Below are 144,179 nucleotides of genomic sequence, written 5' to 3' on the forward strand. Positions count from 1 at the left end.
AGTGGAGGAAAAGTCCTTCTAGCTGCCCATTCTGGTGCATGAGTGGCCTCCACTTCTGAAGTACCAATTGGAGTGCTAGATAACTCTGCAGTACATACTTCCGGTGTCAAGTATGAAGTCCCTCAGACTTAAGACAGCACTTCTGAGACACAGTTCCAGAGAAATCCACAGGCCTGGGTCTTTGAGCATTAGAGACCAGCAGAAAACCCTGGGAAGTGGTGGTGGTAGAAAGTCATAGGTAGAGGTTAGAGTCATGTGCTGTCAGACTTTCATAAGAAACCACAATTTTTAACAAAACAAAAATAACCTCATTTATTGTTGTAAAGAATATTCATAAAAATGAATACATGTGTAAAGTGCCTCGCACAGAACCTAACCTATATTATGAACTCAGTTAACTAGATTTTTTCCCTATCTTTTATAATTTGTGATCTTTCTCTTCCCTATTTGGGAAAGCATGAATTTGGAAGTCAGGAATACCTGATTTTTAAAAATTCCTTCTCCTTTATTTGCTATTTGTGATCTTGAACCAGTCTCTTAACCCTTTGAGACTTTTTGTTATTAGTTAAATTTTTCAAAAAGAGGCTTTTCACTAGTTTAGTAAAACTGAAGTTTTACTAAAGTGAATAAAGTTGTATTTGAGTCCCTTTTCTAAATCTTTTTCTTATCTTCTCATTCCTGTGTAAATAAAAAACCTAGGCCCATTTTGTAATTCCAACTTCCAGGGGAATTTCAGATGCATTCCTCTATGATTTTCCTGATTGGCACTTTGCCTTAACAAGTACTTCTTTGGGACCACCTATATTTCCTAGACTGAAATTCCCCAAATCTTATTTAATAAACACCCAAGAAACCGTAATTATTTCTTTATCTAGGGACAACATTACCATCTTTTAATTTTGGGATGTATCCATTTGGCAGCCCATTTTGCATTTATGTTCATCATTCAACTTCTCACTGAGGCTGCATGCTTAAGCTTGAGTTTTTCCATCTTGATGGCAAAAGCAGATAATGTTTTCCAAGACTTACAACAATTAGTAGTATCCCACCGGGGACCTCCAAGTTGTCATCATATGCCACAGTCAGTTTTATCTAGGTGACAAGAGCTGAAAGCCAAAGGGTTCAGCCTTGTCTCACCAAGTCTGTGTCCCCAGTCCCTGTACTCAAGAATCACCTTGAATTGAGAATTCCATTCCAGATCAATGCACCATGATGCTAGGAAATACACTCTGACTTCTGAAATCTCCATCTGAAATCCTTGGGTAGGTTTAGGGCTTTCCATGGCTACCCTACTAATGGACCAGATTCATTACCTAGCAGGGGATATGGGTGGAATTCAACCTCCTTTGTTCCAGTCCCTGTTCAACCAAATGTAATTCCCCCGAGTTAGTGCAAATTACAGACTTATGCAAAAAGAAACTGTCTTTTATTTTGTTGTTAACAAGGAGAATTTTCTAAGTATCCAAAGAAAAAGTGGTGCATGCAAGGTGTTAGAATGACATTGGCATAAAAGGCACTGCCTCCCTGTCTTGTGAATAATTTCATTATCTGGGCTGTTATCTAGATTTCTCTCATTTTCACAGAGCTCAAGTATATCAGAAAGGAAAAATAACACACACACGCACACACACACACACACACACACACAGACACACACAGAAATCAGGAAAAAAGCCCATCTACTTTCCTTAGATTCTTCTTATTCTGACATGAGGAATTAAAACATGTTGTCCTTTTAATACAACAGCACATGACCTAAGACCAACTCCCTTTACGAATTGTTCTTGAATGCTCATGTGTTAGTAATAATCAACTAAAGTTCACTTAGGAGATCACAGAGAGAACCAAATGGATCTGTAATTTTCCACTTTTCAAAGGGGAATTGGAAAATGATACTCAAATATTGTTGCTTACCAGAGCCTTCTAGTGTACCAGGAGATTTCATTCATTGTCTGGCTCTCAGGAAAGCAAATAAGGAACCCTGGATGAAAGAATCATAAGTAAAAAGACACCAGGGGGCAGAAGGAATGAGCTATTCTCCCTAGATTAACGGAGATGGTGATTAATTGAAATATCTATAGTGGGGTTCAAGAATTCATCCTAAGGGGGTTGCATTGGGCACAAATGTCCTAGAAGTAGTGTGCATGAAAAACTCTTTTGGGTGCAAAGAATGATAGAGCGAGAGTCACACAGAAAGTGACTAAACAGAAGGGTCGGGCCCACTTACTGCGAATTGGTCAGATGACACTCCTAACTCAGGATATTCATCACCAGCCTGGGAAGCACAAGGATAACTATGCTGAAGTAAACTCACACGAGGGTGACTAGGAGGGTGACAGGGCTTTATAACATGTCATAAAAATAGGTGAGGAAGCTAAGCTTGCTTGGGTGGGAAGCAGAAGACTTTGGACATGTTAATTCCCCAGCAGAGAAACAGTTAACAAGACATTTATTTGGGCTTTTCCACTTGGTGACATGTGTGACAATGAACAAGAGGTGGAATGTTTACATACATGCTCCACTTCAAGGAGAAGTGTTTAATAAAGATGTAAGGGGTGGTCTAAGAGGCAGTAAATTTTCCTTCACTGGGACTGTTTATTCATAAGCTGAACAATTAGAGTAGGGATTTAGGCATAGGATACAGGGCTGAACTAACAATTTCTATGCTCCTGCTGAAACTAGAAATGCTAAATATATTATTCTAGCATTTATATGTCCAGCTGAACATGTTACTTTTAGTTGTGAAGCATTTGTATCATCATAATGAGAAAAGCTGTATTACAGTTAAATATTGATTTGGGTAATTTAGTTTGGTATGCATAGTGGAGTTTTATTTTACTCTGGTAGTTCTGAGTTCCAGTTCTTGTCCACCCACTAATGAAATGTAAGAAAATGTGCTCGAATTGGCTCACAGCTACGCAAGAAAGTTGACTGTGATCCTCTCTTCCAAACTTTTGTTTAGCTTTGTTTTTGAAAACAGGTCTCACTTGGTAGTTTAGGCTGGCCTTGAACTGACTATGTAGCCAATTCTGGCCTCAAACTCATGGAATTCCTCCTTCCCCTGCCTTCTGAGTGCTGAGACCTCAGGTATGTGCCCTGGCCTTTCTTCCCAACTTCGCATTCAGAGTTCATGCGGGAATCTTGAAATTGGCCAAAGTAGAATATTTACACCTTAGGACATAGCAAATATTACAAAATTGCAAGTAGTACAGAGGACTTTGTATGACAGCCACTTGTTAAATTTTTACCAGTATATCTATTTTAAAAAATGCATACTTTTATGGGGACTGCAATGCATACAATAGACAAAAGGGACACATGTCATGTGCCCGTAGATTTCCCCCCGCCACTGCATGTCTTACTGCCATACGAAACTCTAAAGGCAACTCTGCAGTGCCCTACAATACAATATTTTAAATAGCGATTTAAAAACCTCTGGAAAAATAATCCTTTCACCTCTACTATAATTGTATTCGTTTACTATTATTTTCTTTTTCCTAGATCTGGAAATACAGACATAAAACAGAGAGGTTTCCCTGTTTTATGAGATTGTTTTCGAATGGAATGTCAAAGGGGTCAGTTGAGAACACTGGAAATCTTATTCCTATAAATACAGGAAGGAATGCACATAGCACAGAGTGAGTGTCCTCACTTTATAAGTACTCGTAATGGAACTGTGTTTTTTCTTGTTGAGATACAGGGCCAGCTCTATGTTAGTCATAAGTTTATAGGTTAGGACTATGTTCTAAGCCTTTCCATTAACATATCACCTTTCTTTCTCTTTATTAGACTCACAACTTGGTGCTCTGAGGGAGTGAGATTGAGTGTAATGTTCTAATGAGAGGAGGGCAGTGGCTGGGGGAAGGACCCTTGGATAGGCTCCTAAACATGGAGAGAGCCTTAATATGCTTGTCCACAAGGGGACTCTTTGTCCACTTGCTTTTATGTGCTGAATGGTCCATTTGCTTATGTTCCTAAGAATGTCCCCAGGAAGCCTGCACAGGGATCATGTATGAAACGCTTCTATGGCCTTGAGGTTTCTAGGAATCCTGAGTGTCCATAAGTCAGAGAATAAGGAATACAAAGGATGTGACTGCTGTAAATTTGCCGAGTCAAATGGGCTGTTTTTTGTTTTTTGTTTTGTTTTTTTATCATGGACTGGCTGAAATTTCTTCTAACCTCAGAATTTAAAGTGATTTCTTGTGTATCTATTTGGAGTTGAATACTTCAATTGGAATTTCTGTGCTTTGGACTTTGCTTTCTTTTTAATCTTCCCCTTCCCATTTCTCCTAGAATTGTAATGAGTTCTTTTTCTTTTTTGAGTCTTCTAATTCTATCGCTTCTTTTCTTGACTTTCCTAGATTCCCCTTCGATGGGGTCCCCACCTGCAGCGGGAGGGCCAGCGCCTGGCTAACCGGACCACTGTCCTTATCTCTCCTCACACGCTTCCTGTTCCCTTCCCTTGCCAAGCTGCTCTCCTCACTCTGCCTTGCACCCTGGCTCTGCCTTTGGACTCAGCCTTTTCTGCCCTGTGCCTCTCGTGTCGAAGCTCTCCTAATCAGCACGGCCACAGACTCACTCTTTCCTCTGCCTAATTCCTCCCAGTCTCCCGCTCTTTAACCTGCTACATTGTCTTACTCTAGCAGGGGTTAAACATTTTTTACTTGCCTTCCATTTGTGTCTTCTCTCTTAAATTATTCAAAGTAAAGATCTTAAAAATATATTTGCATTGGAACTATGTCACCTTACAGATACTAAGTACACATCACAAGATGAAGCATAATTCCATGTTAGGTCTCTTTATAATAAGAAGCAGTGAATACTATATTTGGTTTCTTCTCAAATCTAAAGACAAACAATTTTTTTAAATCCCCAAATAATTGACAAAAACCAACTAAGACTCATGAAAAGTAAATATTATTCTCTTCTTAAAATAGCATTGAAAGAAATCATACATAGGGACTTGGTTGATTTTCTTGTCCCAATCCAAAAGGACAACAAAGCCAGCCATCTGACAGTAATTATGCAAGGCACAAGAACTTTGTCTATGGAGCTCTTCTCTGTCATCCAAATCCTCACTGTTTCAAGGGCACAAAGACAATTAAGACCACAAAGATTCTCTTCCAGGCATGGGCTTCTGGGCTGGTTCTTGCCAGGGTGCTTCTTGTGCTTACAAAGCTTGGTGTTCCTCTACTCTAATTTAGTTATCATTCCTCCATATGTTTGACTTTTGTACATTGTAACTCTAGGGGTCTTACTAGGTTCTGGGGTGCTGTGGGCTCTTTCCAGATACTTGTCCTGAACAAAAAAAAGTACAAGGCCCATGCAGAAGGAAGTGAGGCTTTACATTTATTAAATGCAAAGGAAAAAAAATAAGACCAAAACTTTCTTAGTAAAAATCATCTTTAAAGACAAAAATTGGGGCTGGGGATTTAGCTCAGCAGCATAAGTGCCTGCTTTGCGGGTGCACGGTCCTGAGTTCAATCCCTGGTACCGATAAAAAAAAAAAAAGAAATAAATAAAGGCATAAGTTCCCACGGATTCCCACTAAAACAGCTCTGTTTAAAAAGGGAGGTACTGCCAAACAGAAAACTAAACCAATGATCAAGGGCCATTGAAAAAGGGTTTTCTAAGGAGAGACAGATGCGCGCACACACACAGACGGAGAGATGAAGAGGTTGAGATTGGTGCTGTTTTTTAAACTAAAATGTTTAAGGCTTGTAAAATATATGTGTTTTGGAGATAGTTTCCCCTGATATTACCTAGAGATTGGTTCTCTCCACAGTATCTCAGGAAAAAGATTTTTTTTTTTATCCAGGTTGCATAAAAGATCTTTGCTCTAGACATTGGGTAGGCCACCCTGTTACATAATGTCTTCCTAGAAGAGCATGATTTCTGAGTGCCTTCTAACCCAGGGATGGAGGTATGTGGTCTAAAAGGAATACCTGTTTTTGATGCCTTTATAGATGAGCACTCATTTTATAAGGGTTCAGGAGCCTCTAATTGGAAAGGAAGATGGTTCCCAGGATTGCAAAGAGAAAAGCAAAGCATATTAATCTCTTTCTGATAGTGATAACAACCATCTCTACAGAGGTGAACTGTCTAAATCTGTCTCCAACTGAATCTTTAGACCCAAGAGTACAAGCTGAAAGCCAAAAACAAAACAAGACGAAGTATATATTCCAAAAGCCTGTCTATACTACGAAAGCAACCCATCTTATAACTGCCAACCAAGTCAAGGGAAGACTACAAGGCCCTGTTGGAAAAATAAAAGAGGTTCCATGAAAGAAACCTCAAATATAAAGGCAAACTTGTCTCCTTCCAATGATCTCCCTGAGGTCTTCATATGATATAGAGAAGTATAACTCCCAACCTGTTAGATGTCAGATGTGCTGAGTTTATTGTCTTAAAACATTGAGGAATAAAGTTGCAAACCAAAAGAAGTTGGGAATTTTATTGGGGGTAAAGAGAAGAAGACTAGATCTTGGATTTTCAGGAGTGGTCCCATGTGGGATGGCCACCAAGGCTTTTTGTCAGTTACAACATGGACACAAGTTGGGTCAAACTCTAGTCAACCTATAGGATTACAGTAGTTGCTTTGCTAATATTGATCCAATAGGGGAATGAGTCACATAGCAAGTGTAGAGAGAAAGAACAAAGGAATTCTTGGAAAGGGGTGGGGAGAGTATGGGTTCAGATGTTTTGGTCACTCGTGTATGTGTCTGATACTTATCTGGACCACTGGACCAGGAGGTACTAATTGTAGGATAATCTCAAGTTGCTGTTTACCTCAAAGGTTTGGCAATTGTGACTCCATCCTGAGGTCTGGCTCTCTACAAATGTACCTCCAGCCACAATTTTGGTGTCTTTATTTTTTTGTGCTGACTTCCTTAATCTCTGTGATTGCATATTAATTTCAATCTGAGTTAGCTGTCTATAATTTCACCACTGGGTCATTTTTTAGTGTATTTGGAAAATCCATTACTTTCGCTCAAACAAAAATGCAGATTTCTTCAGGCTAACTTTTTAAATCTGATGATCTGACATCTAGTGTTAATTTTCAGTACTGCTAGAGAGTTCACGTGTGAAGCCTATATATTAAGCTTACACTTTTTTATTCCATTGAGTTACTCTGTATATTTTATGATGTATTCAGTCAATTTGATCTCAGTATAGATTTAGCTTACCTATTGATGTTTAAAGTGCAGAGGGGACTTGAAGTCAGGAAGCTGGGTTCTTGTTGTAGTCCAATTTAAGCTTCTGCGACCTTCTATAAATTATTTTCTTCTGCAAGTCTGACTGCTTTCGTTGGAAAAATGAGAGCAATGGAATACTTGATTTATCTTTAGGATTTTTCAACTTAGTCCCACAGGAAATTTTTTTAAGAAAAAAATAAAAGAGATACAGAATTTCAAAACAGAATAACAGGAAATTAATACTGGTTAATATATTACGTATTGTTATCTTCAAAGTAGTTGTTCAGATTACAAGACATAGGCACGAAAGCCACAGTGTTGCTACAGCCCAGGCTGGCCTCTAACTCACAGCAAAGCTCCTTCCTTAGCCTCCCAGTGCTGGGACTACAGGTGTGTGTCACCATGCCTGGCCAACAGTGAGCTTTTCAAGAGAGAGTTTTGTATGCTAATTCTACTTCAAAGCTTAGAATATATTTATTCAATAAACTAGAAAATGAAACACGTGTTCATTGGGAGTGTATTGGCTCTTCTTTCACTAAGATAAGCTTACATCACCAGCTATGACAAAGAACACAAGTAGGATTTCGATGATTTACAGTGATACAGTCTGATGCAGCAGTGAGGGCAAAACTGTTAGAGATCAAGTACCTCAAATACGCTTCTGTATTGTAAAGTGCCAATGCTGTGATTAAACCTGAATGCTGAAGTTTTAGTTCTCGGAACTAAAAACAATGCACACACTTAGCTCATGTGCTGAGAGAGGGGGCTCGGTGTGCCCACAGCAGAGTGCATGCCAAAGGTTGGCCCCCACTGTGATAGAGTCTTTGCTATGATGAAAATCTTGTGTCTTTGTGCTGTCCAATACTGTAATCACATGGAGCTACATAGTAGCACTTGAAATATGGCTATTGAGACTGAGAAGCTAGATCCTAATTTTACTTAAAGTTAAGTTCATTTAAACGTGTATGGTAACATATGGCTAATGGTTTCAATCTTAGCGTATGGAAGCATTGTAATTTCTTGATGAGTTTGGAGTCATATTCACTAATATACTTTATATAGTTATTTGCTTTATATTAGTATTTTTGTTTACATTCACCAGTTGCATCCCCTCCTCCTCAATTTACTTCACAATTCTTCACAGCTTAATCTATAGCTGTATTTTCTCTCATGGTTTCAACTATGTAGTCTGGTTTCATTGGATTTAGATAAAGTAAAGATGAATTTTCTGGTTGACAAAAAAGGATTTAAATATGAAAAGACTTTGAGAACATGATGTCATGCTTATTCAAGGTAAATTTCAAGACCTAACCTACCCGGTTACTTTCCTAAGTTAATGCTCTGCACTTGAGAGTTTAGCTTTATTTAAAACTGACTCTCTTGAGATACAGAGATACATTATTTTCTATTTATTATTGTTTCTAAAAGGATAGTGTATTTAGATAACTGCATTCAATGTTTTTTAATAATTTAAAATTTAGCTTTCTTAAAATCTTCCTTCCAAACAGTCAAGAATTCTGAGTATGAGAAACCTCATTCCAAAGAATTTGTCAGCAAGTAGACACTTTGGTGCTTTTGCCATTGAAATTATCCATTCTCATCAAGGTCTTTCCTTAGCAACTAACCTGTGGTGATTTCTACTGGCTTTATCAGAGACTTTAACTGTAACTACCAGGTAAACAATTGGCTCTGACAATAAAATACATAGACATACATCCAATACACACACACACAAGCCTACAGTCCTCTAAGACACAGGGTGACTGGGGTTGATTTATTACGTTGAAAGCATCTCTCTCAGTAAGGTACAGAAGCATGCAGGACTGGCCCCATATAAGTAAATGTGATTTATGAAGTTTGGTTATAATGCCTATAATGAATGTTATCTTTTCCTTTCTACAACTAACCTACTGTGCTCTGATCTTCTGTTTTATTACAAAATAATGGTGTCTCCCCAAAAAGGAGTGTAACTCTTCTGTGACATTATATACGTATCTATTATATACATGCTATTTTAATGTATATTTTAATCCAGAGAAACAACAAATAGAAAGCTTAACTAGTATTTTTTTGCAATATTATTCACAAAAATACTTATAATAATGACCTAAAGGCACCATAAAATAACACTGTCTTTTGAAATGAAAATTGGCTTTCTAATGAGGAAATTGTGAATTGATTTGGTTTAGCTTCTTAAAAATTAGTTTCTGTTACTGTATGCAATTGTACTCTAATTTATAATGTATATACTCAGAATATGTTATAGGCACAATGTCACATGTTCCTATCACTTGGGAAGACCATGTACCTTCTTCGATTCCACAGCATGAAGTTACTGGCTTTCTCCACTTCTTGGCCACATCAAAGAGCCACACTTTGAAAATCATTTTGTTTGCCGCAAAGTGATTTTGCATTCAGCAGTGACAAAACCTTACTCTGCAATGGGAAATGCATAATTTTTAGAATTATTCTCAGACCATAATATTTTTGCACTTACTTATTCTAATTATTCCTTGATCCATTTGATACTTATCCTTCTTTTAAAAATTGACATTTATGATTTGCTTTCGTGTCACAGATCCTGCTTCAGTTACTTATACTATAAATGTCCAGTAGATGGCAGTCTCTGCACTGAAATTCGTGGAATAGTCTCTTCAACCCTGTCTTTGCATGAGGTTGAAAGTCAACATAATTATTTTCAATCTTAGACAAAATGGAACATGCATCTGCTTTGTGCTTCATGTTTTTAACAAGATTTTGGCAGTTAAAATAAAGCAAATAATTCACTTAAAACACCCACAAACATGGGAATGCTAAAGGTGGTAAACCAATTTTCTGTAAATTTTCTTGGTTGGTTAGAGGGGATCAGGCTAACGATGTGATTTGCAGCCAGGCCATTACCCTTTAAGTTCAGCTGGAAAGGTACTAGATAATGTTTGGTCCTTTCAGAAAGCTTCTTTTTTACATTGAAAACATAGTTTATAAGCAACATAGAAAGTATTATTGCTACAGGTCAGATCTAGGATGTCCCCCAAAGCCCTGTGTGTTAAAGGCTTGGTCCCCAGCTTGACCTTTCTGAGAGGTGGAGAAACTTTAGGAGGTGAGGCTTGGTTGGAGGTCTTCAGTTCATTGAGGCTGTGTCCTTAGGGGCTCTTGAGACCCTGGCCCATTCCTCTTCCTCTCTGTGCTTTCCTGGTATGAGGTTAGTGGCTTTATTCTGTCATATAGTCAAATGAACCCAACCCATAATGGACTGGGAACTTCAAACTTCTGAGTCAAAATAGTTATTGTTGTTTAATATTGAAAAATGGTTGTTATTCAGTGCTTCAGTATGATTTGTCAAAGTGAAAAATTTGGCAAGAAAAAGGGTTGAGAGAGATAGAGATAGGATGAGAATGAAAGCAGAACGTTTTCTCCAGGGGGATCAGAAGTTGGGGAGCACTTTTGCCTTTGTAGGTGTTTATGTGTACATTGAAAGACTTGAGCCAGGTTTAAAAAAAAAAAAAAAAAACTTATCCCACCCTACTTAGGAGCAGAGAAGAAAACATCATTGTTTCTAAAAGTCAGCGCATTCAGAGCATCCATAGAAGTTTGTCAGACCTGACATAAGCAAGTGTGAGGAGACCAGAGATGGTCAGACCACAGTTAGAGGAAGGCCAAGAAGAGTCTTTTCCTGGTCAAAGTTGAAACAAAGAAACAAAAAATGTAGCATGATGCATACCAACCAGTTGCAGGAAATGTAAGTGAAGATCAACCAAGTAAGAATTTTCTTGTATTCAAGAACTAACTCCAGCTGCTCTTCTTTCCTCTACTGTTTACTAGGTCATCATCTGCTCGATCTTTGGGTCTCAATCTCATAGTAAATATTTCTTTAGTAAATGCGTAAATGACTGAGATTGCAGAAAAAGTTAATGCTCTAAGCACAGGAATTTGAAGATACACAGTGAGAGTTAACTCTAGCCACCGTAGTGACAGAATGGCCGAGTTCTTCCTTGGGAAGTTAGCAAACTCATGTCACTGATGAATACCACAAAGTCATTGTGGTTCATGGCAAAGAGGCAGAGAAGTCAAGGTGAGAATTTAAGACGGAGTCTGCACAATCTCATTTTTGAGTGCTACCCACCAACTTTGAAACCAGGGACTCCAAGACACGCATATTTGTATACCTATGTTGATAGCAGAGTTATTCACAACAGCCAAAAATAACCCAACTGTCTGTGGGTGGGTGGGTGGATAAACAACATGCAGTAAATACAGCCGGTGGGATATTTAGCTTTAAAAAGGAATAACATTCTGATACATGCTACCACATGGATGAAACTTTAAGACATCATGCTAAGTGAAAAAAAACACAAAACAGACAAATATTGAATGAATCCGCTTATTTGAGATACCCAAATTAAACCAACATAGAAACAGGAAATAGAATGTCATTGCCACCGAAGGGGCAGAGAGAAATGTTTAGTGAGTATAGAGTTTAAGAGCAGATAAGAAGAGTTCACAAGGTAAAAAGTTTTAGAGATCAAATATTCAACAATGTGAACGTACTTCAGGCTACTCAATGATGTACATTATTTTAAATGTATATTTAAAATATACATTTGATATTTTTGATATATTTTATGATATATTTTTATGAAATTTTATGATAGTGCATTTTACCACAATTAGAAGAAATATTAAAAGAAAAAAGAGGTCAAGAATGGATCAAGCAGGGGAGAGGACTTCAGTTTGCATCTGAATCTTTTCTTGGAGGTTGAGAGCTCCACCTGTAGTTCAGTTCTGTTTTAATCTTAGACATTGAAGCATTTTTAATTTGATCCTCACGCTACTAGCTTTGCTAGTTTGGCCTGGATCGTAAACGTGGCCGTCCTGCATTTGCGTTTTGTAAACAGGATGCTGCTTCTCTGAAAAAGAATCTGCCCCATACCTCGGGGCGGGTCCTCCCTCTCTTTCGCAGTTGTTTCTCTTACTTCATCCTTGCTCCGGAGAGGTACTGAAACTGGAGACTCCAGCTTCCTGCCAAAAGAAATTCCTAAAGGTAACTCCTGCCTGCATTGATTTTCTAGACTGTCTGATCCAATTAGGGTGACCAAAATGTCTCAGGTTACCTAGGATTGTCCCAGTTTAGGACTGGGCAAATTGGACAGTGGGCCACCCTGTCACTACTCTCTCAGCCCTGGGCCTGCGGTGACAGTCTACAGCCCTGGGCAGAAGAAGAGGACAGCCAGGCCAGGTCTGGAGTTTGGAGCAGTTCCTGGAATCATATCTCAGCAACTCGGTGCTGGAGGATGCAGAGGATGAGGAAAAGCTACCTGTCTGTAAGGTGCTGAGGGTCAAAGCTGGGCAGCGGGGAAGGGGAAACGTGGGGGTACCAGCAAACAGGTAAAAACTGTGCTGAGATCTTTACACGAATGAACTCATTTCATTCTTTTACTCATCTAAATATCATGATAATCATATTCATCAGTCACCTTTCCTGTTGGTAGATATAATATCTGACACTATTTAAAAGAGGAAAAATGTAATTTAGCTCACAGTTTGGGACAAGCCAGTCCAATTCAGTTGGGCCCTAGGCGGGATCATCATGGTGGAAAGGTGTGGCAGAGCAGAGCTGCTTAGTTTGGGTGAGCCAGGGAGCAGAACAGGGGAGGAGTGCCGGAGGGGAGTGGGAGAGGGACCACACGAGGACACACAGCCTTGTCTTCATGGGTCACTCAGGTAGACCCAACAGCAGTGAGTGCTGGGCAGTTAGGTAGTTCCTCCTTTTCTTTCTTTCTTTCTTTCTTTCTTTCTTTCTTTCTTTCTTTCTTTCTTTCTTTCTTTCTTTCTGTCTGTCTGTCTGTCTTCCTTCCTTCTCTCTTTATTTTTCTGACAGCAAAACTCATGACAAGAAGGAACAAAAACTTAGAAGCAGTCACCCCAATCAGGAGAGACACCAGTAACCCCAAGAATGACAAATGTTTACTTTTGCAATCTCTAGCTAATTTGTGAAATTTAAACCCTAATACAGTAATCGTGGCCTAGAATATGTGTCTCTAATACGCAATCACATTTTTCTGCTCTAAAAATTCTTCATGAACCTTGATTAATAATCCCTGCAGGGAAGTTTAGTAATAAATACCAAATGTTTAGTAAAATTACTAGTAGTTACCAAAAAACAGTGACATTTAAAATATTTACCCAACTTACCTGTTCTTATTCTTTGAGCCAGCAAAGGCAATCATTGGTAGGATTTCACCACAAAAGCACACACAGACATGAAATTTATTTACATGTGTGCCAGTGATAACATAAAAGATTATTCTTTGTGGAAACATTTGTAAGAGCAAAATATTGTGCACTAGCTGATCACCATAACTCCATTAAAATAATTCAGTAAATGGAAATCTTTACAGCCGTTAAAAGCAGCATGATGTCATGGAATAATCTCTAAGACATGTTATTTTTGTTTCTTTCCAGTTTTTATTTTTTACCTCCACCTGTTTACAGTATACAGTGAATATTTTCCTTGTGGGAAGTAAGTTCATGTACGTAACGTATCTCACGTCTTTTTTCACCCTTCTCCTTTTCCTTCTTTCCCCACTCCGTCTCCAGATCCCTTTCTCATTTGGGAAAGATCCACTTCTGTATTTCCTAGTATCTATCTTTTATTTTGCTCTTTATTTATATTTTGGGTTTCTCATATAAAAGAAACCACACAACACCTAAATATGTGTGTCTGATTTATTTCTCTTAACATTATGGCTCAAGGTGCTTCCACTGACTTAACTTCTTTATGGCACAGGATTACTCCAGTGTGTCTAGATACTGTTTTCTTTTTCTCTTTATCTGTTGATAGTAACATAGGCCACTTTCAGGATTTAGCTTTTTGAATTGTGCTTCTATAAACACGAGCATGCATGTATCGTTGTAATATGTTGTCTTTAACTCTTTTTGGAAGATATCTAGAAGCAGAATAGCTGAGCCCAATTCTATTTCTAGTTTTAGTTTTCTGAGGAATCTCCATAATGATTTCCAAAGTGGTTGTACTAGTTTCCATGTCCACCAATAATGTAAACTGTTCCGTTTACCCTGCAGCCTCATCAGCATTTGTTGTTATTTGATTTCTTGACTGTCATCATTTTTTCTGGAATAGGAAAGAATCTCACTGTTGTTTTAATTCCATTTCTGTAGTGGGCAGTGTCATTGAACATTTATTCATGTATTTACTGGCCATTTGTATTTCTTCTGAAAAGTGTATATTCATTTCAGTTGTCAATTTTCTGATTGGATTTTTTATCTTGAGATGATCTTTTTAGGCAAAAGAAACTGTAAAACCTGCATAAATACATGGAAATTAAATAACAATCTTCTGAGCAACCAGGGGGCTACAGATGAAATTAAAGAAGAAATAAAGCAATGCCTTCAATTCAATGAAAATGCATAAACAACATACTGTAATCTGCGGGATACAACGAAAGAGGTCTTAAGAGGGAAATATAGAGCAATAAATTGTCATATCAAGAAAACAGAATGAGCACAAATAAACAACCTAATGCTTCATCTCAAGCTTCTAGAAAAATAAGAGCAAGTTAACCCAAAACTCATAGAAGAGAGGAAATTATAAAGATTAGAGAAGAAATTAATGCAATTGAAACTAAAAACAACTACAAAGAATTAATGAATCAAAAAGCTGTTTTTTGAGAGAATAAACAAAATGGACAAATCTTTAGCTAACCTTATCAAGAAAAAAGAAAGAAAAAACACAAACTCATGCAATAAGGACTGAAAAGAGGGAAATTACTACAGATTCCATGGAAATTTAAAAGATTATGAATACCTACTTTGAAAATCTCTACTCACATAGAGTGGAAAACAGAGGAAATGGACAGATTTCTAGAAATATATGAACTACCAAAACTCAACCAAGAATATACAGCAATTTTGAATAGCCAATATCAGCTATTGAAATTGAAAATGTAATTAAAACTTACCAACAAAGAAAAGCTCAGGTTCTGATGGATTCACAGCTGAATTCTACAAGAAGTTTAGAGAAGATTTGATGTGAATACTTCTTAAACTCTACAGTGAAATTGAAAAGTCAGCAATCCTCCCTAAATCATTCCTGGAGGGAAGTATTACTCTGATACCAAAACCAGAGAAAGTCTCAACCAAAAAGGAGAACTATAGGCAAATCTCACTAATGAACATGAATGCAAAGATTCTCAATAAAATACTGACAAGTAGAATGGGACAAATCATCAAGAAGATTATGCATCATGACCAAGTGGGATTCATTCCAGGAATGCAGGGATGGTTTAACATATGCAAATCAATGAATGTAATACACCACATCAACAGCCAAAAACAAAAACTACATGGTCATCTCAGTAGATGCAGAAAAAGCTTGCGATAAAGCCCAACACTTGTTCATGATAAAAACTCTTCAGAAACTCAGAATACGTAGTGCTACTTCAATCTCATAAAGGCCATCTATGGCAAACCAACAGCCAACATTAATCTAAACAGACAAAAACTGAAAGCTTTCACTTTAAAATCATGAACAAGACAAGGATGTCCATTGTCACCACTCCTATTCAATGTAGTTGTGGAAACAGTAGCCAGGGCAATAAGACAAGGGAGAGAGATAAAAGGAATAAAGATAGGAAAGAAGTTAAATTATACTATTTGTAGATGGCATCATACTTTATATAGAAGACCAAAAAAACTCCATTAAAAGACTACTAGAGATAATAAACAAATTCAGCAGTGTAGCCGGATACAAAGTCAACACTCAGAAATCAATAGCATTCTTGTACACAAACAAAAAACTCATTGAGGGAGAAATTATAGAAATATTACCTTTCACAATAGCATCTAAAAAAATGAAATACTTAGGAATCAACCTAATCAATAATGTAAAGAACCTGTATGCTGAAAATTATACAATGCTTAAAAAAAGGAGATTGGAGAGGATATTAGAAAATGGAAGGATATTCCTTGCTCTTGGCTAGGAAGAACCAACATTGTGAAAATGGCCATACTCCCAAAAATGTTAATACAGATTTAATGCAATCCCAATCAAAATACTATTAACATACCTCACAGATCTAGAGAAAACACTCCTAAAATTCATTTGGAAATAGAAGAAACCAGAATAGCAAAGGCAATTCTGGGCAACAAAGGCAAGGCAGGAGGTATCTCAATTCCTGACTTGAAACTATACTACAAAACAACAGTGATAAAGTCAGCATGGTACTGGCAAAGAAATAGACCTGAAGATCAATGGAATAGATTAGAAGATGCAAACACAACTACAAAGACACTCAGCCATCTGATATGTGACAAAGGGGCTGAATATGTTCATTGGAAGGATAGCGTCTTTAAAAAATGGTGTTAGACAAATTGGCTTTCCACGTGCCAAAGACTGAAACTAGACCCATGCCTATCACCATGCACTCAACTAAAGTCAAAATGGATCAAAGATCTAAATATTAAAACAGAAACACTAAATCTACTGGAAGACAAGGTAGGTAGAAGTCTTGGAGATATAGGGATAGATAATTCATGAACAAAACGCAAACTGCATGGGAAACACTTCAAAAGAATCAACAACTGGGATCTCATATTATTGAAATGTTTTTGCACTTCAAAAAAAATCACCAAGAGAGTGAAAAGAAAGCCCACATAATGGGAAAGAATTTTAGCCAGCAACCCCTCAGACAAAAGACTTACATCCAGAATATATAAATAATTGAAAAACATCAAGTCCCCCAAGTTCAAAGACTCCCCTCCAAAAGTGGGCATCTGAGATGAACACAGTTCTCAGATGAAGATACACAAATGGCAAATAAAAACGTGAAGAAATGTTCACCACCACTGGTCATTCGAGAAATGCAAATTAAAACAGAATTGAGATTTCATCTCACTATGGAAAGAATAGCTGACATCAAGAAACCAACTGATAACAAATGTTGGTGAGGCTGCAGGGAAAAAGGAGCACTGCTCCACTGTTGGTGGAGTGTAGACTGGTGCAACCAGTATGGAAATCAGTATGGAGAATTCTCAGTAGGATTGGAAATTCCCTTCACTCCAGCTATTCCCCAGAAAAACTGAAAAGATCATGTCACGTGACATATGTGCACCCTTCACTCCAGCTATTCCCCAGAAAAACTGAAAAGATCATGTCACGTGACATATGTGCACCCACGTTCATAGCAGCACAACTTGTAATAGCTAAATCTTGGAAACAACCAAAATGCCCATCAACTGCAGAGTGGATGAAAACGATGTGGCATTTTTATACAATGAAATATCACTCAGCTATAAAAAGGATGATCTTGAGGCCTTTATAGGTAAATGGAGGCAACTTGAGACTATCTTCATAAGTGAAATAAATAAGAATCATATTTATAAATATCAAATTGTGTCTCTAGTGCAAAAAGTAATAACTGTAGGAGTAATAAAACCCAAAATGTGTAATTGCTACTATAAAAAAGGGAGGGAAAGAAAGTGCTCTAAAGATACAACTGCCTGTATGCTTACATGTGTAAGATAGATAACCACATTGCTAAGTTTTTGTTAGATCATTGAACAGAACTACTTGCACTCTCACTGTTTGAATGTCCACTTTTTATGCTTTATTTTGTAACTTGAACAACTATTTCTAAGATGACAATATGTAATTTATCAACTAGTAATTTTTTAGTGTCATTTTAAAATTTTGTATTATTTCTACCCTTTTTCTGTTTTGCTTTCTTTCTCTTTAAATAAAAAATTTTAAAAAATGTATTTCTTGTGTGCAGCATACTGTTGATTTTGTTTCCTGATCCATCTTTCCAATCTGTGTCTTGATTGGAGAATTGAGACCACTGACATGAAGAGTTATTACTCAGAGCTATTAACTTACTCCTGTCATTACATCATTCTCCTGGTTCAGTTTTCTTACTTTCCCTTCAACTTAACTGCTCTCCTATTAGCTATATTCATTCTATTAGACCTTTTTGCATTGTTCACTTCATTGTCTCTCTCCTAGAGAATTTTTTGGAGTGCTGGTTTGGTAATGTTGAATTTCTTTAAGTGACCTTTATCTTGGACATGTCTTAATTCTCCATCAATTTTGAAAGATAATTTTGCAAGATATTATCTGTCGTGGTTAGAAGTTGTTTCCTTTTAGGACTTAAAACACTTCACTCTGAACTCTCCTAGCCTTAATGGTTTGCATTGAGAAGTATGCTATAATTCTAATGAATTTTCCTTTGCAAGTGATTCATTGTTTTCTCTAACAGTTTTTCATTTTCTGTTCTTGAGTCAGACTTCTGGGATTTTGACTATGATGTGTCACGGTTCTTTTCTGATCATGGCTCTTATTCTATTTGCATCACTTATCTCTATGTTAAATTCTTTTCCCATATTTGAAAACACTTTTACTATTATTTTTGTAAACAGAGTTTTATGACATTTATGCAGTCTTCTGATTTTTTACTAATGCCAGTTAATCTGAAATTAGTCTTATTTGCATCATCGAGCAGCTGTTGGGTCCATTTTAAGGTATCTCTCAGTAATTGATCATTCACAGCCTCATCTTCTAGTCCTGGCACTCTGTCCTCAAACTGCTTGCTTCTGCTGCCCGTACTTTCAACAGAATTTTGAATCTCCTGAATTTCTGTTTGGCATCTTTTCATGGACTCTAGTCTTTTCTATATGGGACATTTATATTTTGTATCTTTTTTATAGCTCAGCTAGCTTTTTATTGGTGTCTTCTGTAGACTTACTAATAGTTTGATTTGTTAGGTCTATTATCTGATTATCAAATTCTGTTTACAACATTCTAGAGCTTTTTTTAGCCTGCTTCTCCACACAAGTTCTAATAGCTTCCAAAATCATATGGTCAGGTATAATCAGAGAAAAGGCTCCACTTCTCTGGTACCACTTTTCTGTATTACCTTTCCCATTGTTGGACATAAAACCTGACACAATTTAAAGGAGGAAAGGTTTAATTTAGTTCACACTTTGGCAGAATTCAGTACATAGTCAGCTGACTACTAGGCAGGAATATTATGGCAGAAGAGTGTACCACAGCAAAACTGCTTAGTTCATGGCAGCCCAGGGAGCATCTGTATGCAAGAATTGTGGGGTTAAGACTTCCACTCTGATTTTAGAAAAAGGCCTGGGAGGTTAGGTAGTGGGCCCTGACAGGGCAGTATGCAAAGGTGCAGTGCAGACTCCAGAAGGCTGGAGAGGCCGGGAACATGATCATCTGAGGAAAGCTGCAGGAAGTGACCAGTTTACCCAAGAGAGAAGGCGTGGGTGCCACAACCACCAGCAGTCCCACATGGTGGAGCCACCCAAATCTTTTGGCGTTCATGTTTTTGCCACATATCATACCAGATCCTGGACATGGAACCATGAGATTTATTGTTTGCCCTTCACATTTAGATCTTGCTTTGGTTTCATTTTTTTCCTGTCCTCCCATTTGTAACTTTTGGAATGGGAATGTTTACTTCATGCCATTGTGTGTTGAAAGTGTTTAACTTCTTATTTGTATAGCAACTTGTAGCTTTGCCTTCAACCTCAGAGACCATAGATTTGGATTTTTTCAGCAATGCTAAAACTGGTATGACTTTGGCAACTCTTGCAGATGGACTACATGCCTTTTTGCATAAGGGATGTGCATGAAACTTTGAGGGGGAGTCAGTGGCAGAATGTTATGGCTTGAGTCTAAATGTCTCCCCAAAGCCTCATGAAGTCATAAGTGGGGTTTTTCAGAGGCGGCTGATCTGCACTGTGTGATGCTGGGATTAAGGGTATGTGATTACATAATTAGTCTACTGGTTGGCTTGGCATAGTTCCGGGTATGATTACGGGAAGGCCACACTGGGTGTGTGTGCTACCTGGTCTAAAGGGATGCACTCTGTTAGAGGATACGGGACAGAAAAAGGGCCGCTGCAGTCACTGCTCGATACTGGCTACTTTGCTGCTGTGGTGCCTTGTGTCTGCCATGAACTGTATGTTTTCTGCAATGCTTCTTGTAACCAGCCAGCTATACAATGAAACCTCTGTGAATGGTGAACTACAGTAAACTTTCCCTCCTTTAGTTCTGAGAGTTAGGCATTTTGTCTCAGCAAGTAGAAAAGTAACTAAGACAGATGGTAAAGGTATACAATCCTTGGGGAAATATATGCTAGTCATATATATCTATATGGGCTATTTATAAACCTGTGTATTATACTTGGGTAGGATAACATGTGCATGTGACCACTCCCCAAGATGATTGTAAACTGCATGAATTACAAACATGTGCTAATAAAATATAAGAAAAAATAATAATTGGTCAGGGAATTCTTATTGTTACAAAGAACTGCAAAAAGTTATATGACAGTAGAGACATCCATACTTGAAGGGGACCATTCATCATTAACAATGGTGTGTAAGCAAGAACCTATTGAGAGTACCTCCCACCTCCATGAGTACTACCGAGGGATCTGCGTTTGAGTGCTTCCTGGGAGGAAAATCTTCTGTAAGGACCTGGAAATGAAAAACTAGAACCCTGAAACCAAATCTTTGAACATTTCACTTTAGCTAAGTTGACTAAGATTCCAATTGATGTCAGTTGATGTAGGAATTTCAAGAAACCTTCATATTCTCCCTTCATATTCAAATTTTTAAAAAGCATCTAATTGAGGCATGAGTTTAGGGGTGGCAGCCTGGTTGGGAAAAAAAAATGTAACCTGTCAATCATGAACATCCAGAATGGAGGCTAAAATTGGGATGTAACCTGATCCAGAACAGAGGCTGGGCAACCAACAGAATGTGACCTGTCACATCCAGTATGTAGGACATGACTTCACTATTCTTGTCTCCTTTGATAGTCTTTATTCTTTATGTTTTCCCTTTTCTTTCTTTACTTTAAATAATACATGTTTATCTGCTCATCAGTTGCTCTGGGCAATTCTTTGGGTGAGACAAAAGAAAAAAAGCCTAGACTTTGACACCATGCCATCTAGCAACATAATCAGTTTTAGATTTCTAGTAACTATTTCCTGCGGTTACACTTTAAGGTGATAATCCTGTTTGCTATGAATACAGATATGGATTCACCTTCTCTTTCTAGTGTCTGTTGCCTGGGAAGGCTTTTTGAGACTACCCTAAGGTGAGGTTGGGCAGGAGTGGCTCTGGCCAGTAGGATAGGATAAATCCCAGGTGATATTTGTGAGGGTGGCACTGTCAACATTAGTTCTGACCAGGATAAGCAAAGTATGGCCACAGGCTAAATCTGGTCTAACTTCTTTTATTGCAGTGAAATAGAGATTTACTGAAACACATCTCTGCCTACTGTCTGTGGTTGCTTTAATGTTATAATGGCGAAGTTCACAACATCATATGTCTCACAAAACCTAAAAATGGTTACTATTTGACTCACAAAGAGAAAAGTTTACTAAGCCCTTCAGAGAGTTATTTACAGAATTAAAAGTGTTGGTTGAAAAATATCCACTATGTCTCTAACACTTTTTGGGAGTTAGACCTCATTTCTAACTGGTCATCACTTGGCTTGAGTAAGGTACCTCTGCAGTTTAAGGTCAGCTCCTCTGAAGCTACCAAGGTTTGTCTAGTTGACACTTGAGAGATCTTCATTTGTCAAACACTTGAGTTAAAAATAGGCTTACGTTTTTCAGGTTCAATAAAAATTACAAACTAGTATTGGAATCAATTTGGATTTACCTTCTAATAAAAAGGAGCTTATTGGAGACCTCCTAAAAAAAAACTTTTCCAGGACTGTTGTCCTTTTATTCAGCCCACAGGAATGCTCAATTATTTTTTATCCCCTTGGGTCTTATTGTTCTCCTATTTTTTTTTTTTAAACTAGTGAGTCAGAGCTCTGCTGCAGTGAGAAAAATATTCAGTCTCACAGACCCTGGCTATCATGAGAGATGGTGGTGAGCTACAAAGATCTCACTGCAAGAACTAAATATAGGCCCAGCAGTGCAGGCATTCCAAGGCCCCACCATTTCTCTGTGGATGAGGCCTGCCATTCCTTATAAGCTTCCTCCCTTTCTTTGCCCTGTGCTTTTCATGCAGCTCTGAGGAATCTTTCCCCTTAGGGTAGGGCTGATGAAGCATTCCTAAATTCCCTGAGGGCACACAAAGCCTGAGCTGAACACTTTCCTGGAGGAAATAAGCTTGCTAGTGACCAAGCACAGAGCTGAGAGACTCGATACTTTGTTAGAGCATGTTTCTTTTCCCAGGTCTTAAACGACTTTGCTATATATCTGGGTGGCAGCACTTAGCTGTTAACTATGGTGACACTACAGGGTGGAATTTTTTAGCTTGCCTCCTCCTTAGGAGAAATGAGGCCAGCATTATGGTTTACAGATTAAATAACGGAAATGTGCATTTTTAATGACCTGATCATACTGGTGGGATAAAATCATAATACTATATTTAAACCAAAAAGGGAGTATCCAGTTTATTTTAAGTCTCCTCACTCATCAGGGGCTGATGTGCTTCGTTTTCCCAATGGTCTCCATCAAAAGGTAGGATCTTGAGCTCATGACCCTTCATATCATGGGGCCCCACAACCCTGGGAATGGAGCTTATACCCTGTTCTGTAGGGGAAAGAGCCTCAGGAGAAAGAGGGCACAAATTCTGCCTTTGCTCTGACTCACTATGTGACCATGGAAAATTGTGATTACAAAACATGGAAAAGTCAATATTTTTCCCTTGAGATACATCTGACTGAGCCTCCTCTCCTCCCAGTCACTCTGCATGCCTCCAGCTGCCTCTGTAGGCATTAGGAACTCTGAATTGCCACCTTCCTGCAGTGAAGTGGGGAGCAAAGCAATGGAGAGCATGGGTAACTCACTTGGCTGGGAGTCTTGCCTTTGTCATGGGTGACTGTGTTCGATTAAAACAAGCCCAGATGGTGTAACAGATGGTAGATCAACTCCCTGGAAATTTCTTACTCATGGAAAAGCCCATTTGTGCTGGAGAGTGGAGTGGAGTGGAAGACAGTGCTGTTCTCTTAACATTCCTTTGAGGACCCAAGTTGACAGATACTTTGGCACTTCAACATGTAGTTTTCATGAATGTCCTTGATCTAGATATCCAGCCCATAGACAGAGGAAGAGTGGAGGATCATATGTGAAATTTTTATGGTTCAGGTATTGTTATGAATTAAAAACTGGTAGTCAGCTTACCACCAGCAGAACTGAATCAGCATAGTGCTGAGCGTAGATGTTCCACCTGAGAAAAGTCGCCAGCATAAATAGAGCCGTGGAGAAAATGAGGGAGGCATTGTGTGGGTTTCTCTAAGTATTGCGTTTGAGCTGTTGGTTCTCCTGGAGGAATTCAACATGACTGGCTTCCCCAGTGTGAGTTCAACCGTTGTCATGAGAGGAGCTCAGAACCTTGTGGGGAGAGTGGCTGTAGTCACTTTGGGGGAGCTCTGGTCCTTACATCAAGCATCACTTCCTGGTTCTGGAGGGGAAGACATATGTTGTTTAATCTCCAGGAAAAACTCATCATGCTGGCTTCCTGGCATGTACTCCACTGTTCTTATTGTTGGAAGAGCTCAGGACTTCCTGAAGGTGGCTATGGTACTTTTCAAGGCAGTCCTAGTTCTTATTTTGAGTGACTTTTTGGCTCCAGTGTAGAACCCTCAACCTATCAGCACAGCTCCTTCACCTCACTGACACAGACTTTCTAGCTTCCACCACTGACCTTTAGGCCTTCCCAGTGCAGATCCATAAAACAGATTGGCATGAGTCCTTCTCATGGGCTCTAGACCTCCAGCTGGGCTTGTGGGAGGCATTGTCATGGGCTCTAGGTCTTCATTTGGACTCATGCAAGACATTGATGTAAGGGGCTGGGGATTTAGCTCAGCGGCATAAGTGCCTGCCTTGCAACAAGTAGGCAGTCGTGAGTTTGATCCCTGGTACTGATAAAAAGGAAAAAGACAAAAAAAAAAAAAAAAAAAGAAAAATCCCATTGCTGTGGGATCTAGGCCTGGGCTGAATATTCTGGGTCATTAGTATTGTGGACAGATTTCCTGTACTTTCTTATGTTAAACTCTGGGTGACCATCATAAAACAATATTATAAATTCTATGTCCTGATTCTAACTGTTCTCTTCACAACCCCTGACTACAACAGGTATGGAAATATAGCATATAATTTCTGTTTCAGTTACACTGGCATATCTGAGGCACAATTCCAGTACAAGAAAGGTTAAGCTAGGTCATCTCATGTGTGCCCAGAAGGAAAAGTAAAACAGCTTCATACAAGCTAGCCAGTTTCTGCCAAAGAGGCCAAAGTCCACTTCCAGTCCAGTCTTTAAGCAACCGAGAGTTTCGAAATTAGGTGATGAGTTGCGCCTGCTTCTTAAAGAGTCCAGTCTGTTTAGTTTGAGGAGGCCACTGGCAGAGGCATGGAGAATGAAATGTCAACCACATTAATAACTTAGAAGATCTAGGAAGGGACATGACACAGTGTGGTCATAGCTAAATGATCTTGGTTTAAACAGGCTGTCATCCCAGGAGAAGCCAGCATGATCTCAAGAACTCCAACGTGAAAATGCAATTGAATTTGTATTACTTGGTCAATACAACAAAATAGGCCTGGAACAGATATTTTAGATAAGATACATAAAGTCCAATTCTAGGGCAAACCACTTGATGGAGAAAGCTCTCTTTCTTTTGTCATCTACCAGACTTTGTGGAATAACCTTTAGAACTCAGAAATGTAAAGGTTTTTTCCAGTTTCTCCAACTGATTGAGAAGTTACATAAGCCCCTTTTCTCTTGCCTTGAATCCAGTTGGCATGGTGGCCAAGTCCCTATGGTCTACTCCAGCATGAATCTAAACCTATCTTGGTAATTCTATCCCATTTTCTTGATTAGGCAACATGGCGATTTGTGATCCCCGATTCCCTACGTGAGTCTGCAATAATGTGATGAATGGGGAAGTGTGGAGTTACCAGTGCCCACTGATAACCCTGGGGAATCACTCCATGCCTGATAAGTAATATCTATTTCCTTTATGTGGGCTATTTCCCAGCACGGAACATGCAGACGCATTGGATTTAATCACTTCAGCTCAGGAATCCAAATAATCGTAGGTCTTTGCCAAGTTATCCCCCGTCTGATTGTGGCAGGGGCCGAGAGAGGCTATGGTTGTATGTTAGCAGTGGAAACTGAGGCTAGAAGAATGGGTCAAGTCACAAAGGAACTTATGGCCCAGAAATTTATGCTCCTTGCTAAATCTGAGAGAAATCAGAAGTAAGCAAATTTGGAGTATGTGGTTGATGGTTCAGACAGTGTCATTAGCATGAAGGGCCTAATATCTGGCCTCTTTTTAGGTTTGTGCAGACTCATCTCACCACAAAGTGATGGGAATTGTGTGCTTTATTTTGTTTTTTGAGACAGGGTCTCACTATGTAGTTTAGGCTGGGCTTGAACTTACTATGTAGCACAGGCTTGCCTCAAACTCACAGCAATCCTTTTACCCCAGCCTCCTCGGTGCTGGGATTACAGGCATATGCCACCATGCCTGGAAAAGTGAATTCACTGATTTTTTAATTTGCTCCAAATAGCAGCACATACATAATACTTCATATCAGTATGCTACTTTCTATTCTCAGTCTCATCTGCGAAGAACTCACTCCAAAGGAAGGGTGCATGGGCAGGATGTAGACAAGGCCTGCAGGGTGAATCTCTGAGGGCTGTGGCTGACTGGATGCAGGCAGTGAACACTGTGTCCATAACACTTGGACCTTTCAGTATGTGCATCTTGGGGCCACGTCCCCAAATCTTAGAGCAGTGGAAACTTCTTTTCCTCACTCTACCCAAGAGCAGGCAGCTTAGAAGTGCCAAGGAATTAGAAAGCAGTACCTCCCTAGCCCCAGGGCCAATTTGGGAGTTGGCTATAAAAGTTTTCCCTCTGAAAGATAATTTGGTAGCACATGTTGTCCCCCTGAGTTTTCCCATGCCAGTAAACAGAGTTAGTAGCTTCCTTTCCACCCTGTATTACTGTTTCTAGCTGCCAACTAATGCTCCTTTCTCTTTTCAGATTAACCACTCATCTGTGAACCATCGCTCAGAGAATGTAAACTAAGACTCCACTTCTCTAGAAAATGGCTTGGACTGTGTAAGGGAGTCAGTCTGACACTTTAAAAATAATTTCTTCAGGGGCTGGGGATTTAGCTCAGTGGCATAAGCGCCTGCCTTGCAAGCAGGCAGGCAGTTGTGAGTTTGATCCCTGGTGCCGATAAAGCAAAAACAAAAATAAAAATAAAAGTAATGTTTCCCCAGACAAATGTTTTGAAATCATGATAAAGCTTATCCCAATTTTCCTCCAGCATGTATCTGTTGCTAATCTCAATAGATATATGGCATTTCCCATTATAATTTTCTTTAACTTTATTTGAGAACCAAGGAAAATTTATTTCCAAATAAATTATGGTAGTGCTTTAAATATTTTTGATCTTATCTTTAGTAAGAAATATATTTTGTATTACAGTTCACTAAACACACACATAAAAGTGCAACCAGCCTTATCAAAATCAACTTGTTATCCTTGTTATCTGTGATCAACTCTGATATCTGGTTCTCCTCACTTCCCTTCTCCTCCCCTGCTCTCTTCTCATTTTCATTAACAGAGGAAAATCTTTATCCAAATCAAATCCACAATTCTACTATCCCCTTCAAATTTTTATGTTACAATTTTACCCCTCAACATGATAGTAATGGGAGATGAGGATTTTGGAGGCTTATTAGGTCACATAAGCAGAGCCCTCAGGAGTGGGATTAGAAAGTCCTCTATAGAAATGACCCACTAAAGCTCCTCAGGCCCTCTTCTGCCACAAGAGGACTCAGAGCATTGAGTTGCTCTGTGAAGGGAAGTCTGTCACTAGACGCCCAGTCTGGTGGTGACTTCTCTGGGCCTTCCCAGCCTCTAGACCATGAGAAATAAGTGCCGGTTGTTTAGTAGCCACCAAGTCTCTGATATTTTTGTTATTACAACCTAAATAGACTGATGCATTAGGTCACTGCTGCACAATGATTTCTATGCCATGATCTTTGTTAGTAGAAACATGATTTCTTATCATGCTCTGCTCGCAGAGGAAAGAAAAAAATTAATATACCAGGGTGTTCAGGACTTACATGTGGATTTGAACATGTACGCCCATTCCAGGAAGAAGAACTGGTAGGGATGTGTGGAACAAATAGGTAACTGAATTATGAGAAAATCTTGAAGGTTTAAAAAACTCCTGGGTCTGTACTTGCTCTTAGAGATGGCTCATAAGTGTTCTGGCTGTGTGTGTGTGTGTGTGTGTGTGTTAAACATTGCAAACCACTTCATGATGGACAGTTAACTTCTGTGATAGTTGACTAAGGAATATACATTCCAGGGATCCTCACTCAGCATTTAAAAAATCTCAAATAGCCACCCTACTATAACCTTATCTCTAATGCACACATAAAAGCTTACCAAACAACATAAAGGGTAATAGAAATAAATGTTGATTGGTGAAATGAAGGCAATCAAGTTATAAGAGTTAGCAGGAAATATTCTATGGGCATTTGAACAAACAAGAGGGAGTAAGAATTTAGAGTGCTCCAGGCTGTCTCGTTCATGGGCATTTTTGGCCCAACATTTTAGTCGATAAACAGAAGAGCTTACACTTTGGCCTCTCAGCAGAAGTCTAGTTACCTTCGTCAGAAAAATGATGCTTTGAGTGATGCATTCATGCATGGTGTTATGTGGGACTCCATTACACTTTCTGTGCCAGGTCTCATTGTTTTGGAGACCACTTTTTATAAGTATTTGAACATTTGGTTTCAAATATGCTCTCACTATCACTAGGTAGTGCGATTGTGGGGAAGGAGAATTATAATTTTCACCTGTTCCTAGGTGCTGGAGATGATCAATATCTGCTAGAGGAACCTAAAACTTGTGTACAATACAATGTGCTTACCCTTCTTTGATGTAAGAGAACTAGAAACAAACACTGGTCTTTAAAGATAGCTTAGTCTGAGTACAATTGGCTCAGCTTTCCCAGTGCTATAGAGATAGGTGTAAAAAATCCATTTCATTATGATCTGTAAAAACTGTGGAGTGGAAAGCAGCTCTGCTTTGAATCATAGCCATAAAGTTTTTAGCAATATACTTTTTCTTTGGAACATAGGACGTGAGTAATATTACATTTCTTTCCTTTTTCTAAATAAATTGAATGTGTTTAAGTGCTCTTTGGGCCTAACCAGTGGAACGGTCAAGGTTTACCATGACAGAGTCCTTTATGTGAATACACACACATATTTAGTCCTCAAAGATCGCAGTTTAAATGCTGTCTTAGACCTGTGCTATTCTTTGAGGACAGAGGCTCTGCTGGGGCTGTCATCTTGGAGTTCAAGGTCATTGCCAAGGCTCCTCAGCAACTCTGTGACAGTTTCCTGAGAGACCCTGTCATATCCTGGAATCACACAAGGGATCAGAGTGCAGACTTCCAGGGGTTGTAGAGTCCACACACTTTTTCTGGTTCTGCCTTTTCCATTTCTTCCATTTCTGCAAGGCTACCTTATAATGACTGCCCAGGGGGCCTTTAGAAACATTGTGAACTCTTCCTCTTAGAGGAGTGCCTGGGAAAAACAAAAGGTCAGCATCAGCTACAAACACAGTCTCTATAAGGTAATCCATTTGCTGACAGGACCAAGTAAATGAGTACATGTTTCAAATGCCCCTGGGTCTCTACAGCTGAGAGCTGTTTGCAGAATGGAAGTTTATGAAGGGACAGGGCAAGTGTATTCATTCACTCATTCATTCAGAAATATTCCAGCAGCAACCAATGGCATCATCCTAGACTCTTGCAGCTCTGATAGTATGGTAGTCATGAATCCCAAGGGCTAGCGGCTTTTATTGGATAGCACATTTATAGATTCTTAAAGGAAGAAACTTTTCAGTGAAAACTTTCTGTTTCTTGTAATGGAGCATTTACATTATCACAAGGAATTCTTTTGGACAGCCCTGCTTTAGAGTTTTAAAGATACAGAGGGACTACATTTGATCTTTCCATTTTAAAAAAATGGCAATTATTATATGCCTGTAGCAAAACTTAGTTTGATAACAGGGTACATTCTATATACTGGTGAATTCCATAATTCTATAGGATGTCAGTTTACTTTAGCAAGTATTTATTATGCCGGTCATTATGATAAATTATATGCATACAACCAGGTGTAAACATGGATAGTTTTCAGTTTAATAGGATAAGGATAAAGTTGGAGAGCAGAGCAAGTTTCTCTGCCTGGGAAAGTTCTGAGAAGAAACTATAATTACACTCAAGGCTCTATCAATGTACATGCCTGTTTCCTGAACGACAAAGAAAATGCTTTAATAAATGTATTATATAATAAGCAATTATCATTTCACATTGACAATCTCAAAGCACTGAGTTCTTTGCTCTATTTTCCAAATGAACTTGGACCACAGGGCGGGAACCGTGACAACTCCCAAATTTGCTTAGCAGCATTAATCATAGGGCAGGCAATTAAACCTCCTTCCAATGAAGCTTCTCACTTCAGTCTGTTGCTTAAAGTGAAGAGAACCGCCTTTCCGGCTCCCAGCCCCGCCACCCTGGTCCGGTGGAGGAAACATTCATGCTTCACTACGGCCCCACAGTCCTAGGGTACCCAGAGCAATCTTTTGTTGAAACTTTTGGCAGCAGTTCTGCATCTCTTCTCCCTTCGCATGTTTGCTCAAATTACACAGATAATGAAATAGTTATGTCCACTACAGTAAGACAGCTCATTTAGTTTGTGGGTAATGACTGAACATTAACAGTGTTTTCTGAGCCTTGTATGGAAGGGACGTCTATTTATGAACTGCCGGTTAGTTCGCCATTGCCTGGGGCAGGGCCGAGGTTTTAACTCTCAGGTCCCTTCTCTACTGGCGTCAGTGTTGGGGTATGGGAGGAAGTTGCCTGGAAGTGAAAGCACAACTCTGTGGAAGCCGAAGACTATTTTAAGATGTCTTATTCCCTCCCTTTAGTGACCTTGCATGGCTCCCTCTTCCTTCTGAGTCTGTGACTTTGACTCTACAATCCATACAATATACAGCATTTATCACACTGTCTGTATGTTTTAAGATTTTGCAGCCTTAACTGTGAAAGAGAGATCAGACAGCGTGTGATCTCCACCTGGGGTTTCCTCTTGTTCCACTAGTGACTCAGCCAGTGAGCCTGGATGGATTCTTAATCCTCCATGCTTCCTTCCTCCCATCTTTAAAATGGGGTTAGGCGTAGGCTCTCTTCCTTTCTCCTGGGGACATAGGAGGACACGTGTGTAGACTTAGGATGACTAGAGTGTTACGGATATTTAGACAATAGACATGTTTGCCACTTTGTCTGTCACATCCCCTCTTCTAATTTTCTTTTTCCTCACGCCCCCTTGAATGAGTGGCCCCTCAAGCCAGCTGAGTTGGTTCCCATATTTGGATTGGAAACCAGGGTAGATAACACTTGGAGAAGGAGTTAATTTATAGTGTAGCCTGAACGAATCAGATGTCTCTTTGGTTTCCTGGAGGTAAACAGAAATGGAAGCACCAGTCAATGACATCTTTAAGGCAAATATTTGGATAATTGTGAGAATTTTATTTATTTATTTTTCTGTTCTTGCTTTTGGTGGTACTGGAAAATGAACCCAAGGGCACGCCACTGCTGAGCTACATTTCAACTAGGGACTAGATCTCACTAAGTTGCTGAGATGAGACTTGAACTTGTCATCCTGCTGCCTCAGTCTCTATAAGTGCTGGCTTTCTGGGAATGCACTGTGGCACTCAGCTGGATTTGGGGAATTTTTAATTTGATTTATATTGAGGTGCACAACCACAACAACAACAACAAATCTGGTCTACAAAGAGAGGCAAGAGAAAGGCTTGGATGTATTAAGGAAAGCAAGTGAATGACTCAGGCACTAGAAAGAGAAAAGCTCATGAATTAGGGGCTACCTGAAACTTTCTTATTCCTGTAAGGTCTGGTTCTCTTTCAGGCATTTTCACATTTTCAATCCCACCACAATCTCACGAGGTGGGAGGTATTAGGTCTGCTGATTTGGAGCGTAGAGTCACTTACGTGATTTGTCCAAGGTCACACAACAGTTCTTAAATTGGCTGAGGATTTGATCATAGAATCCTGCTTCTAAGTTCAAAGTTTTAAATCTCAAAATGAATTAAGAAACTTTAAGGAAACTGTTCTAGTTCAGTGTCGAAACTAAAGGCTGATACTTCACTTGTAATGTGCCTGAGAAATACTTGACAGCATCCCAGATATTTGTCTCAATGCCAATAACTTCACTGCTAAATTTATTTCTGCCTCGGGAATGTAAATGACACTACCACATTTTTCCTGTTCCTCTCACTCACCCATTACTCATCTCTGTTAGAACAAGAGTGTGAGAGTTTGCAAGAGTGTCTTATGTGTTAGTTGGTGTTTATTCATGGCTTTGGTAGATATTTCCTGTGGTTGGTCATTTAGTCTATTAAGTCTGAATCTTTAGAAAGTATTATCAGGACAAGATTGACTGGTAATCACAAAAGCAAGCACCACCACTATATTTAAGATCTAAATTATTGTAAAATATTTTTATTTACTTGTTGGAAAATGGTTTTTAGATTTTCTTGATGGAATTGTTTCTTGATGATGGAACTGTCAAAGAGAATGTGATCCTAAAAGTTAATGTTAAAAGAAATTAAACCAAAATTTGCCTGTTTGACAGAAAGTGCTATACACCATTCTTGGATCTCTACCTCTATACCGTATCTGCTTTCTTAGGGTATTGTACAGGGCACAATGTTAAAACCAATGCGTTAAACTTTAAAATGGATTGCCAATGATTCCTGTTTTGTAAGTTGTTTCCTTAGTAGAAAACATCAAACTGTAAATCTCATCTGGAAGTTGCCTTTCAGGTTGCTTTACTGACCGTGAAGACAATAGCCTGCTTATTGGTCTTCATCTTACTTATTTTTCTAGTCTGTGTAATACCAAATAGTAGCTCCATAAAAGCCTGGTAAGTGAAAATAGTGAACAAGTTGTCTAAAAGAATGCTAGACTATATGATACATTATTTACATGGCATTAAGCCATTTCTTCTTCTTTTTTTCCCACTGATAACTCATGATGTTATCATAATACTGCCAGGTGGGATCACATTTTGCACCTTGTTCTAAGTGCATCGTGTGTTTCTCCACAAGGAAGAGTATCAAAGCTAAAATTCATGAGTGGTAACTTCATCAGGACCTACAGCAAGTAATTTAACTTCTCTGAGCTTCTCTTTCCCGATCTCTGAAACAGAACAATGATATTTACTTGACCTAAATAATGAAATATAGGACACAGGATTGTTTTTAGAAACATCTGTAAAATTCTGAACACATTGCCTGGTTCATGATATGTACTCAATAAATGGAAGATATTAGTATCTTTAAGTTATATATGGAAGACAATGAGATAAAGAGAAAAATTCACTGTAAAAATACAAAGTCTCTGTCAAGGAGCTACACCCATCAATAGATGTGATATCTATATACGTCACAAAGTGCTTGCTTATATTACACAGTCAGCACACCTTTCTGTTTTAGAGTTTGCAGGTAATTAAATACTACCTTTTCCAAGGGGTTGTCCCATAAGTTAGGAGATTTAAGAACTATCCTCTCAAAAGGAATAGTGACTAATATCTGCCGTAGTTGTCTCCTTACCAGTTGGCCTCATGGTAATTCAGCTGAGGAAAAGGAATGGGCTTTTTTATTGACCATTCATAGTGGCTCAAACTGGCAGCTGTTGTATTTTTCTTTTTTTAAAAAGTGAATGACTGCCTTCTTCTTATGAATATTCTGTCCTTTCTGCCAGGTTCCACAAAATTTTCAGTTGTTCAGTTAAAGCACCAGATACACTATCCAGAGTTTCCCTTGAACATATATATTACTCAGCTTTCTGTAGTATCAGATCCCTCCTTCAGGCTAATTTTAACTTTCTGCATGTCTAACGCTTCCTATTCCTCTCTCATCACAACAAAATATTCCCTACTTTCTTAATTATAATTTTCTAGCTCTGTGGAAGTTAGAATGACTCATTGCATAGTGGAGTTGATGAAGTCAACAGCTGCTGTGAAAACATTTTTTCCTTAATAGATAGCTACATCGACATGTGTTTGCTATTATTCAAGTAAGAAAAATATGTATATGAAACATCCACGGTAGCCCTTTTTAAAATTTTCATTACAGAAACTCATGCTTTGATGCAGCAAAATGTTTAAATGGGTTCAATAGGGGAAATGTTGATGGAAAAGAGAATCGGGGAGAAATAAATTGGAAGAAAAACACCAATGACACTGTGTTGTTGACAATGCTGTAATTTATTTCAAAATTGATTAGGTGACTTTCTTCATGACAGTATTTGGGATAAATCAGAAAGTCAAAATCAAAATTTTGAAAGTCCACACTTCTATATTCCCCACGACAGTCTGATCATCCATCTATGCATCCATCCAACAAATATTACTGAGCTACATGGCACAATCTCTGCCTTACGGGGTTTAAATCCCTATAGGAGGAAAAAAACTAAGAAATTGCACACAGTCAAATATAATAACTGATGTGTGTTATAAAAGAAAAAAGAGGCTAAGATAGAGATTAAGAAGGAAGGATTTGTTTCCTTTTCGATGTCACGAAAGACAGAAGACCTCTGAGGGATGCTATCAAGGCTGAGACGTGTGGGGATGAGAAGGAAGCAGAGAGGAAGTGAACACTATCTTGGTCACGGGGAGCAGCCCGGCAGGGTCCTGTGGCCACAGAAGCCACAGCCTGCTCGTGGATCTGAGAGGAGATCAGCTGCTGAGCACCCAGAGAGGAATGTGGTGATGATAGAAGGTGTAAGGGGAGGCCATGGAGACGGGCAGAGCTGGATCACGTCAGATTTTATAGGTTTTGGTAAATGACTTTTATTTTATACTGAATGCACTGAGAAGTCATAGGAGGTAAGCGTTAAACTTTAGTACGTGTGTGAGACAATTTCTGTTTCTGTATAAAATTAGTCAGTTGATTTGGATGGGGCAAGTGAACACAAAATGACTAGGATTTAGATGATGACTGCTCACACTGATGAGTGTCAGTATAAATGAGGCACAAGCACTAAAGCAAAATATATCAGGAGATGAAGTGACAGAATCTGTTAAAGGATGGCTATAGGGACTGAGGAAAGAGAGGGTTCTGGGGTTCCTATTTTGGGAGCTTGGTTAACTGCATAGACGATTGAGCAGTTTCAAATGATGTAGGTGGGAGACATCATCTACAGTACAGTTTTGAATGAAATATGTCAGTGATATCTTACAAACTAAGAGGGAGACAGTCTAGAAATCAGATGCACAGAGAGACAAGCAGGGGCCGGGGACTTGGGACTGTTTCCCTGAGGGGCATTCAGAGTTACATAGTGGGCGGGTGAATGGTGTACTGCTCAGTGCTCTGCATGGCAGCTCTGGGAGAAAAAAATCGAGAAAAGAATACAACAGGCAAGTGCTGACCTTAAGAAAACTGGACAGCAATGTACATAGCTAGCAAAATAAACTTTAAACAAAATAGTCAAACAAAGAAAGATTCACCACATAACCATGAAACATTCATCAGAATGATGTATTTATAAGCAAGGATGCAATGAATAGACCATATATGCTCTATATAATATATAATTAATATATAACATATAATATATATTTAATATATAATATATAATGTATATAATATATAATATATATTATATAGAGTATATATATTCTTATATATAAAAATACATGTTACTATTCTAGTTCCTTGATTTGTTGATGATTTCATAGTTATTAATGGTAATTAGTTGAATATATAAAATAAAAAAGTCTCACATGGACCAATGATTATATTGATTAATGACTCTGTCAGTGTCTGGCATTTAAAGTGAAAAATTATTTAAAAAACCTATTTGTCTTAAAATATAATGACATCCAAGTAAAGCTAATATTTGCATAATTTCTACAGACAAGTTTTTAGAAGTTTGATTATAACCAGTAGAGAAAATGATTGATGATTAGAGGATGTTAGAGGATGATTTGAGGTCAAAGGAGGAGTTTTAAATTTATTTTTATTATTTTATTTTCATTCCTTATGTTTATTACTTATTTTTATTATTTGTTATTATTATATTTATGTATTATTTATTGTTTTAAATTTGTTATTGTATGTTGGTGACAGACAATGCTTACATTCATCCTGGTACATACGCATATCACATCTTGCATGTTTTTAAACCTCTCCTTCCTTCCCCACGCTACCCTCTTCTCCTATTCCATTTCCCCTTCCCAGTTTCACAAAGTCTGCCTTCCCGTTTCCTATCATCTTTTATTTTGCTCTCTGAATCATTTATATTTTGGGTTTCTCATATAAGATAAACCATGTGATATTTAAAATTTAACCTCCTGTACTTGGTTTATTTTACTTAGCAGTGTTATCTCAAGATCCATCTATTTTCCTTTACATTACTTAATTTTTTATTTTTAGGTACTGGGGATCAAACTCACAGCCTCGTGCTTACCAGGCAGGTGCTTATGCCACGGAGATAAATCCCCAGCATGCATTACTTAAATTTATCCTTCTTTCTTATTGAGTAGTACTCCATTGTGCATGATAACCATGTTCTCTTTTTTGATTTAAAAAAAAGATTAAGATAAAAGAGGACATAACAACACAGGATAGAACAGAACAATTTAAGCAACATAGTGTTTCACCACAAGACAATCTGACATAACAGTAGCTACCATAGTGTCTCTTTCCTTGAAATATTTGAGTATACCTTCATACACTATAGTATCAAACATAACTAGACAGTGTAAAACCATTCAAGAGAATGAAAGTATTACAGGGTACTCAGAACCAACTAACAAAATGAACAATGGTTACTATATTATCTCCTTGTCTACAAAAAATTTTGTTTATACTATCACATATAATAAAATCCAATAAGACACCACATGATAAAACCAATGGAGACAGAAGAACAAAAGCTTGGTGGGACTTCAACTCAAGATGATATTAAATCAGCACTAGCTATTATAATGTCTTGTTTTCTTCAAAATAGCTGTTCATGCCATCACAGACAATAAAATCAAACAACCCAGAATAAAACCATTCCAACTAATGAATGAAAACATTATAAGGTTTCAAAGCAATATAATGGGAAGTCATGATTACCACATAACTTTATGTATTCTTACCATTTCTTACATTAGGGAAACTATTTGGTATTTATACACATGAGTTTGATTTATTTTGCTTATGAGTATGGTCTCAAGCTGCATCCATTTATTTATAAATATCTCAATGTGACATTCTTTATAGCTGAGTAGTACTCCATTGTATAAAAATGTACACAACTTTTTTTTATCCATTCCTCAGCTGGTGGACACTTAGGTTGTTTCCAAGATCTGGTGATTACAAATTGTGCTGCTATAAACATGGGTGAACATACATCACTGTGGTATGATGTTTTCAGTTCTTCTGGGAATATGACTAGAAGTGAAATAACTGGAACAAATGGGACTTCCAATCCCAGCTTTTTGAGAAATATCCAGACTGACCTCCACAATGGTTGCACCAGTCTACACTCCCACCAACAGTGCAGGAGAGTTCCTTTTTCCCCACAGCCTCTCCAGCATTTGTTGTTGGTAGTTTTCTTGATTCTGGCCATTCTTTCAGGAGTGAGATGGAATCTCAGTGTGGTTTTAATTTTCATTTCTCTAATGAGTAATGATAATGAATATTTTTTCATGTATTTATTTGCCATTTGTATTTCTTCATCTGAAAATTGTGTATTCATCTCAGATGCCCATTTTTGGATTGGATCTTTGAATTCTGAGGGTCTGATTTTTTTAAATTCTTTATATGTTTTAGACAGAAATCCTTTGTCTGAGGGACAGTTCACTAAGATTTTTTCCCACTTTGTGGGTTTTCTTTTCACTATGCTGGAGATTTCTTTTGACATGCAGGAACTTTTTAATAAGAAGTGGTCCCAGTTACTGATTCTGGGAAGTATTTCCCATGCAGTTTGAGTCCTGTTCATGAATTCTCTACCTACCCATATGTCTTCAAGGTTTTTACCCAATTTCTCCTCCAATAGATTTAGTGTTTCTGCTTTAATATTCAGATCTTTCATCCATTTAGATTTTAATTTTAATTTAGTACATGGTGATAGGCATGGGTCTAGTTTTAGTTTTCAGCATATGGAGAGCCAGTTTTTCCAACACCATTTATTAAAGAGACTGTCATTCTTCCAGTGAACATGTTTGGCCCCTTTATTAAAGATAAGGTGGTTGAGTGTATTTGTAGTTATGGTTGTATCTTCTAATCTATTCCATTGATCTTCAGCTCTGTTTTGATTCCAGTACCATGTTGATTTTAATACAGCTGCTTAGTAGTATAACTTCAAGTCAGGGATTGTGATGCTTCCTGCCTTGCCTTTGCTGCTTAGAACTGTCTTTGTATTCTAGGTCTCTTCTGGTTTCAGATGAATTTTAGGAATGGTTTCTCTAGATCTATGAGGTATGTTGATGGTATTTTTATTGGGATTTCATTGAATCTGTATAGCAATTTTGGGAGAATGGCCATTTTTACAATATTTATCCTTCCTATCCATGAGCAAGGGATGTCTTTCCATTTTCTGAGATCCTCTTCAATTTCTTTTTTCAGTGTATTATAATTTTCCCTATATAGATCTTTCACTTCTTTTGTGAGAATATTCCTAAATATTTCTTTTTTGATTGCTAGTGTGAAGGGTATGGCTTCTCTTATTTCTCTCTCTGTGATTATCTTGTTAGTGTATAGGAATACTATTGATTTTTGAGTATTGACTTTGTATCTAGCTACATTGCTGAATTTATTTATTATATCTAGGAGTCTTTCAATGGAGTTTTGGGGGTCTTCTATGTAGAGTATCATGTCATCCGCAAATAATGTAAATTTAACTTCTTCTTTTCCTATCTTTACCCCTTTTATTTCTCTCTCTTGTCTAATTGGTCTGGCTAGTATTTCCAGTACTACATTAAATAGGAGTGGTGAGAAGGGACATCCTTGTCTTGTCCCCAATTTTAAGGAAAGGCCTTCAGGTTTTGGCCATTTAGTATGATACTGGCTGTTGATTTGTCATAGATGGCCTTTATCATATTGAAGTAATGACCATATATACCAATTTTCTGTAAGGTTCTTATCATGAATGAATGTTGGACCTTATCAAAAGCTTTTTCTGCATCTAGATATGATCATGTGATTCTGACTTTTGGCTTTATTGGTATGGTGGATTACATTTATTGATTTACATATGTTGAACCGTCCCTGCATGCCTGGGATGAATCCCACTTGGTCATGGTGTATAATCTTCTTGATGATTTGCTGCATCCTATTTGCCAATATTTTACTGAGGATTTTTGCATCTGTGTTCATTAGGGAGATTGGTCTGTAGTCCTCTTTTTTAGTTGGGTCTTTCTCAGGTTTTGGTACTAGAGTAATATTTGCTTCCAGGGATGACTTAGGTAAGATTGCTTCCCTTTCAATTTCATTGAAGAGTTTGAGGAGTCTTGGCATTAAGTCTTCTTTGTATTTCTTGTAGAATTCTGCAGTGAATCCGTCTGGGCCTGGGCTCTTCTTTGTAGGTAAGGACTTAATTACATTTTCAACTTCATTAATACAAATAGGGTTATTCAGCAGTTTTACATCTTCTTGACCTAGCTTTGGTACTTCATATGTTTCTAGGAATCTGTCTATTTCTTCTGTGTTATCAAACCTATGAGAGTAGAGGTTTTTGAAATAGGTGTTGATGATCTTCTGTATTTCTACAGAAATACAGAAATTTCTGTAGTGATTTTGCCTTTTTCATTCCTTATTGCATGAATTTGAGCTTTTTATTCACTTTTTAAAATAAGGTTGGCTAGGGGCTTATAATTTTATTTATTCTTTCAAAGAACCCACTCTTTGATTCATTGATTCTTTGGGTTGTTTTCTTTATCTCTGTTGCATTAATTTCTGTTCTGATTTTTATAATTTCCTCCCTTCTTTTGGCTTTGGGCTTGACTTGCTCTTCTTCTTCTAGATGTTTGAAGTGTAGCATCAGGTTATTTATTTGTGTTCGTTCTGTTTTCCTGATGGACCACGTTCTCTTTATCCATTCATCTGTTGATGATATATAGGTTGCTACCATAATTCAGCTTCTATGAATTGTGTTGTTGCAAGCATGAATATTCACATATCATTATAATATGTTGTTTGAAGTTTTTGGGGAAGATGCCCAGAACAGGTATAGTTAGCTCAAATGGAATTTCTATTTTTAGTTTTTTTCGAGGAATCTCTGTGCCAATTTTAACATGGATGTACAAGTTTGCGTTCCCACCAACAATGCAGAAGTGCTCTTTTCCTCTCATATCCTTGCCAACAGCCTTTGTTTTTGAATCCTTGATGATAACCACTTCTAGTAAGATGGAAACTCAATGTTATTTTAATTTCTAATGACCAAAAATGCTAAACTTTAAAAAAAATGTACATGTTGGAAATTTGCCCTTCTTCCTTTGAGAAATGTCTATTTATTTTAACTGGCTATTTTCATTGGTTTTTTTTTATTGTTTTAGAGGGAAGTTCTCTCTTTTTTTTTTTTTTTTGGCTAATCCTCTAAGAAGTAATGGGCAACAACCCTTTCCTATTGTGTAAGTTGTGTCTTCACTATGTTGGCTGTTTTCTTTGTCGTGCAGAAATTTTTAATTTGTTATAATCCCATTTGTAGATGATTGGTGTTATTTCTTGTGCAATTGAGATCCTGTTTAGAATGTTCTTGCTTATGCCAAAGTTTTCAAGAGTCTTACCAATTTTCCAGCAGATTCAGTGTTTTTGTTTTCATATCTAAATCTTTGATCTATTTTGGTTTTTATTACAGGGTGAGAGGTATGGGTTTATATTTATTCTATGAGTGGATAACCAGATTCTCTCTTTGTTAAAGAGGCTATGTATTTTTTTTTCTTTTGAGTCTTTTTTAAAAAATTCAGATAGCTGAAGATTCACGTGGTTGTTTCTACATCTTCAATTCTATTCACTTCATCAGTAATGTCTATTTTTGTGCCAGTACCATGCTGTTTATATTATTGTAACTTTGTAGTATAATGAAAGCTATGATTGCAGTGTCTTCTGCTTTGCTCTTTTTGCTCAGGATGACTTTGACTATTCTGGGCCTCTTATGCTTCCATATGAATTTTGAGATTGTGTTCATAATTCAATGAAGAATGCTATTGGTATTTTGATGGGATTGCATTAAACCTATACATCATTTTTGATAATATGGCCATTTTGGCAATATTGGTTCTATCTATCTAGGAACAGATAGTGCTTTTCCACAGAGGAGGAAAATTTTTAAATGAGAAAGAGATATATCTAATAGTTGTAGGCTAATGGGAACAATCCCAGTAAACAGGGAGGGATTGTTAGTAAAAGAATTAAAAAAAATAAGCAGGAAAGCAGAGATCTTGGGAAAACAAGAGATGAGACTCAAACATGAACAGGGCAGCTATTGGTGGTAATTGTAATGGGAATTATCCATTTTAGCACAAGTAAGGAAGATGGGCGCACATATAAGTAGCTCTTCCCTTGTGGGAAGAGCAGAAAGCTCTACAAAGAGGAGAATTTATAGTTGGTTCCTGAAAACTGGGTAATGAATAACATCTAGAGAAATTTGTTACTGTTCAAGCAACTGGAAGATTTGAAAATATATATGATATAAGTGATTCACAGAAAAAAAATGGTAGTTTCAAATCTCAATGATTAAATGATTCTTGCAATTATCTATATGTAATCTGATTCTATAGGAACTTAAAAGTTGTTGACTACCTATAAATATTATGGTTCATTTAAAAAATTGCATTTCTTTCCATCATTGAAATAATTGTTTTGGAGTTTTTAAATTTACTTAGAATTTAGTCATTTTATAGTCTTGAAAGTCACTTAACTATGTGACAGAATGTATCCTATTATGAAATTTTTATGTTGTAAAAACTTAAACTTTTAAGTCAGCTGTGTTCAACTATGGCCCTCAACACTTGGAATGAGGCTGCATAAGATAGTAAACTTTTAGCTTTACTGTATAATTTTTAGTGATTTTTTTTTCAAGACTTGATCTTGTAGTGCTTGAGCTTGAACTTTGTAGGTGACACAGAGGGAATAGAGCAGCGTTATCTGTCTCCTGTGTCCACCATACAAACAAATTAGAACTCAGATGCAAGCCATCAGGACTGTCTCCAGGCATTAGAGGGGAAAGCAGCCAGCCCAGCCCTCACGCGCATGTGGGCCATCATTGGGACTCTCTGGCAGGTAGCCAGTGCCAGCCAGGAGTGCCAGCCAGGAAAACCAGCCAGCCACACCTTGGAGAAGCACGAGTGTCTAGAGAAGCCCACTCAGCACCCTACTGTCTCCTGCAGAACCTGAGTTAGTAGAAACCCAGATGCCTAACTCATCCCCCTACACTGTGGACAGGTAGCCAATGTGGGAAGCGCCTGGGGCTGCACAACCTGCTCATCTGGAGGAACCCAGGAAAATGTCAAGACAAAGGAACAAAAAGCAATTCAGATCTCCAGCCCACACAGAACAAAACTGGGAGATAAAGACATGGACTAAAATGGAAGTGACACACCTGAAATCTGAAAGGATAGCAACTGAAGTAAAGAAACAACTTCATGAGGCTGTAAATGTATCAGATCAGAAATAACATCTCAGGTAAAAGAAGAAATCACAAGCAAAATGAAAGAATTGCTGAGCATATCTAAAGAAGACACAGAAAAAAAAAAAAAAGAGTCTGGCAAGCTTAAGATTGTAAGTTTGATCCCTGATACTAAAAACAAACAAACAAGCAAAAAAAGGAGCATAGGAAGATGATGAAAACCTTAAATGAACAATACCAGAAGGAATCACAATGCATGCAAAATTCAGAGATATCCAGGAAATTAATAACTCCATCGAAAGCTGGCAAGCTGCTTGAAAGAGACTGAAGGTAGACTTTCATACTTTGAAGATAGGATTGTGGCTTGCAGTCCTGAAAGGAAAGTCCTCTTAAAAATAGCAGGGAACCAGGAAATAACAATTCAACAACTGCAAGACAACACAAAGAAAAATACTTTAAGAATTATAGGTTTCAATGAAAAAGCAGGAGTCAACACAAATAACATTAAAATAACTATTTACAGAAGTAAAAACAGAAAACTTCCCAAACATGGCAAAAGGATCTGACATACAGATAAACAACACATGTAGAATTCTAACTAGCCATAACCAAAATAAATCCATACCCAGAGATATAATAATCAAGATCCCAGAAATTCAGAAGAACAGAATTTAAACAGGCTGTTAGAGAAAATAAACAGATCATCTATAAAGGAAAATCTGTAAGAATCATGACAGACTTATCAACACAAGCCATCAAATTAATAAGAACTTAGAGGGAAGTATTTCAAATCCTGAAAGAAAACAACTTCCAACCCAGATTGATGTACTTGCAAAACTGTCTTTCAAAATTGATGGATAAATAAGATAGTTCCATGATTAAAAAAAAAAAAAAAAAACAACTGAAGGAATTCATGACCACCAACCACCCTACAGAGTATCTGGAGAGAGATAAAAATGACCATGTGCCAGAACAGCAGCAAAGTGGGATCACCAAGTGGGGCGGACAATTGAATAGAAGGGAAAAGTAGGGAGCAAGAAGCAGGAAAAAAACATGGTAGAGATGAACCAGTGCATGTTGGCATCAATATAGGTGGCCTTGCTTCATCAATAAAAAGAAACACAGGCCGAGTGGATCAAGAAACAAGATCCATCAATATGCAGTATACAAGAAACACATTAACTCAAAAGGAAATTCATAGATTAAAAGTTAGAGGAGAGAAAACAATGCTCCATATAACAGGGAACCAGAAAAATGCAGGAATAACTTGCCCCATCAACCACAGAATGGGTAAGAAAGATACGGCATTTTATACAGTGAAAAGCTACTTAGCTAACAAGGATAATCATGAGGCTTTTGTAGGTAAAAGTATGTATCGTGTAATCATGCACATGGGTGAAATGGTTTGAATTCACATAGATGAACATCATGTTGTCTCCCCAGTATAAAAACTGAAGGAGTTAGTGGGATCCAAAATGTACAGTAGCTATTGTGAAAGTGAAAGGGGAGGAAACATCTAAAAAGGCAAGGTGATAGCCATTGTTAATTCCCTATTATTTTGTTTTAAAGTCCTGTATCATTTTTATTGTTTTGATTGGTTTTCTATTTTATTTGGCTTGTTTTTAGTAAATTTGATGGTATGGGTAGTTATTTTGAAGATAACAAGAGACGCTATGGCAGCCATTGTTTATTTCCTATTATCTTGTTTTGAAATCCTATATCACTTTCACTGTTTTGTTTTGATTGGCTTATTGTTTTACTTTGCTTGGTTTTATTCTATTAAAAATAATTTTAAAAACCCTCAGATGCATCAGATATTATATATGCTCATGCAATTTGAAAATTATTGATGATTATATTTTAGCTCTACCTACATATGTGTGTGTTTTTGTGGTTATTGTTATTAAAGACATAGAAGTTTTATTAGCTTATTAAACTTTGGGTTGCTTATTGTGTCATTTCATAAAATAATATAATGAGTTAATGTAAGTTAATGTTTTAAGCAGCATGGCATGGAAAATACAAAAATATATCAAATGGCTTTTTGATTATGGTATTGTTCTAGTTACATATATAACCTTGTTAATTAGAGAAAAATAAATGGTTTCTTATTGTAAATTTTTGGAATGTATAGAATTTCAGTCAGACTTTCAACTCTGAAAAATTTGATCATGTCTTTATCATACTTTTAAAAGACCCGCCTTCCCAAGAACATTATTCCTTGCTTCACTGTCATGCCTTATTCATGTCATCACTTTTAGCTGTATGTACCTTTGTGAATAACTATTTTCAAGCATGAAGCAGGCAATAATAAAATTAGATAAAATATTTGTTACTAGTATCTTGAGAACTCACTAAGAATTACAAACACTTCCATCAAACCACACACTGATGCATTTGTTTCACAAAAGCAAAATCAAATACCCAACTAATTTTTAAGTTGCCTTTTTAAATGTTATAATAAAAATATAATGATATAAAGAGAATTTTGTACTCAAATATGTTAACTTTGTTATATATTTTACATAATTTATATGTGGCTTAAGACATCTCTTCTTTAATGTGGCCCATAGAAGTCACATTAAACTTCAGCAAGAGGTAATAGTAATTTAAATTTCTAATAATCCTTGGGGGCCAAGTCCATACTTTTCAAATATGCAAATATATGTAATCTTTTCAGTTACTCATAATGTGTGCACCATCTTTCTCATCCTAACTTTGTTTATTTTTGGTGCCTAGGATTGAACTCGTGACCTTGCACTTGCCAGGCAGGCACTTGTGCCACTGAGCTAAATCCCCGGCCCTATCCTCTCAATTTTATGCACTTTTTCCAGTTACCCTGCCAATTATAAATCCATGGAGTCTGTATTCTAGGTCCAAGCGTTGAACTGACACCAAAACATGCAGGCAGTGGTGATGCCGACAAATAGAAAGATGAGTTTCAACTGAGAATAAATAATGGTCAGCAATAGAGATGGCAATTAAGATACAAATGAAAACTTTCCATATGTAAATATAAAATTAATATTGCCTTACAAACTGATGATTTACAGCAAAGGATGTCCAGCCTCACAATGCTGTCTTCCTGTATCTTATAAATGCTCTCTTTGGTTAACAAAACTCCTGATGGAGGGTGTTAGTCTAACTCATCTTGAAACTAGGCACACAGATGTAAAAGAAAAACAAAGAGATTGTTCTTCATTTGAGGAGTTCTGGGATGCCTCAGGGTTTTTACTGAACAAAAGGTCTCATCTCTAGAAACTCATGGCTTTTATTGGTATCAACCAGGGAGGTGGGTGGAGGTGGTGGCAGAGTGCATAGGGAAAAGATAGTTTTGATGCACGCAAGGCTGGCACCTATATGCCAGGAGCTTTTGTTTTAATATAGCCAGCTCTACATAGCTCAGTAAATAGGGGGAAGGAGAGATCACGGACAGATTGTGGCAAGGGCTTTGTTTCTTGGGAGAGAGCAGCATGGTGGTCTCTCATGTTTGAGCATTTTTTATCATTTTTGTTTTCTTTTTTGAGATATAGTAGTCCATCATTTTAATATATTCATACAATGGATCTTTTATGGTTTTGTCTTTTTGTAGTCTGTGAAAGGTGTCTTTATTATCCTCCCACTTCAATTTTAAAAATATGGTTAACTTAAAAACCAGTACCTCTGAGTATCACCATTCACATCAGGGAAGGTATGAATCAGCTCTTTGGAAAGAGATGCAGCCCCTGGGGTGATGTATATTGCTACGTGACTAGCACTTACTGAGTGTACATATGATGTATGAAGCTGTTTAATAGCAATGTCAAAGTCGCCCAAAGCCATGTATGTAGTCATTTGTGTGTTGAGATAGAACTGTTTCATGTGTGTAGTTGAACCAAAATTTACATAAAGTCCAGCTTTCGTTAATCTTTATGCATTTAGAGATTCAAATAATAAAACCAAGAGAAAGACAGTCCTTGTCTGAAGTCGCTTCACTTACTCTGCTTGAACTAGAGGTATGACTTCTACCAGGACCTCAAATGCTGCTATGACTACAGGCCCTTTCCAAGTGCAAACTGGAAACAGATTTGTAGGGGAAAAGCCTCACAGTTACCATCTAAGCAGCTTTAGTGCTTTCTTGGAATCTCAGCAAAGACAGCAACTCTGTAAATATCATGAAATGAATTTCAGGGTGGGAAAAATTAGAACTTTATTGCAAAATTTGGCTTGGCAACTGTAATGGAGACTGTTAATTTTATGTCAGTCTGACTGGGCTATTAGATATCCAGATATTTGGTCCAACATTATTGTGTGTCTTTTGCTGAGGCTGTTTTTGAGTGAGATTAACATTAAAATTGGGAGACTAAGGCAAAATGACCTTCCTAATATGAATGGGCTTCATTCTTCTCAGATGAAGGTCTGATCCTTCTCCAAGTCAGAAGAATTCCTTCTGCTTAACTGCCTGCTAATTGGGACAATTTTTTTCCTGCCATTTGATTCAAAGTAAAATATGTACTACATTTTCCTGGATCTTCATCTGACTGGCCATGGGCTGGAATTACATATTGGCTCTCCTGGGTGTCCAGCTTGATGGGGCACTCTGCAGGTGTCAGAATGTGTCTACTTCTATCATTGTGGAAGTCCTTTATAATAAACTTCTTGCTCTTCTCTGTCTCTGTCTCTCTCTCCTTGTGTGTTTTGTTCTTCAAGATAACTTTGACTAACACAGAAATGCTAAATATAAACTTAGCCAAGGACAAAAATAATGTATTACTTCTTAAAACATGGCTAAGTCCAAGGCACTACTTCTTGGATGCAAATTGTGTCATTAATCAAATGACAGTGTTAATATGTATCACACAAGGTTGTAGGGCTCATACTAGAAAATAGAAAATAAAACATAAACAAACTACAAAAAAACCCTTTGTTATTTTCTAGTTTATCTGAAATAACACATGAATGTAAATGACCTTATCAGGAAAATTTCCCCTCCAAATGATTTTGTAAGAACTTGAAAGTAGAAAATTTCCAATTTCCTACCCCATCACCAAAGGTAGTGCAAAGATGTACACACACACACACCCTACTAACACATAAATAACTTGTGTGTGGGAAAATAAAGCACATTGCTTAACTGTTAAACATTTTTATTGTGCAGATGTATAACCTTTATAGGACATGCAGATAAAAAAGTGTAAAATATATCAGTAAGCATATAAAATTTCAGCAGTCTTTTGGACCAGCAATTGATTTGCATAAGAAACTAAGCATTTAGGTAGAACAGACATGTCTTGGGATACACAGTTTACAGACTGAATCAGAGGCACTTCCCAAGTGATTTTTAACATAAAGATAAAAATATCTTTACACTTACAAAGTATGGAGTATAATACATTTTCGGTTATGAACACAGTTTAAAAGTAAAACTATGTCCACGCCAGTGTCTGTTTTAAATGCAAACAATCAGAGTAGGTAATAGATTGGTAAAGTGTCAGGAAAACCAGAGGAGGCAAAAAATCAAGCAGAGTTCCAATAAGTGTATGACAATGAAAACAAAAGCATAACTGTAGGTTTAAAAAAAGTTGTCAAGGGCATGATTGCAATATGAGCAAGAGGAATAAAAAGCTTTTGGATGTACCAGGCAGCTTTCTGTGTGACTCAGGTTTACAGGTGAAATTCCTCAGTTTGAGTTCAGAAGAACTTGAACTTATTCCAGCAAAATTACTTCAATCTTTTGTTACTGCCTCCTCCCCCATCTCTCTGAACAAATGATGGTTGGATTAGGTCCCAGGCTCCTGGCAGTGGGAGGAGCCAAGTGTCACAGCATAACAGATGGTTGCGAGCGCTCCACTGAGAAGGGGTCATGTTTGCAACAACTCTGACAGTCGCACACAATGGCTTCCATTTGGCAGCCTTTCCCCGGAGGCCCACTGATCAACCAAAAGGGAACACAATGTGGTGCCACTAAACCACCCCTGTGACGGATTAGTTTGGATTCAGGAAAGCTTGATTATTCTTGAAAATAAACGCAGCTGAATAGACATGCTGACCTCATTGCGCTGATGAGAGGCAGGAAAAGCTGGCTTCCACTCCTGCCAGCGCAGAGGGCTCAGCCCCATTTGTCCACTTTAATTTATTTCACTGGCTGATGCCGACCATAATCAACAAGGATAAAGACATTACATGATCAATCGTAGACATGAGCTTCAACAGATTCCGCGTCTCACAATCAGAAACAAGTACAGAGAGTTAGGTAATGGATTTCCTAATTCTGGTCTTCGAGGAAGCTACAGACTTACAGAAAGTTGATGAGTTAGACCCTGTTTGAAAAGGCAAGTGTGAAAAATAGGAAGGCACTTAGGTTGCATTGCCTATACGACAAATATTCAGGCACAAAAGATATTATAGGTTAAAATTTTAAGAAGAGTAAGGCATTAGTAGAGTCACGTGAATGCAGAAGATTTATGCTTTCTAATTTCATAAGGATCACTAGATCCCACTGGATTATTAAAGAAAATTGCTGCAATTCACTAACTCCTCAGATGGTGGGAGAAATGTTTGCTTAAAGTGTTCCCACATACCTGCAAAGCCATGGCCATAGCCTGGACTCTCTACTTCCTATGAAAGGATCAACATTTTAGAGTAGGCATTTGAGGTTACTGGTTCTCTTTTTTCTTCTCCATTTTCCATATTTTTCTCAAATTATCTTTCAACAATATATTCATATCTCAGCCAGAAAAACAACGATCCACATGCAAATCAAAAGATAAAAAATTGGAATGGGTTTAAAAATTCAAACCATCGAAAATAGATGAAATAGATCAGAAGAGACAAATAATAGTTATGAAAACTGAGAAAGTGATCTCTTTGTTCTGAACCAAGATAAATCATTCATGAACTGTTGCTGTACTAGCAACTTGAAATTCAGAATTGGCACCGAGAAAATTAAAAGGAAAAATATCAGGGATACTTCTAACTTTGAAATGTCATTTATATTTCTTTCTGCATGGCGATGCGCATATTGCTGAATATTTTGCCAATAGCTTCAAAGAGTGGGTCACAGAAGGTGTGGATGTAGATGGAGTAGACACGGCTGATGCACTGAATCTCAATTAGGAAGCTCTTAATGCACGGTACGACTGCCCAGATGTGCAGGAAAGAGAGAATGGCAAAGTAAATGCCCCAGATGAGTGCCATTGGGATGCCAAAGAGAGTGGAGAGCAAGCGGTAAAACCAGTATTTCGTCACAGTGAAGGTGGTAAAGCTGGCCTTCCAGATGCCGTCAAAACTGTGTGTCCCTTCTGGTTCTGCAATCACATCTTCAAAGTCAATCTAAAAGAAAGAAGTTACAGAATGAGTGGGGACAGAAGGAAAGAAGAGTGACAAACTCAGTATTCATACATAATCTATTAGATTTATATGCTAGTGCTGCCGAAGATGCTTAAAGGCATCAGCAGCCTCAGTGCCTGGGGGAATCTTTGTTTTAGTTTTTTTTTTTTTTGTACCAGGGATCGAACTCACAACTGAGCACCTGCGGCGCTTATGCTGCTGAGCTAAATCCCCCAGCCCTGGTGGGAATCTTTGATAACAGGTATTTGGGCTCCTTTCTGATCTTACAAACCTAAGGTTGGGTCCCAAAGAATTTTAACTTCTTCTTCTAGTGTTTCTTTACCATACCAAAGGCCGAGAACTACTGCTCTAGGAACAACAAAATTGATATGATTAAATTTCTTGTCTTAAAAAATATTTTTTTTGCCTCAAAGTAAAACCCAGCAACATAGGTAATGAAACCAAGCAGCAAGTGAAATGTAAAAACCATGGCATAGTTGCTTTTGAAGACTACTGTACACACACACACACACACATACACACTGTTAATCAGTAGTTAGCTTGCAATTTATTACAATCAGCAGAATTACTTTAAGAAATTAGATCAGTATAATTGTGAGGCATCAAGAAGACGTCATAGGGTGGAGTCTTCGGAAGAAGAGCCTTGGGGATGTTGTGTGCAAAGCTCCACCAAAAAGCAAGGGTGAAGACACTGTCACAGGGAGAGCAGACTGCTGTGGTCAAAGATGGAAAGGTTGAGTCCAGAGTGGATGCTATTTTCCATATAGTGGGAGTCTACTGAAGATGCTGGAGCAAAGCAGTCAGGCCACAGTCAGGGCAATAGTGGCTCGGCATGAATCTGACAGCAGTAAGTGAGATCGGAAAAAAGAGGAGACTCAAGGAGGGAAGCCGCTGCTATATGCCCAGGTGGAGGCACTAAGGCCGAGACGTGAAAATCAGTAGAGGCAGAAAAAAGAGGAGGAGGACAAAGAGGAAGAGGAGGAGGGAAGAAAAAGAGGAAGGGAGGGAGGAAGGAAGGAAAAAATGAACAAAAAGGAAAAGAAGGGATTTCAGGGACATTAAGGGAAGAATTTATAGGATATGGTTACTTGAAAGACAGAGAGAAGCTAAGATGACCTTTAGGAGTTGAGCTTGTGCTGTGCCTGCCAGGGAGAACAGAGGTGACATAAAGAACACAGAGAAAGCTAGAAGAAGGCAATTTATCCAGAAGTGAATCAGTGGTGGCTGCACTTTTAAACTCAGCAAATTAAAACTAAAGTTTTAGGCCATGACAGATACAAATATAAGTGGCCCACACCTCATCAATCCTGTAGAAGCCCCTTTTGGTGGCAATTCGGGAGCAGTCAAATTAGTTTGCAGTTACATAATAGTCCCCAAATACTTCTGTCTGCATTGTTTTCATGTGACCTGGGGTTTGGGTAGGTGGTGGATTGTCATTTCACAAAGGAAGACAGGCAAAGGTGACTTGTTAAAGTCAAACACATGGCAAGGTCGGGATGCAAACTTGGCCCATTTTCTAACAGTGCTCTCTTTCTAGTACCTGTTAACCAATACAAGACGTTCTCAGGATTTACATAAACTAAATAGCAGCACAGATTAAACAAAAATCATCCACAGAAAAGCAAGACAGAATTAGCTCAACTGCTTGGTGGTGGCAACTATAGGAAGGACTCAAAACGAGTGTGAAATCCAAACAAGTTGATTTCTGCCAGCAGCAAAGCAGCCAAGCTCAGGATTAGGGAAGAAGGACTTGGATAACTCTATGGAGCTGCTCTGTGCCAAAAGCTACCTTTGATTCAACACAATAAAATGTCTTCTGGAAAAAGAACATGATGCTTGCCAATTTTTAAAGTTTATTTTCTAGAACATTCTGATTCTTGATCTATTGCCCTGTGTCCTAACAGTGTGATATATAAAAATGGTATGGTTAGCATTCTGTAAGTGGAATTATTAGATTTACTGTCATTTTAGTTTCGTTTACTCATTTAGATCAGAGGTCTGCATTTACTTGTCTTTTTTTTTTTTAAGGTTGTGGTAAATATGTGAAAAACCATGTCAATATCCAAGCTTTTTATGCAACTTCTTTGCTTATTATGGAGTTGTATAATGATCCCATACTCTGACACTGCCTATGGTTCTCCTTCATTCAAGTGCAACACGTTCCAATTTTTATTTTTAAATGATCTTTGTAAGAAATTTGATGAAGTAAATATTATTACAGTAGCATGTTCTTAACCTGTCATCAAAGGATTAGCAGTGATGGTCCACAAACAATCAAGACTGGTATGTATACATGCTTTGACTGTAATCAAAATGCATCATTTTGACATCTCCCCTCCCCGCCAAATAAAAACCCATGTGAAACCAGAGGGGAATGTAGGTATGGGAGAGAAATGACTAAACTATGTTGTGTGCATGTACAAATCTGCCTAAATGAAACTCATTAATCTGTATGCACTAATAAAAAATGGGAGTAAACAAAACAAAGAGAAATTATCCATCATATTTATTAGACAATAAAATACTTTACCAAAGAAGGACAAGAAGCAGTTTACTAGACAGAGGCCATTCCTTCCACATCAGAGAGCAGACTCTTAGCATGTCTGCATTGAGATTCTTTTCCAAGACATAGGATAGTTTCTGACGTTTGTTGGCTGGATATTATTGTTTCTATTTAACTGATAACAACTCTATATTATTCCCAGTGTATAGAAAAAATAGAGATTTAGAAATGTTAATGAATATCCAGGTAAATAAAGGTTTTTCAGAATTGTATTTAATTTCAAGAAAACCACCTCTTTGTTGACTACCACATTGCTTTACACAAAATAGTTTAAAATTTCTCTAAGCTGAGATAGTATTTCATAATAATTAAAAGGCATAATAATAAAAAACAACTTACTGAATTTAATCCTTCTTACAACTAATAATTCTCAGATTATGGCCTCTGAGGACAGTGCTATACCATATATACAGTTGATCCACATTATATAAGTATGTGGTGTGATCAAAAACCATAGTGAATATTTAAATTAAAAAAAAAACACAGTAAAAACCACATTACCATTAATCCCCTGGAAAATACTCTCCCACCCTTTGAACATACTTATCCCATGGTTCTTGCAACTTTCTGAAGCAGTTCTAGCAGTCCTCCTTTGGGTCTTTAGTTAGCTGTCATGGATACCTTGATATCCTGAATCAATTCAAAACATTAATTTTGAGTAGGAGCCAGAAGCTGTACAGTGCCAGCTGGTGACTGAGGAGGCTGAGGATACACTGTAACGTTTTTAATAAGTCTGTCTCTCTGTTAGATGGCACGTGGCAGCAGCATTCACTGTTTTTATGATCACATCATTTAAAGCCACTAGAGAAAGAGGACGACCAGAACTGCTTTGGAAAGTGGCAAGAACAATAGGATCCATGTACGAAGTGAGGGGCAGTATTCTGAGGTGGATTAACGGCGGTCTGCCTTTTACTGTGATACACTTTAAAAGGTAAACACTCACCATATATTTTGATCGTACTACATATATAACTAGTGAAGATTATCTATGAACATATGAGTACATGAAAGATTTCCTGATAACAAATATTCTCCTAAATGTACATAAAAATACTTTTTCAGTGTACTTAGTGAGAGCTCTCATGCTTTCTTTTAAATTGCACGGTAACTTTCTGGGTGACTACATTTTTAGTGTTTTCCAGAAACTGCTACTGGGCAGAATTTATCCTCAAATATCCAAGTGAATTTGAAGCAGGTCTGCAGGGGTATACAGCAACAGAACCAAAACATGTTACATAAATACATCGTTAGCTAAGTTTTACTTTACTCTTGAAAAAGTTAAGGTGTCTTAAAAGAATACTCAAAGAGTATAGACAGTCCTTTAGATGCAGCCAAAAATTTAAAAAAGCAAGGAAGGTACAATGGAACCAGAGGTGAAGCCTAGTTTCACTGTACCCCCATTTCTACAGCAGTGATTGATTAGGGTTCTGTGAGGAGTGCAAGAGACACTGTAGTCAATATGGGTATACAGCAATGCACTAAGTACTCAAGTAGTAGCTTTAACAAATTCCTCACTCTGGTTAATTAGGTTTTTAAATAGACAATTATAATATGAAAAGTTACTGATGGTAAAGCACATAATGGTTGGGAATTCAGCTTTTACCACTGGCTCAAATGTACCAACCTAAATTTCTAATAATGTTCTCAAAGGAGCATACTATGGAAGTTTAAGAAACTGCTCAAGGTTACCCCAGTGGCAAAGCTGGAATGTGTCTGCAACTTTTGCTTCTGTCCCTGGAACTATAGGCCCTTACAATAGTATTATTGGCTTAATTTTCATGCAGCTGGATGAGCTTCCTAAAACATTCACATTCTGATTATTAAAGGAATAACTCTCGTTAATGTTTCCATTTTAAGTCAGGACATCCAGTAACTAGGATGCTTTGCATTTTTAGTACTGATTTTATTTTTATGGCTCTGATCAGGATGTTCTCACAATTCTGGTCACTCAGCCAGGATTATTTTACTCTAATTGGCAGATATGGAAACTGAGGCACAGAATGATTAAAGTGGGCCAGACATTCTCAAGGCCCCAAATAAATTAGTGGAAAAGCTGAAATTAGAACTCTAAATTCACAGTTCCCAGTCTTATGTTCAGCCTTCTGTGCCACATTACAGCTCTGGCAGTATTGTCTTGTGTATGTATCTTCTCTATCCATCTTATCCATATCTCTAGTTTCTATAAGATCCCCATTGCCTTCTAAGGCATTAACTTCAAAAATGTCTCTGTAAATGCTTAGGAAAAAATGCCCTTTTCACAATGCAAACATGGGCAGTTTTATATATCATGTAGGGTGAAGAAAATTGGAATGAAATATTCATTTTACGTAATAGTTTGTATTCAAAATGTATTTAACCCAGCAAAATTCCACTAACTGAACAGTCACTTCATCAAAGGCAGTTCAATCAAAATTCAGATGCTTCAGCAATCTCATAGGTATTTAAAAGAGCGTCATTTGAGGGGCTGGGGATTTAGCTCCGTGGTATCAGCACCTGCCTGGCAAGTGCAAGGTCATGAGTTTGATCCTTAATACCAAAAAAAAAAACCAAAAACAAAAACAAAAAAAGGCTCCAATTGGAGATGGAAATTGAAGATCACAGCTGTCAGATGACTGAATCAAGGGTACCTTCCCACTTACTGATAGACACAACATTGGAACGCAGCTCAGGAACTCTCCTGTGGTCTTTCACTATGGCCTGTTATCAACATTCGCCCTTGAGCAGTCTGGCTGCTGTGTCCCGTGGTCAATGGGAAAGGCAGCTCTATTTGCACCTGAACTCACATAGAGAGTGCTCACAGTCCAAGTGTGGAGTGGCTGACAGTAGTGCCTTTTTCTGACAGTCCCCGGTGTACTCACTGCTCACGGGTAGCATCAGCTTGATTCATGTTCCAACAAAACAATCACTTGAGTTCTAAATTCCTAAGGAACTCACTTCCCCTTTTACAAAGGCTGATCTTGCCTACAGCAGCACTTTATCTGCTCACTAAGATTTGGAGAAGCACAAGCATTAGAAATTTGCTTTAAAAAATCAACTCATGAGGTTTAGGTGCAATATAGTTTCTTCTAATGGGATACTGCAGATGGAGCTGAGCAATCTCTCCATAGTACAAATTTTCTGTTCTGTAATCTATGGAGCAAGTCACCCTTTTGGCAAGAATTGTTATGCAAAGCCAAAGATCAAAGCCAGGAATGTGCTTCAGTGATATTTCTGTGGCTCAATAGATGCTTTGTAAGAAACCAACAGTTTATATTACTAGAGTCTTATAAATGACTCTAAATACCTCTGTGCAGCATTGGCGTATGATGCTTCAATTTCAGAAACATAAGTTAACAAAAATCTAGCAGCAGACATCAAGAAAAGCCACTTGTCTTATTGTGTTTTGGTAATACTCATCTAGTGCCATAAATTTCATAAGATTTCATTCTGTTAAACATATCGGAAGGCAATATTTTAACAAAATTTTATATGTATACAGGATTAAAAGAATCATAAGACTATTTTTGTCTCAAAATCTGGACATTTTATCCTCAATAAAGAATCCACAAGAAGGAAACTTATTTCTTTTTCTTTTTTATTTATTTTAAAGAGAAGAAAAAGAATAGAAGTAAAACAAAAACAGTTTCAAATCAGGTTAATAGGAGAGTAACAATAATTAATACATTATGTCTTGTTATCTTCAGAGTAGTTACTCAAAATAAAAGACATAGGCATGGAATATTGTCCAAACAATATTAGCACAAATCTTTCTTTTCAATGAACTAAGGGAAACTAGTATAACTACCTTATGTATATTTTCCCCTTTTTTCTTCCTTATTTTTCCCATTCTGCCATCAGTTTCTCTTTTCTTTTGAACAGTTTCTAAGAAGGAAACTTTAAATACTTTTGGGATTTCATACACAGCGATGCTTACACATTCTGTTTTTGTAGGAAAATATCTTTTTTAGACTGCTAGTGGAAATTGAGATAGCATTTGAATGTATGAAATGTGTAGAAAATTAAACATTATTAATACGTATTGTACATAACAGAACCTACAAAATACATCCAGTGTTTGCTGAAGACTACCCAACATTCACCATTTCACTTCTGTGCTAACAGGGTCTTAATTGATCTGGGTAACTGGAATGAACTTTTGATCTCATAGATAAGTTATGGTTGGTTTACACTTCACATCTTCATGCTAGTCTTAGTGAGACAGACATGTCACTCATTCTAGCCAATGATATCTAAGTGGAAATTGGTTAGGACTTCCAGAAAGACTGTATCCTTCTATGAAAAGGGAGAGGCATATAGGAAGACCTGCTCCCTTTTGTCCTGGTTAGAATAGGATGTGTCCCTTTCATAAGAGAAGTCAGTTGGCCATGAAATGACTTCTATGATTAAAAGGACAAAAGAACTTAAAAGAGATTGTTTTGCCACTATCAAGCTGCTGAAAGAATGCCAGCAGTATTTGCCTTTTTATAGTTCCTTCGCTGACACATATATATTCTTATTTTTAAAGCACAAAATTTCAGGTTTTCAGTTACCTGAGGCAGAAATCATTTCTAGAATGTTCTTCCTTGTTGGCTGGCAAAGAGCATGCGTATCTCCATTAGAAATGTGAGTTCCATTTCTTACTCCAGCATTTCTTTCTATAACTACTAGATTCTATTCCTGCAATATGTTGCCTATGTTTTTAAAAAAAATTAACTAAGTTTATTGGTACATTTTAGGTATACATAATGATCACATTCATTATAAGGAATTTGCATAATTTGATTCCTTTCTTTTCTCATTCAACTCCTCTTTCCCTTTTTTTATTAACAAGTGTTATGTTCCCATTTTTCCTTTTCCTCCCCTCTCATCCCCCCCGCCCCCGTTCCCCTACCCATGTGAACATTTTATTCCTGTTCCATAATATCTATTATACATTTTGGGCTTTATTTACACCTTTGGTTTCACATACCAGAGAAACGATGCAGTATGTATACATGTGTGTTTCTTTTATTTAGGAGTATGGTCTCAAGGTTATGCTGCCTAACTTGTATCAGGAAATGTTTATATTAACATCAGTTTTAGCAAAGCACAAGCAGGATGTTAAATTAACCATGAATGAAACAATCTAATAGAGTTTTATCTAGAAATATTATTTATACATAATATATATTAGAAATATTATGTATACATAATATATAATATTAAAATAATATGTATGATATCATATAGTATGTTATATGTGATAAACAGCATGCACGTTGGTCTCAATGGACCCTTCTAAACTGGTATTCAGGCCCTTGTGATCATAATCCCTTGATGTGGGCTAAAATTAGTAGTTTTCTTCTAAATAATTCAACATGACCAAAGTGACGGGGTGTCATCTCTGAGGCAAGGTTACAAAGACTGTGACATCTGCCCTGCTTGCTGTTTTGCTTTCATTTCTGGAAGCCAGTTGCCATGACATGAGTTGCCATGTAGAAACAAATCAAGGGAGACCTCCAGCCAACAATCACTGAGTCACTGGAGTCCTCAGTGCAACAGCTTGAGAGGACATGGATCCCATCACTGCCAGTGAGAGAGCTTGGAAGCAGATCCTCCTCCAGCACGGCTTTGAGAAGACTTCAGTCCTGACATCTGATTGCAGCCTATGAGGGGCTCTGAGCAGCCACTCAGCTCAGTCACATTGATTCCTGACACACAGAAAACATGAGATGGTGAATACTTGTTTTTCTGTGTCACTAAATTTTGGAGCTAATTTGTTTTGTAGCTGCTATGGTTGATGCATTGTGTCAATTTGAGAAATTCAGAAATTTAACTAAGAGACTCAACAGGGAGCCATGGTTCTTACAAATATCCTAGTCCTGTGCAAGAGGAGGGCAAGGAGATTTTGTGAGTGCTACACAGATCCTGAAGCTGAGGAGTGGCCTGTGTACAATATAAGGGAGGAAAAGAGGCTTGCTCTTTCCCTCTTTTGCGCTGGCTGCTTTTCTGGCTGCGGCCTTAAACTGCTGCCCCAGTGCCACGCCACCTGCTTTGAAGCCAGCTGATTATGGACTGAAACTTCCTCGGTGAACTAAATAAACTTTTCCTTCCTTAATTTTGAGTATTAGGTGTTTTGTGTCAGCAATGAGAGAAAAGTAACCAAGACAGTAGCTAGAGACAATTAATACAAATCCAAAACAAACAAATTTTGTTTTGATTGTAATTTTTAACTTTAGGGCCTTTTTCTATTATTGTTCATACCTATAGAAAAATGTGTGCAATGGATATCTACTCAGTTCTCTAGCATTTGGTTCTATGGCAAAGTCCATAAATATGTAAGAAGGAAACAAAGCATTTTCAACTTTCTACAATTCACATTAAACATAACATCAGAAAAGTTTTAGGCTATGGATGTTTATGTAGCAGTGCCCACCCACGTAGCTCAAATGGCTTGGATTTATAACCAAATATAAAAACTGTCCAAAACTGTCACTTTCTTCTAGGAAACCATTATCAAATATAGACTCTAAAACCTTTAGAATATACTAGCACACAACTTTGTTTCTTAGACGTTCTAGCAAGAATAAAATGACAAAATCATCTCTTGGGAAGAATACGTATTAAAGCACACAATCTCTGGCCCCAGTTGAGCCTCCTTTCAGCTTTTCTGCAGTGGGACCTGAGATCTATATTTTTAACAGGATTTTCCCCCTTTCTCCTATAATAGCCTATTCTATATGGCCCTTTGGATTCAAAGTAAGCTTTTTGGATCAATAACTCTTTTCCCTCCATATCTTGTGTGCTGCATAGCATTTGGATTCTAGTGAATTAGTGAATGGAACCACTCTTGGGAAAGATTTTCCTAATTTAAATCTATAAGTATGTGTTATTAGACAAGAATAAAGGGCCATAATTTATTAAGAAAAACACCCAGACACAGATACCCTGATTTGTTTTCATTATTTACACTTGGTATAAACAAATAAATATTTAAATTCAAATACATGTTTCCAAAATCCTAACATAGGTACCAGACCCAATCATATAGAGAGTTTAGGGAAGTTCTCCACATCCCTGTGTGTTCCCGAACATATTTCTAACATGTTGAGATGCCTTTGAAGTCAATGGAATAAATGTGTGTGAGTGTGTGGGTGCAGAGGCAGTTGAGAACTAGAACAATTAAATGTTACCAGAATACAGGAACTTTGCTCTGATACATGCTGTCCGAAATGCAAGCTTTACTCAGCCAAACTACGCAGCTGAAGAGGATGCAGGGCTCTCGCAGCCGGTACTAAAAGCAGGAAGCCTGGATTGCATTCTAAATATGTATGATTATATGGATTCCAGGGCGATCCACTCACAGCCTCAGGAAGAATATAAACCTCAGGTAGAATACGTGACCTGTGTTCTGGGCCTTAAATCAAGCCAGCTCCTTTGGAAGGCAGCTTCATCTTGCGGAAGGACACAGGAATGAGCACAGGGAGGAAGGAGGAAAGGCACATTGCTAGACAGGATTCGAACGGAAGATGGCAGAACGATGCATATGAACTTATCCCTACTAGCAAGTGAGGAGTTCTGGGTGTGGGTGTGGGATGTGGAAAGACCCACAGTCACTGTCCTAGGCTTCCAACAGTGGGCCCTAAATCAGGCCCTTGGACTAACCTTCTTGTTTTCTTGTCATCAGTATCAGAATATTTTGCACATAAAAGAACTATAAAGTGTCTTATTTCGTTTATCTAGAAAATTTCTCTTGACAAGTTGTGAAATTGTAGGTTATCTTTATAAGAAGGATGGTAAAAGTTGCTCCATTTTTCCACTAAAGAAAGGTCACAAAGTAAGCAGTTACTGGGTCAAGGCTAGGAGGTAGGGCAGGGTCTAGTTTGTCACAGCCATTCTGGTATCCTCCATAATGGCCAGTATTATCATGTACATGTTAACTTGCAAATAAGTATTTCTTCAATAGATGTATTCTTTTATTTATTTATTTGGTACCAGGAAATGAACGCAGGACCTTGTGCTTGTCAGGCATGTGCTTATGCCACTGAGCTATATCCCTGGTCCCTGTATTCTTTTAAAGGAATTATAAATGCCCACTGAAATGATGCAGGACACAAAGAATTTCATTAATCATAGTAGTATGTCTTGTAAATTATTTGCTTGGTACCATATGCATGCTTTTATTTTTTAGATTTTTTAAAAATTCTGAATGACTATTATGCATGGAAGTAACTCATGCTTTTGAATGAATTTAGGTGGCTGTTTGCTTTCTGCAAGAGCATCATCTTCAGTTTTCATTAGCAGACTGCAGGCCTCAGTGTGGCAAATATATTCCAGAGCAGAAGACTTTTACAAAGGCTTGGCTGTAGCAATAATTGACATTATAGAGCACTATATACCATCATAGACTCAAGTCACATCCTGAATGTGAGGACCTGCAAAATAGGTACTATTTGGCAACTTTACACTCTCTTTCTCACCTCATTCATTATCTGACCAGGATCCCTGGGCCATCTGATCATTGTTAGTAGGGTCCTTGCTGCCTTGTCAGCCTTTTCTGGCTTATCCTGGTTTCCCATAACATTTTACATACCTCTTTTCCTTAAAACCGATGGTTCTCAAACATTAGAATACTCAAGAATTTTCTGGAGATACTTGTTAAATACAGATTTTGGGGCCTGGACTATGACTCACTGATGTGAAAGTAGGATCAGGTACCTGTCTCTCCTTCCTGCTATGGTGTGGGTCTTAAATGGCCTGCTAAAGGCTTTGTGAGCAGCCTGTGGCACCACTGGGACCTTTAAGATGCAGAGCCTGGTGGGAGGAAGTTAGGTGTTTGGGGGTGGGCTTTTGTAGGGGTATTGAGAACTTGGCTCTTCCCTCTCCTCCTCATCCCACGCTACCATGAAATAAACAGCACCCTCTGCATGATGTACTGTGCCACCACAAGCCCAAAGCAACATGGCCTTGTGACTATGGAACAAATCCTTTGAAATCATGAGCCAAAAGGCTTTCCTGCTTTAAGTTGTTTATCTCAAATATTTTGTTACAATGATGGAAAGCTGACTGACCTATCGCTACATTTTGAAGCAGGTGGCTTTCAAGCAGGAGGACATAATGAGAAACAAACTGCCTTAGCCTTCATTTTCATGTTAAACAAAAAAATTTAATGTTAAATTCTTTTGTTCAGATGTTCAGATCTGAGTGAATATGATAATCATTACTGCACTGCTTTTGAAAGATACATTTGAAATGTAATATGGTGTCTAGTCCATAGCATAAAGTCTGAGTGTGAATCTCTGCTCTGCAGTATTATCTCATGTACAGTACTAAACCATGCCGTGGTTTCTTGTTTGTAAAATCCGAGTATTGCTAGAATCTACCTCATAGAGGGGGTGGAGTATTTGGTATGCAAACTTATGCGAAATATTTAGGACAGTGCCAGTTGTGTCAACAGCTGGGCACTTTGGCCCTTGTGTTCTGGTTAGGAGAAATGGGGAAATGTTAGCACTTCAGTAACATTACTGGGAAGATGGAGGAGATACCTTAGAAAAGACCCTTTCAGCACTTATGAAGTCCTTCTGCATACATGGGTGACCAATGATTTTGTGTTCTTTCATTAAATGAACAAGACAAGAATTAGCTCAGCTCTAGTAGATCAGTCAGTCACCTGGAGTTCACTACAAGACAGGCAGTAACTAAATATGCCCTGGGGTAGAAGATGGCCCATCAGAGTGAGTATGCGGATATGTAAGAGAAATTGGTACCAATAGTGAGTACATGGTCTTTCCTTTGGATTAACTTTTATCTGATTCATCTTTTCCTAAGAAAGCAAACATCAGGTTTTTTCGTGAATCATTCTGGGGTTGATATCACACTTTGAAATTTAAGCTGAATTCCTCTCCTCTCATAAGACAGATATGTGTTCTTAGTATACATCCTCTTACGCATTGACTTAGGTACCCTTTCCAGGTTCTAGCAAAGTCCCAATCCTCTGTACATAGAAATACGACTTTATTTGGACAAAATCATTGTAGATGTGTTTCTTAAGATGAGACCATATTAAGTAGGACAGACATCTCATCCCAAAATGATTGACATCTTTTTAGGAAGAGAGCCATGCAAAAACTCAAAGATGGAAAAGAAACTGGAGTTACATACCTGCACCACAAGGGTTTCTGGCAACTTCTGGTGAATACCAGAAACCAGAAAAGGACAAACAAGGATCCTTCAGAGGGCTCAAGGGAGCATGGCCCCAGTGACACCATGATTTTGGACGCCCAGCCTTTGGAACCATGAGTCAGTACATTTTTGTTCTAAGTCACCAGGGGTATAATATCTTTCTAGGGCATCCTTAGAAAACATACATACATCCCTGTCAAGTTGCTGAAAGCTGTCCTCATTGTAAGAAGATTCTGTGGTTCCACACTGTTTTTATACTTCTTTTTGTAAGGTGTTTATCATTTCTTAAGGTGGTCCCAGGTCATAATAATTTATGTGCTTGAAACTAGTTTTCCAGGAGTCTACATTGGGAACCTGGTTTACCTGTGCGCACAACATCACACTTTTAGTATCACTAAAAATATCTAGCTGCCAATGGCTCAGTACAAAGCAGCTTGCACATCTCTTGATTCCTTTCTCTCCACAGCCTTCTGGTATCTTTGTTTGCATTTTTTGATGTTGAGTGTCACTAAACAAGAGACATAGAACAGAGAACAGTGTAAAAATAGCCAAGCAAGAGCCAGCAATAGCAGCACAGAGGCTGGATGATTATTTAGTGCACTTGAATAGAGAGAAGTGAGTCCTTGGGGACATTTGTGTTTGCTGTCATTAAGGAGAAATAACTGAAGCCCTCAGCATGTTGAAAATTCTGTCCCAAATAAAAAGTCCTGGATCATTTAATGCATGGAAATCTTATTTTATCCAAACACTCAATTAAAGGATTCATCCACAGGTCTGGCTTGCTCACTAAACCTGTGTATACACTCAGGCGTTTGTTATTCTTTAACCTTCTGGGTGTGTCATGGGACAGATATGAATGATTGCGATGCTAAAAGGAAATAAAAGCTCTTTCTATTTTATCAAAGACACAATTTTCAAGTTGCCCATTGGTCTGAGAACATACTTGTTTGAAGCAGAGCTTTTTAAACATTATTAACTTCTTTTCAGTTCCTACAATCCACTTCCTGATGGCAGTTTGCTTCCTACCATTCAGTTAAGTCAAACGAGGGTTACTAATAGCATTCATCTTACCTCACTGCTGGGATATGTTCCTTTCTAGTGCTTTGAGTCTGTTTATTAAACAAATAGAAAATGAATGAAATAAATCTCTACAGGTCTGAACAAGGATTGGTCAGTGGGGAAAAGGATTACACACCAGGGTTCTTGTAGGGTCTAAGCTTGGACAGTCTTGGCCCATTGTACAGAACTGTCTGACATTCTAGGTATGATGGCTGTCAAAACATAAGCCCCAAACTCTGTAACAAGGTTTCTTCATCTGGGCATGACTGTCATTTTGGGCCAGATAATCCTTTGTCCTTGAGGCAATGGTAAAGGCCTCGTCCTGTGCATTGTAGAATAATTATCAACATCTCTAGTCTCTATTCACTAGGTGCTAGTAGCATCCCACAAATTATGACAACTGAAAATGCCTCCAGATATTGCCAAATGTCACCTTGGAGGAAAGCTGAAGTTGCACTGGTTGAGAGTTCCTGCTCCAGAAAAGTCATAACATGATATAGTGAGACACAATCTTAAGTTTGTTGAGAGCTTAAAATGCTTGATTATTTCTTGTAGGGGCTTTTGATTACAATACCATAGCCTTGGGGGTTCATTTATTCATTCATTCAAAACTGGCAACGCAGCTATTTTTGGGGATAGACTCATAGAAATGAGGAAACAGGGCCAGGTCAAGGTCAAAGAAGAGTGTAAACAAAATAGAGATGACCAAAAGCGATGAAGTTCACTGAGGAATTACTACCATGGCAAGAAGTGCCGTCTTTTGGGATGCACGTCTTACAAATAAGAAAAGAAGTCATTTCCTTACTTGCCTCCCAAGTCACTAACTTATAGATTTGCTTTGTTTGTTTGATTTTTAGTGCTAGGGATCAAACTCAGGGTTATTTCACCATTGAGCTACATGTCTAGTTCTCTTCATTTTTTATTTTGAAACAGAGTCTAAGTGGCCCAAACTAGCCTCCGATTGCTTCCTCTGGCCTTGGTTTCCCTTTGTGCTGGGATTATAGGCATGTGCCACCACACTTGACTTAACTTCTAGAATTTTGACTGGATTCTTGAATAACTTCTCCCAGGACACCACATAAATGAATAAATGTTGAATAAATGGATGAATAAGTGGATACTGCTGTCTCTCGCCTTCTCATGTTTTATAAGTACACCACCCAAATAATCTCTTTTAGGATCAAGAGTTCTAAATGTGCTATTTGGTTCAATAGGCATTAAAAGCATTCACTGATTACATTCATATTTTTTTGAAGCCAGGCATAACTTTGGTAAAAAAATGTAAACAAAAAGTAGCTAGTCATTGGAAAGGTAGATTAACTCAGTTTTTGCTTCTCATGAAATCTGGAGCCAGACCTACAGATTTTGACATGGCTTTGCTCAGAGAGCTGATGAATTTCCTAGGAATGTTCAGGTGGTCTGGAATTCAAACAACTTCATGTTTACCTTCAGAATCATACAGCTGGATAGCTAAACGATGGGATTAAAATTATACAGGCCCTAGAAGCTAAAACTTTATATGGGTCAAGGAGAAACAAACTTTACAGCGGGTTATGGGAAAATGTGACTCAAAGTCACAGAGCTCCTGCCATGTAGCACTTAGTCATTTCGTCTTATTGCTTACAGCTGGGGTGCTTAAATAACTTCAGAGACGGAGCCACACGAACTAGAGGAATTTGACAACTGTTGGCACTCAGAAAGTCTGAGCATTTCCTATTTAGTTAGACTTTTTCAAGACAATAGATCTACTTAAGTTGCAAGTAATTACTCACTTCTTTTCTATGTGAACTAAAATGAATTGGCTGGTTGGGATAAAAAAAAAAAACTAAAAGTTTGTAACCAATTTTGGAACTGAGGCTCTGGTTCTTGGAATACATCCAGTTTGGACACAAGGACAATAAAAAGGAAGACCACAGAGTACTGAGTCCAGGTCAGAGGGGAAAATGGGCTCCAGTTCTCAAAGTCTTCAGTACCCAGTGTTTATTTGCGGTACATTTGCATTGAGCAGGTCATAAGCAAGCTCAGTATTTCATCAACTCTCACAGTCTGGATATTAAGAGTGGGGATGGCAGCGGGTAGAAACTGGGAAGAGGGTAACACGATACTATTGATGAGAAGTCCCCTATCTTTCTCTCTGCCTGGGTTTTAAGCACTTTTATAGAATTCCATGTTTTTATGAGTCCAGGCCATTCTGTGGAATCACAGAATCTTAGAAATGAAAGACTCAGAGATTGTCTACTACAATTTGATTTTTATAGATGAAAGCACTGCTGTTCACAACTGAATACGCATGACTTCTTCAAGGCCCAAGGTAGCCCAGGAGAAGACTGAAATTCAGATTGAGAGTTGGTTTCTCCATCTGCTCCCAGGAATGACTGGCATCAGTAAAGCACCCTGTAATAACTTGAAGTGTCTTTTCTGCCAGGCTCTGGGGAAATGAGGGACACCTGTCTGTCTCAAGGTCCTCTGCATCTCTCTATGGCTACTAGCCGTGCAGGAAAAACCAGTGATACTGTCAGCTCCATTTCTAGTAGACCTGAACCAGGAATGGAGATAGGAAAAGGGGCCAGCAGGGAAGACACTCTGGCATTCTAAGCACAAGACTTTTCTCCTGGGGAGAATAGAAAGAATAGGTAAGGGAAAGGGAGGAATAACAGAGTCGGATTACACAAGTGATATGAGCTTTATGTATAAAGTACACCTCACGAAGTTGCTACATCAGAATTCAGAAAATACTTTTGCAATAGGAATTTGAGTGATAAATACTGTATTGCTATGAAGATGGATTTTTTTTCTCCCAGGGAGGACCTCGTGGAGTATACCACGGTGGCCATTATGGACCTGAAAGTCTTATCATATATTATAATTGAGATAGAAAACGTGACTCGGAATTCTCACCTTGTGGAAAGTGATTGGACCATCGCGGTTACCAGAGCTGACGTGTTAGTGTGTGGGCCCTTGTTGGAGGTAGGTGACTGGGCATGTCACCTGCAGGGGTATGTCCTTTTCCCTAGCTCTTCCCTTCTGTTTGCTGGCTGCTATGGGTTGAGCACCTTTCTTCTCACCTATCCCTCTGCTATCTTGTCTCTGCCTCGGAGGCTGCAGACCACAGACTGAAACATAAAAATGAACCTCTCTTCTTTTAAATTGTGGAAGTTGAGACCCAAGTCTCTCTCCATGAGTCGGAGCCATTCACAGACTGTGTGGGTAGAGAACCAGGCCTCACCAGGAGGTGATCCCCCCTGGAAACCAAATCATTTTCATTGTTTTGTTGGGCTGATTTTATTCTCTTTTGTTTTGTTTGATTATGTCAAATCTGATGGCAGGAGCAGTTATTTTATGGTAGCAACTTTGGATTTACTATAAGCTTATTTTGAAGTCCTTTACTGCATTTATTGTTCTGTTTTTATTATTTCTATTATACTCTGTTCTGTTTGATTTTTATTACGTGTGAAAATATTTGCATCTGTTTTGAAGACAGCAAAAGGCATTATGGCAACTATTGTTGATTTTGCAAGGTTTTGAAGATCTGTTATACTGGTTTATTTTGATTGGTTTCATTATTGAATTTTCCTTGGTTTTATCTTTTTTAAAATAAAAAAGTAAATTGTGGGAGTCAAATATTGTTTCAGCAGTGAGAAAGTGACTAAGACACCTAAAACTGTCATAATACGTAGTTTTATTATTAAGAAATTATAACAAGCTAAACCAGACACAATTCTGGTTGTACATCAGCAGCAACTAAGAGCTAGAAAACAAACAAAAAATGGTCCTGGGTCTTACCATAGACCAATTAAAGCAAAATTTCTAGACATGGATATGCACAACAGTGTTATAGAATGTTCCCCTGATGATTTGCAGGCAGAATGAGAAGTCCCTGCTCTAAATTCACAGACCAGCTGACCTCTGCAGAAGTCACACTCTCTGGAGAGTTTACATCACAATGGGGACTTATACAAGCTGCAGTCTTGGGAATATGCACCGTGTAGGAGGGAGTGGATGGGCAGCCTTGCCATAAAGATTATGCCTTGTGCTGACCTTTCAGTACATACAATGCATGCATTTTTCAGTGTTCTACTTTCAGATATTTACCACTTGCATTCTCAACCACTGATTAAAACAATGCCACAGCAATTCCTCTTTGCTTCCAAATAAACCAGCTAATTTCTTAGAATACAGGAAAATATTCATATATATTTCTATGTTTAACAAGGAGATTGTGCATACAAGTTGTTTTATATTGCTTTGGTTTGTGTCTAGATGTCCCCCTACTGCTTTGTGTGTTCATAGGTGGGGCTTTTTCAGGGGTAGCTGGATCTAGTGTGATGCTGGACTTGATTCATGGTACAATGCTAGATCAAGGGCACTAGGGTTAATGGTGCTGCCTTAAGTAGCCTGGATAAGATATAAGGGAAAGAAAGAGCTGTTATCTTCCCTCGTTGTTTTCCTACCTTACGCTTGCCATGCACTGTTTTTCCCCTGTGATGCCACCCTGATTTGCAGCCAGCCAATTATGGACTGAAACTGCTACAAATTAGGAGCTAAATAAACTTTTTTCTCCTTTAACTTTGGATGTTGGCCAGGGTATTTTTGTCTCAGCAATGAGAAAAGTGACTAAGACACACACCAAGTTCTAATTGTAGAAGTAGCAGGATTTGAGGAGTTACATTGACCAGGAAAGAAAGAAACACACAATTCTTAGCAAACAAACTCTTGTGACATATTCCGAGGACTAAACACTTATTACTTACATAATATAGCAGTTTATTTTTAAAAATTAAGCATCTTTCTTTTTTTTGATCTTGAATGGCTACTGTATCAGGATCATGTTTTTAAGTCTCATGATAACCAGGCAATAACTAAAAGTAATTGTTAACCCACGTTCTCTTCCAACCCTACTAACTCAGCCTCTCCTCAGTCTTACATGAGGATTTATTTTGACTTTTTATTTACTGCATTTTGCTCTTTCCTAGGATTTCTCTAGAATGTCTACTCACCTCTTAAAATTAAAACAGAAAACCTACTCTTAACCTACATTTAAATACGCCTGACCAATAAGAAGGTAGAAATTTTTATATGTGAAAGTTTTAAATATGGTTCCTTTAAAAATCACTAGGTTATGGAGATGTTAAATGTTCTGGAGTAGCTGACGGACTTTGGGTTTGGGCCTTCCTTTGTGTGAGGGACAGAGTGCAGATTTCTGTAGAGGTGACTTTACAATAGTGCTTCTCAATCAGGACAGCTTGTTTCTTTGGAGGCTGTGGAATTACTAAAAGAATTTCCTTCAAGAAATTTTGTACTATGCTCACTAGACATCTTGGTGTTTCCACATCACAAGTTCCCTAAAAAATGACAATTCTCTCTTGATATTTCCTTGTTTTTCATATGCTTATCTGTCTCTCACTTAGTATTTACACATTTTAATTCTGGCCTTTTAGCATTACTATACTTTGTAACCATCTTTGTCTTATTTTTATGGGATATTTGTAATTTGTTAAAATTATTTGATATTATTTTTAGTCACAGATGTAAACAATGTCATTACAACTGGTGTCATTTGTAAGTTGACAGTCCTCTTAATTTGTTCATAAAATATTATAATGTGCTAAGACTAAGACAATGGTCCTTTCTGTTTGTTAGCTATCAAGTTATACCTAAAATTCACATTACACAGCACTGCTCTTCCTTTTTTGTTCTTGATGGCTACTTCCTAGTTTAGTGATGGTGAACCTTTAGAACTTTTAACGATAATAATCAATTATAGTGTATGCACCATATGCTTACCACCACTGTCTAGTCCTACTTATTTGGCTAAATAATAATCTACAGATTTTATACTTAGCCTACGGATAGAAAAACTCCGGTAAAATTGAGCCATCTTACTTTTATATATAGTCCAGTAAATCCATCTCTTATCACAAGAGATATGAAAACGATGCTTATTTGGGGGGAAAGAACTAATATTCATTTCACTTGGCACAAACATCAATGATATCTGGCCCCTTGTAGAGACATTTCTGTGTTCTGTTGGTTCTGCCTTTATTCTTTCCCCTGGGAAGAGATTCAAGATCTGCAAGAGACTGCCTCTGATACAAAAGATGTCTCTGCTATTGTAATAGTAGATCAGGTCATCACTTCCTTGTTAGTGAAAACTCAGAGCTCTGTGTACTTAGTACATAGCAGCGGTGATGCCAAAGAAAAGTAAGAAGATGTGATGCCAATCAGTAGGGGATGGCATACTGGGAATTTGCCTGCCTTGCTTCTCAGATATTCAAGAGATTAGTTTTTCCTTCCAAGAACCCAGGAGGTCATTACTGGGTGGCTTAAGAGTGATATATTTGGGCTGGGGATTTAGCTCAGTGGCATAAGCTCCTGCCTGGCAAGGGTAAGTTCGTGAGTTCGATCCTTGGTACCACCAAAAAAAAAAAAAAAAAGTGATATATTTGCATCCTCCTGATGGGGGAAATTAAATAAATCCTAACAGTGAATATTTTAAATATGTATAAAATTTAGAATATGCTTTCTCCTTACACTAATAGAGTAAATGTTCTTGATAGTTTATTAATATGTTGGATTTATACTTGTAAGAAAGTTTTACATGTGGTTCATTTAGAGAAAAGGGGCAAAGGAAACCACTCAGTAATTAAATTCCACCGTCTTTTCATTACAACAGATATTAAATCAATTAAGAATGTAATTTCAGAATATTGATTCAATTTTCTGATGGCTCAATTGGTGTAACACCTTGTGTCCATCTGTGGGCACTGTGCACCTGCAGAAATGAAGCAGCAGCGTCCTGCTCTGAAGGATACAGGCACAAAGAAGAAAAGGAGGAGAGTGAAGATGCTGGGGTGGGCAGCAGACAGAAGAGTTGGGAGGCGGTGCTTAGGGCTATGATAGCAATAAAAACAATTTGTAGTGACAGCAGAGAAGATGACTGATTCTGAGGTGGCCTGAGCACGGGAGGCCAGCCCTGCTAGATGGCTGAGATTCTGCGAGACAGGCTTCTTACAGTAGATCTCATAATGTGCTCTGTACCCGGTGTGGAGTCAGTGACTTGCTGAGCACTGGCTGGTTGAGCCTTGTGGTTAGCATAATATATGAGAATGATCCACTCTTAGACCTTTACAGCTAGAGAAATAGAGAGGCTTGCCTAAAATAGTTTGTTGGATGGGTGGCAATGAAATGGGTTAGACATTTTCTCTTCCTGTTACAATAGTTCTTTGTAGACTGCTGTGGAATCTGTTTTGTGTTTGGTTGTAGCCTGTCCCTTAGTTATATGATCTCACTGAAAATTATTTTCATGCATGTTCCTTCATTATGTTCTAAACCTCCTGGGGGCAGGAGCTGTGATTTAACTGCTCAGTCGGTGCCTCAGCTCCATTAGGTCATCAGGCAGGGCAGCACTACCCAAAGAAGTGGACGTGGGGAATCCCAGTACTAGGACATGCGCAGCCCAGGGAAGCACAGCATGGGTGGCAGGCCAGGGAGAAGGGCCTTCACGTGACTTCATTCATCTTTGATTATTTTTTTTCCTGCTTTTTCACTATTTGGGCTCAGCATCTGTTCATTATTCATATAAATGAGAAAATGCAATTGTTCGAGGTCTGTGACATAAATACATGACCCAGTAGAATCTTTAAACACAATTTTATCTTTGGGGGGGGTACTGGGGATTGAACTCATGATCTTGCACTAGCCAGGCAGGCACTCATGCTGCTGAGCTAAATCCCCAGCTCCACAATTTTATCTTTTAACATAGAATCCATCAATGATCAATGTTCATTTGTATTGTATTATGTTTACTGGACTCAGGAAAGGTTTATATATTGAATGTACCTTTTAAGTTTTAATTTTTAAACTACTACAAGTTGGAATTTTAAGCACATACACACACCATCAAAATATATTTAAGCCTCCTCAAAATTAAAAATGTCCTTCTCCTAATTACCAAAACAGCTAATAATGGTTAAGGGGAAACTCAGTCTTTAGAACTATGAACTTCCCCTTCTACGAAATAATGACTAAGACACATCTTCTCAAGGTTCAGTGAAGAAAACAAGACATTGTATATCTGAAACATCAACTAAGTTCCCATGAGAGGCAGGAAATATGCATTCTGTGCAGGTGTAAATCTATTTTACCAACGAATTCCCTGGGTAGTTGCACAGTACATGGATCATGCAGATTTCCTTTAAGATGAAATTAAAAAACATTTCCCTACCCTGAACAATGGTGCCTATGAAAACATGCTGTTTTATGTTTCCTGGACTAACTGGAAAATAGTTAAAACTATTTTAAACATTTTAATCTTTGAGTAGTTCACAAAATATGGTGATGGAAGGATGGCAGTTTTTTTAACCCCATATTTCATTAGCACCTGAAGGGAGTGTACATTGGACTCCAAAAGCTCCTCCTCAGAGTTATAATGTAGGTGGATGGAAACGATGAAGGGTAAGAGTAGGCTTGGGGAGCAGAAGAATGTGGAAACTTGGCATCTTCTGCTAGAAAAAAATATGAGTAAAAACTTCTGCTATCTTCTCAGTGTAAAATCAGTGACAGGTCACTGTCAATTCATTTGGGACTTTACTAATTTTTCTTCCAAATTAGGATGCTTCTGAGTGATTTGGAGTATTATCAGTAGTTACTCAGAGCTAACCAAGGGGTTTCTGGCATGGGGCAATCTAGAAATGATGGTCACCCTCTCCTAGGTTACTTCGAGTCTTTAAGATTTCAGTTGGCTTGAAGCCCAAACAGCCACAAGGGATGGAGAATCATTGAGCAAGGTTGATTTGGGAGCCTCCATGGTATTTCAAAACTCTCTGGCAGGCTTTAAAATGACCTTAAATAGTCTTCTGTCAGAGAAAACATCTAGAAAGAACTATACCTTGTGACTTTCTTGTTTTCTTGTGATGGAATCAATGGGAATGCATATCTCACGATCATTTATAAATTTTACTTCACAGTGTAATCATTTGAAGCCTTAAAAATATAGAAACTCATCCAGGCATGGTGGTGCACTCCTATAATTCCAGCATTTGGGAAGCTGAGGCGGGAGGATCGTTGCAAGTTGGAAACCAGCCGGGGCTAGAAAGTGAAGTCAAGGCCAGCCTGAATTGCAGAGCGAGATCTTGTCTCAAAAAGACTACACACACACACACACACACTCAAGCATGACATCTAGATATTCTAATTTAATAATTCTGGGGAAGGCCTATGCATCTTTGTTTTTAAAATTTCTTGTAATGATTCTTATGCTAGCCAAATCTAGGGATTCTCTTGGATTTATAAGCAAGTTATATAGGCCTTTAAAAGTACATCAAATTTCACATCTTTAGTAGAAAAACTAGAAGTTGAAAGCCAAAATGAAAGAACATTAGAAAGGATCTGTTTTTCACAATTTCTACAGAACTAAGAAGGAGCGTTTGTTTATACTTTTATTTATTTATTTTTACTTTTTTATGGTGGAAGGGACTGAACCCAAGATCTTATGCATGCAAGGCAAGAGCTCTACCATTGAGCTACTTCACCAGTCCAGGAGCAAGTTGTTTAAAAACAATTATGTTAACAAGAAAGGATTTTCACTGTAACTGAGTATCTCTGAGAAAATTTGGGTTACACAAAATTGGAGGGCCAGAGAGCTTCTCTTTTAAGAAATTCTTTTTCAAAGAATTATAGTTTGCAAATGTCTCGGCATAAACCACCGTTGTATAGAGACAGGATCCCTGCCTTTTCTCCACTAAACACAGTCAGGACGATCACAGAAGGGTCCAGAACAACACAGCTCACTGGGTGCATTCTCTTTTTTCCATGGTCCAGCTGTCTCTGGGCATTTCATTACAGAAAACTGATGTTTACAAGTAAGGTAAACTATGAAGTAGTTTCATTTGGAATATGACAGTGTCTACTATTTTATGGGCTTGAGTGGGCAGAGTATACAAGCAGGTGGCTTTTGAAATGACTGAGTTTCCCAGGTGCTGCTCCCTACTGCAGCTGTTCCCACTTTTAAACCTCTTAAAAATGTAGCCACTACTGCTACTAATTGAAAGAACATCGCACAGATGAACCTTTTCAAAATTCAAGCATACTGATGTACCTTGACTTAGAATATTAAAATTATATGTGATTTTATTAAGTTAAAAATTCAAAGTTAAGCTAATTCCTAAGGTCTTTTTTTTTTTACTATATTAAGAGAAGGAAAAAATCTTAATATGCACTTAAGAAGTATGTCATTGTTTTTTGCACTTGCAAGTGTTGCAGAGGTTTAAGCATGAACAATACTCCCAATTTTAGTACCGGTCTTTGCTCAGTAATGTGAGAACTGTCCACCAAAGAGGACCATAATGTTATTTTCTAAGCTGAAAGTTCTGAATACCATGCATAATTTCAATATGGCAGACTATAAGTTACTGTCTTGTCAAGCTATCTCTTACACAAACAAACAAGTAAAACTGGTACCAATTCCAACAGAAGAGTATTAATATGGCTGAGGGCTTTGGAACAATTTGACCTTTTAAACCAGATGCTTTGCTGATATGCACATCAAGTTTATATAGTTTTATAAAAGATGCTTAGACTGATATTAGTCACTAATTGCTCTAGATGCTTTCTAGTTGAGCTGCATCACAGAGATATAGGGTATTACGTAGAAACCCTAACTAATCTGACTCAAACTGACCATGCCCATGTCTTTTCTTGATGGCTAAGAAAATTTTGTGTACAGTATATACATACTGAAGAGTCATTGCATTCAACCTTTTGGAAAGAAAGTTACAAACACGTGTTTTTATTAGTTAACAAAGACTTCCTCCCACATCCTAATTTGTCTCAGTAATAATCTCAGAATCACCTAAACCCATTTGTCTTCCCTGACAATAATTCATGACAAATCACAGTCTTGTCTATCTTTTAACTGTTTGTTTCAAAATGCCTGAAACAGTATTTTGAGCAGTAACTGAAAATATGGATAACATTTAAAAGTCCGTTAGCTTTTAAAACTCTTTCTTTCTTTTTTTTCTTTCTTTCTCTTTTGAGGGGGGATGCTGGAACTCGAACTTTGACTTTGCAATTTCCAGGCAAGCGCTTGCACTGCTGAGCTAAATCCTCAGCCCTTAATTTCTATTAATGTCAGAAAAGAGGCTGGTATCCATTATGTTCCCACATTCTGTCATTTCCATGGTGCCATTATACATCCTCTGCATATTACCATGGGTTATAAAAAAGTGAAACTATTCTAACCTAAAGTATACTAATAAAAATTTGAAAACATCCTAAGTTAAAAATGTATTTAATACACATAACCTTCTGATGATTGTAACTTAGCCACACTATAGAATATTGGTCATTTCCCCTTGGGATATGTGGCTGGATGGGATCTGCAGCCGACTCCCATGTCCCAGCATCTGAAGAGAGCACTGTACTGCATGTTGCTACCCTAAAAAAAGGTTGAAATTCAAAAATTTGAATTTAGTTTCTATTGAAGGGACTTTGCTTTTGCATTGTAATAAGCTTGAACCACTGTAAGTTTGGAACCATCTCTGTATTTGAATTCTTCTGCTTATCCAGTCTGGGTGCCATTTATCACTTCCAGGAAGTTCATCATTTCCTGGTACCTTGCCCAGAGGTATCTTCTGAAAAACCAGCATTCATCATATCCACCCCATGATGAAGGCTTCCATGCCTTTCCTTGCCCCCCTTGAGAAAGTCTAAACCATCACGAATATCAGATCTAGGACTCTGCTACCTGGCTACTATCAGCCTTTCATTTTTTATCACCTGCCACTCTGCTGCAGGCATTCCCAAATTCCAATCAAAGTGAGTTACTGAATCTTCCCTGGGTGAGACCTTCCCATCGCCATGCCTTGCTCATTAAGAATGCCTTCCTGTGTCTCTCAGCTGTTTGAGTTTCATTTGTCTTCCAAGACCCAGTTCAGAGTGCACCTCCTTAATCCTCATCTTTCCTAAACAGCTTTTGATGCCTCTTCTCTGCAGCTCATTCCCTTTTCCACATTAGGGGAAACTCTGACACTTAATATCAATACTATCCACTATTTTGAGTCCTTTTCATTAAGCAATATTCAATGCTATTTACTCTTGATTTATTACAGAATATATTTAGTCTATTTCCAAAATGATGATGGGTAGGCTTGCAATCAACACCTCATAAAACAGGATGCCATTAAAAAAGAAAGTGAAAATACAAAACCACATGTAGGAGGGAATAACAGTATTAATAAAATTTAAAATCTAGCTACATGTTGCCTGGCAGTCAAGGCAAAATAAAAGACCCATTCATTATTGGCAGAGACGTACATTGTGGTTCGAATGTGCGCATGTGTATGTGTGGTAAGACTTTTTATCTGTATGCATCCTGTCTCACTAACTTTGATTTTCATAATTGCTAGTATTTATTTTAGGAGTTACTTAGCAAAGCATCTAGTCTAGCATATTTTAACAGTTTGAATTTGATTTGTGACTAATATAATAACAGAATATAAAAAAATTTTTTTGGTACCACAGATTGAACTCATGACCTACCATTTGTCAGGCAGGTGTTTATGCCACTGAGCTAAATCCCCAGCCCCTAGCATATAAATTTGAGGCCGTTTTGCTTTATGGAGAGAATCCAAATAAGCTTATGATGAATATAAGATTGAAAATGTGAACATAAGAAGACATAAATTCCAGGAAGAATAAAGGGTCTGAGGTTACTAGCACCTCAGTCACAGGAAATTAAGAAAGCATTCATTCACATGCACAATATTTTAGGGTAAAATATGTATATATAGTGTAGAGAAGCAAAATTTTATAGTATAAGAAATTAATTTTATTAGAAATAAATTGTACATTTTAATTTATATCATTATCACAAATGGAATAGAAAGTAATTCTACACCTTCTTGAAATGCACACACCATTTCTGAGGTTATTTTTTCCTCCCCAGATAACTATTTTATGAGCATGGAAGGACATGTACAGATACACTAGATAGTTCTTCATATTTTACATCAAGTTTTCATTTCTTCTCTATATAGAATTTTTCAAAAAATCGGTAGGGAGATTTTTCTTTTAAGTGGAAATAACGCTCCCCAGCGGTGTGGAGGGTGTGGAAGGCACTGTCCAACAGAAGTTTCTGCAGCAATAGAAATGTCCTACGTTTATCTGACTGATTGAGAAGTGCTATGTGTCAATGGACCTATCCTCACATGTAAAGTGCTTAAAATGTAACTAGTATGATGAAGAAACTGAATTTAAAATTGTAGTTAATATTAATTACATGGAATTTAAATTGAAGTAGCCACACATGGCTGGTGACCACATTTGGGACACAACAGCTTTTACAAGGCTCTGTGTTTCTAAGACAAATCTTTTCTTGGTTGGCATTGTTGATGGTAGACTGTTTCACCACTATCACTGTGTCATTGTGTGACGCTCCATGCAGGTTTGGGTGTTCTTATTATTTAAAAAAAATCTACATCCAATGTGAAATTCAAGAAAGTTTATTGTTTACTGTCATGGTGTCAGGGGGAGGATCATCCTTGTTTTCATCATGGCACTGTACTTGGGCTCCATGATAAAGCTTTCTAAAGCAGGAGGTTAAGTGGCCCACTTCTACCAACCCTACGGAGAAGAGCATTGCTTGTATAAAATTTGACCAATAGACTTGAACTACCCCTTCAGGGCATCTGAAGAAGTGGTCCTGACAAATTATTTTCAAGGTAAATTGCTCTTGTCTGACTTTCTAGCTTTGCTCCCAGTACTCTGAGCAAGCGAGCAGGGTTTAGTTTCTTTAGACTAGCAGAGTTTGCTCTCACTCTTTTAATTTGAGGATTCCCATACTTGCTCTTTGAAGCGCTATTTTGCAAGCTGCTATTTCCTCTGTTATGCTTTTTTTCCATCTGGGCCGAAGTCTCTTTTTCCCAATGGGGCCTTTCTGTCTCAACTTAGTCATGCCATGTGTAGAGACCCACATCCACACTGCTGGCCTCTCTGACTCATCCTGGGAGGTTCCTTTGCTGCAGGGAATCCTGCTCACAGTGCACTGGAACAACAGAGCATCCAGGGCAGTGAGCCCTTTCTCAAATCTGCCACTTTTCCTGGCAACTCTCCTTCTGGGTCCAGATCATACCAGAGTGGAGCAGAACAAAAAAATTTAAAAATCAAAACAACAACAAAAACCTCTTCTCCCTTTAAAGTAATGTTTTAGCAAACAGTTTTTGTAGCAATTCTAACTTTTGGTTTGTAAGGTACTTTTGTTGTTGCTGTTGCTTTTAAATAAATATTCCATAATCTGGCTAGTAGAAAATCTTGCAAAACTTACAGTTTTCCTTTTTTAATTTTTTATTTATTTATTTTTCTCTACCAGCAAGCCAAGAAAGTCAATTCTGACTGCTATGCTTTCCTTCCAGTTATAGATGAAACTGTTCTCCCTTTTGAAATATATAATTCATAAATGTGAACAGTCTCTGAACCACAGCTCCTCCGATCCATAGATAGGAAGCAGGTGGACAGAATCTGCTCATCTACTGTACTGGCTGCTCTGCGATTGGTCAGAATCGAATTCTTCACACTTTATCCAGAAGATGGAGATAAGGATTTTCCTTGACCTGCCTGGCCCCTCAAGGAAACCCCTCAGCCAAGCATGGCTCAAGTCCACAATTTCCCAGTCCAGTTGGGTTCAGACAAATTCCTCTGGCCAGAAATGCTAAAAGGGTCAAAGTGGTATTGACATAACGATAATTTAAAAACAAACTGACCACTAAGTTTGGCCAATAATCTAAGGCATTGATCTATTATTTTTAATCTGCATATTCCGAAAGTTTATAAAAGAGAATTTCAGTTCCAGTGTTCAGTCAGGCTGACTAGTTAGTCACAACAGAAGCAACTTTTCACACAAGAGGTATTTACAGGAGAAACCATGAGGTGCACATTATTTCTGGTTTTGTAAATTGGCTTAGCTGTGCACAAGGGCTGTACGCAAGGGCCAGTTAAAACACCTCTCATAAATATAAGTACATAATTTTTGCCATTAGTTTTATGCCTGTCCATATATAGATATTGTTTGTTTTGTTTTGTTTTTAAAGAGATCATTTCAGATTATTTTAGCTGGAGAAAATGCTCACTCTATATTCCAGCTTGCAGTCCTGGCTCAAGCCCTTAGGCAACCATTTCATTACCTTAATCCCATGTGCAAAGGGACTGTCACTAGACTGTCACCTTCTCCTCCTCCCAAAGACTCTGGAATCACTGTGGCTGAGGTCAGGAGGTTCCTTTGCCAGGAGAAAAGTGTAGTCCTAGGGAACTCCTACCAAGGGCACTTGGGCTAAGTCAGAGCTGAACCTAGCCGCGGGGGTAGGGGGGTGGGGAGGGTGATGAAGGGAGGGGTGGGGTGTGGGGGAGGTGATAGCTTTGAGGACCACAGAAGCACCCCCCCACACACACACACACACCAAGCCTAGAAAACAGTGCGAATGCAGTGAAGCCAGAAGGGTCCCAGCTGTCTGCCAGGACAGGCTCTCGGACCCGACATGGCCCGCGGACACGTCGCGTCCTGGCCTGCACCCTCATCTTACCTTGACCACGTCGTCGTTTAGATGCTTGGGGTCGCGGTTGACCAGGTCGATCTCTTTGGTGTGCGCGTCGTACACTTGTTTCTCGCTCACTTCGTCTGCCATGGCCTTGTTGTTGGGCTTGTAGATGTTGCCCTGCTCCCGAATGGGCACAGTGTACAGATGTCCCTGCGAAGGGCAGATGGCCAGGAGAAGGACGACGGGAACGGCGAAGGGAAGAACGATTAAAAAAGGAAAGCAAGCGTCAGAAGTCAGCCTGGGGGCGGGGGAAACCTCGAGCTCGAAATCGAACTAACCGCGTCCACAGCGACAGCTTCGCGCATAGAAAACTCCTGCGCGCGCCGCCAGCTTTTTAAGCGGATCGAGGCGAGGACACCACACCCCTCGGTACCAGGCAGGGAGCGCGGCCTCCCGCCGGCCGCCAGGGGTCAGGGCTGCCCCCGCGCGCCCGGCACCGCGCGCCCCGGCGAGGGGCGAGACCGCCTGCCCACGGCCGCTGCGCCCGCGCCTCCTGCTTCACCTGCTCCATTGCCCGCCCGGCCCCGCTCCCTTCCCCGTGTCCCTCCCTTCCAGTTTATGCTGAAGATGCAGCCGTGACCTCCTGACCTCCTTCCCAACAGCATCACCCTCTCACCTGCCAGCGCCTCTACTTTTCCTCCACTCCACTTTGCTCCTCCCCAGTTGTCCCCCTGTCAAGTGCAATAACAAGCCACAAGAGAAATAATTCCCTTCCCTGAGCGGGTCCCCTTCAGGCCCTCTAAACTTCCTATCATCGAGTCTCACCTGCACAACCCCTCGGCGCACCCTCAGGCCACCCCCAAGCTGCCAGCGGTCGGCTGAGTGAGCACGCGAAAGGGTGGCGAGGTCTCCACCCCCGGGTGGAGTGGGGGCGCAGGAGGTAGCTGGTAGGGATGGACTCCCCCCACCCCTCCCCGCCCGCCGTTGGAGCGTCCGAGCAGACGCGGGGAGAGTTCTTGCGGTGGCCCTAGAACTTCGCAGACGTGCAAACGCGCGCGCTGCCCGGCGCGCCGCCCCAACGCCTGGCGGGACGGGACCCCGCGTCCGCGCTGCCGCCGCGCGCCTCCCGGAGGCGGGGGCCTGTTCCGTGGGGGTCCTACGACGGGGACACTCCTTGGACACACCCGGAAAACGTGTCTTCGGCCCCGCACGTCCGACCCGGGACCGCGACCCCTCCCTTCTCCAGGGTCTGGACCTCGGGCTCCCTCGGTCCCCTCCCGGAGAGAAAAGCGCAAAACATTCCTGGCTTCTTTCTCTTCGCCTCCCCGCCCAGGCCCATTCCTCGGCGGCGCCAACGCGAGAGGAGTGCTCCGAAGTGGGGCGAGGGCTGGGGCCAGGAAAGCAGCCGGGTATTTGGAGTGGGAGATAGCAGAAGCGGGCACTCCACGCGCCCCGGGACGGCGCGCCCCACCCAAGCCTACCTCCGAGTCTACGTATTTGCCCCCAGACATGCTGGCGCGTGGCTGGATGGAGGCTCTGCGGAGGTTTCCCTGGGCTTGTGATTTAAGGGAACTGAGGAAGGAAGATCTTGTGTTGTATGGGAAGCGGGGGGAAAGGCGCTGGCGAGGGGCGGTGGCTGGGAGGGAGCCTCCTGGCCGCCCGCCAGGGGTTTGTTCTGCGCGCAGTCGGCCGGGCGCGCTCTGCGCCGGGTCTAGGCACATCCCCAAGGCTCTGGCAGCAGAGGGCGGGGAGCCCAGAGCGGTGAGCAAGCGTTCTCGGGCGCTGGGCGGTTTGGGCACATATTTCCGACCCGGGGCCACGTTTTGTTTTCCCAGTTCTGAACCGTGGGGAGGCGTTTTGAGGTGAGCGAATGTTGGCTCAGTGCATCATCTCAGCAGCGTGGAGGAAGCCTCGGAGCCTTCAGAGAAGCCCAGTATGGGCGACCAGGCGGCAGAAGGGATTTGACCTTGGCCTAAGCCATCTTGTCCCTCACTGCCCCACTTCTATTGCTGCCTGAGACACATCTGTCTTTCGTCTCACAGAGGAAGGCATGGAAAATGGCTGGGCACTTTTAGGAACCATTCACATCTCTACACACAAGGAAGGCATCGTTGTGGGTGCCAGTGTGTGGCCTGCTTTTGGTGACCCTCCTGTACATCAGTCAGTGTGGATGGAAAGGTGGAGATGCAGGCAGGCAGAATGTAATGTTTCCTGCCCGCTTCTGTGGCGCCCCTGGAACGCTTTGAAATAAGAAATGATGTTCAACTTTGCTCTAGTTTTATGACTGAACTTTTAGAATAGAAGAAATTCATGCCAACAGGTTATGTTGTCCTTGTGAAAACATATTGAATATTTACAATTGTAGAAAATTTAATTGGAGTTACAAGTTTATTACTAGAGAGGATTTATTTTTTAAAATATGCTTGGCTGTGAGGGAAGATTTGACTTTTCGACAAAATGAGTAGATTTTTTTTAAAGTTAGCAATTAAAATATCAGTTTTGAATTCGAGACTTCTCTTGTTACCGTATTATAAAACAGCGTGAGAAAAATTAGTAAATTTTAGTCATTTTACGTTTTTGCTATAAGTCAGTAGGAAAGTGAATATCCAAAGAATGAAAGAATGTTTTATTTAAGGAGCCTTAAGAAATCAGAATCCTTGAAATGACTTGAAATAACAAAAACTGAGCACACCTAGAATTACACAGGGTAAGTTGAAAATACTGACTGTGTAAATAGGGAAATAAAGAATAGAAACCTGAAAGAGTCGATTAACTGGAGAGAAAAGATGAGAATACAAGAGACTGTGAAGGGCAGGGTACTTTTGATAGCAGTGCAAACCATTGTTAATATCTTTGATTATTAAGTCTGTAATAAATGTACATTTAATGGGACACTGATATGTCAGCACATGCATGCAACATGCACTGAAATCAGGGTAACTGGCATTAAATCTTTCTTTCTTCCTTTCTTCCTTTCTTTCTTTCTTGGGGTGGACCAGTTTCAAGAAGGAATGGCAGGGCAGATGTCATATTTTCACTCATGTTGGATGTCTTTATGCTGGCATTCATCAGTAGAAAACTAAAGATCATCCAAAAGTTGAGCTTGCTCAATTTTATTTCTGCCAAATTACCTAAATTTTTAAAACAAATTATGTGTTAACAAATGTGATATGCTGAAAGGACAGCATCCAGTTCAACATGTTGTATAATATCTGGAACACCCCTGATGCTGTTAAGAGATGACTGTTCACATAAGTCATCTTGTCATCTTCCATGAATGTTTGCTGTCAAGCAGTTGGGGGTTCTGTTCTATGGAAAAATGTGGAAACTGTTTCCCAATTATTGTTACTGAGTTTTCAGCTGTGATGAGTAATCTTGACTATGAAAAAGTCCACAGAAACACACACACACACACACACACACACACACACACACATACATGGAGGGGGGGCTTGTCTTGCATTCCAGCAAAAAAAGAGGGCCTTCTGGGGAGGTCTCTGGGTAAATGCTTAACTAGTATCCAGCAGGAAAGCAACCTTGCTGGGGAAGTCCATGATGAAGTCGAATCAACAGCAGCACACGAATCGTAATAATCAGTGAAGCATTTTCAATGCCAGAATGAATTCCTAATGAATGGAAAAACTGCAAGCTATTTAAGCAACCTGCCTCAACAAGAAGCCGGCACCAAAGAGAAACAGATCATACTCTGGTTATAAAAGCTAACTTGGAGAATCAGCTCTAACTTCATAAGAAATGAAAATGAAGAACTTGCTTAGTATAAGAACAAGATTGGAAATGAATAAATGATGTAAGCATTTTTTTCTTACATATCCTCACAGATAACTTTAGGCCTGGAGACAAGTTAATAGTTTTCTTCAAATCATTTACAAAAAAAAATAGACATATGGCAGCTCATTTGCTCTCTAATTTTTTAGAAACATCAGTAAAGGGCAACTCATGGGTTATGCATAGAAATGTAGAACTAGATACCTGGGACCCAGATCAAAACCAACCATTTTAAATGAATAAACTGATGTTTACATACACTAAAAATATTTGCTGTTAATAAATTGTGTTGGATAATGAAACATTTTAAAATTTGATAGATAATTGTAGCATCTGTTAATTTCTGGGACACTGGACTCATAAGCAGAGTCTGCCTGTCTGCAAAATTATGAACGTGGTGGCTTTCTCTGTGTCCTCCCTTCCTCTTCTCTGTCCTTGCCCTTGGCTCTGCTTCCTTTTCCAAACCCTATCACCTTTGGTTTTTCATGTTCTCCGATAGCTTCATATTAATCCACTCTAGGATTAGTAGCCCAAGGCCTGACTATTTATAACGATATCAATAGTTTTATGAAGCAGGCATCTTTCTGACATTTGTTCATACTCAGAAGCCCGTGGTTTTCCAAATGTTTCTTTGCTAATGAGCTTAGAAAAGGAATTCTGGTTATGAGTTATAACAAGGGATGCTATAATTGTTATTTTTTTAACCCCTGCCTGGCAGAGCCACACATAAGCCATTCTGTATTTTAGTTACAGCACTGAGGCTGGTCAGCTATTGACTCATCAGGAGGTTGGTGGCTCTTGGGATAAGGGCAGGAAGAAATAGAGGGTACATGTCATGTCCATCATATCCAAGAGTAAGTATTTACATGTGAGCGCATAAAAAGGTCAGTGTTCTAAAAGACTCTGTGTTCAGCTGAGTAATCACTGTTTATACCTATTACCAACTCATTCGCTTCCTCCTACGAACTGTGCAGGGAATTACGTTGGGCCCTTGATCTCGTATTTACCCTTTTTGCAATATGAAGTAAGACTCGCTATCACTCTCCTTATCCCTGGCGGGCTGGAAGTCTCAGTCAGATTCTTCCTGCTTTTCCATTCTAGAAATCTTCAAAAATAATTCCCTTTAGTTTCTTTAAGAAATAAGGAAACAACTATTAAAAAAACTTTCTGATCAAAATAGCTAGGAGGTATTCTTTTTTATACTATTTCTTCAAGCTAGCTTCATTTTCCTTATCTATAAAAATGAAAAGCAAGTAGCCAGGGTAGAGCACACGTCTGCAATCCTAGCACACAGGAGGCTGAAGCAGGAGGATTGCTGAGAGTTTGAGGCCAGCCTAAACTAAGTAGGGAGATCTTGTCTTAAAAATGTATAGAAAGCATAATTGATGTCTGCTCACTAGGGGTTCTGTGATCATGTCGTAAGGTGAGGCACTAAGGATACTACCTAAATCTTAGTAGGTATGGGGGTCAGGGGCCACATTTTAGTTTACCAAATTTGGGACAGAAATATATTTTACTTCACATTATTTTATTGTAAAATAGTTTAACCACACAAATACAGCAAATAGTATGATAAATACTCGCTATTACGCTTGACCATATATAATTATTTTGTCTTTTTTACTTCAGTTTTTAAAGTGGAGGACATAATACTATTAATATCACTTGTGAACTGTAACTGAACTTAATTTTTTTCATAAACCTCCATTCTTTCAGGTGGCTGAACTTCATCTCAGTCAGTGTTTAGTATTCTTCCACTTTGTCCGGATTTTATCTCAATTCCAGAGGCATGAGAGTTGCCAAGAGTTCAGAGTGGGGTTGCAGGAGAACATCTTCCTTGCTTTCCATCTTAGCATCTGCTGAAAACTCTGCCTGTCCTCAGGTGTTGGTCTGTGTAGGAGGCTACTGCACTGGCCTTCATGCACTTCAGTATGTGTCTTAGGGCCAGAGACACTTTCATGCCCTCTTTTTTTTTTTTTTTTTTTTTTTTCCTTGCTATGTAGTTCAGCCTGGCCTGGACTCACTATGTATCCCAGGCTGGTCTCAAACTCAACACCCAGCTTTACCTTCCTTTCTTGGGAGGATCCTGGAGCAGGGTCACTCTTTAAATCCTGCCCTGATGCACACTGTTGCTTGCATAAAACCTGGAGGCCCCGTTCAGAACCAGGAGGCACAAGAATCTTTGCTCCCTAAACTTGTGGCTTGCACCTGTGGACACAGACAAATCAAATATTACTTTCAAATTTTTTTTTCTCGTTTCATTTCCCTTCAGTAGGCAACAATATTTTTGGACCCTGAATCCTCCAAGGCCAAGGTTTTTAACTTGAAAAAGAAACTCCTCTTTGCTTCTCTGCATAGCGATCTTTCCCTTATGCACAAGGCTGACGGGGCTGTCTGTGGAAAGCTCCAGGGGCAACCAGAGGACACAGTAAACATTTCTTCAAGTGTCATCCTTCCTTCATTTTCTCCCCTTCCCCTTCAATCAAATGCTGCCAAGAGTGTCAGTTCAGCTCTAAGATATCTAGCCAGTATTTCTGAGCAAACTCTCAATTTCAAATTCCAAACCTAATTTTGGAACTTCCTTCAATATTTATATTTCATTGATAACCTCGTATGAAGGCCGTTTATCCTTCTAATTAACTCAAAAATGATAGTGGAATAGTATGTTCATTCTATTTAGCCTTCTTTATGTCAGATTAAAATTTTTCTCAACAAAGATTTTGTTAACTCAATTCCAAAACAACCATTTCCTACACCTGGAATAAAGTTGGAAAACTTTGAGTGTCCAATTCCATTTAGAAAGCGAAGTTCTTTCCCACACCCTATCAAAAATCACTGGTGAAATCACGTAGCGATTTCTAGGTCTGCAGTCCCACTGTGGCTTGCTTTATATGGCCATGTTGAAATGATAATCACAACAGCAAATTGAAAATAAAAGATGATGTGAGCTCAGGTAGACTAGAAGAGATAAAACTAGATAAAAAGGAGAGCAAAAATTGAGAATTTAAAATCGTACTTTTAAAAGAAAAACTGCAGCTTCTGAACACAAGCCAGATTTATTCACGCCTCAAAGCAGCAGACCTGGGCATGTCCCTTTCACCTGCAAACTGCCTTTTCCTTCAGCTTCCTCCTGCCCAGAGGGCAGTGAGACCGCAGGACTAAGGGGAGGGTCCACTTCAAACCCCGCGGTGAGTATAGTGAGATTAACAGCTTTTCCACGAGTGCCCTGCCTCATCTCAGTGATTTGAGCACCAAACTCTGCTCTTGAACCAGTCCTGTGTCCTCTACTAAATCCTCTTCACCTCTCTTTTCCTGAACTTGCACACTTCCGTTACAGCTGTGGGGTTAAATTCCTTATTTTAGCCTCCACTGAAAATGAAATCCTAAAGGCATTGTTTATCAGCATAAAAGTAAGTCCAAATCTCAAGAAAATGCAAAATGATAAGCAAACTCTCATTGAATTCTTTTATTTGTGCTTGAAGTCCAGACAAAATTCAATCCAGACAAAATCAATTTGTCATCTCACCAGGATGATACACAAGGAATCAAACTAGCTGCTGTGAATTTGTATGATCCATTTACTCTGATTATTTTAATAACTGGATTATAAAAACTTTCCCAAAATAATTGTTCTATTACTCTTTGAGATAGGAAGACTCAGTTTAAACTTAGAGCTAAAACCTAATATGGTTGAAGGATATGTGTTCAGAAAGCATGAAATGAGTGATAAATACATGGCTAATTTTTTTTATCTGAGTAGATTCATTTAAAAATAAGGTAAATAAAACTATAGTTACACCTAAATCAAGATGAAAAATACTATACATAACACTTCTGCACACAAAAATTTTCAGAGAAATTGGAGCCAAGCGGTAAAAAAACAAATTATTATATTTTATCTAGATGAGAGATGTAGAGTATTTAGATATGCAATGGTGACTGTATTTGCTCATATTCAAGCAAAACAAACCGATCACTCTTTGAAAATGTGAACATTCCATAAATGTAACCAAAATATAACTAACTTATAAACCTAGTATGATAGCAAAACATAATGTAATATATGGCATAACATAATGTAATATAGCTTATATCTGAAATATATGCCATTTTATAGTATAATAGATGAACCTTTAGTGTATTAGTAAACCACATACTTTATTTTTAATAAATAAATTAAAATTTCATTTTTTTCTAGAATAAAATAATAAAAGAATAGAAATGACATTAACTCCTGAATAACACCACAAAATTATAAGGAAACAATACATTTTGCTATTTTTCTTAGGCTAATGTAAATATTTGGTAGGCATCCTCAGCAAAGCTCTTTGTTTTGTAACTCATCTGGCTTTAACTCAGGGCTCCATTATTTAAAAAAGGAAACTCTCTTTCCTTTCAGTTTTTTTTCCTAGCAGATAAATTATTTACCAAGCACTGCTTCCCTCGAGTCAGTGATTGTTCATTATAAAGTGTTTCTCACTTTTGAAAGTATACCTGGCCTTTACAAGGATCATTACTTATAATTGTATTATCAATTAGTTTCTTTCTCTAGTTCAGAGAAATGTGCCATTGCCACATCAGCGTTTGTACATGCTGGATGATGGAGTTTAATTCTGCACTGCTGGTTTTGCTTTAGTCAACCTTGATTAGTTCAGAGGGAGAGCAAATGTGTTTTAACTCAGGTGTAAGGGATTATAATTTTTGGACAGCCTGTAGGATCTTTCTGTAGGCTCACACAAATGAACATGCCAGTATTTTCTCTTGTCGTAACTATGGCCTCTTCCTCTTCCATGTCTTACTCCAGCCCCTCTTTAGGGCTCTGCTACTCACGGGGTTGTCCAGAGACTTGCAACCACTCTGTCATCTGGGAGCTGCTGAAAAATGCTGAAGAGGAGTCTTTACGTGACAGGAAGATCAGTACAACTGCAGCCTGGATGACGTACAGGGAATCCCAACCCAACAAGAGGAAGTAGAATACTATTCAAGAAATATTTGTAAGCAAATTGAAGGAAATATCATTTAAGGGGGAACCCTACAAGTTAAGTTGGCCAAGCTGTTTGCAGGGAACTGGCAGTTCTTTCCATTTCTGTAAACTGAAGTCTTGGAATGTGAAATCAGAATTACAGGCTGGGTAGCAGCCAGGATAGTTCTTCTTGTTCTTTTTTTTAAATGAAAGGGTCGAAGCTATATTAATAACTCTCATTACCTTCATCTAAAGGGTATTGGTGAATAGCAAAAGCTGAGGCAGCACCTGTTATTCTATAAGAGGACAAAGCTGTTTCTTAGGAGCTGCTTCAAAGTAATCCAAAACCATCCTGCACCTTAAAGAGTCTTTTGCTTTGTGAAGTTCACTCAAGAATTCAACATGAGATTGAGGCTGTGAGATTTGCTTTCCTAATTCTGAACATTTTTCAAGGATATCTTTAAACAAATATTTTGTTCACTGTGTAGCAAAGCATGGGCTGCACCTTATTGATCTTAAATAGATTAATGCCTATCACTGCCAAAGTTCTCTAAGAAAATTATTTTATAATCTGTCTTGGCATTTTTTCCTTATATGAATATAGTCACAACGTTTTGTGTGTGTCTGTATGTGTGCCTACTCTACGCAAAAATTCTACAAAATAACTTTATTTTGGGTTTCTCTTTCAGAGAAAATACTTTTAGTGCAGAGAATTCTTTGCACATTTTTCACAGCTTATTGAGCCTTTGGGCCTCTGTAGAACAAATAATGCAAACAGCGATAATGCTCTCATAGGAGTTAATTTTCAAATTTTAATCATCGCAGAATTTTCCTCTTGTTTAAATAGAATGTATACAAAGAATTCAATGGTTTTCTCACTTCTTTTTTCTAGATGATAACAAATGATTGTTCTGGTGTTTTATTTCCAGTGTGTTGATCAAGACCCCCATCTCCCCTTCCAACCTCTGCACATGCTGCATATGAGATTGATTGACTATGTTATAGATTCCCCAGTGATCCTTTCATCTGGATTATACCAACTGACCCAAAATAATATGTGTGACTCCTGGAGCCATGTCAGCAAACTTTTATCTAACCTGGAGGGAATGGTTGGTTTCAGCTTTGCTTTTCTGTATTTTCCAATGTCATCATTTCCTGTGTTCAATAATATTGCTGCCTTTTCTGTATTAATTGTTTCTGCTATCACTTTGTAAGACAGATGTGTATGTCAAACTATTTGTTATTTTAGACATTCAATTGGTAACTTTAATTTGGTGTTTTGTAGGTTACAAATTTGAATCAGAAAGACTATTAAATTTTGTTACATCATTAAAGTTTTCAGTTAGTTTCTCTTTGTCTTGTGGCAAAAGTTTGTAAATTCTCACCCTTAAACTTAATATTTAATTTGCAGGACTAGATGAGAAGGGGGAGAAAGAGAAAAAAAAAAAAAAAAGAAGTGTAGAAGAGCGGGTGGATCATTGTGCTTGTGGTACCTGTTGGGGAAATCTGTGTGAAGGTGGTGGAATTTTAAGAAAATTACAAAAGATGGGAAAAGTGGAATGTGAAGTTTGGAACTGCAATCAAAAATAGAAAGAAAGAACACAGCTGTGACAGCAAGGCATACATCTGGGGGAGGGGCTCATGGACTAGAAGGGGATGAAATGAAGTTATAGCAGTGCAGATGCCAGCTCGGGAGAAGTCTTCCCGTTGATGTCATGTGACTGGATCCAGTGATGGAGGATGAAAAACAGAAAAGGTAACACAATTGAGATGATGAAAAAGAAGATTTTTGGTATAGCACAGAACAAGGTGTAGAATAGCTCTGCATACATCCTAGGGAAAGTAGAACATATTCTCCACAGTGATTCAGAGCATGGACTCTGGTGTCAGATTCTCTTGGCTGAAATCCCAATTCATCCCCAATTCCCTCAACTTCAGCACATCAGTTTCATCATCTGAAAATGGGTATATAGAAGCCACATCACAGGGTTAGTGTGCTGATTAAGTGACTAAGTGACAAACAAGTAAGAGAACTCAACAGATGGGAATCCTCCTGTTATTGTTTGTGCTGAAATCAGAATGCTCCCGGCTATGTAGTGCATAAAGGATTGCAATCAGGTTCCTTCTCAGTAAAATAAGCACACTAATCTTTGCCACTTGACTTCCTGAGAAATGGTACGCTCATCCCTGCAACTCTCCAAATGGCTCCTTGTTTTGCTGTCCCAGTTAGCTGAGACAGCAGTTGACTGGAACTGATGTGCTATTCAGTTTGGGAAGCAAGAGTTGCTTACTGTCCTTCTCTCCCCTTTTGTTACTGGTTGGGGCTCAGTGACAAGTGACTGGGAGGCAGGGAAAGAAAAGAATGCTCCAAAGATGACCTGTTGCTCTCAGCTCTTCCTGATCCATTTATGTCTGTGAGAAATATTTGCCCTTGGCTGCGTGCTGCTTCCCGCTCTGAGTCACGTCTCTTCCTTTCTCTCATCATTTCCCCCGCTACCTTTTCCTATAATGGGAAAATGACTTCTCCAGCAGTGCAGCCCAGCCGAATGACCTAACATGTCCAACTACAGGCAGATAGGTGTCTCTGTCCTATTTTTGGATACTTGTTGAAGTGGTGTCTTCTGATTTCTCTGACTGCTCTGGGGTCACCATTCTTTGCCACAGACACATAGCAACAGTCAGTGGCAGAGGGAGACACTGTGAAAGAGATACAGGTGGTCACAGTCACAATTCGATTTTCATTTTCCGTTTTGAGCTTTGCACTCTTTTTAGGGTACATGGCTCCAGTGGAGTCCTGATCCCCCCTCCCGGGGCCCTTTTTATTCTATAAGACAAAAACAACTCTCCTTATAAAGAAAAAGAAGTCTTTTGCTGAATTCAACTGTCTCCCTGTTCAAATTCCTTTGACCCCTGCTCCGGGGATTTGAAGCAGGGCTGTCCAAAAGCAGCACTTTGAAAGGTGAAGGTCATGTCCTTGATGCCTCCGGTTTCCTTTTCTCTGCCCTAGCCTTCTTGTGGGTGGCATATCTTTTAAATTGTCTTTGGTGTTGTGCAGTGCTCAGGGCCTTCATAATGGGTCCCCTGTGCAGTGTGCAATGTCCCCTTTAGACCAACCATTTACACTAAAATGAAACATGACTTCTAAGCCACTGAAATATTACCTCACTCAAGGATATTTTTTCATTTCAAAAGCATCAAGGTGTAAGGTTCTGGAGGCTACGTTTCAGATATAATCCAAAGAAAGAAGCTGGAGAGCTGGTAAAAAATGATTTAAAAACATGACAAATGGAGAACTTATTTTGCTCCTTTTATTATTTAAGGATGAACAGAAAGAAGACATTGGGATAAGTAGATAACAGAAACCCAAATTATTTTTATTCCTAAAACTTTAGCCTGGATATCTAGCATGCCCTGTATCCTTGGCCACCGCCTCTGTCAGCTTTCCCTGCACATACTCCTGGAAGGAAGGAAATACACCAAATCATGATTTGTGAGAATTATATCAGGTGTGGTAAATGTCACTGCAGCTGCACTTTTTTTTTTAGTTTTTATAGCAGTGGTATGTAATCTTGTAAAAATTCTGTAAGCTCTTATCTTTAATAAATATTCTACAATGATAAAGTTGCAAACTAAAGAAATTGAGACATTATTTGTACTGTTTCCCCGCTGGTATTTAAATTGTGCTGGGATGCAAATGAGACAATGTATAAGGCTATTTTCCTAAAATGTAAAGTTCTATAGAAATAATGTTTTAGTAATTAATACCTGATTCAAAGTTGGCAGTGATATCCTATAGTAATAAAGAAAATAGCAACTTTCTAAAAAGCATGAAAGTATGTATTTGAGAGCAAAATAAAAGGTAGATAATAAGAAGTAGGGAGAAAGATCATTCTCAAAGGGGAAGGCGATCAAGAAATGATAGAGAGTGGGACAGAAGGGATAAGGGATAAAAAAGGAATTAAGATGTGTTATGCATATGTACCAGGAATGTCAACGTGTACTACAGATTTGTACAAGTAAAATAGTAATAGATAGATAGATAGATTAAATTTTCAAGCAAGCTTTCAAACACTAGGATTTTCTACCCATGAGATTTGAAGGTAAATTCAGCCAAGAGGATAGAGATTAAAGAGAGATGTTCCTCTCCCTGATTACAGTGAGTGAAATACACCTGATTTGCTTTACATGCATTTTAGTTTTCCCAACATAATGATCCACAAGGGAGAAAATGGTGAGAAAGGAAATTTTATTTGAGTCAGTACATTTCAAATTCCTTTGCAAGTACAAAAAAATGAAGTTATCATGTGATTCCTACCCTTAGTTCTGCAATTATTCTAAGTTTTCTTCAGCTATGTGTTCATGTAGTCATTTATTTGGAAAATATTGATAGGAATCATTTCAGAACCCCAGGAAACAAAGATGAAGTCGTGATTTGTATTTAAAAACCCCAATCTAATGGATGGGGTTACTTGACCTGGTTAATTTTACTGTATGCTAAGTGACAAATAGGGGTTTGCATAAGATTTTATAGGAAAGCTCTAAAAATGTATTTCAGGTAGAGCAATGTTTGAGACAGCTAGGAGTTAGGAGGAGAAGTATTTTTGGCACGGGGCTGGGGAAGGTAGAGCTGCGGTGGGTAGTGTCCTGTTTTCAAAAGGCTACAAAAGAAACACTAAGGGTGACAGTGGACTAACAGTGAAGGCCTTGTACATGGTACTCAAGAGTTTGGATGATTAATCAGTTCACATACACTCGATAGCTTTAAGCAAAGAAGTCATAGGGAGTTTTGATATGATCATTTGCTTTTGAAGGGAAAACTAGATTGGAGAGTTTATGGAAAGGAGGGAGTGAGAGCTGTTGGGAGGCACTAGCTAACAGCCAGGCTAAAGATGGAGCAGGTGATGAGGATGCTTAGGAAGATTTACACTGGCTCAGTTGTAGAATTTTCAGTATTGGATGGTTTAGCCCATGTTGGGCCTGCATTTAGGCAGAAAATCACTGTAGATGCAAATGTTACAGGAAACTGCTTACAACATTGTGGCCAGGAAGCAAAACGTGGAGAGATAGAAGGTGTCAGGGTCCTCGTATCCCTCTCAAGGGCTGCTAGCCCATGAGCTAATTCCTTCCACGAGGATCCACCTCTTAAAAATGTTTCCACACTTTCCCAGGAGTGTGGCAGACAGGGAACACAATCTTTAGCATAGGTGCCTCTGAAAAGTATCTAGGACTCAAACTACAATAGTGTAGAGTGATTTTGGTAAAGAGCCTTTCAATAAGTTAATCCTGATTCCTGATTATAGAGCGATGTGTTATTTTTGGAGAAAATAATAATAAACTGATAAAAAGCAAGGCACTTGTCACAAAGAACAGACTGCAGACACAGTATAATTATCAGTGGAAGAATGAAAAGTACACATATTATTGAATATATTTGTAGTATGACAGCCCAGTAGTCAGCAGGAACTTCACTGGTTTTTTAAGTTACCTGGACTGGACAGCTAGATTGGTTAGAAAAGATATAACCAGATCTTTATTCTACTGAAATCATAGGAAACGAGTTCAAGAAGCTCTTGAGAGATCATTCAGTCCAGTCCTTCAGTAGCATAAGATTTCCCCCATCCCCACCAGCTAGTATCATTCAGTTTGTTAGATACCCAGGTCACAGTTCTGGTCACAGTTCCTGTTAATTTTGTTTCTTAGAAGCAGCTGGTCACAATGATGCATACTGTAAGAACCAGCCCCCAGTTGACAAGCTATTCTGCCTCTGTACTTCCTGCTTGCTTATCCCATATAAGCCCTAGTCCACCAGAGATAGGGCCTGATATTTTGGGAATGATCCTGATCAGTGCCCACTGACATAAAATAAATCTGCCCCAATCCTAGGTGTCATTTCAGTGTTTCTGCTTGCTGTTGCACTTTAATTAAAGATATAAAAATCAAGGCCCAGAGGTTAGATCACTTGCAGAAGGTGACATACTTCAGTGACAGCAGTCCTGAAGTTAGAATCCCAATGCCTGCTATATAGGGCAGGGATCTTTTCACTACAGCTCAACAGCATTCCCAGAAAAGCATCTAAAAATTGTGGGCATGGCAGTGCGGGCTTGTAATCCCAGCACTCTGGAGGCTGAGACAGCAGGATTAGATCATTATGAGTTCTAAGTGAAGCCATATAGTGAGTTCAAGGTCACACTAAACTATACAGAAAGATCCTGTCTCAGAAAATAAAAGCAAAACAGACAAACAAACCAAATCTCATAAAAAATCAAAATAAATTAATAGGTTGTGGATGACTATTAAAAAGAATGGGTTTTAAAGTTCTTTGAAACTACAAGTCACATTTAAAAAGTCAAACACCTGTTTTCTTACTAGAGGTTGGTTATTTTCCCAGATTAACTGACCACAAGAAAAATCTATGCCAATATCATCAACTACTTTTCACATATTTGCATTCCAAAAATAATTTTGGACATTAGTCTGGCTTCCTGGTACAAGTATCTAAGCACATGTGATTTATATTGTTATTACTTTTATATTTAAAGAATTGGAAACAGAAATATCTGTTTATTTAGGATTAGCAAAGAAAGACTTTATAAAGAAGATGAAATATGGTAGATTTGTGAACTAGCTATTTCATACTGTTCATCAGGTGATTGAAAAATTTTTGTAGAACCTCTTTTAAGTGCTATGAAACCAAAGAATTAAATTCCTTGCCTCAGTTTTTAAAAACATTCTCAAAAGTGATAGTTCATGTATTTAGTTCTTTTTAGTTTTTAATAAGCTAAAATTAGTTCAAAAATTTTCTATTGATCCATTTCACATTTAATGTAAGTGAAAGCAATGTAATGTAATGAAAGGATAAAATATAATAAAAATAATAAGCACACTTAAGAGTTTTAGAATGATTATTAATTCTCCTTTTTTACTTCCCTTTACCACAAATAAAAGGACTAATATGCTTTCATATGAAAGTTTACTTTATTCAAAGTTTGGATCTTTGAAATAAAAAATTCAGGAAAAGTCTCAGTAAAATTCATTTTTAAAGTAATCAGTATTGTTCAGAAATAAGGAAATAATGTTTCATATACTAGAAGTTAAAAGGTTTAGTTATATAACTATATATATTTTAAAGCTTGCCAATTACTATTTGAAAAGTTGAAGCTTTTATTAAACTAGTTTATTAAACAAATACCTTTTGTTAATCAATACATACAGTATTTAAGCAAACATTTAAAATTACAAAGTACAACTATAAAGTCATGAGACTGACTGACCTTTTTAATTAGCATAAAATCTATGTAGCCAAATGAGTAGCAGTGCTTTAAGATCATTATCACGAGTCTTTTTCTCAGGATGCGACAATGTCCTAAGGACATTTTAAAAGTCTCTTTTGCAATTACCTTCAAAAGGATATGAGTTTCATAATTTTAACATTCTCTTTATTTGTTCCCAAGAGTTTTTCAGTTCAATCATCCTTTTTCTTTACCAAAAATGACAACTTTAAAAAATCTTATTAATCTTCACTGAATGAAGATCTATCAGTTATGAGGATATACAATTCATGTTCTGTCTCAGAAAATAAAAGCAAAATAGACAAACAAACCAAATCCCACAAAAAAAATCAAAATATTCTGAATTTGCACAGACACTCTTAAAATACATAGATCACACTACAGACACTTTTGTATATGCCTATATCAATTTAGAATAAAGGAGATTTTTAAAGTAACACTAGCTCATAAGGCTAAAATAAGACCCTACAACCCAAAAATTATAGAATAATTTCATACATATTACAAAATCTATATCATTATTAAAATTTTGTAGTTAATTTTTAATTTATGCATATAGCTCAGTAGCATGGATCCTCCAAATGAATCATTGTAGTGGCAATTATTACTGAAGTGTTACAACAGCCTTCATCATAAAATCTTAATTAGCACCAATATTACATTGAAGTAAAGTGAAATAGCAGGTTGACCTCACAAAGTAACAGAAATTCCGCCTAATAGCACAGAAATGCAGAATATAGATTTAATTCTTAACTATAAGACAAAATGTCAATTAGATATGATTTAACATCACAGACAGATAGATATGAATCATAAAGCTTTTCAGGATTTTGCATGGAAAAGTCAGAAAAGAGAACCCCATATACCAATCTTTTATATTCCATCCCCACAGAAGCTATATAAATGCTTTCATGATCAAGACAGTGCATCTTTCCAGGAAGTCATCTTGTGTGAGATACATTTACTTATTCTATATATTAGTTCAACATGATAACAAATACCATAAAGCAATCCAATTAAAGTAATATTTATATTAAGTACAAAATATACAGTAAAGTGAAATATCTTGTTAAATAGGTCTTTAGGTTAACAGTATACTCAAAGGAATACATTTTCATCTATTTTCACATTTTTTGTTTTGTTATATTTGATATTAGTAGTATCTCTATATGCTTTTGTTACTGTAATCTTGAATGTTTGGATACACTAAGTATCCTTCTGATACCTAATTTTAAAAATATTACTTCCAGAGTATAAGAAAATAAGAAACTCCACCTTTTTATGTAGTTGTGCACAAAATTATTGTAGTGCTTTGAGAGAAGTGTCACTTATCAGTATAAATTTATTAGCTGAAAATGTGTACTTCTTTTTTTAGTAAGGCAAACACAGCCTGGCTCTACAAATAAGTGTAGCTAACCTACCAAATAATTCTGGTTTATAAAATAAGATATGAAATCCTTGGGCATTAATTAGAAAAGCATTATTTGAAGTTTGCCAATAAAGTTTCTAAATGTGAAGTCTCAATACTTCTCTTGATTGGAGCAGCTGAGACATAAACAGAACAGTAGTATTGTTATGTTACAATAACAAAGATGTATCACACTATCCAAATATCTAGACCTGGGATCTAAATGTTCAGTCATGGCTCAGTTGCAGGCTGACAGAAGAAAAAATTCGTCCCACGCTTGTACACAATGGGGCAACGACAACATCTGTCACACTCTTCCATATCGTCTGTACGGAAGGCAGAACCATTAGGCAGGTCTTTACAAAAGGCATTATGATCCTAAAATGGAGGAAAAGGGATACATCAGGATTGTTAATGTTACCAAGTAAGATCACTTGTACATGCATGAAAAGATATAAAGACTGAGTTTATTTAAACTTCATTGAACAATTCAGAACAAATGGAACGTGACAAGAAACGACAATAGGCTGACTGAAAAATAATTGGGCATGTATCTGATAAAATACTGACATTCTTTCTGTTGGTGGAATGCTTTTGTAAACAGTAAAACAAAAATAAGACAGTATGTTTACCACCTGATTTCTGCCCCCAAACATTAACCTGCGTAACTCTTTGTATTTCCAAGGCTCTTCTTCCTGTTAACTTTTCCTGTTGCTTCCTATCACTTGCCAACCTCTGGACCAGTCAGGGTTGGACCTCCCTTTTGGCCCTTTTAAATACTGAAACAAACTTCCTCAAACTAAGCAAAAGATATCACAAATAGACACTTATATTTCTGTATTTCTTTCTAGAACATAAGTTGTTTTAAACTAATTTCACCTTTCATAAGTATTTGAGTGTAATTTAGCATTTTATGTTTCATATGATTAATTTGATTTTATATGATTATACTCCACATTATTAATTTTCCATAGTGTAAAATTCTGTGTAGGGTAAAGTAACACTGCAAATAATGTTACAACTCTTAGATGAAAAAAGTTGGTCTACTATCCTCAAACTGTTTTTTTGTAATTTTTTTTTTTTTTTTTTTTACTGTAAATGTATGTTCTTATATTCTCCAGGCCTGCAGGCTGGTGGTTTTCCTATGTAATGTTTTGAATAATGTCCTCAATGGAAGTAATGCTCTTTCAGCACACAAGTTTTTGTGAATTCTTAGGCACTGCTGGTGGCCTCTTTGGAATCTTTATTATGACCTTGGCTGGCACAAGAGAGTGAAGTTCCTTTTCTTAATTTGCTATTGAAATGTGACTAAGTGAAGATCTGCATTTAGCCTAAGTGAAGATTGGTAACTGTCTGTCTGATTGATATATTTTTAGAATACTGAATTATTAAGATTGCCTATCCACACTGACTATTTTTATCTTCTGTTTTGTTCCAAGTGCTAAATATTTGAAGCAGTTTTATAAGAAAATTAATTAAGGTGTGTTTTAGAGCTAAACAACTGAATAGAAACCCAGGTGGTAGCAAGTTTTGACTTTTAATGTCATTATACTTGTCATTTGATATGTGGTCTTGGGAATATTGTTACAAATTAAAGTGAGAACATGAAAACTTACAGAACAGGTTGTCAAGGTCAATATTTGTTATGTATCCTTGAAATGTCCACATGGTGCTGTTATCATAATGACTAATAAATAGACATATCTTGAAATCAGAATATATAATGAAAACCAGGATGCCAAAATAATCACAAATCAAAAGATTACAAACCTGAAGTTTAGATCAGAAAGTTTGCTAATCAAACTATTTTGCTTAGAATGCAGTATACTTTCTACTTTTCCTTAGACTAAGAATTTTTTTTATCTCCATAACTCTTTAGCTTTCCATGTCCTAAAAGGGACGCATTATTTGACAAAAGCTGATTTTCCAGTTTGGCAAAGTGTAGCTGCTCCGAGTTGAGGAATTAAGTTCATAAGATGTGATTAACATACTTAATTTTATTTTCTTTAAATTGTTATTCTTTCATTTTGGAGTAGAGAACCTAATAATCTTTGAATACCAAACTTAATTTGAGTTGTCAATGTTGTATGTAGTTTCTCTTCTGACACTACACACATCCTGAAATGATCAAAAATTTGGTTGAGGGTCAGTGTGACCAATGAAACATTTGTTGCATAAAATTTATATTTCTACCCTTGATGAGAAAATTTATTTAGCTATAATGTCATGAAAATTTCACTGTTACAGCAGGTTACTGTACAGTAAAATTCTATACAAGAGATTGCTACCATTGCATTTCCAACTTGGATGGACATGTATGTACACTGCATCCCAGAAAAAAGAAGGAAAGAAAGAAAGAAGACAGACAGGCAGACAGACAGACAGAAAGAAAGAAAGAAAGAAAGAAAGAAAGAAAAGGTACAGGTGTCCCAGTCATATTCTTTAGCTATGATCCATTTATGAGCAATGACTTTATTTGACAAATAGCAAAATGGTGGCTACCTGTATCGGACTGCAACATGGAATCAAACACTGTACTTCTACTCTAGGGTTCAATATCATTAAGATTCTACTTTAGTTGTTGTTGTCATTTATTTCTTCAAAGAACCTAAAATCAAGCTGTGCACAACGGTATGTACCAGTAAATAAGTAGTTCCAGCTACTAATGAGGCTGAGGCAGGAGGTCTGCTTGAAACCCCAGAGTTCAAAGCAAGCCTTGGCAAAACAGGGAGATTGTGCGGAAAAAACTCTAAAATCAGATATGGGGTAAGATTGTGACTTGGCTCAAAGTTCCATTGTTTTCTTAACTTTAGTGAAGATCAACTTCTTGGTAAAGCACAAATTAACTCCCTCCTTAAAAATACACAAACCAGAAAGAAACAAAGAAGAAGAAAGGAAAGAAAAAAGGAAAGAAGGAAAGAAGGAAAGAAGGAAGGAAGGAAGGAAGAGAAAGAAAGAAAGAAAGAAAGAAAGAAAGAAAGAAAGAGAGAGAGAAAGAAAGAAATCCAAATGGATCTGCTCTTCTATACAGCTTCTCATCTGGTCTAATGTGCCACGGGAATGTAACCCACTAATGTTAGATCTATTTTTATAAAGATACAAAATAACATTTAAGCATTGCTGTTTGAAATTACTTTTGTACTTACAATCACAGTTGCCTGATGACAAACATATTACAGTTAAACACTGGTGTTTCACATGAAAGTAATTTGAAAAACAAGCTGGAGCTAAGTAATACATATTATGTGGCTAAAAAGGAAGTGGGTTGATGATTCACTAATGGAAGAATTACACAAAAAACATTGTAAGAAACCATTTGGTTAATTGTAGTATTACTTATATCTTTCCACCATTTGGTAAAAACATTCTTCTTTCCAATTCTTCCCAAAATGCTTTGGGAAAGTTGAGCTTTGTTGATTATAAATATGGTATTCTATATTTCTAAATAGTCGCACAGCCAGATTTTCACAATATGTTACATGTCACTTATTTTTCACATTTTGTAAGTTACAAAACTTACATGGAGGTTAAGATGATTGGTTTTAATTAGAAATTCCAAATTTTGAATTCCAAATTCCAGATGAGACTATTTATTATATATACATCTAGCCTCTGTGGATCTGCACATGTATAAAGACAAAGATTTCTAATTCTTTGGCAATTTTTTGGCACTTGCAACATAACTGTTTATGACTTTCAGTGATAAAATCATAGACATCTGCTTATCTTTTATTAATCTTTGTAATTTTATTTATTCTTTAAAACCCTTTTAAAGGCAGGGGATTTAGCTCAGTGGCATAAGTGTTTGCCTGGCAAGCATGAAGTCAGTCATGAGTTCAAACCTCGGTATCAAAAAAAAAAAAAAAAAAAAGAAAACCCTTTTTAGACTTTTCTTTCACAGCCTTCCCTGCTCTTCTTTCTTCCCGATGAGTTAAATGTGTCTTCCCAGCACTCACACCTGGACCTACACTGTGGCTAAGCTCAAAGAGCGCCCGATGCCCAGGAGCCAGCACAAAACTAACCATTCAATACATTGAGCTTATGAGACAATAACTAGTTGATTAAAGGCATGACGGTATATGTGTACACCTACCTATATACAGTCTTTTCCTTTCTTCCGTTTCTCCTTTCCCCATCCCAGTGGTTCTTTCCTTTTGAGCACTCTCTTTCCCTTTCATTATTACAATATCTGTTGTGCACTTTGGGTCTTTTTACTTTCAGTTTTTGTATTATTATTACTTATTTTTTACACTAGGGACACAATACAATAAAAGGACAGTTTGTGCTGTCATTGTTTGATGTGCGATCATTTTTATGCACAGATCTTGTAACCTGAACAACTACTTCTTCTTTTTTTGGTCTTTTTTTTTTTCTTCTTTTTTATCGGTACCGGGGATCGAATTCTCACGACTGACTGCAAGGCAGGCGCTTATGCCGCTGAGCTAAATCCCCAGCTCCAACTACTTCTAAGATAATAGTATGCAATATATTAACTAGTGTTGACTTCTTACTGTTCTTTTTGAAATTCTGTATTATTTCTATCCTTTTTTCTGTTTTGCTTTAAAAAAAAACTGAAGGTAGAGGTATTATGGAGATGAAGCAAAGAATCATTTGGTAACAGTTAGCAATCAATGACCATCTCTTAGAGCAAGATAAGGTCACCTAAGGGGTTTAAGGAGCCATCTGCGTTTGCACATTTCACTGGGACCACGTTGATGCACCTGTTTGACAACTGGCATGAAGAAGCTTGATTCTTCTTTTCAGAGTAAAGTGGGAATCTTTTAACCTTACGACCAAAGTTCTTGGCAGAATATAATGCTTTCCTTAACATTTTTAATGCTTACAAATGATTTTGGAATTTTTACAATGCATTCTGAGTATGACTAAAGTAACTTAAAACATCCTTTTCATCTCCAGTGCATTTCCAAATTTCCTCTGACTGAATGCCACTCCCATTTGTACCTCAGAGATGAAAAAGTAACTTGATTCTTATTTCATTTGCCTGCACTTTTCCTTCATCGATGGTGGATGGGGGGAGCTTCCCCTTCCCGGTATACACCTCCCATCTCATGGGGTTCCATCCCCTCCACCCGCCAAGCAGGATTGGAGCTGCCCCTCCTCAGCATGAGCTGCCCCTTCTCAGCACTGCTTAGCCAGAGCCGACTTCGCTGCTGTGCAGTTATATTTTCAGTGGCATTCTCCTCCAAGATCACTTTTGTTTTGCCCCGAGCACACGCGTGACTAAGTAAAAGGCAATAAAAGAAAGAAAACCCTTGCCCATAACTACAGGGACAAGTCCTAGCAGGGCCCAAGAGACAGCAGCCTGCTGCAGGAAGCTGGCTTCCAGGTCCCCACCTCCACACTCAGCCCGGCCTTGTGTCAGAGAAGGAAAATCGCACTCAGGAAAGAGGCGCGTTCTTCCTTCTGTTTAAACTCCCAGCCCAAACTATTATTATTCTAAAGGATGCACTGTTCTTTCCAGGCCTGACTTGCAGTTTTTGTCCCTGTCCGAGAACAGAGGCGTGTTCTTTCCTCTACACACTGACCTGCGAGAAAGGGCGAGCAGAGGTGGGGGTGGGGTGGGAGAAGGTGGCAAAAAATTCGTCCCCTCCCTACTGGTCAGAAAGCTGGTCCACCCCGCCCGCCCCTTCTCACCAGATGTGCAGGCAACTCAGAGTGGCAAAGAGAATTCCCGCGGCGAAGGCCAAGGGGATGGCCAGGAACACCGTCAGGAACTTGTAGACCACGTATTTGCAGATTTCGAAGAGCGCGTGGCTGCAGATCCACACTTTGTCAAAGGAGTGCGTGGTCACCGGCTCTGCGATCACATCCTCAAAGCCCAGCTGCCGAGACAGGACGCAGAGACCCGACCTGTCACCCACCCGGCCCGGGGACCCCGAGGCGGGGCGCAGAGGCGGGGAGGACAGGGGTTCCGCCTGTCCCGGAGGCGCGGCGGTGCACAGGACTCGCCCGCAGGAGGGAGCGCGGTGGCGGGAAGCCGGCCGGGTGCAGGGCGCGGGCGCGGGGCAGGAGGGGGCGCCCGCCCGCCCGCCCGCCCGGCTCAGGACCCCCCGCCACCCCGCGGCACCTTCAGATGCGAGTTGAGCCCGCGGGGGTCCCGGTCCGGGCCCGAGCCCGCCACCTTCTCCGCGTAGTCGGCGCCGCTGTGCTGGCTGTAGGCGTCGTCGTCCATGAAGAGCTGCACGTCCGCCTTCTCGGTCTCCAGCCCCATCGCGGCGCCGGTGCGCGGCCGCTCGCCTCCCTGCGCCTCCCTGCGCCTCCCTGCGCGGCGCCCGGCCCCGCCCGCCCGCGCCCCGCCACGCCCCGCCGCCCGCCGGAGCCCGCCCGCCCCTGCGCTGCCGCCCGAGTCACGCCCGGGCCGGGGCGGGGAAGCCGACCGGGCAGGAGGAGGGGACCGCGATGCCCAGGAACTGACAGGTGCACGATCGCCCCAGGTGGCTCCTAGCGTGAGGTTTGGACTCACAAGGACAAGCAGGCGCCTCCGGCCCAGCTGGGGCACCTGCTTCGTGGTTAGGGCCTGAGAATTAAACGCTACTGCATGCAAACCCACAGGCAGGCTTAAATATCCCATGGCTTCTCTTCTAGGGGAAAGTCAAAGCATAAATAATTGAAAGAGCAAAATCAAAGTACATTATGGCAATAGGAAGATCTTTTGCAAATGAGAAGAGGGGATCATGTGATGGGGTGGAGGGGGGAGGGAAGAAGGAAGAGGGGAAAATAAAAAAGAATTAAGATGCATTATGTGCAGGTACCAACACTTCACGATCATTGTAATTATTATGTATTGCAGACATGTACTAACAAAATCTTGAAAAAATTTTAAAAAGAAAAATATGGCGAAAGTTACATAAAGAAAATGAGGAATCCTCTCAAAAAGAAAGTAAGTAAGAAAGAAGTAACTGTTCCAAGGTCCCTAAAATAAGCTTCCAGTCAACACTGTTACAAGACTGCCAGGAAACCCCACAAGAACATGGCCTCTTCAGCTAGCAGGAGTTTGTAATTTCTTACTCCGAAGGGAGGACTGCCCCCACCTCTGGACTACAACTCTTCATTTCCCTTGAGTCAAATTCTGTTAAAAGAGTTTAGGAATCTCTAAGATGCAGACACATCTGTAATTACTGTGTCGGAACTACATACACAGAACCCTGCATAGAGACGCAATGTGACCCCAAATCAGCTGCTGTCCACTATCTCCAAGGGAGGAGTTTGCATTTGAGCTTAGATGTGGTTGGGGGAGAAAATTAGCGAAATTTTACCAAAAGCAAAATAATAGTCCAGACTTAAAGGAATGGCTTTGGTTTGCTTGCAGACCGAGATATAGTAGGGAAATGTTAAGTGTTGCCTAATGTCAGCTTCACAAATCACATTCCCTTTTAGAAACTGGGATTTGAAGAATTAGTTTTCTTTCACAGGAAAAAGACCATTTTTGGAATAATAAAAATTATAAAAGAAAATCAGAGCTGAATGGTAAAAGTTCAGTGTAATAATTAACTCAAACATTTATCTGTTGCTACTGTGCATGTTACCAGGGCCAGGTGACTCTCTTCCCCACACATGGTCTGGCTTGCCCATGCCATTTTTTTCTTTCTTCCTCAACTTTGTTTTCAATTAAATCCAAAGTGGTGACTTAGACATTCTACTAACTGATATTTTAATTCCTCCTTGTAGTGGTTAATTAATTAATGATCAGCTTGAGTGGGAATGTCCCACTGAATTAAGTCAGCATGGTTCTGGGTGTGGAAGACCCACTTTAAGGAGCTCTACAAAAGCAGAATGGAAGGGGAAGGACTTCTGTTTTCTTGGAGTTTCCTTGAGGCTGATTTTCCTTAGGGGAGCTTCAGCTGATGATATCTTTGGAGAAGCTCTGGTCTTCACTTTCACCTTGGATGTCTTTTCCTGGTTCTTGGCACAGACTTTTCAGCCTGCCAGTGCAGACTCTAGCTTCTGGGGCTGACCCTTTTACTTCCCAGTGCAGACCCTTTGGTCTCCTCTGTCCAGTCCTTTGGCCTCCTCATGCTGACTCCTATGGGACATTACCCTGGACTCCAGGCCTTTGTCTGAATCCTTGAGTACTCCAGAATGAGGATGGATCTTTTGCACTGTTCTATATTTGACTCTACGGACAACCATTATAGGCCAATATTGTAAATTTCTGTGTCCTACATTAAATCTGATTCAGAGCATGTGCAGTCTTTTGAGAAGCCTTACTCCGGCCCTGCAAGCTCTTGTAAGCACTAATACTCACTGTACCCCCTCTTTTCTCCCAAGCAGGCTAACACTGAGGATTGGAAATTTATGGCCAACAACTGTTTCTCAAAGTGAGTACAGGACAAGAATCCATCAATGAGTCCCTAATGTTGATCAGGAAATGGAAAAGATAGGGTACAGCCAAATAACATTTTGTAAAAAATAATTTCCCTCAAAACTGTAATGCCAAAGTTTAAGAGGTTTTATCCAGAGAAGAAAGTCATTTTCATAGTTCAAGAATGGACCCAAAATGTCTGAGAATCTGGCCTAAGGGCTTCTTGCCTTCTAACTGTTTGTCTTTTGTTCACATTTATATTTCTTATGGGATTATTAGGATATTTGCAAGAGTTATTACAAAGAATACTCTCATTTTCCAAGGTAGTTGACTCATTTTTCTGGCCAACAAGGTGAAATTAACATGGTGTTTATAGGACAGTTAAAATTCTAGATTCCTTATGAAGGTAATATTTGTGAAAAAGCTAAACTAAATGCATCCCAGCTAGACTTGATTTATGTAGACTAGAACTTAAGGATTCACTTCTTCTTTCATATACAAGTTCTTATTTGCCTCTCCATAGGGTGAATCTGTAGAAAGCTCTCTTCTGATGAAACTCTTTCCCTTTTCACCATTTTAATGAAGTTTTTTTAGTGGAACTATAAAAATGATTTTGCTTATCCTCTTAGACAATGGAAGCTATTGTTCTCACGGAACTAACCCCAGAGTGATTCCCACAGCAAATGGTATGTTGTTCTTACTAACTTGATGGGAGATTTTTCACAAAAGGAAAAATAGAAATGAACTAGAATAAACATCTGAATGTTCCATAATATCATCTACTTCTGAAGTTAATTTAATAAAAAATTGCTTTATAACTGAGGAAAGTAAAAATATTTCATAAAAAATAAAAGCTTATGCATTCATCTTGTGGCTGTTATATATCATAACTTCTGACAGACCTGATTTTTAGATAGGCTATTGTCTGATGAATAAAAACAACTTAATAATATAATAGAATTTATGAGTAAGATACTTTATAACCATTTTGTTCCTTGATTTCTCATTACAGTGCATAACAGTGATAAGCTAGAAAGATGATTTTTCTAGTTTATCAAAGATTGTACATGGATGTTCGTATGAATAAAAATTTGTAATTTTTCTATCCAGGTTTTTCTCAAATAACAAGTAGATCACTTTCCCCCCTCTATACCTTATTTACTATTTTGATCTGTTTCAAATCATGTTTGTGTAAATTGATTAATAGAAATGAAAACTTCATAATCTTACCCTATGCTTTAATAATATTTAAAGTATTTGAGATAGAGCAGAGTTTCTTCAACTCAGTGCTACTGACATTTTGTAACACTTTGAGATCTTTTTTTTTTGGAGGAGCTGTCCAGTGCAGTGTAGGATGTTTAGCAACATCCCTGGCTTCACCCTCTAAAGCACTCTTTAATTGTGACAACCAAAAATGTTTCCAAATATTGCCACATGTCTCTTGCGGGACAAAATCACTTTTCACCTCCTTCCCTGAGGCTAAGAACCACTTGAGCACACTATTGAAATAGTGCCATATGAATGGGAAAGATTATTTTCCATCTGCATATTTACAAATTCATCTTAAGATAAATCTCAGGATTAGAGCACCAACTTGTTAGAAACTCTAGGACTTTTCAAAGTTAAATGTAACAATATTTGTTAGGCTTGTAAAACTTTCAGAATAACCAGTTATTGGCTAATTATAAAATTTCAAAACAATGCTGGTATTAACTGAGGGCGCTGTATACTCCATCAGGAGATCAAAAAGAAGCAACTGCCAAACTTAACTACTTTATCAGGCCTCCTACACTTTCCTAATAAAGGCTAGGGCTATTTAGATGATTGCATCTGGAAACTCATGAATTTGGGACTTCTTGATTCATAAGATTCCATTGTTTTGTTTTGGCTTGGTTTTTCAGACTTCAGCAATGGAGTAGGTCCTCCAAGTTGGAAGTGACCTTAACTGAGAAATCTATTAAGAAATCCATTATTGAGGCAGAGCCAAGCAGTTGCTTGCTGGGTCCTTTAAATCTAGGACCTTCCTCGACTTGTGGTCAGTGAGGACAAAGCTTGAAAAATTTGGAGCTGCTGCTGTTCCCCTGGGAGCTGTCCTCTGTGGCACGGTGGGCTCTGCATAGACGATTCCTTACAAAGCTCCCCTTTCCTTCTCGGTTATCACTGAGTCTCCTCCATATCATCCTCTTCTCACCTAACCTTTACCATCTGACTGCAGTACTCTCCTCCTCCAGATCATGCACAGGACAACTCCCTGTCCCTCCCCTAAAGTTTAAAGAAACAGATAGGAAAAGAAGTCTGTTATTAAAAGTTATTCAATAATCAAGTTTGTGAAATGATGCCAGATAGTTGTATGGTATTTAATAAAAATTTCTTCATTTTTTTACTTGCCTTCTCTTTTTATCCCCATTCTGTGGAAAATAAGCCTTGCACCAGTGAACCAGGAATGTCTAGTTTAATATTAAAGCACAGTAGTTTGTTTGTAATTGATGCCAGCTTAATCTTCTGGCTGTTTCAAATAGCACCTCCTCTAGCCAAAAATCTCTCTTCATATACAAGAATTTCCAGAATCACTTTGGGTTTGAAAGTGCTTGGCTATTAGAAATAAAAGGGGAGAAAGTTACATTCTTCAAAGTTAGTATTCATGATTAGAGTTGATAGAGTAAGTCATTCCATTCTTATTCAAAGTAACATGTGACAATTAATTTTAGTTTTATTTTATCCTGTTTTCTATAATGTTTATGTTTAATCTTTTGAGTGTACTGTTGATTTCTGAGATACCATAATATAAATAAGACAGCTCTATAGATATTTTGCCTTTCCAGAATATAATGTAGGCAGTCATTAGCTTTTCTGGGCATTGACTTTCAAGTTAAACCCTTTATTTATTTAATTTTTATTATTACACGTTTGTAGGACATAATGTTTGTATTCCTGGTGTGGTGTTGGTGCTTATGTATAACACATCTCAATTACTTTTTTCTTCCCTTTTTCTTTCTTTCTCTCATCCCTGCTTCAATCTCTTGATGCCCTTCTCATTTGATAAAGACTTCTCTACTTCCTATTATCTCACTTCTATTTTGCTCTTTTTTATATTTCGAGTTTCTCTTATAAGAGACACTATGAGATTTTTAAGCTGTATATCTCATTGTATTTAACAGTATGGTCTCAAGGTGTATCCTTTTTTATTTAATTAAGTTTATTTGTGCCCTGTAGGTATGTACAATGATCACATTCACCATACGGAATTTGTACCTGCTCATGATACACCTTGATTTATCTGTTTTTGCATCCATTTTTCTCTAAATGACCTAGGTTTATCCTTTTTAAAGGCAGATTAGTACTCCATTGTGTGTAAATACATTTTCATTATCCATTCATCTGCTGATGGACATATTAGCCAATTCCAAGATTAAACTGCTGAGTTGGGCTGCTATAAACATCAGTGTGCACAAATAGCTGTAATATGATGTCTTTAATCCTTTCAGGAAGATCCCTAGAAGGAGAATAGCTGGATCAAATGGAATTTCTAGTTTTAATTTTTTAAAGAATTTCCATAATAAGTAAAACTTTCCCTATCTCCAAATGGGAGCATAATTTCTGCACAGTTTCACTGTTAAGTGTTTTCTAAATACCTGGTGAAATATGTACAATAAGATCACTAATTGCTAAAACAACATATCTAGAGGTTATTTTCTTAAGCTGGGATTTGACTTTGGACAAAAAAATTATTGTAGCTCAGCTTGAAGTCTCTCTGTTCTATAGTAATTTTTATTTTTGCAAATGTTATTATTCTATTTTCATTTGGAGTTAATGCCAATTTTTAAAAATAACATAGCTAATCTACATTAGCCAAGAGGAAAAAAAAAAAGGATGGGAACATGTTTAAAAACAAGTTTCAGCTTCATTGCTATTCCCATTAGAAAAATAAAGACAAAAGGCATTCTGTAATGCCTTTCACCTGGATCTTGTGAATTACTCTTTTGGAATCTATCAGGGCTTGAGAAAATCATTTGTCAATGGAAAGGAAAGGCAATCATACAAGGCAAGTGGCAGCCTGGGATGCTGCCACGAGGCTGGGAAGGAGACATTTGAGGTTATATTTTCCTATCAATAAATATCTGGGAGGAAATTTGTTTCCAGAGAATTCAATAAAGAATATTTGTTTTAGTTCCATAGAGACACAAAACTGTAGAGTAGGTTTCTACAGTACATAGAAGTGTCATTTAAACTAGGAAGTTTACATGTCTGTCCACTCTTTCTGGGTCACTGAAGCCTTTGTTGTCTGCCAAATGCATATTAAGTTCTTAATTTCTTCTTTGGAACACGCTATAGTCTTGATCTAAAGGTAGAAGATAAAGAAATTATTCTATTTAATGTTGTATAAATAGGACTATTGCTGTTCCTGAATGAGGCAATACTTCTTTTGTTAAATAAGTGGATAAGCATTTTATTTCAAAAGTATTTTTAGTAGATGTTTGTATTTTCTCAAGAGACAATGGAAGAGATTTAAATCATTTAGAACATATATGCTAACCTCAAAATAAACAAATTTTCATTGACATATATACTGCTTTCCATAGTACCTACAATTATGTTACCCTCTCACTTTTGGAAAATAACAATTATTTTTCAAATAGAATGCCTCCCCCTTAATAATAGTAAATAAATGTAAAATTTGGATTGCTACTTATTGTCAGTCTATGTTCATTCTTATAACTACACATTTCACGAAAAATATGCTTTTTCCCTTTTTAAAGCTATTTTGGAAACTCATGGTTAAACAAGTCACTCCAAATAAACTTAGATAGTAAAATACTGTGGTACTGGAAAACTGCATACTGCTTTATTTGGAAATGGTAGAATTTTCAGAATGCTGCTGTAAAGGGCACACAACTCAAATTACTTGGTTCTGAGGAGTTTTTCTATGAAAGCAAAATATTTTCTGAAGGAGTAGAGCACAAATAGCTAAACGTTTGGGGCAAAAAATCGAGTTAGTATTTTATCACTTTGCAAAAGCCTTTCCAATTTCACCATATTTGTATTGCAAGTCTTTTGCATTAAATAATAACATCATAGAAGAAATGAGAGATAACAAGTGAATGACTGATGGGTTTAAATTATTTTTAACTGCATGGTGTTGACTGTCCATTATAATTGTGCTGATTTTCAGCACAGTTCCAATAAATCCTTTTAGGTATCAGGAGATATTTTTAGGTTATTAAAACTCATGTAAGAAGTCCACATTTCTTCTATGGTCTAATTTTTTTTATTGTTTTCTTGCTTGTTTTTTCCACATCAGGAAAAAAATTTTTAAAATAATTTTTCATATTAGTACATGTTTTCAGTTTATAGTGATGACATTTATCATGAGGAATTTATACATGTACATAAGATAATTTAATTCATTTTATTGTCCCTCCTTCACACTCTTCATCCCCTATTTTGAAAAACTCTATTTCCACTTTTTCTTCATTTTTTTCATTAAATCCCCTTTCCCTTCTTCCCTTCTCTCCTCTTCTAACTTGTTATTCTTGCTCCCATTTGAAAAAAAATTCTTCTTTCCTAGTTCCTAATATATATCCTCATGATAGAAATATTTCCTTTTTCCCCCTTGTTGTAGTCAGGGGTTGTACGGAGAACAATTAGAATCAGGACATGGAGTTTATAATATTATTTATGATGGTCACCGGGAGATAACACAAGAAAATGCAGGAAATGTATCTGCACAACAGAAACAGAATATTTAGCCAAGGGCCTAAATCCCACAGCAATGTCCCACATGAGTCCAGATGAAAACCCAGAGCTCATGACAATGCCTCCCACAAGTCCAACTGGAGATCCAGAGCCCATAAGAAGGACTCACACCAGTCTCTTTTACAGATCTGTGCTGGGAAGGTCCAAAGGTCAGCGGTGGAAGCCAGAAAGTCTATGCCAGCAGGGTTAAGGAGCTGTGCTGGTATGTTGAGGGTTCTATGCTGAAGCCGAGAAGTCACACTCAAAACAAAGACCAGGGCTGTCCTGAAAAGCACCACAGCCATCCTCAGCAACACGGAAGCCCCGAGCTCCTCCAACGACAAGGACAAGCATAGTCGAGTGCCTGCCAGGGAGCCAGCGTGAAGAGTTCATCCTGGAGACCAAGCACACATCTTCCCTGTCAGAGCCAGGAAGCAATGCAAGATGTGAGGGTCAGAGCTTCTCCAGGAGAACCAATGGCTCAAACAGCCACACATAGGAGAACTCACAATGCCTCAACGCCTCAGCGCCTCGACTCAGTGACGTATTAATGCCTGCCTTCTTCTCCACCTCTCTATTTTTGCTGGCAACTTTCCTCAGGTGGAGCATCTATGCTCAGTGCCATGCTGATGTAATCCAGCTGGCATTAAATTGATCACCAGCTCTTAATCCGTAACACTCCTCTTTCCTTCTCTTCCCCCGCCTCACTTTCTTGCTTTCTTGTTTCTTTCCAAAATGTTATTTTCCCAATTATAGTCTATCTCATTCATGAAATTTCAAGGTGGGAAGAACTTGAAGGTTCTAGACCAATCACTCACCCTTCCAAAAATCTTCATAAATGGCCATACAGGGTCTGCTAGGATATTTTAGCAATAAAAATTACTTTATCAAGCAACTCATATATTACTTTTGAGAAAATTCTTCATTGCTTTGTGCCAGGATCTGTCTATGTCTCTGAGATTCTATGTATCTGAAATTCTGTTTATCTATTTCTATCTATCTCTGTATCATCTATCTAAATTCTTTCTTCTTTACTTTTTAAGAAAAAAATATTAAAGGTCACCTCTTGAATTGTTCAACTGTTATTTTCTAACAACAGGGGTTCTCCTCACCAAATCCCTGTTCTTGCTAAACAATTCCTTTTTTTTCCTGTTATTCTTCATCTATTACTATTAATTTTATAACTTTCTTTTCCTTTGAGCATATTCCAATACCTCAAGAGTCGCACTCAAGCGTGGAACACTTGGTTTGGGATTCGAGTAGTACAAAACAAAATATTAATACCACACCAACTTATTTATATAACTGTCTAGAATGACTTTTTGGCTGTTTCATCTCATTTCTCATTCAAATTAATGCCACTACAAATAAAAACCTCTAAGCCTTCTCTGTTTTGGTTCGGTCACTTTGTTAATATGACATAATCCATGACTTGATCTTAAGAGGGTGACTGACTACATTATTCCTATTAAATTCATCATCATTTGAGTTATTTTTGACACTATTTTCAGTGCATTATTTTACTGTTAGTGTTTTGTTTAACCTTTGTTTAAACCTTTGTCCATATTAACTGACAAAATGTTGAATATGGCAGAATTGAGATCAGGGTTATAAAACATCCCTATTAATCGCCATAAATGCTTCTATATGTTTGATTTTAAATTTATAGCTCTATGTTGTGTCTGTTTCCAAACTTCAGATAAATATAATAAATATATCCTGCTGACATATTTAATGTGCTGATTTTCATGTGCCCAAACCCTAGATTTCTATTTCAAAGTCAAACTCTCTGGTCATTCTCATCACACAGTGAATTAAATTCAAAACTCAGAAGTCATTTTTACTTTTTATTTCCTTTCCTTGATCTAAGTTTAAGTCTTCCTGGAATAACCCCCATGGACTACATGTTTGACTCTATTTCCACTCTTTTCTCACACATATTTTTTCAACAACAATCCAAGGATCTTTCAAGAATGTACAATTCAACACATATTCTTCTTAAGGTGTAGTATATATACATAGATAATAGGATACATGTAATGTATATACATAGAAAAATAACCAGTGAGTTATCACAAGGAAAACTTATCTTTGAACAACAAATAGAACATTACTATGCCTGAGAAGCCTCTTTTATACCTATTCTTTATCACCACCCACATTTTCTTCCCAAAAGTAGCTACAGTTTTTATCCAGAACTTTCCTCACAATATATTAAATGTGCCTGTTTTAAATTTTGCATAAAGGGAGTCACACTATTGTCTGTGTAGTATACCTCATTAAATATGACTGTGACATCCACGTTGAATTATGAGTAATTCTTTCATTTCATCTTATTTTATTCTATATAGTGTTGAACTGCGTGGCAAATTACAATCTATTCATTTTTCCTGTTAGAGACCACTACTAATACTACTATGAACATTGCTGAATCTGTCTTTTGCTACAGATATATACAATTTTTTATGGTTTATATGTGAGTAATGATTTGCTAAGCTAAAAGGTAAGTGTGTGTTCAATTATAGTAGAGACTTCCAATTTTATAAAGTAATTATTCCAGCTCATACTCTCATCAGCAGTACATGAGAATTACAGTTACCCCAGGCCTTCACACGGTACACAGAGAACTTTGATTTTAAATAGCAAATACAAATTTCAAATTAGATACTCTAACAAGAATAAAATAAAATATTAAGGTTGGAAATATTAAGCATAACAGGAGATAGATTTTTACTGTTATTTTGAAGTCATAAAGTAGATGAAAAGCAAAATTGTTTGCTGTGTGAGGCACATGCTCATTCTAAGGGGCAGGTTGCTTGCTGGCCAACACGTAGGAAAATACAAAGGCCAAAATAATTAACTTTACTAAAATGTCCTTTTGGGGAATGGAAAACACATCCTCATTACACTCTACTTGCTTCTTGGAAGAGCCAATATTCAATGTTTGCAGAGACATTTTGTGTTTTATAATGTATCTTATTATGAGCCAGGATATTTTCTTGGAGTATGTTAATACATCCTGTCTCACAATTCTTCATTTACAGCTCTGTTTCTCTTATCTTTCCTGTCTCTTCAATATAATTACTTGTCTGACTTTTATCATCCCCAGACATGTATATTCCCTTTTAGCTTAACTGCATATAATATTTTTTTAACAAAAATCTTCAGCACAGTTACAAATCTATAGTTTCAATATATACGATGCGCGTTGTGGAGAGCTAGCTTCTTTGATGGTGTAAATCTAGAATAAGCATTTCAGGTCCAACCTAAAATATTTTGAAAGTAAAAGAGGGGACATTGTTGACAACTACACCAGGACAACCAGACGACACAGGGACTGACTAGACGAAATGGGATTTACTGCTATCCTCGCTTGACAGCAGCCTACAAATCATTCTCTTCCGCTTCCAAGATCTAGGAATAAATAGACCTGTTTACCTTAAAGGGATGATGGTTATACAGGAGATCAAGAAGAAATAGCCCCAAAAGTATGATACAGAAAAAAAGCTTTAAATTTGTGTTCTAGAACTTACTTGTATTATTTTGATTTTTGGTCAACCTTTCTCATCCTGAGATTTTTTCATTATTAAAATGGCAATGACATAAAAATAAATAAAATGCCCAGGAATGTGCTTAACTCTGGGCTTCCAGAAAAAATGCCCAATGAAGTTTAGTGTTCTTAGAGGTTCATTACTTGCACATAATAAGACAACCAATAGGGGAAGAGATGGTCTACTAATTAGTAAGTTCCAGTGTTATCATCTAGCTAACGATACTTAGTATTATATACACCTTTTATATTTTTGTCCAACCACTTTTACACTTGCTCCTGAAATTTTCATGTGCAACTGGTAGTTTCTCTTATATCAAAGACAAAGAAACTGAGGCTCAGAGAAGTTTGTAGGTTTGGCAGTGTTATGGTTTGAGAACTGGTGGTCAATTTAACGCCAGCTGGATTACATCAGCATGCATTGAGAGAAGATGGTCCACCTGAGGAGGGGTGCCAGGATAAATAGGTGGAGAAGAACAGAGGTGTTAGAGAGAGGGATTGAGGCGTTAAGGAGGCATTGTGGGTTCTCCTACGAGTTGCTGTCTGAGCTGTTGGTTCTCCTGGAGAAGCTTTGGTCTGAACATCAAGCATTGCTTCCTGGCTCTGGAGGGGAAGACATATGCTGCCTGGTCTTCAGGGTGAACTTGTCATGCTGCTTCCTGGCACGTACCGGACTGTGCTTGTGGTTGGAGGAGCTCAGGGCTTCCGTGTCGCTGAGGACAGCTGTGGTGCCTTTCAGGCTGGCTCTGCTTTTTGTTGTGAGTGTGACTTCTCGGCTCCAGCATAGAACCCTCATCCCACTAGCACAGCTCCTTCATCCTGCTGGCATAGACTTTCTGGCTTCCACTGCTGACCCTTGGGTCTTCCTGGCACGGATCCGTAAAAGGGACTTTCGTGAGTCCTTCTTGTGGGCTCTGGACCTCCAGTTGGGCTCGTGGGAGGCATTGTCCTGAGCTCTGGATTTTTATCTGGACTCATATGGGACATGTGCTATGGGGTTTAGACCCTTTGACTAAATAATCTATGTCTTTGTTGTTGTGGATAAATTTCCTGCATTTTCTGGTGTTAACTCCGGTGACCATTATAAAAATATTATAAACTCCATGTCCTGATCTGAATTGTTCTCTGTGTACAACCCCTGACTACAACAGGCAGGATTTTTATGGTTAGTAAATATTAACTCCACAATACAAATCCAAGTCTCTTAAAAGGTGGTCCAGTACTGAGCCAGCAAGAGATCTAGAATATTTTAAAAGAACATTTTATTAAAATATTTATGATGTGTTTTCTTATATGATGTGCTCAGTTTTGTTTCTGGCACAATGAGGTGTCAGTTGTAGCTCTGGTAACAGCTCAGTAAAAAAATCAGTAACCCTCAGTGGGCTACATTTTATGGTAATTCTTAAATTCTGTAGTTGGTTTTCCCTGACTACAAGAAATGCCTCAGATAGTTTTCCTTTATCTCTAAGAGTATTATCCTATGAGAGTGCAGATTCTCTATCTGAAACAGATTCAATTTTATTTTTGTGTTAAAAGGACATACATGATTAAAAAATAAATAAAAATCTAAATTGTAAGCCAATTCTGGTTTGGATTATTCCTTACTGACTTTTTTGATTGAGAGCATGAGAAAGCAAGAATTACTTATAAAAACCTTTAAAGTTTAATAGGACATTGCTATGTCTTCAACAACAAAGGAAAGTGAGGGACACGGGTGGCAAACATTCCAAGCGGATGGGAGCGGCACAGCCTCTCCAAGGGGAGTGGACTGACCTGGAGTAACAACCACCCACAGGGCTGTAGTTTCCGCCTAAAAAGCTTGGAAATACCTCTGGAAACATCAAACTAGAAGAATAAAAGAAGTGCATATAATTTGTATGATTTATAAGAATAACCTAAATGAAAATTTGAGAGCTGTGCAACCCTCACCATAATCAAGCTGTAGTTTGTTTTCCCAAAATGAAACACTCCACCCACTAGCTATCATCTTCCAATCTCTTCTCACTAAAGCTAGGTAAACACTGGTCTACTGTCTGTCTTCACTGACTTTCCTATCCTAGGAATTTAATATAAACACATTCATGTAGTGTGTGACCTGTTGTGTCTGGCATCTTTTACTTAGCATAATTTTTCCAAGGTTTATCCATGTTGCTTTATGTATCAGTAATATTTTGCTTTTCATTGCGAATAACATTTCCTCTAAATAACGTAAGCCATGCATTAGTGGTGATTTGGGTTGGTTTTACTTTTTAGTGCAAAGAGTATTGCTGGTATGAACATTTGTATAAAAGTTTAGTGTGACATATGTTTTTGTTTCTCTTGGGTATATACCTGACAGTGGAACTGCTAGGTCATATACTAAGTCAGTTTTTTAAATGTTTAGAGTTGTTAAACTGTTTTGTAAAGTGGTTGCACCATTTTACACTTATACTATCTGTATGAGGAGTTCAGTTTCTCTACATGCTCATTAACATTTACTGTTATCTATCTTTTTGATTATATTCATTCAAATGCATGGGAAATGGTATTTCTTTGATTACATTTTGCTCCTGGCTAGTTTTGGATTCCATTTTTTTTTTTTTTTTGGTCTACAGTATTACACAGCACAAAGGTCTTTTGGACTTCTAAATTCAAAGCTAAGTTTTTTTTCCAAAATATTTCCCTACTGTAAAAATTTTTAACTCATTTCATAACTAATATTCCATTAATATGTCTTTGCCCTGGATTTTTCTATGGGCAATGTATCATTGGTACCTCAAAGATTATAACTCATACAGGATAAAGTCTATGTTTCTTACTGATTTTGAGATGCTATCAGGATTTAATACAGAGTTGATCAGATGATTTGGGCTCCATAAGGATTTGTATTGAGTAAATCAGTTATTTGTTCATTTTTGATGGGCTGCTTAACTGTAAGACAAAGTTAAAAGAAAATAACTGAACTAATGTCTATAAAAATAAACTTATATCAAGAATGTGGGTAGTTAGAATTTACCAAATTAACTTTTAATCTCTTGATCAACAGTGTTTGATGATTAAGCAACCATTCCTCAGATAAGAGGACTGGGATTTCCCTGTGGTGGTTGGTGGTGCTGGTGCCCAGGGGCCCTAGGTTGCTGTTTGGTAGAGAGATACAGGGAATTTTTCTCATCTCTCTCAAGAGGACAAAGAGAGTAACAACTGCAGACTCCATAAGGGGATATTTGGAGGCTTACCATGCAGTATGTGAATGTCGTTTAAGGAAACCAATTTTCACTGATCTTCCATAGGTACTTTTTTAGCCAAATTAATTCGCCTCATAACTGATCTGTGATCTTGCTCACCTCTCCTTTGAGAATTGGAGGCTCATGCTGAACTTACCTCTTGTCCTGTAAAGCCTCCATTGCAGGGGTACAAAAAAGGGGAAAGAAAGTCTTTCTCAATCTAGAGACCGTGAGCACTACTTTTTACCTATCTCACTAAGATGAACATTGCCAAAACATTTTCTTCATATGCTTAGTAATTAGTCACCAAGATTTGTGAAATATTCATATTTTCTTAATTATATACTATTCATTTTAGATTTATTTTTAAGTGACAAATAAAATAAACTAATAATACTTTTGATAGTATTATTTATGGTTTTGCATTCTAAAAGCACCTCAATCCAGGAAGAAATGTAATTTTTAACTGTTTATGATCACAGACAATAAAAATTAAAAATTAATTTCATTTTACAGTCCTGCTTTTGTAGCAAAGAAATCTTTTTTTTTTTTTTTTTTTTTTTTTTTTTTGTCTCTTTGGGACAGGGTCTCACTATGCAGTTCAGTAATTAACTAAGTCACTCATTGCAAATGACCTCACTTTGAATTCCTGCTGGCCTCGAACTCACAGTGATCTTCCTGCATGTCTCCTGACAGCTGAGATTTCAAGCATGTGCCACCCCACCTGGACGCAGCAAACAAGTATGCGGAAGTGATTAGATACATTTGTGACACATCACTTGAAAGTCATACTCTGAAGATTCCATGTGGGGAAACCACATGAAATATTTGCATTAAGGAGAAAAATTCAGGCCATGTAAAATTTTTGACAACTAAAGAATAGCTTGTCATGTATTTGCTAATATTTTTACAAAATAGATGATAGTGGCATTAAATTGATGTGACATTTATATTCAAAGGGTGATATTTAAAAGTCGTATTAGTGTATATCATATTCTAGAAATTACATTTGTGTAGATATTTAAACCACAGTGAAGAAGACATTTTATAGGTCAATTAAGAAATTTACTAAGGAGTACGTATTTTTTTCAAATGCTTTTAGGGGAAATTAAAATTAAAAAACAAAGAAATTAAATGTTACCTTCCAATATCTTAGTTTTCTCTTTTGTGAGTTACTTTCCTCCTTTGTCCTACCCATGATACTAATTTCTGGCCCTGATTTTATCTGAAAGATTTTGGTGTTGTGGGAGAATCAGGGTGCAAACAGCACCTGCAGCTGTTCAGGCTCTGAGCACATTGTGCTCCTGGAAGTCATCCCAGAAGATGCTTCACGATGATTCCAGTGACGTGTGAACCAAGCCTGCTTTTCAAGACCTTCTCTGAGAGCTCTTGATTCTCGGAGTGATTCTCATAGTTTCTTAATGCTTCTGGTCAACATATAAAAACATCTTTAAATTAAAAGGAGAGCCTAGTTACGTTTCATTTGTGAAAAGCAAACTTTCAGAGAAGGGGCTACATTTAAGGCTGGTTGCAAGCTGGTAACCATACTGTAATGTTTGTTTTGGCAGCAGAGAAGCAAAACTTTAACTGTGGGTAGAATTTTCATTTTTTCAAGCCAAATATGGTCAGATTTCAACTCAACAATGTCCATCCATATATAGATTTCTGTTTATATGAGATGTAAGTAGTGAATATTTAAATAAAAAATTATTATAATAAAAGACATTATTATTACACCCCCTCAAAATATTACCTCTTGCTTTGAATACATTTATTTTGTTCCTGCCACTTTCTGACACAATTCTAGGAGTCCTCTTTCATGATTGTCTTTTTCTAGATTTCTTGAGTCCTGAATTGATTCACAATATTTGTGGCAATTTCTGTCAAATAAAACCATTATAGTACACCCTCATTCACCTTATTTACTGGAGCTGGCACCATGTAACTTCTGATTCTTCCCCAAAAGATGTGGTATTTTTATACAATGGAGTACTACTCAGCTATAAAGAATGATCACATTGAGATATTCATAAGTAAATGGATGCAACTTGAGACCATATTCAAGAGTAAAATAAGTCAAACTCATATTGTCTCCCTAGTGTAAGAAATGGTAAGAGTACATAAGATACAAAATCCTCAACAAATACAATGCAAGGGTAAGAATCTGCTCAAAGGAAAAAAATAGTACCTCAGGGAAAAGAAAAAATATCTAAATTTGTATAAACACACTTAGGATAGCTAAGAGGACTGTGCTACAAATTCTATAAGTTCTTACAACAAAACACTTAGCATTGATAGGATGGGAACACTTTTGCATGTTTGTATCTGGTGATATGAGGAACTGCTGACGATCACTATGTAAAATACCAATCCTGGTTATGCTCCTGCCACCTTGTTTTAAAGGCCTATAACGTTATTTCTTTGGGTTCTTTGCTATTGTTATTTACTTGTCTTGTTTCCTATTTTTCTGGTAATTTGCTTTGTTTTGTTTTTCCCTCTAATACAGAAAGGATAGGTATACATGTAGAGGCTTATATGTGCCTAGAACTTCTCCTGAACAGTGTACAAGAATCGATTGTATTATGTGTGATGAAATGAACAGCTACTTTGAAGAAAAAGAGACATAATGGTATCCTTTGCTGATTCCGTATCATCATGCTGTGAAATCCATTAAGACTTTTATTCTTTGTTCAGAGTTGTTTTAGCCTGTTTTGTATTGTTTAATTTCAACACACATGAAGGTTTGGACAGCTACTTTGAAGAGAAAGAGAGATATTATGGCAGCCATTGTTGGTTTTCCTATTGTCTGGTTTTGAAGGCCTGTAATGCTTTCATTATTCTGTTTTGATAAGTTTTATACTATTTTGTTTTGTATGAATTCATTGTATGTGAAGATACAGACAACTGTTTAGAAGAAAACAAGTGACATGGTAGCCACTGTTGATTTCCTGTTGTCTTGCTTTGAAATCTATGTCACATTGTTTTCTTCGGATCTGCTTTGTTCTCTTTTGTTGCATTTAGTTTTACCGTCTTTAAAATAAAAAAAAGAAAAGAAAAAAGAAATTGGTTAAAAATAACACACTGCTTCTTTAAAACGTGCTGATGGTTTCGCAAAGCTAAGAAAAAGCACATTTGAAGAGCAGCTGAGAGTGCCCAGCACAGTGAGGACAACAATACAGAGGCAATTCAAGATGGGGCAGGGTAAGAGAAAGTTGTGATTCATAGCTAAATTGTTCCTAGATTTTCAGAGAGATTGAGAAAGGTCAGGGAATGAATGTTTGTGTCTCCCAAAGTGATATGTTGAAGTCCCAAGATCCAATGAAATGGTATTAGGAGGTAGGGACTTTAGGAATTCCTGAAGTGGAGATCAGGTCCTGAAGGTGGAGACCCATGATCAGGTTAGAGCCTTTATAAAATGAGAAAGACACCAGAGTTCATACTCTGTTTGCCCTGTGATGATGTAGTGAGGGCTTGGCCATGTGGGCCCCCTGCTGTTGATCTCAGGCCTCTAAAATTGTGAGTTAATAGTATATGTTGTGTAAGCCACCCAGTTCATGGCATTTTGCTAGAACTTGGGTTGTGTCAAGAGATCTGGAAGTCCTGAAGCTCTTTTCTGTGCACAGCATGCACACATTCCGTGTCTGAAAGCCTGGGAGAACTTAAATGGCAAAAAGAATTCTTCAGACAGACATCTGTGAACAGATAAGGGATTTGACAGATAGGGAAGTGAACTGTTTGGTATCATTTTCTGGGGACCCTTTACCCAACAGTAATATTTTCTTTCTCTTAATAGAGTCCTCCTCATCTTCCCAATGACTGGAGTCATAGTTAAGAATTTCTACCTAAAACACATGTTTCATTCCAAAGCACTTAGGAAAAGTTCCTAGGTTCACATTACTTTAAAGTTTTATGCCAAAGTGTCAAAATGATATAAGGGAAAATACAGCAATGCCTCAGTTCAGCAAAGTTTCTGTTCATGAACGATTCAGTTTGAGAACTGAAGTGATAGGCTTCCTTTTGCTAACTGCATGGGGTGAGAAACACAAAAGCCGCCATCTTTTCCACGTGAACATGAACATGGCTGTCTTTCCCAGAATCACGGGATGAATTAAGTTTGCAAACAAAAGTACCATTAAACATGATCAAGTGTATTTATGTAATTATATGATTAAAATTTCATATATTTATTGTAGCATATATATAGTTTACACATAGATAACTTTAAAAGAAGCAAAGCAACTTATTTTTTCCAAAGATATCACTAAAATGAGCTGAATGACAGACAGTGTAATAGATTTATTTACACTTGAGTAAATATATATCCCTCTCTAATGTTGTTTTAAAGCAGCTGTAATACATGAGGAAGAAATTGACTGTTAAAAGCATGTCCAGCTGTGACTATTTGAATATTCTTTCTTCAAAGGGGAAACAGAACACAAGGTTGTGTAGTGAGGATGTAGTGAGGATGTATAATATGGACTCTTACTTGGCAGGGAAACATAAATAAAAGTGACTGCAAGGAAGAGCAGAGAATCAGGACCTTGAATTATCAGACAGCTGAAGAAAGATGTTATCTTCTTAAAAACAATATGGACTAAATTTTTCATTCATTGGGAAAAAGGATAATTATTGAAATCTTATATTGGCTGAAGAACCATTCAGGTCATATTTCAAACCAGTAAGAACAGGTTCAAAATCTGAAAGTTGTGAGAGACATAAATGTTCATCTTGGAATCATAAAAGGAAAACCGCTGTTTGTTTGGAAAGCCAGTTACAGAAAGGAGAAGCTAAGTATGACCAACTGACTAGAAAGAACCAGAAACAATAAAATGTCACAGTGGAAATGCAAAAGATGAGAAATTAAGACCAATGTCTATTGCACATTTAATTGTCATATTGAATACACATGGCTGTATTAAAAAAGAACATAACAAAAACAAACAAAACAAGATTTAAAGAGATGAAAACAAAATAAAATGACAAAATAAGGACAAAAATTTAGAAAAGCAAAACAAACAAACAAAAAACAATGATCCAGGAGCAAAGGTGGTTTAAAGCTGTATTTGGTGCAAGAAGGTCAACAAAAAAGAGATCATCTGCCTTTGGAACTGAGGCATGTAGGCAGGCGGACCAATCCTAAGAGGAAGCAGACCTACCGGGGTATTGATTTATTATGTCTTCTACATCAAAGAGAAATAAGAAAAATAGTTAAGAAGATGTTTAAAACTCTTAACAAATTCAGGGAAAGCATGATTGTGAGAGCAAATGTTTAAAAAAATTTTTTTGAGCTATAGATGCACAGATTTCAGGTGTAGAGTTTGATGGATCCTGGCTGAATCTAATCAAGACACAGAATACCCTATTCTAGGCTTCCTATATTCCTTTCCACGCAATTTTTTTCTATTCTTTCCTGCCAAGGAAATGTGATTTTCCACTTTAATACCACCATAGATTAGTTTGGCTGGTTATCCAATCTTATATAAATGGAATCCTATAGCACATAATCTTTTTGTCTGGCTGATGCTTCGTGATTGGTTCTTGTCTAGCACTGGGATTGGCAGTGTGAGCGCTGCACCTGCCCAGTGGTGAATAGCTGGCATACAATATAAGGAAGGGAAGGAGGTACGCTTTCTTTTTTTAGCCTTCTTTGTCCTGTCGCTTGCAGCCACCATGTACAGTTGTCCCTTAGCCACAGCACACTGCCTTGGAACCAGCTGAGCAAGGACTAAAGCCTCCAAAAACTGAAAGCTAAGTAAACCTTTCCTTATTTTTTTTTTGAGTGTCAAGTATTCCGTCTCAGCAAAGAGAGAAAAGTAACCAAGAGAGGCAGGAAGATTTGTGGCTCTCTGAATCCTTCTCATTGGGAAAATCACACTTATAGAGCAAGAAGGCAACAAATGCTTCTTGAAGGAATTCTACTTTGTATGGAGAATTTCAAGTTAGTCTGTGTGGCTTTAGGGGCAAGCAAATGGAAGAAATTTTTATCGATTATCTGGTAGACACAATAATGTCAAGGTACTTTATATGGGAAGGTTGATTATGTCACACCTATGTGGTCTAAAGACTCTGAAAGTTAATAGTGGGCTAATGCTGAACCCACTGGAATGGATGGGCTTGAGGCTAACCAACCTATCTCTGTAGCTGGAAGCATACCACATTGGGTCTTTCAGTCATTATATGTACAAAAGATTTATTGAGGGAACCACTGCAAGGAAAAAAGTGAAAGACTCCTGAAAGTGGTGGGGAGGATCATCGGACCACAATCCGATGCAGGGAGAGTGAAGAATGTAGGGGGTTGCTTAGTAGACAACAGTAGAGTTGTAGGAACTTGTCTTAGCATCCATTCTGAATTCAGTCACCGGCTGGTATAGCCCAGGGGGAAAATGACTTCAGTAGGAACTGTGGTCTATTCAGGAAACAGCAGCTCGGGCCATCTCTCATTACGGTCTTGCTGTAGGAATTTGGGGTGGTGCAGTTTCACAGCTGCCCTGGTCAGTCGTTGGTGTGGATGGGCTTAGCAAGTATTTCATATTGCATTGTCACTGGGATTATATCACTAGACTTGATATAATGTAGTCATCTGATCCTGGGAAATAGGACAGAGGCACAGTGAATCCAAAGGAAGAATGGTAATCTGGAAATGTGAGTTGGGAGGAGCTAGTCTTCTAGAAGTAAAAATAAGTGAAATGTGAAATGTCTGGAAGAGCCTCACATTTACTCTATCCTGAGAGAAGCTAACTGAACAACGACATGTAGAATGTACTTCACTATACTGAATTTGAATCCACAATGTTTTGCCAATGTGGGAAAGTAATTGTACTTAAAATACTTGAATGTGCCACACTAGAATCTAGGGGAAGGTTATCAAGGAGAAGTAAAAGGAACAAGGCCACAGATCATACAAATGATGTGAGAAAAGCATTTAGTGGAAGGTTGGGTTATACCAGCCAGTGACTCCCATAATGGATGCTAAGACCAGTTCATCGTTCCTGCAACTCCACTGTTGTCTACTGAGCAACCTCCCTACATTCCTCCATTCTCCCTCCATTGCACTGTGGTCTGATGATCCTCCCCAGGATTCTTTCATTTTTTTCCTTGCAGTGGTCTCCTCAATAAATCTTTTGTACATATAATATCTTCATGTAATATTTAAAGAGACTATAGTATTTGTCTTTTCTCCTCTTCTTTTAGTTTTCTATATAAAAATGTATTGCTAGAATTCAATTAAACTTAGCTGTATTTCCTGAAAATTAACTCGCATTTTATATATTTTGTTGATGTAGCAGTTTACTTCTCCCCACAAAAAAGATTCTTCAAAACTATCTGCAAATGTAAATCTGATCATGTAATTTTTATTGTTACTTTTATGTACTTTAGGCATGAGACAAATGAATTTATAAGGCAAGTTCATCTGATCATGCCCAGGGACAGAGGGTTTCTCTGACTATGCTCTTGTCCTCCCAGTTTTTCTGTGAAATTAGAGAATTATGCTAGTGACTTTTTTTTTGCTACAATTTGATCTTTGTTGATTAAATTTTAGTATGATTTTATTAAGCTTGCTTTTAAGAGAAATTATGTCATTATAAGTTTCTATTTTCTTTTAGTCTTAATCATTTATCTTGATTTATCAAATCATGGCTAGCATTAAGAGGAGAAATGTTATGTAAAATATTTGTATGAATCATACTATGTAAGCTATTCAAATGCTCTGTTAACCAGATGTTAGATATTATCCATATTTTACATAATTTAATACAGAGCGATATTTAGCTGCTTTAATTACTAGCACTGAAGTATTTATTCTGTGATGTATTTTCTTTGACATATTTTCCACTGTTCTATTTTTTCCTTTTAACTTGTGTATGCTATAACTCATTATAAGCTCTTATATTAATATAATACCTTACTAGGCAACTGCATTTCCTATTGTGTCTTAAAATGGCAATTGTTTTAGGATATTTAAAATTATTGGGATTATGAAAATATTAAAGATATTTAAGAGAGGAAAATGCCTTATTAAGAAATGTAAAATATGTAGTATCATTTTGGTAGTCTCTGAAATTTCAGTGAGTATTTAATGCCTTACAGAAGGTTATTTTTCTTTGTGTATGGATGCAGGTGTTTCTGGCACTTGAAATATCCATAGTTCCTCTCACAGATATGCACAACTTACACATAATATGAGTGTGTATGCATGTATATATGTGCATGCATGTGTGTGTGCAAATCTACCCATACCCACACTCCAGTATGTGTGTTTTCTATTGGTATACACAGAGCTCCTGTTTGCTGCCAAGATTTGAGTTTTGCTTTAGGACAGGGTCATAGGAGACTGGCCAACCAGGAGATTGAAAGGGATGGCACGGCATGTATTTCTGTCCACATTTTTGGACTAAAATTGAGCCTCTAAAGTTGGAGGGAAAAACTTCTAGTTTTCAAAGAACTGTTTGCATGAAACACTTTCTTTTTAAAATTTTTTACATTTTAAAGAGAAAAAAAACAATAAAAACAATGATACAGAATTTCAAAACAAAATAATAGTAAATTAACAATGATTAATATATTGCATATTGTTATCTTCAAAGTAGTTGCTCAGAGTGCAAGGTATGGGTATGCATAATTGGATTAAACAGTATAAGCACAAACCATTTTTTCAATGAACAAAAAGAATTCAGTAGTATACCTATCTTAGCTATCTTTTGTGTGTGTGTATATGTATATATTTTTTGTGTTTCTCTTTTCTCCTTTCACCCAACCCAGTTGCTCTTTCCTTTTGAGCAGTTTCTTTCCCTTTTACAATATCTGTTGTAGATTTTGAATCTTATTTGCTTTTTCAGTTTCTTACACAAAGGAGACAATATAATGTTTACACATGCTACTTTGATTTATTTCACTTATGAGTATGGTCTCTAGTTGCATCCATTTATCTATAAATGCCTTGAGTTTATCCTATCTATAAAAGCTTTGAGTTTATCCAGAGTACAATAATATTCCGTTATATAAAAATACCACACCCTTTTTATCCATTCCTCAGTTGATGGGCATTTGGGTTATTTCCAAGATTAAATGTTAAAAATTGTGCTGCTATACACATGTTTGCACATGTATCACTGCGGTATGAAAGACTTTCTAAAACTTCAGATGTGTCATTTTCCTGGATTCTTCATGGATTCCCAACCTGCTTTGGCATTCAAAAATTTCATGGCTTGAGAGCTTCTGGATCTATCATACATGACATAGATTTGGGGTTTGTCAGCACCATCAGTGTGGGCAGTTGCCAGCTTCTTCAGTAAAGCTCATATAGATGGGGAGAAAGAATGTGAGATGCTGCTCAATGACTATAGCTTATGGGTCTTGGTTAAACAGAAACCTTGGTGGAGTCCAATTGAGAGTATTAGAAATAATCATAGAGCACAATGAATAGGTTAGAATTTTTAATAGACCCATCACATGTATCTATGTAATGATACCTAGATTGTTGAGATCAATTCCTTTCAAATTTGTGTTTAAAAAAAGTTCTATAACTGAACATATTTTTACCTTAAGAAATAACAGACAACCAAACAATTTGTTCTAAGACCCAAAAGTTACACTTATAAATTCATTTTTCCAGGACTTAACACATTTCACAAAGAGTTCTTTCTTTTTAACTTTATGGCGGTTCTCAGTTTTCCTCTTAGCTTTTCTGCTAGTATCACTAACTTTTTTGGGGACCTTGGTTATGATATTGTATGTAAATAAAATGCCAAAAAGGAAAAAGAAGAGCACAGTGACAAATGTTTCAATGCACTAACACAAGCACTGTATGTTGTCTGGGTAAGAGTGTCTCTTAAATGAAGTGTCGCCCCTTTATGTCCCTGGTGAGACAGGCGGCGAGACTCACTCTCACTATTGAGCCCATACAGAGTTTTTTCAAGTCAGCTTCTTGGTTTGATGATGGAACAAAGCTACAAACACCAAGCAGATTTTTTTCAAGCTTCGCTGTTCAAGTAGTGGAAGGTTTGAGATTGGAGCCATTTGGCAACACAGATATCAATGTCTATATACACACTAGAGAATAAGATGACAATTGACTGTGCTCTAGTAATACATTTATGTGTGAATATATAATCAATAAATTATGAATATATTTGGGTTCAGAAGTTTATTATGAAATGTTTTTCAAGTTAATGACTTTAATTTTAAGTCATTATGGTTTTGTCTAGGATATATGGAATTACTAAGGTTAGTGTAGTCAGTGGTGATTGTCTAAGACCAGTTATAAAGTGAAAGTAAACATCTTTCTTGAAAGTTATAATTACAACACATTTTCCAGGCAGCAATTCAGAAAGAGGTCTGAGTCTACACTCACCATAGTGCCCTACCAGGAATAAATCCTGTGCCAGGGTGGCATCAGAAAACAAGGTGTCACAGAACAGCTCTCACTTCCCAAAGTAAAGAAATTAGACAACTGCATAAAATAGTACAACTAACAAAAGCTGATGGGGCTGTGGGGAAAAGGAACGCTTCTCCACTGAGAGTGGGAACATAGACTGGTGCAACCACTGTGGAAATCAGAGTGGAGATTCTTCAAACTGGAGATCCCATTTGACTCAGTTATTTCCCTTCTTGATATCTTCCTGAAATCATTAAAAGCATACCACAGTGATATAACCACACCCATGTTCATAGCAGTACAGTTTTTAATAAGTAAATATTGAAATGAGCCCAAATGCCCATTTTCCTATGAATACGTAGAGAAGATACGACTTCTTTATACAATGGAGTTCTGTTCAACCATAAAGAAGGATAAACTTGAGACATTGCTAGGCACATGGATGCACCTAAAGACCATACTCTTAAGTGAAATAAGTCAGGCACATGTGTAAATATTGCATTGTTTCACTGGTGCGAGAACCTGAAATAAGGAACAAATATAAAATAAATATTGCAAAATAAGAAGAAAATATTCAAATGAGAAAGGGCTCAAGAGGGGTAAAGAAAAGATGAGAAAAGAAAAAAATGAGAAAAAAGATAAAATGTAAACAAAAAGGGAAAGAGGAGCAGAAGGGACGGGATGGGGATGGGGAAAAATGCAGAATCAGGCTATATCATGCATGGGTACAAGTCCCATATAGTGAATATGATCATTATGTTCATCTAAACTTGTTACTGATAAAATAAAATAGTACACCTATTTTTAGTAACTGGAGAAAAGCAGTACAGGTCTGTGATTCTTGTAAGAAATAAATCAACAATAATCCCTAAGGTCATCTAGGCTTTTTCCCAAGGGTAAATTTCCAATTTAGGCACCTTGAGAGAAAACCCAAACAGATCCTGAAAAGCCACGCTGACTTAAAGGAAGGGTGCAGTAAGGCAGCTAGAAGTTATTGGGCAAAATTTTATGAAAGGAGGTAAATGTACAAGAGAACTCCAGAAATTGCATGGGTTTCTTTTAGTGTTTGCTGAGTATAAGTTTCCTATGTATAAAATAGAGCTCTACAAAGATAGATAAAAAATGCCCAGGAAGTTATAAGCTGAAATATTTTCAGTGCTCACAAAAGACAGGAAGACATTTGAGCTCTTATTATCCAGAATTCAGATTCCTTGTGATCATTAGGATATTTGGAGGCGACACTTGGAGTTCTTTTTAAAGCAGTAGTGTACTGTCACTGGAACAAAGACTGCCACAGAAGCACTTAGCAAAACGAGGAAACAGGCTTAGAGTGATGAAACTGATGCCCATGTTGCTTAACCTGGCGAAGAAAGAAAACAAATCCAAACACCTAAAAATGTAGCATTCACAATATCCAGCATCTAATAAATGTCAAGAATAAAAAATCTAGGATATAGTCAACAGGAAAAGAATGTTAGAACCAGCAGCTAAAATATTAAAACATCAATCATAATTCTGTTTCGGTATTCAACAAAAACGCAAACACAGTGAAATGTAGGTTAGTAAAAAAGACCCTGATAGAATGTATAGGGCTAACATTTTAACTGAAAAATCTTGGATAAGAGTCCAGCAGACTATAGAATACATAAAACACCAGTAAACTTGAAATCCTAATAGAATCTATCCAAAATGAAAAACACAGAGATAAAATACAGTGGTACCTTGGTTCACAATATTAATTTGTTCCATGATTCCGGAGATGTCCACATGCAAGGGGAAGATAGCAGTGGTTGTTTTTGTCACCCATTGTGGAGATTGCTAATGGAAGCCAAGTTTACTGAACACTTCATTTAGTGAAATGAATTGTTCATAAACTGAGGTATTATTATAAATGAATATAGTTTAAGGTACCTGTGGGGACAATATCAAATGGATTAATATATGTTTATCTAGGGAGTTAAGTGTGGAAACTGGTAAGGGGACTAAAAGATAAGTGGAGAAATGTTGGCTCCAAATTTTGCGAAGCTGATGAAAATCATGAAGTCACAAATCCCAGAAGTTCAATAGACCCCAAGAAGGATAAATCCATAACAAACACCCTAAGGTATATCATAAACAAATTTCCGAACACCTGTGACAAAGGAAATATACAAATAAAGAGAAAAAAACACATATGTACAGGAAAAGGCAAAACTTACAACACATTATATATTTATAGTTAGTGAACCAGAGGACAATGGAAAGACATTTTAAAGTAAATACTAAAAAATAACTATTTAAAACTTTATGAACATAGAATTGATCCTAAAAACAAAGTCAAAGTAAGCATAATTTTAGAAAAACATTCAAAAGATTGTTTTCAGCTGACTTGAACTATAAGAAGTGTTAATGAATTTTCTTAGATGGTGTGTAAATGATACTAAATGGAAATGTGGACAAACACAAAGGGATGAAGAACACTGGCAAGGGGAAATAAGTGCTTAAACATGAAGACTTTAAGGGCTAGTATCTTTAAAATATTTCTGATTGCTCCAAGTAAAAATGGCAATATACTTTGGTGGTTAATAAGACATGCAGAAGTAAAATAAATGATAGCAAAATCATAAATTAAAGGAGGGAGAAACAAGATGCAAATGACTGACAAAAACATGAAAGTTAACAACATTAGAATCAGGAAAATGTAAATTAAAGCTACTGTGAACTACCATTACCATGGCACGCCTGGTAGACGGTCTAAATCAAAGCAAAACAAAGCAAAACTGGTCATACTGCATGTTGCCCCAGAGGTAGAATTTTTTAGCAGTATAAATGATACAATCACTTTGGAAAACAGTTCAACAGTTTCTTATAATGTTAGACCTACTCTTTTCATAAGATTTAGAAATCCCACTCCTAAGTTTTTATCCAGGAGAAAAATCAAATTTACATAGACATGTACACAAATGTTCATAACAAATTTATTCATAATAATCAGAGAATGGAAATGACCCATTTGTCCACTAAAAAGTGGTGGAAAGATAATGATGCATTTGCTCATAACATGGAGTATTACTCACTGGTACAAGAGAACAGAGTCCTGGTGGAGACAAGACCAAAGACAAATCTTGAAGATATGGTAAATAGAAAGAGTCATCTTTAATAAAATATATATTATGTTATTATATGAAACTCTAGAAGATGCAACCCCAAAGTGACAGGATGCATATTAATGATTATCAGAGAACAAATCTAAGAAAGGTACAGTTAGAAGAAAAGCATATTAATCTTTACATCAAGTGCAAAATGATGGTTATATGGTGTACACAATTGTCACAACTTAGTGAAATATATTAAAATATTTTATACGTAAAATTATACTTAAGTGAAGTTGGTCAGAAGCACATCATCTATAAAACAGAAAGATAAATAATTTACTGTTTCTTGAGTGAAGACTAGAAATAATTTGAATAATCCTAATGTAGGGTTAGTCAGACATGCTTTAGAGCTGTTCACTGCAAGAAACAGGACAAAAATTGTAATTATGACAAGAAAGCAATTATGTCCACTCACTAATTTGTACTTTTGGTCTTATATGTCCTGCTACTGCTTGCTTCTGGTTTGAAATGAAAGCACAGTTGCATTAACCCGGTGTCGTCATTCTTGCTCATCTTAGAAATACTTCCAGTCTATTGCAGTCTGTTTTAACTTGAGCATAGCAATCATCTGAACTAAAACAACTGTTCTGTAAAATAACACAGGCACAACAACATAAGGATAATTCTAAGGTGTATCCCTATTTTCTGTTTCTTTGCTTTTCTTTGTTATCTGTCCTGCCCTTGGCCTTCCCCGATGTGGTTCCACACTTATCCTATTCTTGTCAGTCCTGCTCCCATTTCTGTATCTTTGATTATGTTTCACCCTCATCTGGAACGTTCTTGTGATTCTCAATGGGGACAGATGAGGAAGAGAAGTTGCTATGGTGCTAGGGTAACACTGTATTTTTTAAATTCTAATTTGTTTTGAGGTTTTATAACAAGTCAATATGCATAATAAAATATAGTTGCTCATCTTTGCCTCAACTTTTACATTAATCTTTCCCTTGAATACTTTCTTGGAATACAGTCACTCAGGTGAGTATTTGTAATCCATAGTTAACATATCTTCTGCCTTTATATTTAAATTATGTTTATAATTGTTTAGATTTTTAAAGGTGCTTATGTCATAAACTGTATAAAATAATACTTGTAAGGAATTCATGATCTTACATCTACAGACTCTTACTGTGAACTACACTTACGTGTTAATCTGAGGCATTGTTTTATGATTATAAAAAATGCACTGAATTTTTACAGCCATGTTTGAAATGGAAAAAAATGCAGTTGTTTTTCAAGGGCTAATTCTTAGACAACACTTTTATGAAAAAGAATTTTCTAGTAAAAGACAGTGTCTTATTTAAATTATTTTTATAAATACAATGGAAATCAGGTTCTAACTAGTGTACTTTCTTTTTCCTTTAGTTTTTTGTATAAACTAATTTAATTGAAGGTTCCTTGGACTTTCACGGGCATGTCTCATCTCCTGTGGGAGGAGACAGCACGTCCAGTGTTCCTTCTGTATAATACTGTGTTACGGAAAAAAGAAAAAGGGAGGGGAAGAGGGAGAAACAAAGGAAGGAAGGAAAGAAGAAAATATTGTCATCAGCTAGTGTGGGTCTTTGCTTTAGGGTTAATAAAAGTTAAACCTAAAGCATAAATCGGTAGGAAAAAGTCTTAATTTGAAAATAAGAGAAAATGGTAAAGGGCCTTAGTTAGAGGAGCTGACAGAGATCAAGGCAGACCTTAATGAACATGGGATTAAGAGAAAATAGCAAAGGGACTACTTCAGCTTGGACTGCTGGGAGGAGCCCTCTCTGAAAAAGAGGGAACAGACTGGTCTGGCAACAAATCAGTGAGGACCAGTTTTATGGGGTGTTGTGGTGGGCTGGGTGCTGGTTGATCATTATCTTGGTCCTGCTTTTGTGGCTCTCCAGGGTGTTTTATGGATTGAGGTGAAATTTTACATCCAGAAGCTGGACTATCACTGTTGGTGACAGATGTAGTTATGCTCCTGAGGCTCTGTTTTTCCTGAAATCCCAGTGACTATTGGTTTAGGATATTGATAAAGACTTGCAAATTTTGTTCCAGGGAGGGAGTCTGAAACCCAATGTTGCAAATTCAGGAATTGGATATTCCTGTCTGCCCTGAAAATCATTTTAGTTATTCTCATCTTAGAGCTCTGAATCGTCAAGGCAGATGAGACAGATTAGATAAATTAAGGCTAATGAATCTCATTTACCTTTCCTTAATAACTGGTACACATATATTCAGTTTTAAGGGAATGAAAGATATAAAAATGAAGTTCAAGCTTTGTTTTGCTTTTAGTTATCTACTGGGCTTCTGTAGGTCTATGTAAAGAAATACAGATTTTAACCAAAAGTGCTTTTAAGTCCCTACCTGTCTCAGAAGAAAACCCAGATCATGCTTTGAAGGACTTACAGGAAGTGGGGCAAGGAGTTTGTTTGTCTTCTGTCTCTACAGTAGTTTCTGGCTATGTCACAACTTTGTCAAGCAGCCCCACACTTTAACATTTTCTATGGCTTCTTTACAAGTAGAGGAAAAAGGTCCAGATCCAGGCACATGGGTGATAGTCAGTGAAAGACCAAGATAATACGCTCTTACTAATCTCACCAAAATATACTGTTCACCTTTATTCTAAATCTATAGTGACCGCATTGCTTTTATTTAGAAAACACATACACAGCAGATAGTCATCTGCAGAAGTTTGATCAGTGTTACTGACCATACTCTCCCAGTGCTCTTCTAAACTGATACATGTGAGCAGCAATCCTTTTGCCTAAAAACGCAGTGCCACCGGGTCACGGGCAGCCTCGCCTGCAGCCTCGCTCTGCATGCTGCTTATCAGGAGCCTCGTCCCCTACTTCTCTCTTTCCTCCTCCTATTTCTTCTCCTTCTCCTCCCCCTTAACCTTGTTCTTCCTTTTCTTCTTTTCCTTTCCTCTGCTCTTTTCTTTTCCTCCTTATCCTCTTCTTCCTTTTCCTCCTCCTCCTCCTTCCTCGTAATGTTTTCTGATTTGTTCTCAACTTGGGCTTATTCTTTTACGTAACTGGCAACTCACATTACCTATGTTACAGGACACACCTGTGTCACATGGACACTAGTCAATTCTTCCTGCTTCCCCAGGAATCCCTTTTCTTTTATGCATGTCCTGAGTGCATGGCACCTCCAGCCACACTGTAGCTAAGAAGGAAACTTCTTCCAGATTTCTCAGTCAGACTGTGATGAGTGTGCATCCCTAAACCCTCTCAGGATTGCTCTCCCTCCAAGCCCTGCTTTTCCTAGGAAGGAAGACCCTTTCTTTATCTTTGTACTACTGTGTCTTTGTTGTGACACACAAGATAAATAGAGGCACCGATCAGGAAGCCTAAAATAATGTGAATTGTTTTTAATGAGAAAAGGAAAATACAAGCTTGAGGGCAAAATTTAAAACAGGTCTGTGGAGTTAGATAGATGAAAAGATTTAAGTTGCTGCTTTGAGGAGCAGAACCTTAAAGGAGGGACTGATCGAGAAAATTTTATTAAAATGTTACAGAAATCCCTCTTTAATGATCCACTGAAATCTTCACTGAATATCCAATTTAATTTTAAAAAACACTTTCAATTAAAGTATTTTCCAGGGAATCAGCCATGCTGGAACTAGGAGGAGCTACCCAACACGCCAACTAGCCAGTCATTCTGGTAAGCTGCACAAGCCAAGCAGGGCCCAGAAAGAGAAAAGTCAGCTCCTCCCGTGAGCCTGCCAGCACACTAGCTGAGAATCACCAACTGCCCCCACCTCCTTAAATAATCCGCTAGTTCAGAGGACAGGCTGAGCTGATAGCTGATAGCTGGGGTACAAAAAGCAACTGAATGATTGTATTTTTGTTTGATTTTGAAGTCCTGGGCCAGCAGTCTGAGCATCTATAGGGAAGATAATATTATGCAGTATAGCAATTATGGGAGATTTCCCTCTATGTTGTTTTAGAAACCCCAAATTGTTCTTGCTGCTTTGTTTTGTTCCAATTAGTTATTTTTTGCCTTATTCAGTATTCTGTTTTGATTGGTTTTATCCTGTTTTGTTTTGGTTTGATTTTGCTATAGCTGAGGAAATGGACAACTACTATAAAGATAACAAGATATATTATGGTAGCCATTGTTATTTTGTTGTTATCCTACTTTGAAGTTCTGTACTAATTTCATTGTTTTGTTTTGATTAGATTTATTCTGTTTTGGTTTGTTGGGTTTTATCATCTTTAAAATAAAATTTAAAAATTTTCCTGTTTATTATTTTTATAAATTGTAACTAAGAGTTAACTTTATATCGAGTTTAAGTTCATAGAAATGAGCTGAAAATAGTTTCTATTTTAATTCCCACAGTTTCCCTAATTATTAAGACTTTGCATTAGTGTGATGCATTTGTTACAATTAGAACCAATGTTAATAGAATATAATTAACAAGAATATAATTTACATTAGATTTCACTCTTTGCTAAGTACCTGCCTGGCAAGCACAAGGTCATGAATTCGATCTCTGGTAACAAAACAAAACAAAACAAAACAAAAAAAAAAGCAATTTTACTCTGTGTTATACTTTCTATGGGTTTTGACAAATGTATAAGGGCATGTATCCACCATGTTATAACCTTAGGACCATTATTATTCCTTAGTTAATAATAAGAAATTTTGCATTAAACAAATGTACTTGAATTTTAAAAATTGTATTTGTTAACTTCAAAAAGTAAGGATAGGTCACTTGCTATGATCCTGACCCTGTATTTTTGGTTATAGCTGATACCTGAAGACCTAAAAGCTTACTTAACATGAAAGACTCAGTGACATATTTTTGGCTAATTGAAATCTTTGGGTTTCTTAAACCTGTGATATCATCTTAGAAAATATTAGCATATGGTTTTATCCAGGTAGTTACTCCATGAAAAAAAAAAAATCATTTGTTCTGTGCCTAAAATGTATCTTCTACATGTAAGAAAACTTTAACAGTGTTATATTTTTGTCTAATGTTTTTTTTTTTTTTGGACTTGAAAATATGCCGGGTGTGGTGGTGTGCTCCTGTAATCCCAGCACTCTAGAGGCTGAGGCAGGCAAGTTCAAGACCAGCCTGGGCTACAAAGTGAGTCCAAAGAGAGCCCAAGTTGAGCCTGAACCACATAGTGAGATCCTGTCTCAAAAAGACAAAAACAAAATGAAACACAACAACAACAACAAAAACCCTTGAAAATGCAATAAAATCCAATGATGTTTGCTTTCATTAAGACAAGATTGCATTTTAATCATGCATTTTTGGACTTCAATTATGCATTTTGAAACTATCCTAAAATAAGTTATATGCCAGTAGAGATGGTACTTATGCAAAAGGTAAATTTGTAGAGTTTAAATTGGAATGTTCATCTTTTAGAAAATGCTTGAAGAAGAGTTAAGTAGTGAGTTATTTAGGTTCAGGCTGGAAGGTGAATGAGAGGTAACTGGTTTCTTATGAAGCAGGCTGAGAGAAAAGGAAGATTAGTGAAAAAGAGATCAGCAGGTGGATGAACAGTGGGGAGACTGGATGGAGAGAGAAGGGAGGGAGGCTGTGTGACTTTGGAGGTTGGGGGACAGACAGACAAGACTGAGCTGCTGACAGTTGAAGAGAGCAGGAGGGACAGATATATCTAGTGAGAAGTTTTTGAGTGACGTCTAACTCTCTGTCTCAATGAAATTTTCATTGAAATGTACATTAGAATCTAAAGTTTTTAGACATATTGAGCTGCTTGGTTATGCTCTGAAGGAGATGATATAGGTGAAACTTCTGTCTTACTCAAGTGAATAGGGTCCATTCATCTAGAAATTTTCAGTATTCCCATTGTAATGAAAATCAAGAATTACTTGAAATACTCATAGCAACATGCAATGTTATCTTACATGCCACACTATCTTGTTTCTTGATTTCTAAACTTTAAGAACAAGTTTAATAGGAATATCAAGTCATTGTTAATCATCAAACAACAACTACTTTTATATCATCTTGTAGACAGCTTTCTTTATAGTCACCACCCTAGAAGGAATAAGGTTTATAAAACAAGATCGAATTTACAGAAGTGCTTAGAGAAAGGGCATCTCGCCTCAGAAGTGTTCTGTCTTATACGTGTACCATAATTAATCAACTCCTTATTGGTGGAAATCTGGGTCATTTCCAGCTTGGGGTTATTATTTATAATACATTTTCTATTCCCATGAACCCTCAGGTAGAATTTCTTTGGTGGATGTATATTTTGATTTCTCTTGTATAAAAATAAGGAAAAATGATTAGGTTTTATGGTAGATGATCAACTTTATAGAAAAATACATAAAAAATTTCCCCAGAGATTGTACCATTTTACACTTGTAGGAACAAAGAACAGATGTCTCACTTCCTCTACGTAGCTGCCAATAATTGACATTGTGAGTCTTTTCATCTTAGCTGTTGTAGTGGGATGTAACATTGTGTTGTGGTTTTAATTTATGTTTTCCTTATGAGTAATGATGTTGACTATCTTTTTATGCCATTTGCAATTTGTAAATTGTTCTTTATGGTACAATGTCTGCTTAGAATTTGCCCCATTGAACCTTTTAAATTGGGCTTTTAGTCTTCCAAATATTAAAATTTTAAAGTTCTTTGTAAAATCTTGAAAAAGGCCTCTTGCCTAACATATACAGACTAATATTACATATATAGAGATGGTTATGATATGTAATAGATAGTATATATTACATATATAGTTACATGTGTAATTATCTTCTTATCTATGGCTTGCCATTTAAATATTTGATGGTGTCTCAGAAAGTTGAAATTTTGAATTTTTCCCAACTTATTAACTTTCTTTTGTGGTTTATTCGTTTTGTATATTTTCTAAGAGATCTTTATTCCAAAGTCTCAAATATTTTCTTATATATTTTCTCTAAGTTTTATAGCTTCACTTTTTATGCTTACATCTGTTTCAGGTTAAGTACTGTTTTGAGATAAACATTGAGATTGATAGTTTTCCACAGATATATGCAATTATTTTGGAGTCAATTATTAGAAATAATGTTTTTCCATTGTAATTTTATAAAAATAAATTGCCCGTGTATGTGTAACTTTTTCCAGATACTTTCATCTGTTCCATTGACCAATAGTATACCCTTATACTCCATTGTCTTAAATAATGTAGCATTAGATCTTGAAGTCTGGTTGCATAAGTCCTTCAACTTTGTTCTTTCTTTTCAAATTTGTTTGGGCAATTCTGCATTCTTTGTACATACATATGCACAAATATACATATTAGTATGAAAATCTACTCTTAATAGTTATGTGCATGTATGAGAAGCAGGATAATTCTGATCTCTATTTTTAAAAATCTGATGGGATTCTTGATTGCAACTGCATTGAATCTATGGATCAATGTATGAAGAATGGGCATCTAGTAGTATTGAGTCTTCTGATCAAGACACAATATCTTTCTCTTTTATTTAAATCATTAATTTTTTTCAGCAGCATTTTGCAATTTCAAAGGTCTCAACTGACCTTTGGTAAAATTTAATTTTGTTACATTTAGTCTTGTTTCGTGCTTCATGTTATCATACATAAATTTTAAAACTTTAATATTCTAAAGATTTGTAAGAATACACTTAATTTTCGATAATTAATCTTAAATTCTGAGGCTTTGATGACTTTACTCTTTACTTCTGGTAGCTGTTCTGTTGATTCCTTAAGGTATTCTATGTATACAAACATGACGTCTTTATGTAGTAATGGTTCTACTTTTTTGTGTAATTTGCATATCATTTGGTTTTCTTTTCTTGAGAGTACTTCTGATACCGTGTTAGTAGGAATGGTGAGAGTAGATGCCTTTATCTTGTTCTTATCTCAAGAAGGACTGTTCAAGGGTTCACTACTGTCTAAAGTAAATTACAGATTTTCTTATATACCCCTATTAAATTGAAATTTCCTCTTATTCCAGGTGCCTGGAGTTTTTATCAAAAGTGTAATTTTTGTCAGATTTTTTTCTTCATATATTAAAATAATTGTATAGTGCTTCTTTATTTTCTTGATGTGGTTAATTGCATTAGCTGAGCTTTTGATATAGAGGGAAAAAATTCCCAATCTACTTGATGTTTGATATGAGTTTGTGTTCTCTAAAAATCAAAGAATGAATTTTAGGAACAATGGAGGTTAAAAGCAGAATATATTTATTGAGAGAAAGAAAGCTTCTGTCTGAGACAGAGAGAGAGAGAGAGAGAGAGAGAGAGAGAGAGAGAGGGAGAGAGAGAGAGATAGAGATACAAGGGGTCCTGGGTGGGTTGTCAAAGACTGTCATTTCTAGGGAGACCTATTTAGAATATCAATTCCTGATGCTTATTCTTAGGAAATATGTGGGTACATTTGTTTCATCTTTTGGCTTGAGGGATGGCCCACAGTGGAGGGGTCAATCTTCCTCACAGTTGGAAGGTATCTGGTCTTCTGCACTGGCTCTTTCCAGGGCCCAGCCCTGTCTGGCCGCCTGTATTATTTCTACCTAACTCAGCTGCCTGTAACATTTTGAAGTTTGAGTCTTGTATTTTTGGGATAAATTGCAGTTGGTCATAAAGTAATACTATATCTTTGTTGTATTTTCTGGATTTGACTGTCTATTGTTTGTTGAAAATTCTTTCTTTTTTAATTTACAAAAGATGTTAAGGGCATTGTGTCATTCTCTATTTTTGATCCATAGCCAATCTCATCAAGTCTGTATTTGCAAAACCTCCAAAGTTCACACTCACTTTTGAGCCCTTTCATCACTGCCTTGTCAGATACTTGTCACTTTTTTCCTGGTTTACTAATGCTTTGTTCAGACTGGTTTCACTTGCTGCTTTCCAATCTGCCACGTATATTGTCGCTAGACTGACCTTTCAGAAAAGCAAATTGTTTTTCTGCTTAAAGTTACACAGTCTCCTTTTGCCTTTAGAATAAAGCATGAACCCCTTAGTAAAATTCTCAAATTTTTCAGAATCTGTTCCTGATTAAAGAAATGATCAAAACGGGTTTAAATTGAAAACAAACTCAGCATAATTTAGCCAAATGAAAAACTTTAACAGCTTCTGTGTGTTAACTCTGGTCAGTGGTTACATAATGAAGAGTTACATTTTAGCAGAGCAAAGATGGTGGGAGCAATTTATTCCCCCTTATGTGGGCCAGTAATTACATACTCAATTAAAAAGAATACATTGTCAAGATACTCAAATTCCTTTGGCTCAAAATGTGTTTTAGTTCATGTGAGATAAAGAGGGACATGACCTTAGTGGAAAACCTATCTCAGTCATATTGATGTAGAAAACTAGGCTTTATTTGATGAAACATGAATAAGTAAAATTAAACAATTGTTTTAGCTGAAAAGTCTTTGTCACTAATACCATTAACCTGGCTCTGAAGTCAGAAATAATGTATTCTTCTTTTGTGTTCTGAAAGCTCTTTTAACCTCATACTGTTCTGCCCAGCGATTAACATTTTTCTATATCTGTTTCCACAAAAGACTTGAAATTTTTGAAGCAAGGACATCTTTGTGTTTACCCTTAATGTCTCATGCTGTGTCTGGCTCAAAGACAGAACTTGATAAGTGTGACTCAAGTTTATGCCAAGACTAAAAGTATGAAGCTAGATATGGAACTTTTATAAACATCAGAGGAATCCAGCTTTGGGATCTCTGTAAGGCTTATTGTGTGTCTTCTTGCTTCTCAGATTCAGAATCTTGTGGATCAAATATATGTCATTATAGAAACGCAAGTGCAGGAATATAGAAAAACAGTTTCTTGCAATCGGATTACTTAGTCTTTGAGATTTGTTTCTATTGAAGTAGTTTTTATTGGAATTTCACCATTCATGCTTTGACATCAAGGCCAATATATCTTTTGGTTTTTCTATCACTTTAAGTCTCAAGTATTTGTCTTGGGCATGTATATATTTTTCATTGTTGGATTGATTTTGATGAAAGCAAATATTTTTTCCCTTATTTTTCTTTTTCTCTAACAATAACCATATGAAGAAATTAAATTGTTTTTCAAATGGATGGTGAAAAATTTTAATGAGCAGTTTTAAATACATTTTACATATGGCCAACATATTTAAAACCCTCATTTTCTTTTTACTTTAATCTTGAATATAAGAAAGGCATCATAAAAGTAGAATTTTAACAGATGCATCATTATCACATGTGGTTTAGCACAAATTACTAATGACTAATACCAAGTTGTTTATTATTTCCATCCCTTATGGAAACTTTGGTGAATAAAAAATTAGAGCATGAGACAATTGAAGCTTTTTTAAAACAAGAACTTTATACACAAAAACTAAATATGCAAACACATTTGAGGTATATCATTATACTAAATTTCTCTTAAACTCCTTATCTACATAAACGTCTTCTTCGATAAATTCATTTATTAGGACTTGTGAAATGGAACTTCTAGAATATGTTATTTAGACAAAATGAATTTGAACATCAGCATGGAAATTAAGTAAGTTTTAATTTTTTTTTTATTTTGAAGGTAGTAAAACACATCAGAACAAGACTGAACAAATTGAGACAGTGCAGTGAGATTGATACAGAACTTCACAGAGGATTACCGGGATAAGAGTAATAGGTACCATAGTGTGTCTTGTTATCTTCACAGTAGTTGTTCTTTCAATTAGGTTTGGCAAAATCAAACGAAATACAGAACATTATAGAACTTATCAAAACAGAATATTGAATAGAGCAATACTATTAATCAGAACAAAGCAAAACAATGATAACGATATTTGCCTTCAAAGAGATGGTAGAAGGAAATCTCTTCTATTTACTACATTGCATATGGTCAACCTTCCAAGAGATGCTCAGATCTCTGGCTCCCATTTGCTAATGGTGGCGGTGGGGGGTGGATGGTTGATTCTCAAGCCGCCGGTAGGCTCAGGGCTACTTGTCAGGGAGGCAACCGGTTGCTTGGTTTCCCAGCGCCCTAAGTTCCAACATGGTGCAGATCTCAGGAGACGCTGGGTGGTTCTAACCCTGGGGCAGCTAAGTAGTAGCATCAAAATTAAACTATAAGTTTTAAACTAGTAAATTTAAAGTCTCTGAAAAACTTTGGAAGTTTTAGCTTTATGTCTTTTTTTTCTCCTGTGGATACCCTTTTAACTGGAGAATACTGGGCAAATTCCACATTATCTCTGAGAATTTTTACCTGTGAAATATAAGAATGTGTCTGTCTTACCTACTTTAGTATAGTAAATAGTTAGGTTCTTTATGGGACATACAATGCTCTAGTCATTTATGTTGCATAACAAAAGAGATATTGTGTAAGGAGACACAATAAAAACAATACATAAACCATGCTGCAGGTTAGCAGATGAGAAATGATAGAAGACACAGTGGAGCAGGGTCACAGATGCACCACGGTGCAGGCGAGCAGTGGTCATTCTTACAGGTCTGTGCTTTGGGAAACTGAGAGCTGCATTTGGGAGAACTGTATCTTCGGAGTTACACTGTTTCTATTTTACCTAATAATATTTGTAGTCTGCTCTGCAGTAATAATTACCATCTTCCTAATATGAGATAAAATTAGTTCTCTCAGAGCTAGAGTGATATCCAGGATTTTGGAAGGTTACTGAATGCCTTACGGACTATCATTGCCCTTCGGGGTAAAATGGGACAACGCAGGTCTGTTTTGTCACGAGAGTGTGTATGCACACATACATGCATGTATGTGGGAACCTGTCTGTATTTTTCTGATTAATTCAAACTGAAAATAATTGATAATTTAACTGTATGACTCACTAGAAATTTGGTAAACTTTTGGATAAATGAAAGCCCCTTTTTCTTAAACTACATAGATTTTTATAAAGTTACCACATTGTGAAAAAAAAAAAAAATAGGCTATTTCTGTTGCTACAGTTCCTAAACATGACCAAGAGCCGTGACTAATCGTGGAATCTCAGAGTTACTCATGCATTCTTGTAGTCTAGAGAATTGTATCTGAAAGTGTGAAGGAGAGCATTTCCAAGGCCATGTGGGAACCCATTGCCACCATCTATATTGCCCAAAGAAGGGAAGTCTGTGAAACAATCACCAGTGGAGCCTGCCTCTGGTTTCCCAGCGCCCTAAGTTCCAACATGGCGCAGTTCTCAGGAGACACTGGGTGGTTCTAACCCAGGGGCAGCTACAGTTCCTAAACATGACCAAGAGCCGTGACTAATCGTGGAATCTCAGAGTTAGCAAATCTTTTTGAAAAACACAACCTATTTTTGCGCCAGGGAAATTTTGATAGGAAAGCAGTTGACTAATTGTCAAACTTTATTGGCTAGAATAGAAACAGGCAACACTATGTGTTGTGGTTTATGTCAGATACCTTCCCCCCTAAGTCTCACGCAATCATGGACATGGCTGAATCTAGCGTTTGTGATTGGTTCATTGTCTAGCGCTCGGATTGGTGCTGTGAATGCTACACTCTCCCAGGGGTGGAGCCAGCATACAGTGGAAAGGCCAGGAAGAGGGCGTGTCTTTCTCTATTGCCCTTTTCGCTCTTGTGGTTTGCAGTCACCATGAATGGTTGCTTCTCAGCCAAGCCACCCTGCTTGCAGCCAGTTGAGTATGGGCAGAAACCTAAAAAAAATTTTTTTTAAAAAAATAAACTTTTCCTTCTTTCATTTTGGGTGTTGGGTATTTTGTCTCAGCAACCAGAGAAAAGTAACCAAGACACTATGTCATAACAGTACTAAATGGGAGCTACTTCTGCGTTCTCTGAGTCTGTGAGAGGTTCTGCATTTTTACCTTGCATACCAAGTTCAAATGGATATGCTGAAGTTACAGAGAGTGGAAATCTTATATTTTCTCAAGCACACTCTAAAACTCTTACATACATAATATGTGCCCATGTTTAAAAACAAACAAAAAATAGATGGGATTATAATTAAAAGAATCAGGCCTTTGCTCCATTTTTTCTTTCATATAGTTCTGGTCTCCAGAGGCAACAGCGTTGTTTTCTTTTTAAGTTTCTCTATTCTAAAATTCTTTGCTAGTTAACTTTGTGAGTCTACATACTATGTACACCATGCCGCTGTTCTTAGTTTTCTATTTAGATGTTATTTATTGACTTTCTGGTATAGTAGACGAATATTTACTGGATTATCCTCGCACATCTTTGCTATTTCCACTGCCACCTTGGCTTGTGTTCTCTGTGGATTGTAGCCAGGAATTTTAGACTCCTGTGTATCCAGGGATAGTCAAGTCTTTACCTTGCTTTAAACTTCCTGGTTCCATCTCTTGAATTGTATCATTATACTTCCAGTTATACGTGTCAAGTGTAAAATCATTTATATTCTGTTCTGCACCCACAATTAACATTTGTATCCCATTCTGCACACATAATGTATTTTTATGCATTGCTCTTAAGGTTGACAATGAACATAACGTGGTCTGTGATTATTTTTTCTGGCCAACTTCATTAGTCATACCAGCTTACTCCACTAATTGCCTCTAGAAAATTTATTGAAAACTTACTTGCTGATGGTTCATCTCTGGTTCCCTCTGTTTTTGTGATTTTATGCCTTCTTTATGTTTAACAAAATCTAGGAAAAGCAAGAGGATAAACTTAAGTTCTGAGTCCATCATCTTGCATCAGAAGTTCCTTTCTAACTTGAATTTCTTTTTCTGATTGACATGTAAGTGTTTTTTGTTGTTGTTGTTGTTACTGTTTGCTTTTTGCCAGTAATTGTTTAACTAGACCTTTTTATTTCTAGGCATGTGCTGTTAGAAATACATTTTACATACAGTATTATCTTTCTCTTCCTATAGTTTAACATTTCATTATTGTTTTAAGTTTAGGAAGAAAAATATTCAAAACACTTTTAACAAATTGTAAAGGCAAACATACACTTTGAAAAGTTTAAAGAAATATTAGAACTG

General features: G+C 37.6%; 2 protein-coding genes and 2 long non-coding RNA genes across 8 annotated transcripts; 2 read left to right on the forward strand and 2 right to left on the reverse strand.

The window, feature by feature from the left end:
• Positions 1–47,041: 47,041 nt before the first annotated feature.
• Cav1 (caveolin 1) lies at positions 47,042–80,229 on the reverse strand. Of its 2 annotated transcripts, none has more exons than XM_003475136.5 (3): positions 80,032–80,229; positions 78,596–78,760; positions 47,042–49,243 (listed from the first exon to the last, which is right to left on the reverse strand). In XM_003475136.5, exons 1-3 carry the CDS (start codon positions 80,059–80,061, stop codon positions 48,902–48,904), a joined length of 537 nt encoding a protein of 178 aa, XP_003475184.1. In that variant the 5' UTR covers positions 80,062–80,229; the 3' UTR covers positions 47,042–48,901. The 2 variants fall into 2 exon arrangements, with proteins under 2 accessions (XP_003475184.1, XP_005006105.1); XM_005006048.4 differs by lacking the exon at positions 80,032–80,229 and adding an exon at positions 79,376–79,510.
• An 8-nt stretch (positions 80,230–80,237) lies between these two features.
• LOC111758392 (uncharacterized) lies at positions 80,238–88,649 on the forward strand. Of its 2 annotated transcripts, none has more exons than XR_002792578.2 (3): positions 80,238–80,311; positions 87,141–87,330; positions 88,229–88,649. It is a non-coding gene; the product is annotated as an uncharacterized LOC111758392 (long non-coding RNA). The 2 variants fall into 2 exon arrangements; XR_010045064.1 differs by lacking the exon at positions 80,238–80,311 and adding an exon at positions 82,900–83,190.
• A 5,606-nt stretch (positions 88,650–94,255) lies between these two features.
• Positions 94,256–102,284, reverse strand: Cav2 (caveolin 2). Its single transcript, XM_063241800.1, has 3 exons — positions 102,085–102,284; positions 101,652–101,839; positions 94,256–96,374 (listed from the first exon to the last, which is right to left on the reverse strand). The coding sequence occupies exons 1-3, from the start codon at positions 102,226–102,228 to the stop codon at positions 96,224–96,226; spliced, it is 483 nt and encodes a 160-aa protein (XP_063097870.1). The 5' UTR covers positions 102,229–102,284; the 3' UTR covers positions 94,256–96,223.
• Positions 102,285–102,299: 15 nt separating this feature from the next.
• Positions 102,300–111,782, forward strand: LOC106028766 (uncharacterized). Of its 3 annotated transcripts, XR_010045099.1 has the most exons (5): positions 102,300–102,434; positions 102,808–102,897; positions 104,286–104,335; positions 104,949–105,005; positions 110,200–111,782. It is a non-coding gene; the product is annotated as an uncharacterized LOC106028766 (long non-coding RNA). The 3 variants fall into 3 exon arrangements; XR_010045095.1 differs by lacking the exon at positions 104,949–105,005 and having other exon boundaries at positions 104,289–104,335; XR_010045085.1 differs by lacking the exons at positions 102,300–102,434; positions 104,949–105,005 and having other exon boundaries at positions 102,443–102,897.
• Positions 111,783–144,179: the final 32,397 nt, after the last annotated feature.

Source organism: Cavia porcellus, unplaced genomic scaffold, assembly GCF_034190915.1.
Source record: "Cavia porcellus strain 051 isolate PalLab524CR breed Dunkin Hartley unplaced genomic scaffold, mCavPor4.1 scaffold_2, whole genome shotgun sequence".
Taxonomy (NCBI): domain Eukaryota; kingdom Metazoa; phylum Chordata; class Mammalia; order Rodentia; family Caviidae; genus Cavia; species Cavia porcellus.

Coding starts and splice junctions, on each gene's coding strand:
- Cav1 (XM_003475136.5), bottom strand. CDS start 80,061: ATGTCTGGGGGCAAATACGTAGACTCGGAG. Junction 78,761..80,031: donor GCAAATACGTAGACTCGGAG/GTAGGCTTGGGT, acceptor TGCCCTTCGCAG/GGACATCTGTACACTGTGCC. Junction 49,244..78,595: donor TAAACGACGACGTGGTCAAG/GTAAGATGAGGG, acceptor TCTTTCTTTTAG/ATTGACTTTGAAGATGTGAT.
- Cav2 (XM_063241800.1), bottom strand. CDS start 102,228: ATGGGGCTGGAGACCGAGAAGGCGGACGTGCAGCTCTTCATGGACGAC. Junction 101,840..102,084: donor GGCTCAACTCGCATCTGAAG/GTGCCGCGGGGT, acceptor CTGTCTCGGCAG/CTGGGCTTTGAGGATGTGAT. Junction 96,375..101,651: donor CTGAGTTGCCTGCACATCTG/GTGAGAAGGGGC, acceptor CCTCCATTTTAG/GATCATAATGCCTTTTGTAA.